The sequence below is a fragment of the Ixodes scapularis genome, unplaced genomic scaffold (genome assembly GCF_016920785.2).
Source record: "Ixodes scapularis isolate PalLabHiFi unplaced genomic scaffold, ASM1692078v2 PGA_scaffold1__304_contigs__length_218370807, whole genome shotgun sequence".
Classification (NCBI taxonomy): domain Eukaryota; kingdom Metazoa; phylum Arthropoda; class Arachnida; order Ixodida; family Ixodidae; genus Ixodes; species Ixodes scapularis.
Genome location: NW_024609846.1, coordinates 95696814 through 95834546, shown reverse-complemented (window position 1 = coordinate 95834546; position 137733 = coordinate 95696814). Strand labels below are relative to the sequence as shown.

The following is a 137733-nucleotide window of genomic DNA, read 5'->3' as shown; positions in this document are numbered from 1 at the left end:
GCAAAAACTTACCAGCGCGCGGCTTTAATTGGGACTTCCAAAGATTGTTGTAATTTAGGTCGCTCGCTATTAATTAGGACAAAGCATCCAACAGTCCCTACACGACGTGTCGGGGATCCCGGGAAACTGGGATGTCATGATCCCAGATTATTCTAGTCCGACGCGTCACGTGGCGGGCTGGCCGTTTTGTGGTGCATGTGCCTGGCGCTTAATTTGATTGCAGGAAAGCGCTTCTTTGGCTGCGATTGATTTACGAATATAACGAAATTAGACGCCGTTTTTGTTCCACCGAAGGAACACAGTCGTCAACAATATTAATACATGGCTTGCCCGTAATGTCACCGCACCCTGCTGGTGGTCATTCCGACTTGGTCTTGCCGAGAAAAAAAAAACAAATAGACTATTTCCACAAATCCTTGCACGCAACACTACGCGCGTAGAATTGTGGGACCTAATTTAGCCAAGGAGTGGAATGGCATGGTTTCGGTTTCAATTGTTTACGAAGTAATGCATCTCACACCGCATGAAAACAAAGTCAGCGCTCGCTTGCATCGCACCCATTCATCTTCGTAAAATCCCCGTTGAAACACGGACCTCCAGCGGACGTAGGGACCTGCCTGTAGCGAGGTGTAGGAGTACGGCAGCCCACGTCCGGCATCTTTCTGGCAACCCGGCTACCAGTGCAGCCTAATGGACCTCCCTGCTCACGGATCATTTAAGAAGCCTAGGACATTGAGCAGACGATGGAACAGGATGAGCGGCCCAGTATACTTCTTCCATTTTCTATCGTAGTCCTGTGTTTACCTGCGCACAAACTCTGGCGCTTTGGGAGCCCAGAAAAGTGTGCTCCCGCATTCTATGTGCCGAGAAACTGCGGGACTGGAGAAGGCGAGAGCAGTCGAGGATGTCAAATCACCGAGCTCTGGTCTGAGTGATTAATGGGTAGATATCGTCGAACGCGTTCGAATGCAAAAGCCACACGCGGGACGCCGCCGTTCCGCGTTCTAACGCGTTCGACGAGTGCAGTGGAGACAAGGGCTGCTAGCTTTAGCCTGGTCTTCCCACTAATCGTTCCCACTAGAGCTCGGCGTTCTTGACGTCCACGCTCGCTCTCCTCTCCCCCTTTTTCTCGGTTTCTTGGCCCATTCGCATTGGTAGGCGACAACTACAGTATTATAAATGTAAGGAAAGTCACGTATTCGAAAATGCAAGCACTGTATTTGGTCGTGACGAGAGGTCCAGAAGCGAGGTTGGAAAATCGAAACCAAAACTTGGTGTCAAAGGATTCCCAAGGTGCTTTGTGTGGCACTATGCCGCTAGGATCACTTCAATTTTGCGACAGGTCTATTCGGTGGTGTGAATAAATGTGTGCTGCAAAATCTACGCTCTTAGCAGCAAGGTTACCGCAAAGGCAGCTGATGGGACGTAACTGCGGGCCATGTGTACGATTGCCTCCGTACTTCCACGCACGCCTTTTTCATGTCGAGTGTCTGGGGTTTGTTCGCATTGGCGCTGGCAGGTAGAAACTGAAGTCGAAACCTTGGGTATTTACGTGCCAAAAGCAACAAAAGGCATTTGTAGTGCGCACGCGGGTGCAAACGGGTGTACATGCGTGTGGTGGCTTCTCGAATGTACTAAGAAAAAAATGAAGTGAGTTCCAACTGGACAACAACCGACGGCACTCGGGATATTTTCATGAACAACACTCGGCGCTTTCGAGGATTGGAGGCTATCATCGACAGTGCCAGACCATCTCCCCAAATCACAGCTTCAGCGATGATTGCTTCTAACTTCCCCTGCCTGGTGCGTCACATGTGAACTATGTTTGTGAAGCGACGTGACCTCGAGGAAACTCTGCAGGAGCGTATACTGTGAATGCCAAGTGTGACTAACCTGCGTATCACGCGTGAATGACATGCGTGAATACCTTTCCTGTATACCTTTCGTGAATACCAGTTCATCTCAGTGTGTGGCACGTCTTTGTACTGCACAGCAAGGATGCGCCAGTTCATCGTGTTTTTATTGTGTGCTGCCTCAAAAGCAACTGATGTAAAAATTACAACAAAGAAAAATCGCGAATAGCATTTAAACGAATATATGAAATGAGTGGCACAAATGCGGCGGCATACTGTGCGAAGTGGCGCGACTGTGCGCAGTTGTCTATACGAAGTCACCCAAATATTCCCGTCGTGTTCTTTACCCTCGCGTCGTCGTTACTGCGTCCGGTGTTCCGCATTGTCCAGAGGATTTAATAAAGGCGGTATAGTTGTTTTACTCCGAGAGGACGCCTGAAGTGCGTCCAGAATTCCTTGCGATATCGCCCATTGTGCGCTCGTTGAGCTCTGCGTTCGAGAGGTGGCGCTTGAAGACTGAGCGCGGGTTAAATTAAAACTATTAGCTTTATTGTAATCTCTTTTCGTTTTTATTAATATGGTCATGACTGCCGCAGCCTCCCCTCTGCAAGACTCCTGGCGGACCAGCGGTTCGACATTGGCATGGTGAGAGAAAATGGGTTCGTTTAAATTGCCTACTAAAATTGAACTCTAGTTCGAGCTGTTCAGGACCTGGCGAATTTGAATCAACTTAACGTTTCGGCTACTTTGGCCATGCTTCGTCTCTTCGTGGTTCCTACACACTCGGTCTGAACCACCGTGATCTTCACCAAATTTAGATTCTATGTATAAACTAGTTGAACACTGATTGGACAAGTCAAACCAACTTTGTAGGAACGTTTAACAAACCGTTACCGTGTTCCGCGTACCGTACCGTACTACCGGAGCCTTTGAAGCACGCGTTTAGGCGCGGGCCCCGGGGGCCCCGGTGAAGGTTCCAGTAGTGCTGTGCGCGGAACACGGTAACGGTTTGCTAAAAGTCCCTAATGACAGCCCGGACGTATTAAGAACGACGGTAAATTTGAAAATACTGCTACGCTTTGTGTTGTTTTCTGGCTTTCGGCGGGTTCCTGAAAACTTCAATTGTTTGATTCATTGGATTAAGTACGGTTCATTCATCTGCACATATTCGTTTATATATATATATATATATATATATATATATATATATATATATAGATATAGATATCGCTTGTGAGAAAAGAAGGTGCAAAAGAAGGGGTTACACAGACAAAGCAGCTGAGGGTTGCAAAAACAAAAAGGGGGAGGGATGTAAATGTAATGCTTCATACCAACACTTGGATACAATTTACAAGGTTACGTTGACATGCTAAAAATTAAAAATTAAAAAAGAAAAAAAAGGGAGGGCAATACTACTGCCGAAAAGTCGACGAAGGCCCTTTATATCCATCATCTGTATCCCTCTTATCCTTTCTATCATTAACTTTTTTTTCTTGTTTACTAACATTAAAGAGAAAACCTTACATAGGACAAAATTCTGCTCAGCTGAGCGTCTATGCGAAGTCCCGTTCAAAACTCTCGTAGCACGAGATTCGAGTCCTAATAGCGGCCATACAAACAATATATTACTCTTTCTGTTGGCAGTTCCTGACAGACTACTATATTACCTAACGGTCAATAAGAAATAAAAAGAAAATTAAAGGTTTTTTCTCTTTTAGAAAATCGACTTCAAACTTGCAACTCTTTCGAAATATTCGTTTTTCAAGCAAATGTTCCGCGTTATATGTTTAGCGCAAAATAATCAAATTATACTCAAAAGAAACAGCTTAATTGGAGCTTTACGGTGATGTAAAGATCATAAATATATATTGATTAGGTCACACAGCACAGCTTCCTGAGCTTCGTCAAATATTTTTGCAGGGAGGCGGTTTGACAATTAAAAAAAACATTCAACATATTATGACCCAGACGTTTTAATTGGAATAACTCCCCGTTTGCATCTTCTTTAATTAAAGGAATTTACAGGTAGTTGCTAAAACGTTCAGAGGCGTTAATTATGAGTTAGTGTATTTTTGTGAGTCACTTGTATTACTAGGCGGAAAACGAACAAAAACCAAAATGTAAGCTTTTATAGCCGCGATACAAACAAAATATTACATTGACTGTTTATTTTGCTTTATAAAGCACTGCAATAGGTAGTTAGAGAAAAACAATCAACCAAAAGAAAAGGTAGGCTTTTTAAAAAATCGACCTCCAATTCGCAAATTTTTTTAAATAGTCCTTGCTTTACGAATCAATAATGTCCTTTCTCTTTTACACACAACATTAAATTTGTTAAAATTAGAAGGCGTGTACTCTAAGCTTTCTGAAAATACTAAATATGTTAAGGCACCTCATATAGGTCACACGGAAGAGCTGGTAAACATTCACAAATATCGTCCAGAAACGTCATATTGACAAATTTTCTCAAATATATTTCTTATAAATAATCGCGTTAAAATTATTTATCAAAAATAAGTGTGTTCAAAGGTACCTATTAAAAAAATAAGTGGCGCCAATTTTGAATTAGTGTATTTTTGAGAGTAAGTTGATTTACTGACACAACAGTCTAACAATATCAAATTTTTAGCTCATATAGCTGTCATGCAAATAAAATATTGCATTTTCTATTTATATTACCTTATAAAGCACTGCAATAGCTAGCCAGAAAAAAAATCAGCCATATAAAAGGTGTTTTTTTAGAAAATCTATCTCCAATTTGCCAATATTTTTATATAGTCCTTGCTTTACAAGAGAACACTGTCCCTTCTCCTTCACACAACGTTTAATTTGTTAACAGTAGAAAAAGTATACTTTTAGCTTTCTGAAAATACTAAATATGTTACGATATCTCAAATAGGTCACATGGAAGAGCTGGTCAATGTTTGACAAATATTGTCAAAGGTTGACCTGCAGTTTAAAACAAAAATAAAGATAATATAATCACAATAAAATTATTCTCCATAAATAATCTCTATTCTGTGAGTGACCCCGAAACGTTACATTGCACTACCAAAAAAGGGCAAAAAGTAGAAAGGAGTGAAACACCTCCGACAGGTGAGAGAAAAGTCAGTTTGCGCCTCGGCTGCTTAAAAGGTCAATCGAGAACAAAAAATCCGGGGAAGGTGCGGTTCGCGCCCTTTTTCATTTGAGAAAGGCCCCCAAAACATATATTTTTTTCGACAAAATTAAAAACTGGTTCTAAATCCGTGCTTGAGTTGAGATGAAACCACCCATATATATACAGCTGATGTTTCTGCGAAGATTTTCGAAAATCTTAAAAATTAGGGCGTTTAAAAAAACTGTCTTCAGGAACAAACTACCAGCCACGGCGAACGTCAGGAATTGCCAAAACCATACTAATTAGCCAGCTAATTAATAAATTTTGTTAATTAACTTTTAAATTAGTGAAAATAGACATGTCGTTCCAATTAGAAAGAGTTGCTGAGCGTCATCGAAAACCACTAAATCAGTCATTTTCCGAAAGACTTTGAGCGCGTGAGAAGCGTAGTAGTGCACTAAAGTTACCACTCGTGGAGCAGGTACAAGGCTGGGACTAGATAAAGGGGTATTCACACGAGGGAGAAATCCCGGGGATTTTTCCCTGGCACGCGCGCATCACGAGATGAAAACGCGAGGCTTTTGCAGATCGCAAAGCCGGACGTTTTCGTCCTGGGATGGGCGTGCCGGGGAGAAATCTCCGGGATTTCTCCCTCGTGTGAATACCCATAAGAGGCGGAAAAATCGCGTGGGTGCCTTACCGCAACCACTAGCCTTGTACCTTCTCCACGATTGGTAACTTTAGTGCGCTACTACTCTTGTGGCGTGCTTAAAGTCCGTCAGAAACTGAGTGATTTAGTGGTGTTCGATAATGCTCAGCAACTTTCTAATTGAAATTATATGTCCATTTCCACTAATAAAAAGTTAATTAACAAATTTTAATTAATTAGCTGGCTAATTAGTATGTTTTTGGCAATTTGTGACGTCCGCCGTAGCTGGTACGTATTTTGTTCCTGAAGACACTTTTTTTTTCTTCAAACGCCCTATTTTTTAAGATTTTTGAAAGTCTTCGCAAAAACACTCGGTATATATGTATATACACGGTGTTATATTTTTTAAGCTTTACAGATTTGTCTAAAAAAAGTCGTGAAAGTTACACTTATGCGGTTTGTGCAGGTGAGTTATACGGCCAGGGGGCATTATGGTGGGTGGCTTATATTTGCGATAAGTCGGCTAATTAAATAAAATTCGTTAATTCACTTTTTGATTAGTAAAAATAGTCACATGGTTCCAATCAGAAACCTACTGAGCGTCATCGAAAACCACTGAGTCAACTCTTTTGAGAACGACTTGAAGCTCGTGAGGAACTCGGGGGCGCGCCAAAGTTAACACTCGTGAAGCAGGCGCAAAGCTAGCAGTGGCGTAACGCGATAATCATCTAATCATTTTCTTTCCGCCACTGCTAGCGAACACTAGGAGCGCACGAGCCAATCAAACAGCTTCGAAAGTGCAACGTCACTGCGCTCGTCACCTTTTTCTGAGTGTGTGTCTACCTTCTAATTCAAGCAAACCCGTAAAGTGTGACGTGAAGGTTTTAGTCCCCCATTGTGCAGGGATTCCACCAGCTGCCAACAGAGGGCAGTCTTTCGAAAAGGGAACGTTGGCCCTGCTTGACAGACACCATCGGATTGTATAGCGTTGGCTGTGGAATATAGAACACTCTTAGAAAAAAAAAAAGGATATTTATAGTCACCTTTAAAGGGAGAAACGGTCTTGTAACCTATGTTCCTTTCGGAAGGGAGAAACTTTCGTCCCTGACGCAGGGGAGCAAGGCTCCTCCGTCGCCTGCATCTCATAATGGCGGCCCCGAATCGAGCAAATCGAGCTCAATAAGGCTTAACGAGGACGCTACGTCTTTTGTACGGGACGAGAGGAGCAGCAAATAAAAGCGTAACACGAGCTTTCCGCGAACTGTGTTTATTTCCGAAGCCAGCTTACCCCCGCAGGTAACGAAACTTGCGTTTCAAAAGCAGTTACGTTTTCTCGTCGTCAGCACTGCGATGTTAAACGGAGACAACCGATATCCAGTTACTTCGCGCACTTTACGTCTTACCTTTTCTATTCCTGGAATCGCAATTCCTCCGTCAACCGCACATCACGGAGGAATGGTAAACCAATTCGCGAAATCAAAAACCGCTCTCAAAAGAACAAACTCGAAGCCGCTGTTGCAAGGTAACCAGAAATTACCGCGTAGCGTACGTAAAAGAAGGTTCCATCGCTTGCCACCAGATGGCAGGGTAAAGCAGAGTAATTGCAATTAGCTAGGCTAGGTGGTGCTAGGTATCGCCCATTTCACGTTGTACAAGAAATATTTTCACTTTCTCACGCCACCATGGCGCTTCGGGATCTTCGGGAACCTTTATTATACAGACATGTAGACACATTACGCATACTACGAGCATCAACTGAACATAAACATTGAGCGCATACAGATACACGGCACATGCAAACATCAATACAAAAGCCACTGATCTCGATTACGATTGCTGGATCACGTATCCCCGCTCCGCGAGTGCAGCCACTGAACGGCTATCTTGCATGCCTCTTTTTTTTTTTTTTTTCCGTGTAGCTAGCGTTGCGGAGACCGGCGGCAGCGTGCTAAGGACACGTTTTCTACTCGCTCGTCGTCATTCGCGGAAGTCGTTCTTTAAGATCCTGTGTGAGGCATGATACTTGTCGTTGAGAACATGTGGAAATTTTTCCGAAAGCGCAGTACCGCAGGAAAAAGGCACAACTCGTCGAAAGCAAGTTTCGCCGATCTCGCGGCGTGTTCAAAGCTTCCTAGGCACGCCGAAGTGCCGTGTCTCTGTGCCTTCGGACGCTTGGATACCGATCAAGAATCAACGCCGTGTTGATGTGTTTCGTGAGTGTAGATTCCGCAGCGTAAACAGTATACACATGACAACAAGAGATAATAAACGCAATAAAAAAAATGTTCACCCTTTCCACTCTGGTGAAGATGGAAGACCAGCGAAGCGGTACTATGGTGGGATTGAAGTATTTATAAAAACTGTTCATGGGGGAAGGGGGGGGGGGGGGGGGGGGCGTCCTGTCGTCCCCGGGCCTCACGCTTGCGCTTGGCTTCAATTGCACGATCGTCGTCCGTGGCGTTGGCCCGCCGGCGCCGGCCCCATCGCCTCTTCTGTTCTCGGCGGCGTTCCAGGCCGAGCGATCTTCTCTTCTTTCGCAAGGTATTCTGAACCACTCGACGCAGTTTAGCTCGAGACGATAGCCGCTTCGCGGCGTTTCCCTGGCCATTCACGCTGCAGCACACGTCGCCGCTCCTTGCGCTCCCGCTCTTCCTTCGAACGAACGGCACGCGGCCGATCCATCCTGAGTTCAAAGGGCAACTGATAAGAGCGCTATAGCGCGATCTAGACGTCACAGGACACACACGATTGGTAAGTGAGACGATGGCGCTTTATTCTAGTAGGGCCGCGCCAATCACGGGGTGTGCTGGATGGCACGAACGCAGGTGGCCGCTGATGAGGACAAGAGGGTGAAGCTGCGTGACAACACAACGGACCGGCTAGCTTCCGTTGCCGACAGCGTTGGGGAAGAAACGGCGCGGAACACTATGGGCGACTCTCCTCGTTGTAGGCGAGTGAGGGTGACGGTGAACTGGCTTGAGTTTTGCGTCGACACACCGCTTGTCCGCGGACTTGATGGTGGGTGAGCTAGCCCGTAACAACTTCGCTCTAAGAGAAAAAAAAAAAAAGCCTGCGTTGGAAGAATGACGCTCTTCGCATGCTAGCGCGAAAAGCTCCTAAAAATGAACCATATTCCTCGATCGTGAAGAGATCAACCGCTCATCACTGCTGGCTGAAACTCGCGGCTGCTTCATTCCGTGTCGTACTGAAACACTGTGCGAACGCCGGCTTGAATCAAATAGCACGGCGCCATTAATAACGTTCGCTGTGGAAAGGCAATTCACGACAAGTTATCTTACCAGGGTTAAAGCTAGGAATAACACTGCGCTATTCGGCTCGAATCGGTATTCGGAAAACAACCTCCTCTAAAAAGAAGGTCAACACAGTACACACGTTGAACACTGTTGCTGCGTCAGCGTTGGAGAACGTTTTGTAGCTCCCATGTCACGAATCCAAACGGAACAAAAGATCCCTTGGTGGATCCTTAGGGAATGCGCTGCCATGAACTTCGGGAAACGCCAGTGGCATCCGCTGCGTGACGCTGCTTTCGCTTTAGGGAACTTAAAACTAAAAGCGTAAAATAACACGAACGAAAAAGAGACACATTCAACACGGATTGCCGTTAACTTTCAACTGATTTGATCGAGTACACCGGTTTCAGCAGCCCGTCTTCTTCGTTCCCAACCCGTCTTCTTTTCTCGCCTACTTGGACCAGTGCTAGTACTTGGTTCACACTCCATCTCGTAACACAAACCAAGGCGTATCTACTGCCATCACCGAATTCACCACAAAAAAAAAATCGATGAAATAATTATAAGAAAAGTCTATTCTCAGGAATAGACTTCCCGCATCAACACAGAACCGGCTGCGATATCACATGCACAAGCACCCGCTACTCCAAAATAGAATTCCATGGGCCCCAGGACACCAGGTATCAAGAGGGAACATACAAGCTTATCAGCTTACCCGCGAACCAAATCCGGGTAGCCCCCATGTCTGATCCTGTAACCTGTAATGAGGAATACGACCCTAAACGAGAAAGAAAAATCCTTCACAGAGTAAGGCAACAAATTCTAAAGGAACGCCAGGCTACCCCTCCTGCCCTCACTGCAGGTGATACCGATCCAACCAACATACGCTCTGGGAGTGCATTGCATCCCACCAAAGCCGACAGCAATCTGTCTCGCACCTACCCCTTGAACGTACACCAAGCAGCTGGGAGGAATGGACTTCTCCCCCTCCAGAACTTCAGAGGCTGTGGTGGCCCCTCCTTGTTCACCACATTCCCAATGTGCTGGATGGGACGGAGACTGCCCCGACCGCATAAGCCCGGATAAGGGCTGGAGCCTGGAATAGGGAAAATTCAATTTCCACAATAAAGTTTACTCTATCTGCCAAGCCATACACGCCCCGCACACCTGCAAGTTCAAACTCTTCCCAGCTTCCGCGCGCGCATTGGCTTCCGCCCCGTAGCGTGGTCTACCTCTCGTCTTTGTCCTTCACTACTCTCCCCCTCTCTACGCGTCAAAAACTACGCACTACCACTGGGTCAATACCTAGCTGTGGATTTTGTAGACGATCAAACTAATCTTTTAACCTATCGTAAATGGAGGTCATTTTAGTGGTATACAAATGTCGGAGATTATCGATATTTTGCGTCATCGGAATGTTGGCACTCGTTGAAAAAGCCCTACGCTCCTTTCGACAGTTATTCTTGCTTAGATTCGCCGCTTGTCTTTAGATACACTTGCCATGGAACATGGGACTGGACCCGGAATACCGGAAATCTAAAACTTCGCTCACTGATCAAAAAAATTCTGCAACTAAAGCAATTTTACTTTTATAACGTTTAAAAAGAAAGTTACCTACTGTTCGCTACAACCCAAGTAACAAAGGTAACTCCTGTTATTCCTGTTATTCTCTGGCGAAGAGACAAAATGCACGCGCGTTTCTTCATGAGAATGCACAGGAGCACCGCAAAATTAAACGGGTTGCTCTCTTCTTCAAATTGAAACCGGAAGTCTCATAGACAGTAGCGCCAGTTGAACCCCTAGAGTACGTAATAATAACTCTATGCCTAAAATTTAAGTTGAATTTCTGCGCACAATCCACCCTCGTAGAAATGAAGGAAAACCAAACGTGCGGGGTAACGCCGAAGATAACTCCCTATTGGGCCTTTGCAACACCGCCTAGAAGATAAGGGAGTAGTGCTGACGTTTCTGCATCACCAGCAAAGGCCAACGCTGGACAAAGGCTGGAAACGAGTGCTGAGTCAGCGCTCGGCCTCGAGTCAGGTTTGAGCCGAACGTTGACGTAATTGTCGTGTCCAATCCGTGGCCAGCATTGGCCTTCGCCCATGACATCTCTAACAGCACTACGGCTTAGTTATATATCTAGGAGGTGTTAGCCCTTAGACCTACAAACAAATGGATGATGTGACGTTTGTTTTGAAGCCTTACTTTCGTTGGGCTGAAATATTATCGTCGTTTGTAATGTTCTCTTTTGACTTCGCTCGTGATTGCTCAGCAGTGTGTTTCTTTCTCTCTTCGTCGCTTTTCTAACGTTCAGCTGGTAATCAGCAAGCATGGATAACCAACCGGCTCAGCTACAGGCCATCACTATTTCTCTTTGTTTGTTCTGTCGCTTTGTTTCCTCAAATTATGTTTCAACCGTTTGGACCTTGTCAAAAATTTTCAAATGGTGTTTTTTTTTTCTAATAGGCATGTGAGTAGGTCGTGAGCTTGTGCGCGGAGAGCTCCATAAATAAAAACGGTTGCACGATGAAATGTAGTTATCTGTATTGGCAAAGGGTCGCGTTTCTCGGACTTCCCCTTCCCGTATTTCATCATGCTTCTGAGTACGAGAGCTTATGACTTGTTTCTCTGTCTATCGCTTACGGGTCCGAGCTAATTCTTTGGCGACGGCTCTTCTATAGACCCCTTTCAAAAGTCACGTGCCGATTGTTAGAGGGTCGGAACCACTGCACAATGGCGGAGCGACCGCCACTGCCGAACGTGCGGATCTAAAACTAGAAGGAACACCAGCACAAACGTACGTACAAGATCAGAAGACGAGAGCGCGTGGAAACTTCAGAGCACTAAGCTCTGGTTGGAATGAGGTAGACGAAAATCAAGCTGCCTTTGCCTGTACTCGGTGTTCGAACGCGTTTGAACGCGGACGATGAGCGCCGGACGCCGGTACTTGACGTTCAGATGCGTTCGAAGACTGAGTAGAAAAAAGAAAAGGCAGCTCGCATTGCGTCTACCCTCTTTTAATGTGGGTAGGCGCTTTCAAATACAGTAGGCCCATTTAAATAGAGTACTCTGCGTTGTGAAAAAAAAGACTGAATTTATATTTATTAAATTTGCATCGAAGGAAAAAAATAACTGACCGTGCCCTAATCAAACACGTTTAAAAGGATTCAGAGCTAAGCATCCGGTTATCCGTATCAAGTCCGTCGAATCCGTCCGTCTTTTCTTTTGTGCAGATAAATGACAGGGTACCGTTAGAACTAATAAATCGCAGGAACGCTACAGAAAAGCACGCGACAGAGAGAGAGAAGTGTTGAAAGGAAAGGAAGCCGGGAACTTATTAACCACACCGTCGATTGGGGGCAAGCCAGTTCCAGGTTGGGGATGGGGAAAGAGGGGATCAAAAGGAAAGATTAGAAAGGTGAAGAGAAGAGAGAGAAGGCATCTTGGATGAAGTCACAGTTACTTGATTAGGTTTGTCCACTACTCTATATCTATTCACAGCACTGTCAGCACTTTTACAAGCGGTCCAGTAGGCAGGTATCTTCCAGGAATACAAGAAGAGAATAGAATGTTCTTGCGGCATCAAGCACGCGACAAAAGAGCACGGTCAGAGCAGCACGCTTCAGATGAGCACGGGAGAAAAAAGCACGGCGTTAAAACAGCAGAGCCGCGGAAAGAGCACGTGTCAAAACAGCTTGCACAAAACACACAGCAACAAAACAGCACGCACGTAAATGCATGCCTGCAGAACAAGTGGATTGCCGTTACAAGTGATTGTCCATCGTTATATGACTTTATATCATTACCTGCGCCGTTTTTATTACCTAGTTATAGCTTTTCGTGCATGTTCAGTAACATAAAACCATCCCATTGCGCGCCAATAAAACTAAATATTTTGCCGTCTTTTTAGTTATGGATTGATTGTTAATTTATTAAATTTTTATGTCGATACAAATGCGGCACTCTATTTACCCAAAGGAATAATGATATTCACAGTTGACAATTTTAGTGGAACTGCTAATGAAAGTGTATTTGAAATACTCTAGTTTGACAAATAGAAAGAAATACTCTAGTTTGACAAATAGTTAGAAAAGCGACAGCCCACAAGAGTTTCAATGAGGGGCTGTGTGTCATACTGGGACAAAACGTGCCGTAGTCTTCGCGAGATTCTCGAGTATGGCTACGAACTAGTCCTGTACGCGTTACTGAAAAAGTAATCGATTACAGTCACTTTATTGAGAAATGTAACTGATTACAGTAATCAATTACTGTATCACAAAAAGTAATTGAAAAATTACCGGAAAGTAAATAATTACTTTTCACGTTACTTTTTAAACTTTCTATTAGGAAATCAAAAATGCATACATATGTTCAACGCGGTTACATTTTGTTTCTTTTCGTCCTTTTTTAGAGAGAACGGGGGATCTTCGAAGTGAGAGTTCAGTGCAAAACACAGTGTCTGTGCGGCGGCAAACCTGGATTGGAACAACCCGTACACAGGAAACGAGGCACTCTCGACAGCTCGACAGTCAAAACGTTTCTGAGCGCGTTGATATTCTAATCCTTCTAATTTCTCGTTATATTTTTTTAGTTGTCTAGAAATAAAAAAAAAAAAGTGTCCAACGTTGGTGCAACATAGACGTGTGACGCAGGGGCTCACGAGCGATCTTTTTACGTAAAGAAATCTATAGTCAATAAGTTTAGCTCTTTCGGAAACTTATAAATGAATACTTGGAACTGATTAGAGATAACAGTAATCTCATTAAATCGAACGTTACCTAAAAAAAGTAATGAAAGCCTTAAAAAGTTAGAGTAAAATGGAATTGATTACAAGTCATCGGTTACTTGTAACTCGCTACGTAAGAGTCTTCTTTGAACCCTATGAAGTGGATCCTCTTTGGCCGTGGATGATTTTCCCATTTGGGTAAATAGTGTACCGCCTTTGAGGGAACGCGACAGAACAGCACACGACAAAACAGCACGCGACAAAACAGCACGGTCAAAACAGCACGCGTCTAAACAGCACAGCGTCAAAACAGCACGTCGACAAAACAGCAGGCGTCAAAATAGCACGCTACAAAACAGCACGTATGTAGCAACTTCGAGCGCGTTCTTCACCTCCCTCTGCGCGAATATTTTCGAAACTCGTTAACCTTTTCATTTATTGTCCCTAGGTTATAAAGAAATTGATTGCCTATTTCATTGCTAAGTCAGTGTCCGGACTGGTGCTGCTGTGTTATTGCTAAAAACAAACGAAGTTAGCAGTAATTACTACTACTTAACTATGCTGATCTCTGAAGAGATTGGGTAGTTAGAGGTGATATCTGGCCTTTCTTTTCATTATTTTTTTTTTTTTTAGAACCAACGAAAGACGAAAAGTTATTATGGAAAAGAAATCCCTAAGTTCAAGTTATGCACCGTCTGGTTTGCGGTGGTCCTGTGAGGTTCCGTAGTACTCGTCGTTTCGTAATTACCACCTAAACGTAGAACGGTCCCCCCCCCCCCCCCCCCCCTAAAAAGAAAAAAAAAAGCGGGAGATGCGAAATTGGTTACAGATCCATTGATAAAACCGGGAAGATAAGGTAACTTTAATGTCGAGCGAATTCAAGGTGTACCATGGGCACCGATTCTGCGGGGTTCATTCGCCGTGAATAAAATGTCCCGGAAACACGCGGCTGCAGCTTGCAGGCAAGAAGTTGTTTTGAGTTAAATTCACAGATTATTGCCGACGAAGGCCCTCGATCGAGGGGAAACCGGTGAAGCAGAAACATGCCACAGCCTCAATTTTGTTGCCGTACAGCATGGGGTAATCACACCGTTGCCGCACACAGTTTCTGTTTTTTTTTTTTTTTTTAGCAACTAACGACAGCACAATGCCGTGCGATTGATTCTTTTATTGCAGACGACATCACCAGCAAACTTCAGCGTCAATATTAGCAGAACTGCTCGAGAAATAGCCAGACTACGCAACAGCGGGGGATTCTGTACTGCCCAGGGAGCCTTCATGTGCGCATCGAGTATACTCTCCACTCCCAACTTGCTCCCATGAGAACGGATTCGACAAATTGGCCGTCGACGAGATGACCTTCGAGGAATTGGCCTAGACCTTTTCCTTTACAGTGCCTACTTTGAGACATGCATTTTTAAGCTCTATCACTATATTTAGGGTTCAGCGTTTTCGGCTTAAACCGTAAAACCGGAAAAAGCACGACGAAATCTTTTTTAAAAATTCGGTTTTAACTGAAAAAGGTCAGTATTTTCGAGGGCGTTTGGAGGGGTGGGCGGAGGAATGTGCTTCATTACTGACCGTATGACCACTTCCTTCCGCAGTTTTTAGCCTGTCTCCGAGATCGGTTCAACTTTTAAAAAGTTGAACCGACGCAATGGTCTTCAGGGCGAAATGTGGGTTTTTCACCTGATAGGGATTTGTGTGTCGAATTCTTTGTTCAAAGAGAGTTTAATCGTGAACTGTACAATAAAATTAAAGGGCATCCGTAAATGCCGCACATTTTTTAACACCTCTAGCTTCCGTCTACTAGAGGAGGGCATAAATACGATTGATTTATTGTCGTTTCTTGGACTGCGCGAATTAACCACCTCTAGCAGTCGTGAAAATGGGGAAAAGACGCACTGAGTACAATGTCTCCAAATTTTTGGATTATGATATTTGCCTCTCCGACCGAAGTGGTAGTAAAGCTCATGTTCGTCCTGTGTACAAATACGAGCCCACGACGATAATGTCAGATAACGGTAGGGCCCCAGTGTGTCTTGCAGAACAGGTCGCGTCGGCTGCCACAGACGGCAACAAATAAGAAATCCAGTACCAGGTTTACTCACTATTCATTTTAAATAAACGCCTTTAAATATTGCATTTTCGTGAGTATACTGGTTTTCGTCAATAAACCGAAAAAACTGAAAAGTTTATTAGCCTACCAAATATACTCAGCAATAAACCGAAAACGTCTGCTTGAAATAAAAACCGAAACATGTACGCCGAATTTCAAAATAATTAAAACCGAAAACGCCAAACCCTAGCTCTATTGTCAATGTCCTGTTTTGACGCTGTGGTGTTTTGACGCCGTGCTGTTTTGGCACGTGCTCTTCTGTCGCTGTGCCGTTTTGACGCTGTGCTGTTTTGTCGCGTGCTATTTTGACGCGTGCTGTTTTGTCGTCGTGCTGTTTTGACGCTGTGCTTTTTTGACGCGTGCTGTTTTGACCGTGCTCTTTTGTCGCGTGCTGTTTTGTCGTGTGCTGTTCTGTCATGGTGCCCGCGTTTGAATTAATATAAAACGTTGACGGATTAACAATCCATCACTTATTAAAAAGACGGCAAGAAATTTAGATTCATTGACTTTTTTGGGAAGGTTTTATATTAGTGAACATGCACGAAAAGCTATAAGTATTGCAATATAACGGCGCAGGTAATAAAATAGTCATATAATGGTAGATATGTAATGGCCATACACATGGTCTGCCGGACATGTTAGCCGCAAGTACTTAATTTAGGCGCGTGCTGCTACTAATGTGTCGTATAGAGCGAAAAAAAACAGCATGCATTTACGTGCGTGCTGTTTCGTTGTTGTGCTGTTTTATCGCGTGCTGTTTTGGCACGTGCTCTTCTTCCACTCTAGCTTTTGACGCCGTGCATTTTTTTTTTTTTTCGCGCTGTTCTGATGCCACCTGTTTTGTCGCTGTGCTGTTTTCACGCCGTGCGGTTTTGTTGCGTGCTGTTTTGTCGTGCGCTTTTGTGTCGGGTGCCGTAAAGCGCAAACGATAAGAATTCCCATGAACCCAGCAGAACGGAATCCTGCGTCGCAAAGTGCACTTCTCTTTTTCATTGAACAGTTTATTAGCGACATTAAATAACAATACAAACAAGACGTGCGTAAACTGTTCAATTGCATAAAAATAAAACTTTGAAAAAGTCGTCATAAACGCCATGCAAGTTCGTCTGCTTCCTTTGCAGGGGCTATTGTGACCTCAGAATACCCAGCTCTGATTGGCTCTGGTTGAAGGGTAGTGGATAGACCTCAAAGCAAGCTGCCTTCGGGTCTATCTACTATAGGGGTGTCGCGAACTTTTGTCGAACCAGATTTTTAGGTCGAACTTTCGGGGTTCGACCCTTCGAACTTTTCACCAAATTCGACCGGTTCGACTTTGTGGACAGTGTGGCCAGACCTTGATACAAGCATGTCTAGGTTTGGAGAATTCTTTTTTAAGAAAAGGGTTTTTTTATTTTATAAACAGTTGCAATTAAAAGAAACTAATTTTAATCATTGAAGAAGTTAATAACTTAATTTTTTTTGTACTGTATTGAGTGAAATAACCGATCAGCGCTGCCCTTAATTTATCCCTTAGCCATCACCACCCAATCCGAAGCCAACTGGCCAGCCTGTCGCGCATGCGCACACGAGTCGAACCTGAATATAAGGTTCGTTGAATTTTCCACTAAAAGTTCGAAAAAGTCGAACCTGGTCGAACTCGAACCTCGGCCGGTTCGCGACACCCCTAATCCACTATCCTTTCAGTCAGAGTCAATCGGAGCTCGACGTTCTGACGTCACCACGTCCCCTCCACAAGGAGCAGACGAACTTGCGCTCCGCATTGGCATCTGACGTTGAAAGAAACTTTAGCTAAGCGTCTCTCGTAGAGACAAGATGTAGTACCATTCTTGTCGCAAGGTGTAGGGGTGTTGCGACGCGTGCACTCTCAAGAAAAAGGGTGTCAAAAGGTGTATTCCTACACCCTTTGTCCCATATAATGTATCCCCAAACTTCAATTCGAAATACAGCGCCCTATAGTTGAACAGAGGGTCCGAATTTTTGCGAGGGACTTGATAGCCGTGTAGTACAACTTATTAAAATAGCTAATGTACGTTGTACTGAACACGAAAAAAATAATCCGGGTTTTCTTGGCCCTAGTGTAAAAACTCGTTGTTTTCTTTCTGTGGTCTTTGAAGCGTACTTTAGCGATTTAAAATGTTGTACCACACGGCTATCAAGCCCCTCGTAAAGTTTCGGGCCCCCTGTCCGACTGCAGGGCACTGTACGTCGAATTGAAATTCTGGGGTGTATTATATGGGACAAAGGGTGTAAGAATACACCTTTTGACACCCTTTTTTCTTGAGAGTGTGGGGTGCGTAGCACTGGATTGTCATTGGACGACGGAAGAAGCTCAAGCTGGCTGGAACACTACTTGTATTCGTGACTACAGCAAAAACGGACGGCACCTAGCGGCAAAACACTGAACTGACTGGAGCATGTCCTTTCGCGATTTCTGCTCGACTCTTGTGGCTTCCGTCATTGCATGCTGTCGGTGCACTCTAAAAAAAAAAGCCTGTGCGTCTACTCTCCCGCTCAACACTTGGAGAGCCAATCACCGCAACTTAAGGAGGCAGATCAGCGAATGACGATGCCGAGACATATGTTTAGACCTAAAAACGCAGTCTGAGTTGTGACATAAAGAAATGCAAAACGTCACGCTTGCCTTGCCTTATGTCACAACTCAGACTGTTTTTTTGGTCTGAGCATATGTTTTGGCGTCGTCATTCGCTGAGCTGCCTCCGTAAGTTTAGTGTCATCGACTCTCAGAATGTTGTGCAGGAAAGTAGACGCACGGGCTCTTTTTAGGGTGCAGGGTTTGAGCGATGGAACAGTTGTCTCAGTGCCTCTATCGTAACTGAAGTAGTGTCAGCTTGTTACCCAGGTTGCTCTGAACGCAACCTACATAACCGCGTGAACCAGACATTTCTTGTTTCTCAACGTTCATCAGCACCGTGGAAGGACAGTAGGCAGTCTTTTCATCGCTTCCTCGAAGTAAGTCGAGCCTCTGGAAGCTCGGTTACGCCAACACATCGCCGAAGGTTCGAAACGTGAAGGATAAAATTGGTGCAAACCATTTTGAGTCCAATGCTTGCTTGCTGATGCCCCAGCATTGTGCGTTGAGCTGGCACATGGAACGGCACGACCTGTTTTAAACTACCATATTTGACCGATAGTCTTTAATAGATTTGACCCCTAGAGGTCGCTGGAGTCGCGAATACAACCGCAGAGCTTTACAGAGAGTAGGGAGAGGGATGAAGCCTGTACCCATGAGCAACTAGCTACGCGTAAAAAGGACGCGACAGCAACTTTCCGAAGCTACTGCTTAACGACTTTTACGATAAAAGTACCGAGACGAAGTCATGTGTTCACGTTAATTCCTAATGTTTTCCCCCGAATTACGTCCATGAAAGCACTAATATAACTGCTAATAATAGTAGTTTCGTTATAAATAAATTATAATACGAACTCAATACTCGCCCACGAACGCATAGTTATTCTTTTGAGCGCTGCCAAGCGAAGCGGCCAGTGAAGCGGCACAGAAAGCAGAAACAAAACCCCGGCGTTGTTGTTGTTGTTTTGCATCTTAGTTAAACGGAATATTGGGAACACCAAATCTTTACCACAAACATTAGGATGAATAAAAAAGTTGGCCCTGTAGTTGTTTAATTACAGCGTTTGGGTCGTAAAATAAAAACATAAGAACTGCGTTTCAGTGGGTTGAACAATTTAACGAAATAGGGTATTTAGAGCAACACTTTAAACAGAAGGGGTGTACATTTTTCTAGGTTAGGTGGCGCAAGATACCGCCATATACTAATGGTTTAGCTACTATATCCGTTCATCCGTCTTCTAAGAGAAGATAGCCGACTCCAGAAGGCCAACTCGCCCTAATGATTAGGAGCATTTTATAGAAAACAAAGTGCACTAATAATTGTACCCAATGCTTTATCTTTCTTCGTGACATTCAGTAATAAAATCATGTTTTATAGACACCACTACGTAGTACATCACATGTTCACACTTCTGCTAACGATGCTGGTAACAAGAGACAATTTTTGTTGCAGTAAATTTTCAAAACGTTCTTCTCGTGTCTACTGTTCTGTGGATTTCATTTGATGTATTTTCCTTTTGAAATACTAATTAGAGTTTGTAGTGCAGAGAATTAATGAAAGAAATAAACAAATGAGCGGGTGTGACGGAATTTCGGAATCCCGTCCCACGCTTTACGGAATTCTACAAATGATCTTATATACGGTGGTCATGCTCTCTTTAGGCAAGAAATTTGTTTTAGCATATTTCTTTTAATAGTGTTTGGGTGCCGTTACTTTCAGGTAAAATCGGATCGCATTCAAAAATAAAGAACCGTTCCTCTCGAAGCAAGTTGACATCTCGCTGCAGAGTAGGAGCAGGCAACTAAGCTACAAAAATGGTTTTGTTGTATGGTATTTTTCAGTACACCGCGTCGGGCAAGGTCGGGATGTGTTTGGTTGTACTCTGCACGCCCGGTTAGTAAAACTCATTTGAAGAGAGTACCTCCATAAAGACCGACCTCCCTCCAAAGCACTGAGGTGAAGTCGAGCGTGCTGCAGCGCGACTGCCCGCTAACCAGAAAAAAAAAAAAGGCACGCGAGTGGGCGACATCGTCATACTAAAAGCGTCTAAAAGCTAAGACAAGAAAACATGTGGGAAAGTTGTTTGGGAAAGTGCGTGGTTTAAGGCCCGAGAAGGTGAAAATAAAAATAACAACCCAGCACACAACGTTTTGGTGTTGTGTTCTCAGATAATTTTATAGCATTTTTCTTTGCCCGTCTCAGGGTTTACACAACGCCTAAAAGCCGTTCCGAAGCGAGGTACCTAACGCAAATACAGGCCTCGGGGCCCTAACCCCTCGTGTCACACTTTAAGGTTCTTTGACAGCACCCAGGTTTGTTTGTGGTATTTCTGCATTGTTAACTTTCATAATAGCACGCGCTCCCCGGCGGCTTGTCACGTAGCTGTCGGGTCGTTCAGGTAAATTCTCATGTGGCACTTTATTTTGCACGAGAGCAAGAAAAAAAAAAAGAAAAAGCGGTTTGAGGTCGGTGAATCGGGCTTCAGTGCGTTCTTCGATTAGCCTCAATAAAAAACGATATATGAAATCATTTTCTTGATTTCTATACATTCATTATCTTGGGACACTTCGTGATTTTCATAAGATAATAAAAGCGTGTATTAGTTTGTTCGTTTGTTTTCTTGCTCAACGTGCGATATGTTCCGCAAATACATAGGGTAAAATAAAGCAGCATTAAGGCTAGACTTCATGGAGGGAACCTTCATGGCGAAATTCACCCGGCAAAAATCTACAACGACGCACTGCTGCGTAATCTTTCATCACTGAACTTTATCAAACGAACAAGCTGCGAACGCCGCCCACGCGAACCGCGTGACTGTCAGTGTTGCCGAGTGCAAAAGTGAACATCCACTGAAACCAATCATAAGAAAAGGCTAAACACAAATTCTGTATCATCACAATGTCTAGTTTTCTACTGAAAACTAGACTTTGAAAACCCAAGAAATTGTGGCGGTATCTTTCAGCTAGGAGGAATGACATTTATACATTTATTATGGACAGTGAGCCAGTAATTGAAAAAGTTGACGTAGCCAACACGTTTAATTTTTTTTTTCACGGTATTTTCAAGCGATGATAGTGTGTCACCAGTGTTCAATGAATACTCTGATATTCAGGCTATCGATGGTGTCTTATGAAGTCTTATGAAGGAACTTTTTTTAGTTACTACTAAACTTTGACCATTCCAGGCCAGAGGGACCTGACGAAGTCCCGAACTCGTTTTGAAGAGATACGCGGAATGGTCTGCCAAATATATCTTCATTATCTTTCAGGCATCATTGCTTTCCGCTTTTATTCCAGACGATTGGAAAAGGGCTAAAGTAATTCCAATCTTAAAGTAAGGGAATATATAAGATGTATTCAGCTATCGGCCGATTTCACCAACCTCAAGCTGCTGCAAACATCTTGAACACATAGTTTCAAAGCATATTAACACCTTTTAAATAGTCATTCCATACCCAGTAATAGGCAACACGGATTTAGAAAGGGCCCATCCACTTTGACGCAGCTAACTAAAGTCGTTCATTATTTTTTTTTTTTTTTCAGTGCCCACAATATGACGGAGGCTTATTGCGGAGAAGGCGCTGTGTAACCGAGCTTTTGGTTGCACGTCAAAAGATCCCCAGGTGGTCCAAATTTATCCTCAGTCCTCCGCTGGGGCGTGCCAGATGCCCGGCGTAGGTTTGGCACGTAAAACCCCCAAATTTGACTTTTATTTTTTCACGCGTTTTAGACGCGCAGTTTTTTACTTATAAATTCAACTTGTTCGTTCCATAGCACGTGCTTATCAACAAATACACCTAAATATTTAACAAAACTGTCATATAATAATGGTGTGCTATTGCAATTTCTACATTCTGTTGAATTTAAGAAAATGTTGGGGTCTAATAAAATGCGTTTGTGCGGATTTTAGAGACACGTGAATTTTGTTTTCGCGACATTCACGAAAATAAAATTCGCAGCAAACCACCTTGTTCACATGTTTATGTGATTCTGGAAACTAGAAATTGCATCATGATACTTATCATGTGGTAATGCTAGCATAGTGCCGCCTTCATAGTGAAAAAAAATTTGAGACTTCAATGGAAGAAATTCCAACGCACTTATATAAATATTGAATAAAATTGGACCCAATGTGCTACCTTGCGGAACACCAAATGAGAAAAAAATTCAGCTACTTACATTGTTCATATTCTCAACCATTTGATGTCAATCCGTAAAATAGTTCCGAAAGAGACGATCAAATGGCCCCCTGAACTCCGTTTCGCTTAACTTTTCTAGTAATAAGGAGGGATCAATACAATAAATAAGCTTTATTTTTCAATGATATCAATCGCCTCAGGCAGTTAAATTAAAAGAGCTTGTACTATTTTGTAATTATCAAGAATTCTTCTGTACAGACATTTTGGCAGCTACAACCAATGTTAATAGATTAGCTCAGTTATGGAACTACTGCCCCTAGTCGCTGCTTCCATGAGCAGACCCCTCCCCTCCCCCCCCCCCCCCCCCCCCCCCCCCCTCCCCCCACGGCACGCCTCCCGTTGTTCGCCGCGCCACCGTTTTGAGGACGGCTGATATGGTTACTGCAGTGTATTCCATGGAATGCGTATGTTTTAAAGCACAGCGTCTAGGTGGCGTTCCACCATACTCTATAGTAGAGTTCCTGCATAGGCTCCCTACTCTATGGAACACGCAGTTTTTAAACGAAAATCTAGATGGAGCTTCAAACGATGGGACGCGGACTGAAGGCGGTGAGGTGCCGCAGCCGAGTGGCACTCAGTTTGTCGAGCGACGTTTTAGCGAACGAAGTCCCGCCCCCGACTTTTCATCGAAAAACACTTTAGCAAATGGTCGACCGCCGCGAAGCGGAGCGTACGGGTGGGTCAGGTGGGTTAACATCTTTGTAATGAGCCACCGCAAATTGTCGCCGCGAAGTGGCCTGAAGAAAAGGAGACGGATGGGTTAACACGCGCCCCAGTGATATGTCCTTCTCTAAAACGTCCATTCGCTCAAATGACCTCAGTTCGCTCAAACGTATTCTCTATTCTCCATACCATGTGATATGAACCCGCTTTGTACCAAAGCCGCAGTTATGATAGAAGAAGAGTGTGGTGGTCCGAACGGGCCGCCTCGCCACGGAGCAAGTGCAGCAAAAGTTCACTCGCATTTCGGACGAACGCCTCGAGGTGGCGCAGAACGTAAGTGACCGATTAGATTAACTGTATGGGCTTTGCTTGCAAAGCCAGAGTATCGCGTTCCTTTTCCTTTCGCCGCCAACTCCATATTAACGGAGACGCGGTCGCCTGCGCCGAGCTAGATCCAACGCTCATTTGGGAAAGCGAACTTGCAGGCGCCGAGTTTCGGGTCGAGCATGTTTCTCGATCTGCGTTTGCAAAATATACATCCTACACTAAAAGCGAACGAAACGGAAGGTTCCTTGACCATAGAACATGATGCGTAGCCACTGGGTACAGTATAATCGCGTTGCTTTATAATGCGAGCGATGTTTTAAAACGCGTTTCCAAAGTCTGGGAAGCAGACGACACGGAGGACGATCGCGTTGCTCTCGTCTGCGGCGCTCGCGGAGTGAAACGCGACCGGCATATCCGGGCATCTCGGACCCGCCAACAACGCGCAGCTACAGATTGCGATGGACGACGTTTTCGTCGGCCACTGCGTTCTACCGAGGGCGTAGAAAGAAAGAGGAAACAATTGGCGGGACGATGACGAACGCCACGGAGTGTCACTGCACTACATCTTCCACGCTCCCCACGCCGCAGCACGCCGCCTCACAGCAACGCCATCCGCGTCCCGGTCCTCCTGCAGAAGCGACGGTCGCTTCCCGCAGTGCAGCCGTGGATCCAACATGGCCGCCTTGTGAGCACGATTCCGATACTCTGCTCCGCAAGCCTAGCATATACAGTTTCTCTAGTGACCGATGAGAGTCAATCGAAGAGCCGTCCTCATTCGCGCCCACACTTACAACGCCGCGCGGTGCGCGACCGTGCCGGCGCGAAGGCTTCGAATCGACAGTATTCTCCTGCCGGAAGATGCGCGAAGCCCGAGCAAGCTATTGCTGCCTTGGCTGGCCAAGTTCACACAGCTCTCTTCTTCCAACGTGACCGTAGTATACTACGGTCACGTCTAACATTCAGTATACTGAATGTTAGGCGTCTCCTGAAAAAGGCGAAGCTGCACGTGCTGTTTGGACACAAGTGCCGTGTCAGCTGTCGGCTAGCACTCGTGTTCCGTCAGCTAATACATGAGTGTCACGTGCAAACGCCGGAGCGTTTGCTTAGGTTTTCCTGCGTTACGTTATCGGTCCCTTGTCCGAGTTTTTTGGTATGAAGTGGCGTGGGCGTGGCACGAGGAAACGTGAACGTTGTTTCGAGAAACCAAATCCTGTTGCTAGCTCCGATAAGCTACGCTTGTCCTGCATACTTCATTTCCTTGTCTTTTTTGAGCTATTTTATATGTTTAACTAAGATTAACCAACTAGCCCAACAACATACCCTACTAAGTTACGGTGACAGATTGCGCTCGTGAAAAGATCGCTTTTGTGCCGATTATGACTCATATTTCACCGCAAAACTCGTACAATGAAGGTTTTCCCGTCTCCTTTTCAAAGGCATCTTTTGTTTCCCAACGTTTCTCCCAAAAATCCTCAAACAAAAGGGTGGTTTTACGGAAGTAAAGATTGCCACACTGAAACGCAGCGCAGAAGAGGAAACGACCCTCGACAGCAATGCAAACTGCAGTGTCAAGAAAATAACAAGTTGAAGAAAATGAAAAGCGGACACACAAAGACGACTTTTCTTTTTCTTGTATATTTGACCGCGCTACGGCAAAATGACGATGTTTTCTTTCTTTTTTTATTCTATTTGTCGTCAGTTCGGCACCTATTTCTCTCGCAAGCGCTGTCTGTAAGCGAATTTTGATAACCAGAGAACAGGACAGGAAACGAACAACGAGCAGGATGACCTCTCAAGATCCTAGCAAAGCGTACCTCAACGTTGAGTGCCTTTCTGAACGCAACCTACTTGAAGGAGGTGCGACCAGTGCCGTGGCTATTATGTGGGCTCTCTTTGTTATCAATTCACTAATTTCTGTATCTCAAGTTCGTTTACAGTGAAATCCCCACATAGGAAATATGGATTGTAGTTAAACGATGCGTTTAAGGTGCGCCGCAAGACATGATATTCAGCGATGTCACTATAGTTAAAATGACCTCTTTTTTTTGTACTAGAAATGTTTCGTAACATGCATCTGTGATATTCTGGTCCTTATAGTTGGACTCCACAGAGTAGCCCTACGGTGCTTTTTTTTGTGTTTTGTTTGCCGTCTTGTGTTGTTGTGTGCTAGTAAACCATTCTGGTAAACCAGATTTGCGGAACTGTATAATTGTGTTTGTAACTGACGTCGATACAAATTACGCAATGTGGAAGTATCTTCAAAAGTAATTGAATTACATTTATAAATATTTGTATTCTACTCAAGATACTTTGGAGTGAAAGTAACCTGAGTAGTATTTTAAATACTTTATTAAGCAGGTATTTAGTAACTCAACTTAAATACTTGTATCGAGTATTTGGTCCAACACTGGCCTGGGCTACTTGGTCCATTAGTGAATAAAAGGTTTAAAAGCGCGAACAAACGACGACAATAAAGAAACACGGACGACAGGACAGGCGCTTGGAGCGCCTGTCCTGTTCGTGCTTCTTCATTATTCCCGTTTGTTCGGTCATGTTCCACTGGTGATAGACAAGTGTCCGTCCAATCCGTGAGCCCTGAGCGGCGCATGTGTTTTTGAATCGGCTGTACACCAACTTCTGAGACGAACGCAACGCGATAAAGTAGGAAGGCTTTCGAAGGATAGCAAAGAAAACAGTCCACTCTTACGTTTGTAACCGCCTTCCTGAACCTGAATCAAAACGTTTTTGTTTACTTTAAAGTGGAAGTTAGGTTTTTGACTCGTTATGTTTATGTTGTATTCTGCCTGTGCGATACTGCATGCACGCTGATGAAGTTGGTTAATGTGGTCCCGAGGAACATTTCAGTAATCAGCTAAAAGGTTTGCTTCAAATTACCGAATGCACAGCTCTTGAATAAACCAATTGATTCCTGCCAACTTCCTTTTATTTTAATTAGAAGGAAAACGAATGTCAATTCGAAACCAAACGTTTTAGTTCCTGAGTGATTGATTTTTTTCTTCGTTGTTTTTAAATATTTAGTACTCTCGCAAGTGGCTGCAGAAGTCGGTGGGAATGCTTCCGTAAAAATGAAACTTAAAGGGAAAAAAAACATTTTATGGCAGTTTTCGTTTTTAATTAAGGAACGTTGAAAGAAATATCATCATTCGTTGGGAGACACGCGACTTTAGAATTTCTAACAAAGGATGCATTCAATTGAAGGGAAAGATTACGAAGTCGTCTTTTTGTAGACGCTTTACCTGGTTGAAAAGAGATAAAGCCTATACTGAAAACGCTCTAGTCTAGATATTATCGCTTTACACTTTTCTCCATGATTCAAACCAGGCATAAAATGTGTTAAATTTGCCTGTACTAAACACGTGCCCCCAACAAGCAAGCGAAAGCATGTGTTTGCGTGTTATCTTTCACTCGGTGTAACCAAAATAGAACAAAAAAAATTATATTATACGCTCCTGAAAGTCTATTTGGGCAGTGTTGTGCGGAACGGCGTTCCAAGGAACGGCGTTTCTGGAACGCGTTCCTTTTAAGAGGAACAAAGGAACGCCGCCGTTCCATTTTGCATTGGTGGGACTGGAACGGGAACACGTTTCATATATAATAAAACGAAAAAAGAAACGGCGTTCCTTTTTTCGTCCAGTGAGGTAAGTTTTACTTTATTTTCAAGAGGAAAACTCTAAGAGTACAAAAACAATAATTTCATGAAGAGCAGGATCTCATTAACGTTTTGGTTACTTATCTGAAGGTTTATTTTGTGTGGACCTCGCTTGGCAGCAGTAGGGTGCAGGAGAACTAGTAAACATCGATTCGTTTTTCAGTGCCCGAGACTACGGTACAAAAAGCAAAACTTTTAGTCGAAGGAAAAGACACAAAAAGAGGGACGTTTCAAACTCAACTACTTCTTTTGCTTCCACGAATCCTCATACACCCAGAAATCTAAGCCCGACTACAGCCATCACTGAACTTCTTCAAAGAGACCTGCGTTTACAACAAAAGAACAGGTTACCAGACATGGAACGCACCCTTGTGTCCCAAACATTGGTCACTTAAGACATACAGAAAATTTAACCTTTATTCCTTCTCCCCTTGTCCCCCACCTTCAAACTGAACAACAAATCCAAACTTCACAAAGAAGGGCTTGTATCAGAGTAGCGATGTGGGCGAGTTGGTTCATGCTTAGAAATAATGGAAACAGCGCGCAAACGACAAGGACGGGAGGAAAAGGAGTACACAGGACGAGCGCTGAACTGACAACTGAATATTTATTGAAAAGGACCCAACGAAGAAAACACCACCCCGTTTCTATCGATACACTCACGCACCGAAGCAAAGAGGCGCTCATGGGGTACGGAATAAAACAAATCCTCGACATCAATGGAAAACGCTGCTGCATCTGCGCGTACGCCATTGCTAAGATACTCCACAACCGCCTGTGAATTGCGCACTAAAAACGGGTCAAAAAGTTCCAGGGCACCTAAGTGTTTCTGAAGGTACTGGCTAACCAGTTTCTGCCAAGCACCCCTCTCCGTAACAATGGTTCTGAAGGGCAGCCCCAACTTGTGAGTTTTCACAGAAAAGAAAACTTCCAGGTGCCCTGCCTTGCTTTTCCCAATGTCTTTCTCTAAAGTAGACAACTCGAGACTATTACACAACTTCAGCGCAGCACTCTTGACTTTCTTGGGATCAAGGGAGGTCAGTTTAAAGTGTTTTTGAATTGCAGCGCTCGACTTGGACGTTAACATGTCCTGTGGGAGCACAACAAACCCCCCCCCCCCCCCCCCTCTTTGTCCGCCTGAAGCAAACCAAGCTTGTTTTCTTGGAAAAACGAAACAACATTTTTCAAAGTCCTCCCACCTGGCACTGGCGACGTGTTTCTGGCACAACGTAACAAACAGTCAACACCCTCCAAAACACATCTTTCCCTTTCTTCAATTTCAGCCCTTCCTGATATTCTACGCACGACAGCTAACTGTTCATGCGGTTTCAAACGCGGTTCCACACTGTACTTAGGTCCCTTTTCGAGAATTCTGGACACATCCTCGGGAAGCTGAACATCTCCCAAAACCGTCAAGCCGCCCTGGCGTGGGACTGGCGCTCGGGTCTTCTTTGGCATGCCATATCTAACTCTTTGCCACACAAATTCTGTCACCTGGTTAACCAGCTGCAGATGCTCTCGATGTTTACGGAGTCCCGATGGTGAAGCACCATCGCGCAAACACAAAACCTTCAAGTAGTCGTGCAGAAGCCGTACCTGCCTCCAGTTCTCGGACCTCAGAACCCTGAGGACGCGTTTGGCATGACCGCTGGAAGGTTGAAGACACCCGAAAATGCCCTCCACCTCAGCTGGCAGCATTCCATTCTTGATGCAGAACGAGAGGTAGCGGGCTCGGCAAGTCGACGTAGCGATGAGGTTGACACAAATGCTGATGTGGCTGTGGTCTCCGTTGAAACAAGTAAAAGGGCCCACCGTAGAAGAGATGAACTGAATCAGAGTAGCGATGTGGGCGAGTTGGTTCATGCTTAGAAATAATGGAAACAGCGCGCAACGACAAGGACGGGAGGAAAAGGAGTACACAGGACGAGCGCTGAACTGACAACTGAATATTTATTGAAAAGGACCCAACGAAGAAAACACCACCCCGTTTCTATCGATACACTCACGCACCGAAGCAAAGAGGCGCACTTTAAACTGACCTCCCTTGATCCCAAGAAAGTCAAGAGTGCTGCTCTGAAGTTGTGTAATAGTCTCGAGTTGTCTACTTTAGAGAAAGACATTGGGAAAAGCAAGGCAGGGCACCTGGAAGTTTTCTTTTCTGTGAAAACTCACAAGTTGGGGCTGCCCTTCAGAACCATTGTTACGGAGAGGGGTGCTTGGCAGAAACTGGTTAGCCAGTACCTTCAGAAACACTTAGGTGCCCTGGAACTTTTTGACCCGTTTTTAGTGCGCAATTCACAGGCGGTTGTGGAGTATCTTAGCAATGGCGTACGCGCAGATGCAGCAGCGTTTTCCATTGATGTCGAGGATTTGTTTTATTCCGTACCCCATGAGCGCCTCTTTGCTTCGGTGCGTGAGTGTATCGATAGAAACGGGGTGGTGTTTTCTTCGTTGGGTCCTTTTCAATAAATATTCAGTTGTCAGTTCAGCGCTCGTCCTGTGTACTCCTTTTCCTCCCGTCCTTGTCGTTTGCGCGCTGTTTCCATTATTTCTAAGGGCTTGTAGTTTTCAAGACTGACCTCCCAAAAGCTCTTCCTTCTTCTTCACTTGCTCGTCGTGCGGACAGGAACATCGAGAAGGAACTGTTGTTAAGCTCGAACAAGGACCTTTGTTAGATTGAAACGTCCGAGGTTGTTATAAAACCCTCGTGCAATGTGGGGTAACAGTACATTTAGCTCGTCTGAATCGCCCACCAAACATGAATATGATTAACAACCGAGATTTTTAAGGGTGATATATCAACAAATAAAATCTTACTTTTGCTTGTTTTCTTCTTCTGGTGCCCTTCCATCACGGTATTCAAATTCTTATGTTCCCATTTGATAAGATAGATAAAAAAATTCCTCGATTTAATTATAAATACGTACGGTAATCAGCAAAATGCAAATGTAACATATGTGTAACGATACGTTCCATTTTTGTAACTGTAACGGGAATGAGTTCCTTTTTCACATATGAAATTTGTAACGGGAATGAGTTCCTTTTTCACATATGAAACTTGTAACGGGAACGCGTTCCCAAAACCAGAAGTAACGAGGAACGAGCTTTCGTTCATTTGTTTAAGGAACGTGTACAACATTGTATATGGGCAGTCCGTTCGGGCATGGACTGTGATACCTTTGGTCATCACGAGGACTGTAGTTCTTGAGCTCGAAGGCCGGTTCACGGGTACATCACAAGCGCTATATAAATGAACCAACACTAATGCGGTGCAAACTCGAAAGTAACTCACCACTGACGCAGCACTGTATGCACGGAGAAGCTGAGGGAGATGGAGGGAACTAGAGTGCGCGGGAACGTCAGAACGCCGAGCTCTGCTTAGAGTGATTAGTGGGTAGACCTAAAGTTAGCCGCCTTTGCCTCCACTGCACCCGTCGAACGCACTAGAACGCGGAACGCCGGCGTCCGGCGTTTCGCTTGCGCATTCAAATGCGTTCGACGAGCTGTACGTCTACCCACTAATCCTTCCAACCCGAGCTCGGCGTTCTGACGTCTCCTCTCCCTCAGTTTCTCGCCGCATAAGCGCTGTGTCGCTAATATTCGTCCTTTTTTGTTTTGGCTACAAAGTCAGTGGCACCATCTATTGGGTAGCCCCAGCACAATTCCGGTTCACGTGTATTTCCTCATTTTTGACTCATCATTCTTTTAACGTAAGAGCGAATGAAGTCTGGCAGCGCTATAAGTGACTATTTCCAGGAGATAGCGTGTATATTTGATTTCGGAAATGCTGCAAAGCCCGTCGTCTAGACTTCCTTTCAGCTTAAGTCCAGGCGCAATCGACGTTACAAGGTAAGTGTCAAACGCAATAGTAACTATAGCTTTTCTTTGTTTAAGATTGTTTTAGCGATGACAAAATACGTAGAGAAATATGACGAACATCATGATGCTGCCATTTTAGCGCTGTCTGATTGGTACCATCAGCACGTAGCGTCGGCTGCGTCTGTACTTAAAGTAAAACGAAGTATAGTTCAAAACCGGAAGTGGTTGAGGGTAATTTCCACTGACGCCACCATGTTTCAACTCACGCGAGAATGACCGAATAACTTGAAGTCAGCGTCGCATCAGCAAGACCAGCGCTATTTCAAGTAGTGACTAATAGCGCTCAGAGAGCGATGTGGTGCACATTTATGCTCTCCAAGTTTTTTTGTTTTGTTTTTTTTATTAAATTTTGTACATTATGTAGGACAGCTAAACTAGCCAGAGCACAATTTGCTGCTAGAAAGTTGTTTTCTTTCCGCTCAAAAACCGCCGACCGAGAAGTGGCCGGTTTGAGTCGCGCTTATTCTCTATTCCGTGGTCACGTGCTGTTCTTTATGGTTTTAGAGAGGCACACACCAAATGCAATCAAAGTCGTGGGTCATCGAAGGCACACACTCGATTTTGAAAATGGAAAAAAAAAATTATATCTTTTTTTTCTCCCCTAAAAATTTGCGAACACAAATTTAAAAAAAAAAAAATAATAATTATAATAATAATCACGTTGCACAGAGAACCGGAAGCACTCTGTGCATTCTTTGCGTAATTCTCAACACGGTGTCGTATCGCGGGAGTCGCGCGCTGGACGGCTGAACGCAGCGGACTGAGCGATGGCGATACACGACGGGCGTGAGACCTCTACTTCAGAACTGTTGCTCGGTACTGGCGAATCTGTCTAGCTACGAAAGATTTTTTTTTTTTACCGATTAAAACAATTAGGATTTATTTCGTACGACACGCCCGACCACCAAGCTGATTCGCACCAAGACGTCGTCCAGTCGTCGCCCCTTCTCCCGGCTGAAGACATCGCTCACCTTACGAGCACGAACTAATTAAGAGCCTGAAAAACGCGAAAAAGTCAAACACTTCGTGCTTGACTTTTGCGTCTTTCGTGCGACGTGCGCGTTTCACATCTGCTTCGCTCGGTAAAAAAAAAAAAAAAGAAACGAATGACCGAAAGAAAAAACGCGGTCGGGTTTAGCCAGGTGACTTCCGTCCAACTCTCTCCTCCTCTACGTTTCTTCTTTTTCTCCAGTCCAGTTTCGATTTCGGCTTCGAGCAAGTGCGTCTTTGGACTTTATAAAAAAAATATATATATACGTGTCTTTGCAGCAGAATATTGATTGGAAAGTCTTCAAATACAATATTCTCCTGGCTTTTTTTTTTTTTTTTTGAGTTGTGGTTAGTTTTGTTTTAAGGGGACCCTAAAAAGAAAAAAAAAAAGTTTTTTTTTTTCTTGAACAGTCTTGGTGAGACACGTGTGTAAAGAAAATAATTTTACGCGAAAAAAAAAAAAAGTTTTGAGCAATATTGACGGCGCGAGATTTATTTGGAATTATGCGCGCAAAGTCCATGACGTCACGGAATGGTCATGCGCTCTTTCCACTTCAACGAGATGGTCATACACTCTCTCCACCTCAACGTGAAGGCGAAGCCGATCCACCTCTCCTCCACACACCCGAAATGCAGAGAGAAAACAAGTGGGAAGGTGATTACCGACTAAACCGCGTCTCGAGCCGTCAATATTGCTCTAAAAAAAACTTTGTTCTTCGCGTAAAGGGAATTTTTCGACACGCAAACCTGTTTCAGACTGTTCAAAAGAAATTCTTTTAGGGGCTCCTTAAGCCGCATTCCCACTGCTCATATGTTCAATCATACTGCACATCAGACTGCGTGTTCCCTGCAGATATCGTCACAAAATTACCTGCGGACCCGTCTCAAGCATCTTCGAAGAACGTTTGCTTCAAACATTTGTATGTTTTGAATATGTCTGTAGACAGTTTTTGAACTATTAACGTGACAAGGCCGTCATGCCAAGAAAAAAAGAACATAGAGTTATAATGTACGCTTGAGGTTCAAATGGCGCTAGTCTGCTATTGCGAATTGAAGCAGACAGTAACCAGTTTGAAATTGACTTCCGGTAATGCATTTCTATGGGAAAAAGCGAGTGCGTTTTCTTCCTGCACTCGATTATAAGAAACAATATCGCAAAAACATTCGTACGTAATAAGTAGATTGGAACAGTTCTCAGTCACGCAGACGAAATAATTGGTCAGTTACGGTGTTTTTCTTTTAAATTCGTGGCATTAAAAACGGAGCTAAAGCCGCTTCGTACATGCAATAAGGTGCACTGTCGGACACTGTTAGCGCGAACTTGGTGTCGGAGCTTTTCAGCATGGGGCTATACATGCTAAACGAGCGAAATGCATCTGTAAAACCAAGAACCGGCTAGAACTACGCAGTAACACTGGATCGGTAACTCCCTGTGCATGTAGACGATCAAAAAATAAATGGTAGGTCACGTAACATAGATTTGTAATAAATAAGTACCGTTTTATTTTTTTCTGCTCGTGAATATGTGCGCAGAGGCTTGCTCTGCCTTGAAAACAACACACGCAGCCTCGTCAAATAAGGAGACGCCAGAGAACACGTGCCTTATTAAAGCTGCCCAGCATAGAAAATGATAAAAGAAACACCTTCCCTAACCCACGTACTTTATACTTTATGTTTTGAATGTTTTTAACCGCTTGTAAAGATGCACAACGGGGTCATTTTCCCATGGTGACAGGACGGGCATATTAGCAATATACAAGCTCAACCGGATAGCTGGTGAACTTTGAACACACTCTACATTCCTTTCGATTGTTATTTTGCTTAAAATCGTCGCTCGTTTCTACACCCCTGCTATGACAGGTAGGTTTGGGCTTTAAATATATCGAAGTTTAACATCATTCACAGGTGAAGAAAAATACTGTAACTAAAACAATTACACTTCTACATTGAAAATAAAAGTACATTCTATCCGGTAGGACCAAAATAACGAGTGTTATTTGCATTATTTTCCGGCCAAGAGACGAAATGCACTCGCGCTATTCTATAGGAATTATACTACAGGAGCACCACAAAAGTAGGCTGGTTGCTTTCTGTTTCAATTTTCATCCCGGAAGTTGCATAGACACTTGCGCCAGTTGAACCTCTAACGTACATTATAGTAACTCTATCGAAATCAAACGCCTCAAACATTTTTTTATGATGTTTTAGCAGTTTGAGCGCGGCTTAATAGCGCTGAGATATTAAAGTCCAACAGGTGTTGCGCTCACCAGGCTTCCTGCGTTCAGCTGCTGTCGCACTGCTAATATATCCTACAAAAGATAGTCTTGAGATTGGCTGAGGTGTTTTTTTGCCTTGTTTGACACGTCACATTTGTCACAAAAAATAACAAAAAAAAAACGGTCTGCTAACATAGTGGAAGCATTCAAGTGTGAAGCAAATCTGATTCGAATATTCTCGACGCGTTTCCCGCAGGTGATGGAGAGGATGAATACTGATTTTGACAAAAAAGGGATGGTGGTCGTGCCTTATCTTCATCGGGTGTCTCATAACCTTAAGCAAGTCGGAGGACGCTATGGTGTCTCGGTGGTGTTTTCTGCCCCAGAGAAAATGCGTCAGATATGTGCAAAGGTCGGTGCTACCACCGAAAAGCGGGTAAAAAGGAAATGTACCAAAAGGCACGTAGTGCCTTTTGTGGCTTGTGTGTCTGGCGTGGTTTATAAGATACCCTTGTCGTGTGGCAGTGCCTACGTTGGACAGTCGGGCCGCTGTCTAAAGGACAGACTTAAGGTTCTTTTATACTCCGATGTCGAGCGCAGCGAATGCGGCGTAGCGCAGAACACGCGCCTTTCATTGGCCGGCGAGCAGGAACTCGATATCTGCGACAAATCGACATATGTGTGCGCTGCGCTATACGCTGCGTTTGCTACGCTCGACGTCGGAGTATACCAGAGCCTTTAGAGAACATTCATATTGACTCAGGGCCACTGTTGGTGGCTTGCTACTTTTACACTGCAGGGACTGCAAGTGCCAGCCTAACGTTAGTGAAGTCACTATGTTTTGGATAAACAGACAGAGTGACAAAGGAAGTCATCGATGCTTTTTTTATTATTATTTCTGAACTTGGCGGAAGATGCGTCAGCGAGCCGTTAGTGGCTTTATCTGAAATAGAATTCGGGAACATTCGATCAACTATGAAGGGCGTAATATGGCCTGTCTTGTCAACAACACCAAAAATGCTACTTTGTTGGCGCGTGTGTGTGTCATAGCCTCCCCTATACTTACAAAGCCTGGCAGTTCGACGACGGAGCCATAGAGTGCCCGGTCGCAGATTTGGAGCGCGAGGATCTGGTAGCACAGAGCATCAAAGAGCCATTTCTCGGGGAACCTGGACGTCAGCGCACAGCTTTTGCAGCGGCGAGGACCCGAAACACACTCGTTCGCTCGGGAGAAGTGTGTTTCGGCGTTTCGCCGCAGCGGGGGCGCCAGACACGTGGCTCTCCTCTCATCCGTTGTCTGCCGCTCCATTTGTTTTTCATTTTGGCGGCCGCTTCTCGTGGCGATCTGCCAGGATTTGTCACTATATATGAGGCTATGGTGTTGTCTATTTTGTCTGATTAAGGTGCCTCTTGTTTTCTCCCGTCCTTTGTTGTGTATTAAAAAAAGCAGTCGTTAGATCAGCGCTGTACTGTTGTGCGTGTTTCTTTACCCTTGTCCAATTTTTTTTTTTTTGCCGCTGTTTCTTTCCAGGATGTTCGCTTCAAGCCAACTAGCCCAATATGCCACATTACCGCTGATAAATTCGTCATCGTATCTGCAGCGGGCACCGTGTCTTTTGAATGATTATGATCAGTGCGACGGCGGCATTAGGCACTGCAGCATAGAAGCGCACTCAGGAGTCAAGCGGATGAAGAGGGAGCAGTCTGCATCTCCTTGAGCTCGCACGGAGGCCGCGAGTTTTCTTGTCTACGGCATGCAAAAGAGCCGCTGCGGTACACGCCGAAGAATCCAGTCAATAGAAACGAGCGAAGCAGCAAGCCTGCCCTCGAAGTCATTCCTCTCGTACGGGTGGCAGAGCATACGTTCTCGGCCAATCGAAAAAAGCACGGGCCGCCAGCATGGATCGCGGGGAAACAAATCACAACCCGAGTGTAGGCTGGACTGGCCCACTTTATACTGGGCAGACCGCGACCTTTGGAGCGTAAACCGTTCCCACGGATCGATTTCTCCCCCTTTCGCTTGTCTTGCTGAGAATCAAAGCGGAAAACTTATTCCGAATTCGTCGGAGTTCATTTTGCCAGTGGAAGAGGAAGAATTCTGCGAGAGTCGCTTTTAACTCGCTCGCTTGTTGCGTCGCGTGCTGTATGAATTGTATTTGCAGCACAAACTATTGGTATCGCGCATTATGGCGCGTATCAAAACCACGTTAGGTTAATCAAGCAGACGGTTCGTGCTCAGAATGCTGGCTTTTTTTATTTCTTTTTACGTGAAAGACATTACATGTGAGTTTCTTGATGACGTAGTTTAATCTCTTACTCAGTCAACCCGTGGAATGGCACTTTTTATACCTTTGTCAGTCATAAAGATACCAACAATTTTCCTAAAAGTCCGCGGTTAGTTTGAAGTTGGTCTGATCTTTATAAAGATGATACTGGTCAACCAATGTGAAACAGCAGCCTATGTGAAATTCGACATCATTGCGTACACACATTGGAGAGGTTTAGCCAGCCTTAGGCAGTATCGCGCTACTAGAATGGCGATACAGTAATTCGTTATATTTTTCGCTAACTTGTAGCTGCAACGCGTTACAATTTTAACTAACTGTAATTATAACTTAATTTTGTTTTTCTTTTTGTAAATGTAACTAAAGAGCAACAGCAAAGATGCACTGACTGGTCGGAAAATATGGGCACTATTTTTCTAAGACTACAGTGGGCTTGAGACTAAAAGAAAACTAAACCAAACAGCGCAGAAACAAAAAAAAGAAAAAAGAAAAGAAGAGATACATAATTTAACTTTCGCCGTAAAGTGTTTGCACAGATGGCGGACATTTTTCTACTCCTTTTATTTTTATCGCGCGGGTAAACAATTTTTTTTAACTATTGTGCGCGAGTTTTTGCTCCCTCCTGATCTTTTTTGACCTCCACGAACAGCCCCGCCTCCTCCGAAAACCGAGAAAGGCGAAACACGGGAGCGCATAGACACATAAGGCCGGGGTCGCATGCACGGCTCATACATCATACAAAAGACAGTCTGCAAACACGAGACACTGCAATAAGCGTGGTTCAAATGCCGCGTGCCAAGTTTCTCCTTGAACGCATTGCTATGCGGCATTCGAAGCACGGATCTCGCGGGGACTCGCGTTCGAATCTGTTTGCAGACTGTCTTTTGTATGACGCAGTGTGACCCCGGCTTAACGGTCAACCGTTCCAGCGTCTGAAGGGGTGTCCAAACAGGACACTACAAAACGCACGACTCCGACAAATCGTGAAAATTGAAGCGGACGCGCCCGCTTCAAGCCCGCTTCAATTTTCATGATTTGTCGGAGTCGTGCGTTTTGTAGTGTCCTGTTTGGACACCCCTTGACGCGACGGGACGAGGGCCTGTCGAATTCGGTCACGAGGCAACGTTTTATTTTTACACTCTAGTTACACGTCGTATCTCGTGGGGACGAAGTTTCACAGTTTTTCACCTCGCCGATGTTTTGTGGGACAGCGACAACGATGGACCCGTGCCGTACAACGCGAGAAATTTGGTCTCCCTATCATGTCTGCCACTGTGTCGGCACGGCGGACATATTGTACACTGCCGCTTTGTGCTCTGCGTTTGTTTTCGTACCGGTAACGCCTACATATCTCAGCTCGAACTGAAATGCCATCGAAGGAAAGACGACGACGATCCTATCTCTGGTAACCCATTTTGTGCTCTCCGAAGTAATCGTAAGAAACTACTGTTTTTCGTTTTGAGTAACCTCCAATTCTGTGACTACCACTAGAGAAAAGTACCTGACCTTTGTGTTCAAAGGGCCTCCTTTTGGGAGGCCGGAAAAATCTCGGAAATGACAACTGTGCCTCTAACCCCACCGAACCAACTCCACATGGAAGAGGACGAAGACCAGGCTACGGGCCCCATAGGTGACCTTCCACCTACTGATTCCATAAATGACTCACACAGTAGTTCCTCATCGACAATTGTATCCCTACGTGACGACGACGACATGCTCTCCGATGACGCACAGTACGAACTAGTGCATGGAAAGAAAAGACGCAAGACAAGCCAGAGCCCTGCATCACCACCTACGAACGAAACCAACTTGCAGGTCGGATACACAGTACTGTTCATCCCGACAGCAAACGACAAAGTGGGTTCTCTCAGCAAATTAAAGCTCACGGACTTCCTCAACAACGTTGCTCCAGGCATGGTCAGTGTAGTTCGAGTGAACGCAGCACGTAACATCGTTGCAGTAGATGTGAAACGACCTCTCTACAAGGCCGAACTTCTAAAGATAACAAAACTCTGTGACGTGCCTGTAAGAGCTTTTATACCTCGAGAACGCTCCAACTGTTTCGGCGTACTTCGAGATATTGATCCCGACTATACCGAACAAGACGTCAAGGCGCAGCTACAGTCCTCCATTGGAGTAACAGAAGTGAAGCGACTAGGCAAAGCATCGCCTGTTGTGCGAGTTGCATTTGCAGGTAAAATGGCACCCCAGCATGTCAAAGTGGGCCTTGTGAGGACTACAGTAATTCCTTACCGAGCACGACCCCTGCAATGCTACAAATGCCATAAATTTGGTCACATTGCAGTTGCATGCGCTGCAGAGTTCCAAATTTGCTATCAGTGTGGGCAAAGTCATGAAGGCGCATGTGTGGCCACCCCGAGCTGCGTGAATTGTCGAGGAAATCACACCTCTAATGCAACAGAATGCCCGGTCAAGCAAAGGGAAACAGAAATTATGAGATACCAACACGAAAATAACACGACACTTCGTGAGGCAAGGGGTGCTGTGTACGCGAAACGTCAAACCAACAAGCAAGTGAATGAAAAACATACACAGAGACCTAACATAACCAGTACGGCAGTGCCACCTTTGACTGATGAGGCGTTCCCTCCTTTGAGCAGCTCGGGGAAAACGGCTGAAGATGACCCCACCGCGGCATCCACATCATCAGACACACTAGGAAATTCTCAGAAACCATCCTTTTGGGAAAAGCAACACATCAAAGACATTATCTCACACTCGTCTCCTCATACACATGCGTCGACTCCCAACCAGGCGAATGGAAGAGCACCTACCTCACTGATTAAAGTGATAGTGCCGTTAATTTTCTCCGTCCTTCGAAAAATATTGGACACAATACCACCATCATCAACGCTCCACCAAGTGATCACAGCAGTCCTTTCATTAGAGTCCATTATTTCAATGGCGTTCTGAACTATTCTCAAGCACGCCATACTCGCACTAAAAGGTCTATAACGCCTCCACGAAGCCCAGTGCTTTCACTTTTCTGCTCCAATAGCTAAACGACAATCAACGAAAAAGGCCAAGAGCATAAAACCTTTGCCAACTATACTACAATGGAATGTAAGCAGCCTTCGTCCTCGCCTACCTGAACTTCGGCGCCGCCTCCTTACACTGCAAACAGATGTTCTCGCACTACAAGAGACTTACTTACCTAAAGGGCTTCACCGATTCTCCCCATATGTCCAGTACCACAGTGATACAATTCACCCCGATGGAAAATCTCGTGCATCCTTATTCATAAAAAAATCAATCTGTCAAAAAGAAATACCTTTGAAAGACTTCAACTCTACATATGACGAACACGTCGCGGCAATCATACGAATAGCCAAGCAGGAAGTTACTGTCATATCCACCTATGTTCGACCAAATACACCTTGGAATCCTAACACAATCCGGAAAATTCGTGCACGCTGTTCTGGACCCATCATCTGGTGTGGCGACTTCAACGCAAACCATCCAGCATGGGGAAGCGACAGCACTACGCGACGAGGCACCATACTTTTGGACATCATCGCTGATTTGAACCTCCGCTGCATAAACACCGGAGACCCTACACTAGTACGGCCCAACCTTGAAAAAGCAAGCGTCCTAGACCTCACTTTGGTATCGCCTGAAATAGAGATAGTCTGGAGTCTCGAGCCCGACACATGGGGCTCAGATCATATTCCAATTCACCTCACTCCCCGCTACGGCCTCGCACCAAAACATCGTGTACATACAGTAACGAATTGGGATATGTATCGACAAATACTAGCAAAACTCTTTAAAAGCACTGGCACGGGTAGCATCCCACTGGAAGATGCAATATGTGTAGCTATCTCTAAAGCCACCAAAACAGTCACCCTACCCGCGAACAACCCAGTTCCTGACCTTATATATCTCGAAATCCGCGCTGCCTCTCGACGAGCTCAGCGGATTGCGAGACGCACAAATGCCCCCGCCGACTGGACAAAATCAAGGCGAATAGACGCAAAACTACGTCGTCATACCAGACGCCTAGGCAGACAACAATGGCAACTTCGAAGCGAATCGCTTAAAACTGATTCGGGGTCGAGGCTACCTTGGACCACTGTGAGATGCTTACTTGAGCCTGTATCTCAAGCATATCCTTTTGCTGAGATAGCGATAAAAGACAACCTTACTATGGCTAACCTCGCAGAAAAATTCGCTGACGAATTCTCAAGGCCTGTATCTCCACCGCAAGGAAAACCTCCAGCGCCGAAGCCTCCAGTCCCAAATTTCACCCTAGCCACTATAAACGACGACTTCACAAACCCAGAGCTAGACTATGCCCTGACTCGCTGTCGCCGCAAGGGTGCCCCAGGAGCCGACGGCATTACAAACCAAGCCCTCAAAAACATTGACGCTACAGATAGACCCCTTCTTCTAGAGTACCTCAACGTGATTTGGCGATCCGGCGAACTTCCTTCCTCCTGGCTACATTCTACTGTAGTAGCCGTCCCAAAAGCAGGCAAGTCGAAAGCCATCATAACATCTTACCGCCCAATCTCCTTAACCTCCTGTGTCTGCAAGCTTTTAGAGCGGATGATCCACCGACGGCTCAGCTGGCAACTTGAAGACGCACAAGCGCTACCACCACAGCTATCAGGGTTTCGCGCGGGCTGCTCAACAGTGGACTCGATTGGAAATCTGACATCATCACTAGAGCAAGCCAAGGCACAAAAACACGTTCTTCATGCTGTCTTTCTAGACATTCACCGAGCATTTGATGCACTACCACACAACGTGATTATGGAGCGCCTTCGTCATATCGGTGTCAGAGGGAGAACGTACAAGTTTATTGCGTCGTTTTTACAACGAAGAACCTTCCATGTAAAAATAGCTGGGCATACAAGTTCGCCCCGCGACTCTTCCCAGGGAGTACCACAGGGAAGCGTCTTAAGTCCCTTGCTATTTAACATCGTGATGGCCGGCCTACCTTCTGCGCTTCCTAAAGGTGACACAATCGCAGTCAACTGCGCTATCTATGCAGACGATGTTGCGCTCTGGTGTACGGGGCCAACGCGCATCTCGACTACAATACAAGCCAAACTCCAACAGTCCTTGAACACAACAGCCGCATTTCTCTACCACGCGGGTCTCACGCTGTCAGCAACAAAGACATCGGCGTTGAGCTATCGGCCAAGAGCTAGACTTAAAGGAAAATTCAGCTCGCTACGCGTAGATGGCAAACGGATTCGCAGAAGCACTGAGGTGCGATATCTTGGTGCAATCATTGACGACCGAGGAAATTGGCGCCCAGCCGTCAAACATACACTAAATGAGGCCCGCAAATTACTTGGCGCTATCCGAAGAATAGGAGGCCGCAACTGGGGTGCCAGTCAACAAGTCATGCTTACGCTGTATCGCGGCCTTATCGTCAACCGAATATTATATTCCCTCCCCCTGCTGGAGATTCTGGATTCTCAATGGAAAACTCTCGAGACATTTCACCGCAACGCACTCAGGATTTGTCTCGGCCTGCCACGCTCGTCACATAACGTCTCCACTATAGTCGAGGCAGGTGACTCACCACTAAAAACACAATCACAAGAGAGAACACAACTTCACGCAGCCAGACTGCTCAGAGTACCATCATACGAGACACTCATTGACAGCATACTACTACGCCATCACTCCTACCTCGGTAAGACCATGAAACGCTTCATTGACCACGTCGGCTACCCAGAGAACATCCCTCCCCTCCCCCCTCCACACCGGCAGAACGATCACCTCCACATAACAACAGAGATCATGGACCTCCCACGACGAGGCCACGTCGCCGATATCGTGGCACGCGACATCGCAAATGACGTCATCCAGTCCTATTGCAACATGAAGCACATATATACCGATGGAAGCAGGAAAGACTTATCCACCACAGCTGCTTACATCATACCAGAATCTAATCAATCTTCTACAGCCAAATTGAGCTACTGTACCGACACGACCACAGCAGAACTTGCTGCGATATGGCTCGCGCTCTCCGAGTTAATAACACTTTCGGAAAATGAAAAAGTGGCTATTTTCACGGACTCGAAAGGAGCCTTACGACAGCTCCAAAACTTGAGAAGGGGAACTCCTTTGGCAAGATCCATTGTTCAACTCGTACACCACATGGCTAAAGAAGGATCAATCATCTACTTTCAGTGGATCCCTTCGCATGTGGGTATACATGGAAATGAAAGAGCAGATGCCCTTGCAAATGAAGCCCACAATAATGTATCCCAAGTAATAGAAATACATCCATACAACAACTATCGAATCATAATCCATAATGAAGCACAAACTAATCACCCCCACCCAGGAACGGCTTCTGGACTACCTCCTCCAACCATTCCTAAAAACAAATTCCCGAGACCGCAACAATCGTTGCTACATAGACTACGAGTCAACTGTGCAAACACCTACTCTCGTCTACATCTCATGAGACAAGCGTCTAGCCCAAACTGTCCCGCATGTGATGAAAGAGAAGATCTGGACCACATCTTTTGGACATGCCCACAAAACGCCAATTCAAGAAACGTCCTGAAAAAATCTATTGCGAACGGCAGTAACCAGGATACCCGAAGTCTTCTTTTTCCCGCAGGACCACAAGCACTAAGGGTGCAAACATTCAAAGCCATCCTTCTTTTCCTCCAAGAGACTGGCCTCTCAACACGCCTCTAGGCTGTACTGACGGGCGTCAGCCATCCTCCTCCTCTTAACCACTCTTGGTTTCCCTTTCCCCAAGCGGAACGAGAAAGCTGACCCCGCTATTGGGAGACTAACCTCTCGTTCCGCATTACCCCCTTTTTCTTTTGCTCAATAAACTCACTCACTCACTCAAATGCCATCGCACACTCGCGGGTATGCATGCAGTGCGAATTTCGTTGAAGGAATGCCCTCCAAAGAATTTCCGTCCCCATCGTACGTGTCGACATAGGCGTAGACTACAAGGAGGGGAGGGGGGGGGGGGGGGGGGGGGGGGTTAGGGCATCAGGGCTCTTACCTCCCTTGTGAGATCCGCGGGGGAGGGGGGGGTGCAGAGCCCTTCCCCCCGGGCCATGATCTTTACCGAGACGCTGTTCACGTGCCATGTGGCGAGCTTCTACTAGTGGCATGTAAACAAAATAACGCACACAGCGACGGAAAGATGGCGATACACATACGCTGTATAATATACCCCCAAAATAAACTGCTGATGATTGCCGGTGTAAAAAACTGCTCGGAAAAGCACCCCCCCCCCCCCTCCCGGAGAACTTCTCAGCCTGCCCCCCCCCCCCCCCCCGTCCCCCCCCCCCCCCCCTTCCCGGGAAAATGGAAAGTCCACGCTGCCGCGTGTCGATATTTCCGGACCAGTATGGCACGCAGTCTGCACTTCATAAAGAAAGATTCGAACGGTACAAAAAGTCACAAATGTGAATCTAAGGAAAACTACAATGAAACTTGGAATCACTGGACATTCGATGTTTGAGTATGGAAGTTTATGTGGTGTGCTTTCTTTTTTGATCAGCCTCCTTTTGAATGTGGAAATGCTGACACCCCGAGTCTTGTAGACAACCATTTTTTTTTCTCGGCTTTAGAGCCCCCTATCGCAAAGTTGTTCGAACTGCAACTACCGTCCACTGGTCCCTTCGTATACCTGTAAAGTATGTACCTCCCGGCCATGATGAGTGGTATTCTCTTGACAGCCTTTGACGGTCAAAACTGGTTCCCACTTCGTTACGCCGCTTAAATATATTTCCACCTAGATAAACCACGCCACCTCCTTTAAGGTATAATAAGTGTTTTTTTTTTTTTTTTTTTTTTTTTCAAGTTACGGTTGTCAAAGTACCTGTGTGCCAAAAAGCAGCACCTCGCACAACCAGATTACTACACAACAGCTGACCGCAAAAACCTTTGACGGCCGAACCGTGTGTTGGCCGGTAACTTGGTTTTCTCGGCTTCAAGCCATCTTCCGTAAAGTTGTTTCGATTGGAAGTACAGTGCACTAGTCCCTTCTTACCTGTAAAGTCTCCATCTCCCACGACGAGTAATATTCTCTTGACAGCGCTTTCACAGTCAAAACCGTTTCTTATTCAGTTACGCCGCCCAAACCAAATTTCCACCTGGTTTCCCTATGCCACCTATTTTCGGTATTATAACTGTTGTGCCAAGTTACGGTCATGTCCAAGAACCTGTGTTTCCAAATCTGCACTTCGCACAGCCCGGTTATAACACAACATTTTGGGTCCAATATTGGATATTCCTGACAGCTTTATTCCTTTATTCGTTCAAACCATAACTTTCACACCTGTTGTCTTAATAAAACTTGGCCCACTTAGTGCACAAACTTAGTGAACATCTCACTCGCCTCCAAATATCATCGTCCCAGCAGTCGTACGTCCACAGCGACGAGCGAAACAAATTTCCCACTGAGAGCAATTGTGGTGCCGGCCGTCTTGCTTTTCGGAAAATTGCTCAAACCCCTTTTTCGACCGCAACTAAAGAAATTACATTTAATAACAGCTCAAACTCAATATATAAGAAGCGGAGAACAGCTAAATACCCTTCTTAAATCTGCACCAGCACTCATGCCACGTCACCCTCAACTTATCGGCTCAAAAAGCAAAAGTTCCGTCCATGTGCGCTTCCGCCGCCACAACTTCGTACGCGAAAAGGCGCCGCGGGCTGTTGAGCGCGCCTTACTGTCGAACGCGAGCTCCTCCGCTATCGGCGCTACGCGCGTTTTTCAAACCGTACCCTATAGTTCCCGCACGGAGCATATAGTCTCTACGCTTCCTTCCGAGCCACAGATAACGTTCCTATTGGCCGACTTGCCCTCTACCAGTAGCCGCGCACCCGTACTCAGTTGTCGACTTTTTGTTCTGCATTGCATAAAAATCACTAGAAAGGAAAATTAGAGTACATTTCAAAACAACCTTGTGCAGTTTTTGTGTGTTTTTTTTTTACTTTGTTTCATATTAACTTTTTTTTTTTGCATTGTCCAGTTTAAAATTGTCTGGCTACCTTGCCCCTTCTCTATTCTTGTAGTGGACCGGTCTCTTTGTCTGTATGAAAGAGAAAGAGAGAGAGAGAGAGATAGAACACGTTACAAGTGAAAAGAGAAACAGTTTGCTGGAAATTGATCGTTGAAAGGATATGCCTTGAGTGAAAATCGGCAGGCGTTACCATGGCCGGGTTATGAGGGGCACTTTGACCTGATTAAGTTTAGTGGAAAACAATTCAGTGACGCTGCAAACACTGCAAGAAAGAGAATGCGGCGGCGAGGTCGCCTTCATTCAATCTTCGCGAACACCTCGGAGTGAGTTTTGACTCACTCTGAGGATAGACATAAAGACAGGGTGAACAGGGAAATTATCCATGCCTTTTTTTGTCTCACAACTTGGCGGGAGATCTGTCAGCAAACCGTCTGTGACGTTATCTGACAAAGAGTTCGGGTACCTGTGATCGACTACAACAGACATTACGTAGCCACTGATTGGGCCTATTGTGACATAATATGCTGCTTGGGTGGCACGTTTGTCTGTGTCTATATATTTTTTTTCTGATTAAGATGCTTCTTGTTTTCGTCCTTCCAATTTTGTGCAATAAACAGTTGTTTGTTCAGCGCCGTCCTGTCGTGTTTGTTTCTTTACTCTTGTCCAAGTTTCTTTGCCGCAGTTTCTTCCCAAGATGTTCAATTCAAACCAGCTAGCCCAACCTGTCAGGGCCGTCACATTGTTGCGGTTGTTTGACTCGTAGCTCTCAACACGCTAGGCTGCGTCACATTACCTTTTCTTTATTTATAACCTTCACTATTGTGCTTCACGGTGTTTATTCACAAACGTTTTAGCGACGATTTCCCCAACATCGATGTTTTCTTCCGACTAAATACCGCACTTCCGTCGAACGGGCCTGTTGAACGTCTCTGTAGCAACTTCAAGGGCAGGATTTTTTTCAGCATCAAGAGGGGAAAGCTGAGTGACAAGAACTTAAAAAAACAATTGCTGCTTCGGCAACCATAGATTAAATAATAGCACAACGCTGATAAATACATTTGAGAAAGTAAATTGAGAGTTTTTTCAAAGAGTTCCTAATAAATGCAAATGTGAGTATTTTTTTCATCAATGTTTCAATAATTAAAATTTTAACCAAATGCGAATGTATTTTGAAGGTAACTAAGTTACTCTACCAAAGTAACTGTAACTGTAACGCATTACTTGTATTTTACGTACCTGTAACTGTAACGCATTACTTGTATTTTACGTACCTGTAACTGTAACCTCATTACATTGTTGGTAACTAACTATACTTCGTTTCACCTTATGTGCGAGCGAAGGCAAAGCTGGAAGCGCGAGCACGAAACCTCCGTGCCTTCAGGCTTTGCTCGAGCGCGCAAGCTGGGCAGAAACGCAAAAAGCGCTGGTCTCGCGCTTCTAGCTTTGGCTTCGCTCGCAGATAGAATGAAACGAAGTATATCTGTGACAATCCACTTCTATAAAGTAACTTCCCCAAGACTGGTTTTAGCACAGCGTTTCCATCACATCATTGCCGTTACCACAATGTCTTAACGGGACTGGGATACCAAGAAGATAACTTTTTTAGCCAACTGTCATACTGTCGGCAAAAAAATATAAATAAAAAAACCCGCGGCAAAAGGATCGGCTAAACGTTTTCTTGACAGTAAATTCCCGGCTTATGGAAAGCCTGCAACGCTAACGCTGTGAAGGTAACACTATGCAAAAACTCGGATTTGTAAATTTGGAAGACACTCAGGAACACCTTTTTCACTACTCGGTTTGGAGGTGTTGGTAAGATAGCTCCTCTATCTGTAGCCGCAAGAACAGACACTAGGGCATTCCCGACCCCTGTGCAATCGTCAAGTTGCCGGCAGTCGCTCAGCGTTAGGCAATCGCTTGGCATCATGTATAGTAAACGCATTTCGCTTTTCAGGTAACAACCACGTTTTCAGACGGGTCTACAGGGGCGAAGCAGTAGAGGAAGTTTTTGTAACTTGGAGGTTCTTAACTGCACAATAAAAATTTGTAGTTCTACGACCAGACTTCCAGGGCAGGAACCCACATGCTGCTGTTAGTTGACACAGGGTTCACAAAAATGGGCGTGGGCAATTGCGTCATGTTCACATGCAGATATACCCTTCGCTTCAGTCTGTTCAGGCGGTGTAAGCTGACCTCTATAGCCCTTAATTTGCGTGTTTGTTAACCTCTGACGTTCAATTTTAACGCAGAAGTTAGAGCTTTCGTGGTATAAGACTAAGTTATTAGTCCATTGTGAGCGATGTACTCATCGCTTTATGGTGCATATACTTGTCTTAGAAAGCAACTAAAGTTTTTTGGCGTAATATAATACTCGCTGTTTTGAATCGGCTACAGGATTACTGGTGTGTAATGGGTTGTGCGCGCTATTCGCTTAAATATAACATTAGTCGTCTCACTAACCGCGTTTAACGCTGTCTCTTACATCCGGCGGCGAAATTTTAACCCCCTATCGTACGCTTTTTGACTAGCAGCACGTATACCCGTAAAATACTTTACGACATGCCCCCACACTCCGGAGGTGCAACTGCGCGCCTAACGTAGACTCCACAGGCGGTCTTATGCGCTTGTCCATAAACGCAGGCGGAACTGCAAACCGGCGTTATCAGCTTCTGAAGCCTCGTGCCAAACGGCACCTAAATTTCCCTGTCCCAATGAAGCGAAGCCTGTAGTCTGTTGCAGTGATTTTATGGATAGGCTCCCATTGACTGGCATGCGTCATAGTTTCAAGGAGTGAGGCTCCCATTGGCTGGCGCGCGTCATAGTTTCAAGGAACGCCACCCCATGGCGCTAAGAGCCCCGCGCCGGGTATTACACTCACCAATAAGCAAGACTACTTGGCCGAGCACCATCTACATCTCCGACAGGCAGCTACACGGGGCACCAACGTTCTTCGCAAACGAAATTTATGGAGCGGCAACAGGTTTGTTGTTACACGAGAACTCTGGAAAGCAGCCATAGTACCTGGACTGACTTTTGCCAACGCTGTCATCTGCATATCCGAGATGTGCGAAACATGTTCGAGCGCCGTCAGCGAGACGTTGGGAGGCAGGCCGTAGGATGCCATGCCTCGAGCATCTACACTGTCGGCGGCCGCAACCTCGGCAGTGGTTGAACTTGTTCGTCCACTCAAGTACACCGCAGACGAACTAAGAGAGCGGAATAACGCAGCACGAGCGAAGAGGCAGACAGCGAAATCCACCATCGTTGTCAAGTCTCCGAATTCACGGCGGGCGGAACGAGCAGCGGCGCAACGCGCTAGGAGACAGAACAAGGCCTTTCGAAAGCGTGAGGCGCAAGCGGATCGCGATTTAAAGCATCCAAGGCGGCAAGAAGACGAGGCCCTTCAACAACGCGAGGCGGAATCGAATGCGTCGCAGGCCTGCCTGCTTTCGCATTCACAACTCGTAAGGAGTGCTTAGGTGTATTTTTTTTTCTTTTTTTATATATGTTCTGCGCTTCGGTTCATTAAAACGGACACACGAGGGTTTAACGGCTTCGAAGAAATCCCCTTGTTCCCATCACCAACACAAACTTTGCTCCGGCAGCGTCAGAATGGTGGCTCTGGTTTGGAGCAGGCGGTAAACCAAGAACGGTTTCATTAGACGAGCCTGTCCTCAAAGTGGACTTCGAAGCCAGAACATAAAAAAAAAATGAAGCAGTATTTTCTTTTCGTAGGCTGGTGGCGACAGTATCTTCGTTGAGTTAACAGTAGCCTCCTTCATCTATAAGTTGACAGTGGAAGTGAGTGCACATGTCTCGTAAACCAATCGTCCCATCACGTGACTGCGTTTTCTGAGTGCCTTACACTCTCTCCCAGAGAGCGCAGTTTCGCAGAGCAGGGCTGAGTAAGGGTTCATGCAGACACTACACTGCTCTCACTTCACTGTCAGTTTTGGGCCTGGACGGGGTGTAGACGCACCGGAAGTTCCGGAGCCCAATTAGGGCTGCTCGTCGAAGCGGTCGGGCGGAAAAGTTGTCGGGCTCCTGCTCCCATACTCTCAGCTCACGCACTTTGGTTCATCCATCGTCTCTTCTCTGAGGGCTGACAGTTCCTGTCTCGCTCGTTACTGCCACCCGGCTACTTTGAACACCTTCGGAAAGTAATAAATATTAAAAAATAACGCATCGCGTCTTTTTGTTGTTGTCTTCTATACGTCCTCAACAAATACTGTCGATTGTGTTTATGCCGCACGAGACAATATTCAGCGCCTTTCGCCTTTGAAAGTCAAGTCTATGAAAATAGATTTTTTTTCTTTCAAAACTAACAGGTACGGAAAAATCCACCAGAGGCACGAGGTACATGCTTCAAAAATAAAATCTTGCTTTAAAAAGAGAACAGGTTGACATTTGCGCATTCCTGGAGTGTGATTGTGAAGGAACTGTACGGTGCACATTACCTTGACGAAAATAATCCCTGAAGAAGGGGAACAAGAGAGATAAAGGAAAACACAAATCTCCAAACACAGCTAGGTGACTGGTGAGCGACCGAAAAAGTTCACCTGGTCCGGGTATCAAACCCGGGACCTCTCCATTACAAGTGAAGCGCTCTAATAACTGAGCTAACCAGAAGTTAGACGTCAGTAGAGCAAACGGGTTTCGTCAGCTGCCACCAGTCTAACACCAACAATAGTAAAGCTTGCAATTTAACGTTATGAATAATAATGCAATTAAATTGCAAAAGTGCCAGCGAGCTGGACAAGACTTGTCCAGCTCGCTTGCACCTTTGCAATTTAATTGCATTATTAACCAGTATCTACTATCTTAAGGCTTATTGTAATTGTACGTTTCAACTATGGTCACTGAGAGAATAAAAAAAAACTGGGCTTATTATGATTATTAATATCACTGTAATCACTGACAGTTTAATGAACGTAGGGTGCGGCTTATCGTCATCAGGCTTTTTTAATCATGATTCGTTCTTACATCGACATCAGCTTAAGTAAGTGTGGCAGTCTCGCTAAAAAAAACTTAGGAAAACCAGACATAAATATTAAACGACATCTTTGGAGAGCTGTTGAACTCCTTTTCTCTTAGACTGCTTCAGACATGAACCAGGCGACAATCTCCATAATCTCGCGGTCAGACCTTACTGTCTTGTATCGGAGCTACCGGTGTTCCGGGCACTGGATCATTGGAGATATCAAAAATATCCTTACAGTCACCCGTCGTATCTAGAATTTCCTTGGAAAGAATGCATAAATGAAAAGCCTTGAAGCGTACTATTGTCTTGTGCAGTGTCGCTGCACTGTTCTCATAGTCATATCGATTTTAACAGATTCCTTTAACGAAAAAATATAAGGTCATTCGTAGTCCTTATGACTTTGCGAGGTCAACTGGAGATGTCGTTATAGATATCCGTAACCAAATTAATGATTTAAGCACATTTCCGGCCTCTTCCCAACTAGGTTTTTATCCTGGAGCAGGGGCCGATTTAATTGGGGGGGGGGGGGGGGGGGGGGGTGTAAAAGGATGTGGCGTCGGTGCAGATTTAAAGCCACAGACACGGCCGATAACTGCAGTTTCATCAAGGACGAGGCATTTGTTTATAAAATATAATGTGCGTCATTTTTTCATTAAAAAAAGCCTTTGTGGGCTGTGCGTGACAAATCGGCCTCCTTTCCCCCCTTCTCAACTTAAATCTGACCCTGCCCTGAAGTTACGAGCTGATGGTGTGGAATGCACGTTTCAAAAAAACTGAGGAAGCTCGCCCTCAGCACTTCCTCGGCAGTCGCGCACACAGCAATGGCCGCCAGTGAATACTTCGTATAAGATCAGCCGAACAGAGCTGTGGAGATAAGCGATGGTTATTTAGTAAATTCCGATGCTAAATATTTCGCGCTTGCAATTTTATTTACACGCTTTTTTTTTTTTTTCGATTACGAGCATAGCTAATTTTGGCGTTTTATTGTTGTATTGCAGGAATATAAAAGTATCTATACATGCACAGACCGCTGGATTACTTTATTTTTGAATTAGTTAGTATGACTTGCTATTGTTCTGACCATTTACGTATAATTGTGTTGTATTTTTGTGCGCGCAAGCAGAAATGCATCGCTTCCCAAAATAATTTTAAGTATCGTTTTTTTTTTTTTTTTTTATATGGGGCTGCACATGCGGGCCCCGACTCTCTGGCGGCCCCCATGCGCAGCTGGGGGCCGCCAGAGAGTCGGGGCCCGCGGTTGCAGCCCCTTTAGCCCGCACCTTAATCAGGCCCTGATTCCTACAAGCAGGGCACCACGTCATCCTTTTTCACACAGCGCTCCGGCGGTGACATCAAGCTTCCCCACTGCGCAGGCGCGGCACCCGCGCCGGCTCCACGGCTTCCGTGACGACGCATGTTTTGCTGTGCTTTGTGTTTTATTTCTGAGGCGCGTCCGCTTTGGGCCTTGAGCGCCCCACCGGCTACCGTGACGAAGCATCTGCGTTGCTGTGCTCTTGGCCAATAGGGCTTTAGATGCCGTTTCGTTCAGCCAATGGGAATTGAGTTGCCGTTTTTCGCTGCTACAGACGGTATTTAGGCGCCATTTTTTGCTGCTACAGACTACGCCAACTTCGCTCCATGGAACAGTTAATGCTTTTGCTTTAAAAACCAAAAGGATCGACGCCATGTTGGCTATATACCAAAGAAACTGCCGAACCTCCGAACAACCGATTTTCATCCAAAAATATTCGTAAGCTTCCGAAACAGTCCGAAACCGAGCCTCCGGAGTTCCGCCCATTCACCACCCTTCTTGGGAACAAAACCGACAAAACTACTAAAGTACCCTGAAACCCCTCCAATCCTGAGGAATTGATTGACATGGTGGCGCCATCTAGTGCTAACAGGAGAAACCTCTGCTCCCCGTCTGCGCCATCTCCACTGAAGCTTTCGTTTGTTTCCTGATACAGTCCCTCGATGGCGCCCCCACTACGGCGAGGAAGTGAGTTAGCGCGAATGTTTGCGGGCCATAGGTACTACATTTTGCGCTGCCCGTTCGCTTGTGGGCTGGTTCGTTGGTTCGAGGACCTTCTCTACCGCTACCCTACACCGCTACGAAGGGGAGAGAAGGGCTTACTGACGTAAAGTCACGGCACATCCGGGCCCACCTAGTCGAGCGTGGAGGTTGTGATGCAAAGGAGCTCGAGGTTCAAACCCCATGAAGGGCGTTCTTCGACGTCTCGAAGTTGTCGCGCGGCTTTTTTCCTGCGTGGCTACCAAGAGTTGACAAGTGCAAACTCCCGCAACTCAAGGCAGAGAAGAGTTTGTGCCGTTACTGCCGTCACGTCACCGTGGAGCGGTATCAGCACGTTCATCCTTTTGGCGGCCAGTGGAAGGTGTACTGTCATTCGGAGCAGCGTCTATTTTCCAGCTGCCACCGGCGGTGGAAAATTCTTCGGTTCGGGTAACAGAATACCGCTACGTAGTATTGCTCCTTTTTGATTCGCTTGAGAACGATCTGCGGGGGGTTCGTGATGTTTCACTTGGAAAAAGGAAAGACCGTCTTATATTCCGCGTATTGTGTCCGGTTTTCACAGTTTGAGCTATAAGTAGGGTCTTGGAAGTGGAAAGCCGCTGTCACAAGGGTACTCCGGCGATTTCTTCATGGTCCCCGATTTGCTTGAAATTTTGCTAAACTCGCCAAACAACATCGCCAAAGTAGTATCCCAAATATTAGGTCAAAATAATTTTTTTCGAGAAGTTATTGAATTTACAATTTTGGTCCTCACCGTGTTTTTCAAACTGAAAGTCTCTACTGGCAACAACGAAAAAGTGACGTCAGTGGAAGTGCAGGGGTTCACTCTTTGGACTGTAGAATTTGTTCCCAACTGATTCGAAGCAGTTTCATGGTGTCAAATGAACGTTTTGGAAGCTCGCTCCAGTCCCCACGCTCCAGCACGGAACAAATGATTGGCATATTCTATTCTTTAGACTGCGCGCTGGGAGGCACTCACTTGATCGAATGACGTTTTAGCGAACGCCCACGTTTCATCGAACGACACTTTAGCGAATAGTCGGACGCCGCGAAGCGGCGTTTTCGGGTGGGCCAAATGGGTTCACATTTTTGTAATGAGTTGCCGCAGACTGTCGCCGCGAAGCGGCGTAAAGCGCAGCGCGACGGATGGGTTAACGCGCGCCCCCGTTATTCGCTAAAACGACCATTCGCTCAAATGTCGCCGTTCGCTAAAATGTCATTCGCTCTTGTGATATGGACCCCTGCGCGCTCGACTGGCAAGCCTGCCCGCCACTGACGTCACGGCACTGAAAAGTGCGGGAATATTTGAATGTTGGTTTTTGCATCATTTTCATTTGCCGATTTCGCAATAACTATTATGAATTTCGCAATACTAAATAGTATACCTGAAAGGGTAAAGGCCGGGAGTCAGAAAATATACTTACTTGGGGTAGCTCAAAAAATCGCCGGAGTACCCCTGTTAATAGTCCGTTGACAGTTACTGTAACTTTAAGGTGTCGGTGCGAACCTTCTGCTTCGTTTCACATTACAATGGACGCAGAGGTTACTACGAACCATCGAAGCCAATCCAGTGCCGGGTCACCTTATGGAGTACCAACGCTACTGGGAGGACGGTGTCTGAAATGCGTCTCCGACTGGTGTGTTTACCGCGTCCAAAAAAGTGGTCCTTCGAGTTATCCGCCTCTTGACGTAGTTGAAGTGTCATTCTGTCGCCGGTCGCGATCCTGGCGGTGTCCCAGCAGCTGCGGTGGATGTAGCAAACGCCTGCTCTGCTGCAGGTCGCTCTCCAGGGTTGGCAGACCACGGAAGCTTCGGCAGCCAGGAGTTGGGACGCCGCGACGATAGCGATACTCGCGTTTGCTTCGTGCTTTTTGCCTAAACTTCTATGGCCGATCATTAGGATTGTGACATCTTACAGCTTGACACTCCGGCTTTTATGACGTAATGTGTTGCCACCAGGGCCGTAACCAGGGGGGGGGGGGGGGGGGGTTAGGGGGTTCTGACCCCCCCCCCCCCCCCCCCCCTTCCCCCGAAATTGTTTTCTGGGTACGGCCCGGGTCGGTGCACTTGCAGCCAGCCGATTTTAATCTCCACCTCTGCGCACGCGCAGTGGCACCGGTCGGCTACCGGGTACCAAACCGGGACCGGTTCTTCGGTTTGCTATAACTCTCCATTATATGCCACCGATGCACATGATTCATAGGCGAAAATAAGACAAAATGGCCGCCGTTGTCCCCGAAACCCCCCCCCCTTTCCGAAAGTTTTTTCTGGGTACGGCCCTGGTTGCCACTCCGGGACCACTTTCGATTCATGGGCGGAATAAGACACTGAACGCACCAGTCGGAGACGCGTTGCAGGAACCATCAGGAACGCTGCGACGCCAGCAGCGCGTAGTCACTGGAGGCATCTGCAACGCTGGATTGGCTGCGACGGTTCGCAGGGTTCGCTGTGGTCCATCATGAAGTAGAACGAAGTATGAAAGTCCTTAAGAGAGAAAGACAGAGTATTTATAAAGAACAATATCCCTGCAGCTCCGATGATCGGCTTCGTGGTAATAGCGACTTTCTGTGCTTTCGAACATGCTTCTACAACGTTGTGCTATGATTCAGATTAACTCGTGCGCACACTGGCCAGAAATGTGGCCTGTTTCGTATTCTAACCACCAGACGCCATCGTCTTCGAAATAGCCAGGAGCTTATCTGCACCTTGTGAATAACGCACCTAAAATTCCCGGTAAGCTTGAAGAGACACAAACACCCCCCCCCCCCCCCCTCTCCCCGCCAAAAAGAAATATATATATATATATATTTTTTTTTTTTTTGCAATGTGATTTAATATGGTTTCAGAAGACCATCCAATTAATATTTTGCTACAGAGTCACGTCTACTTTTTTAAAAAAAGCCTCGAAACACAACTGCTCGAAACCGCAACCGAAACCTGCGCATGGAGGTCGGAGAAATATAGAGAAGAAGGTACCAAAAATTGCATAGTTACACCCAACTGTGCGGGTTTTTTTTTTTTTTTTGTGTTTTTTGTTTTCTTGTGCCGCGCGCAGCAGACAACATGCGTTGTGGGAACCGTTTGCCGTGCGATTGCTTTGCAGTTCCGCTTGTTCCGCTCGCTGTTCTGCGCTTCAAGATGAGTTGTTTTGAGTGGTGAGTGGTGGTGAGTGCACGTGGTGGATGCCTGTGATCGGCTCCGAAAAGAATGCCCCCAAGATGTTGCGTGAAGTACTGCCTCACAGGTCCTGTACCCGAAAGTGGCATTGTGCAGCAGAGTATGCACACGTTTCCGAAAGATCAACGGGATCGGGGACTAATGGCTGGCTGCAATTCCTGCAGAACAGTTATGGGCACCTCGGAAAGCGGACGCTACCCGATTTATATATGCTCCTTGCATCTTGTGGGAAGAGACTACATTGAGTTCGCAAGTGTCGGAAAGGGAATCCCATACCATTTAGTTCAGCGACATTTCGTCCACGTTTTTTTTTTTCTTTTTGTTTTTTTTAATAATAATTGTAAAAAAATGTGTAAATCGCAAAATTGTTGACAAAAAAAAAAAAAAAAAAAACAGTACGCCCACAGTCTGGATAGAACCCGAGTCCGTTGCGTGTGAAACGGACACCATTCTACTAGGCTAATGGAGGAACTCATTTGTTCGTAGTAATCCTGCCGGTCAACTGTAGGTCGAAAAGTTTGCTGTTGATTTCTCTCAGGCAAAGGCACTCCCTAGGCTCGAAGTCGGGCAGCAGCACGCACTGGCCATATTCGCACATAGTAAAGAAATCGTACGCGTGCATAAGTACGCACTTCGTGCTTGACGTTTGCGCGAGCGATGTCTTCAGCCACGAGAAGAAGGGACGGCTCGGCGACATCTTCGTGCAAATTGGCTTGCTTGTCGGGCGTGTCGTACAGAATGAATTCCAATTCTTTTGATCGGTCCGAAATTTCGGAACAGATTCGCCGGTACCGTAAAAGACAGTTCTGAAGCAGAGGTCCGACGCCCATCGTCCGCTGCCATCGCCGTCCAGCCCACGAGTCCCACGACACGCGATACGACGCCATGTTAAGAATTACGCAGTAAACGCTTCGGGTTCTCTGTGCATCTTCTTTTTTTTTTTTAATCAACGTATTTGCAGTTTTTTTTTTTTTTTTTGGTAGCCACAAAAAATGGGTTTCATATTTTTGTTTCTATTTTTAATATTGAGTGTGTGCCTTCAATGACCCACGACTTTGATTAGATTTGGTGGTTGTGTCTAAACCTTAGAAAACGGCCCGTGATTTCTGAGAAGAGTCTGAGCGCGACTCGAACCGGCCAGTTCTCGATCGGCGGTTTTCGGGTGGAAAGATACCGAATTTCGAGCCGAAAATTCTATTCTGAGCACATGGGCTTTCATATATCATGCACAACTAAAAGCATCGGCGAGCATAAATACCTTGTCAGTGTCCCTTTAAAGAATGCAACGCGTGCAAAGCTGAGGGACAATTAGTTTACTGGTTGTTTTCCCCTCACTGTTATAGTAATCCATGTTTTATTGGAGATTGAAAACTGCATCGCCGAGATAGAGCTTTCTTTTGTTCTCCTACTTCAGAGCAAACAAATACATAAGATCGTGAGGTTTTACTTACACTTACGCACATAATTTGGCCGGAATTCTTTTATCGTATTTGGGGTGTACTCACCAAAAAACGTTTATCCTTACAATACGTTTCGTTTGCATGCTTAATGAATTCGAGCGTTCTGAGACACTATTATCCTGTTGAAAAGATCATCAAATATACCCGATAATGTATTTAGGAAACCATACAACTAGTCCGTATAGAATACGGGGAGGGGGTTATGATAAGAAGCTTATAATATTGAACAAAAAATAAACAAAGAAAGAAGCACCATGTTTATAAAAGCCCTTAATCCGTCAATTTCAGCGTTGTCGGCTTCATAGCCTAGCGTATGTGATGGGGCCTCCGCTGCGGGAGCTCTCGTTCAAGGGTCATGAAACGACTTTTCTACTTCTTCCTCCTTAGATTTAATCCTCAACTCAAATGCAAATTGTGAAATCACGTGGTCGTGACATTCCTTCGGCACCGGTGCGATGACTCCTAGCTTCCACCGTGTTTTTTATGCCCACCATAGAACTTGTCATTCCCCAGTGACAATAAGTTTCGTCAGGGCACTCATTGGCCACGAACGCGAATCCAAATATTCGTCGACGGATTGATTGTTGACGAGCGCATACGTCAGAGTGATGCAGTTATCGTGTCCAATGCGTGAGCTGGGCTCTGCTGACGTCAGTTTGGCGCCGGTGACGCGCTTTTGGAAACGCGGATTTTTTATAGTGAAAAGGCAGAGAGCTTTCGAAGGCAAGAAGGTACAAAATAGTCCGCTATATTTTCAAATGTTCGTACCGAAAAGCTGGCCTTTGACTTTCTAGCCTCTTTCTTTTGGCCAACTAAACGATATGCGATTAGTAAAGTCCCAACTTAAAATCATTTATCCCAACCCAAAATTCTTTTCATGGCCCCTTTAACATTTATATTAAAAGAAAAACGTTTATTTTCACAATACGCTTCGTTTGCATGCTTAAATAATTCGCGCGAATTTAAAGTTCGCAGTTAACGGTAAGCACTTGTTGAACTATCCTCCGAGAAATGTTATTACTGTTCAGCGTTTTAGGCGATCTCCACAGCTTCAGTAACCAATGAAATTTAACCATCAAAGATATAGTTCCGGTGGTGGGGGAAAAAAATAGTGTATGGAAACAGCCACGGCGATGATACAGTTTAAATTTCAACAGGAGGAAAAAGATAGTTCGAGCGCGGTCGGAGATTTTTCGAAATCATGGTTCGAGAGCAGGTTGATGATGTTTAGACATATTCTTTCTTTTGTCCCCAACTCGAAAGGGCAATAAGAAATCACGTCGTCGTCACGTGCTTGAGCACCGGATGCGATGACTCGAAGCTTCCACCGTGCTTTTTAAGCACACCATGAAACTTGTCATTCGCAGGTGATGATGAGCACCGTCACGGCACTCACTGGTCACGAATGCAAATCCAAATGTTCATCGACAGATTCAATGTTGACGATCGCATGCTTTCGAGTGACGCAGCGTTCGTGTCCCATGCGTGAGCAAGGGCCGACTGACGTGCTTTGGGTATCCCAGTGAAAAGGCGGAAAGCTTTCGAAAGAAAAGAGGTTCGAAACAGTCCGCTATATTTTCAAATTTTCATACCGAAGCAGCCTTTTGACTTTCTGCCCTTTTTCATTTGGCCCACTAAACGATACGCGATTAGTAAAATTCTATTCTAAACTCATTTATCCAAGCCCAAGATTCACTTCATGGCCTTTTTAACAGCGAACCGTGACTTTGGAAAACGATTTATTTGGTATGCGGAGGCACCAGTCTGCAGCTCTGATGAGAGCTTTGCCGCACGAAAAGTCACAGCGGAAGCACGTGTTGGTCGCGGTCTCTGCTGCCGAAGAATGCTCTACAACGTCAGATCACTCTCTGAATCACTCAACTGTAGACAAACAGGCTAGTGAATGATCTACAATCACAAAAAAAAATAATTAGAAGAAAAAAAAAAGATTATTTTCCTTCACGCGTCTATAACCATTAAAAAAGCTCTAACTTTTTTTTATAGTTCTTGCAATAGTAAAATAGTTTTTAAGTCGTATTTTACAATTTTTTAATGCGTTCGAGCTCACACGTGTCACGTGTGCGCGAAGAACAGACCAAGAGCTCTCGTTCCGAAAATTAAAGAAAAAGATGTAGTAAGTTATTACCGCGTTCAAAGCATTCCAGAGATGTCTCGAACAACACGCTCTCCCCGTAACTTATTTTGAGAACGCACTTGCCGCATTGCCTTCGATCTGTTTACACACGGCGACTGCATAGAGCAGACGATCCCGGCAAGCGGTCGGTGTTCGTGACAGCTTCGCTCAACTAGGCTTCAACCCAAAAAGGGAAGAGTCTGTCTGCTGTTTCCTTTGTTAAACTAGATCTTGGGGAACTGGCACCAATTTTGCTGTATGCTTCTTCTTGTGTTCTGTTTCTTTGTGCGCGTTCTCTCTTGGCTCCGGGAAGTTTGGAAGTGACTGTCCGGTGAATGTTTCTCGAAACGCCAAAGTGAAGACACTCAATCTTAAATGGGGTCTGTTGCTTCTTTTTGAGGCAAACCTGCTCTTTTGTTCTAACTCTTTTATGTGTTTTGGAGAAAAGAAGCTTACAACAAGACAAACAGACGCGCAGGTAACACTTATGCCCGAGTCCCACTAGAGCGACAAAGGGAAACAACCGACACCGACAAGCCTCAAACACCTGCAGGATGTACCCCAGGATATCTTTGGCAACCTTTCAGTAACTCGTGCATCCTGCACGAGCTCCGCGAGACTGCAAGCCTGTCAAATGTACCGCCGCGTGCACGCTGGACGTGTTTGCGGCTTCTCGGTGTCTGTTGTTTTCCGCTCTAGTGGGACTCCGGCATTGCGGTTCATGACAGTGTTGTTTTGTTGTAAGGACGTCTGACTGGTCCTTGGTACATGAGGTAAACAACAGCGCTTATGTACAAATACTTACATTAAGAACATCCGGCATCGTCTGCTAATGACCAGGCCTCAATAGTCCACCTCGTGCCTTCTTTTCCTCGGGATCCAGCTTTTAGTTCCTTTTCGTCGGGATGCCCGCTTCCATATAATAAGTTTCAACACTACCCCCCCCCTCCCCCCCCCCTCCCTCAGAACAAGAAAAGGTTAATATGCCGTTCTTCTTTTTTATTTCTTATTTATTTATTTATTTATTTTTTTTCAATTTGAAAGTTGAAAGAAAGGAAATTTTGTCATTATCCCAAAAGTTGTCGTTTCGTTTTCCCGGGTGGACGCGTCAGTACCTCGCTCTAATTTCTTCGTCGTTTAGGTCGTACTGTTTCCCGTCACGTTGACTATTTCTGTGGCATACAGAAAAAAAAAACATGTCTTGTGTGTATGTTTATACAGCCTGAAGTTATAGTCTGCCTCGACGAGCGACCTGTCTCTCAGCTGTAGATGGGCAATTTAGCCAGTGCGCGGTACAACCGCTAGCCTGGGGTCTTTAACGTGCACCACACAGTAGTGATGCACGACCGCACGCCAGTTCGATGCTCATCTAGATTGAAACGGGCAGGGTGGGATCCCTGGGTTCTGCAGCGCGAGCTTTCGCTCCACGTGCTCCAAGCTGGTGTGCGCTAGCCCACTTGGCCACCGATCACCACCCCCCCCCCCCCCCTCTTGTGGCATTCAGAGGTCATATCTTCTCTCACGTGATCTGGATAGAAAGACCGCCATTGGTTATTCCAGTGAAGCTTCAGGTCAACGTTACTAGAACACTCAGTTGGGAAACTCGCCGTCGAAACTTGGGCCGCTGGCGTCCACCGAGACCGAGCTAAATACGACAACACTCTTTATCATTTCTCTGTACTGTGGTCACCTCGAGCTTTTAGAAAGCATGTTTTTGCGTAAAAACAAACGGAAAAGACTTTTTTTGTATGAAATTGATTGGAGTTTAGTACCAAACGATGGGCGCGTGATGTTTTTAAAATCTTTAGGTTGCAGGGTTTTGCGGAACAATTAATATTGTTTTTATACTACCATGCCTCAGCGGTGCTTTCAGGTAGCGCGACCCGACCTAGGTGCATTTTAACTTCGGTAACAAGTCGCGGCGCGTCCGCTGGGAACCTCTTGCGCTGTATCTGTTTCGACTCCACAATGGCCGATTAAAGCCAAAATAGAAGTAACGTACAGTTCCTCGAGTGGCCGCTGCGGGAGAAATGGCGGCGTTGTGTTCGTCATTAGCTCGGTTCTGGAGGACAGATTGGGGCCACTTTTTCAGATTAGTCTCTATGGCAGTTTCCCAACTGAGTGTTTTAGTAACGTTTCTCCAGGTGAACCGGATAGCCTCGTCTATAGCAAGCACACGTGGGCGACAAGGCGCAAATTGTGTGATTTGCACTTCTTCTATTTTCCTTTATATTTCTTGTTGGTCGCTGAGGAATCGCCGCAATCTTTCGGCTTTTGCAAGTTTCTTGTTTATTTCAGCTTATCTGTAAGATCGTCGTTTATGTTGAAAGGGTGCTTTAAACTTTCTGTCAAGACGATACCTTCATTTATTTGGTGTTTCGCTTTGGCACAGTTCGGTTCCTTCTTCACTTCCTTGCTCTTCCCGACTCGTTTCTTTCGTTCTCTTGATTGACCATTTTTGTTTTTAATAAGAGGATCTGTAGAGCAACTTGCTTAGCATTTTCTGTTAGAACCACTTGTGACTTGTTTGTCTATCTACATGTATTGGGGAGGAGGAGCGACCGTGACGCCCGAAGCGGTTAACTTTAGAACTACACGGATGGGGACAACAAATATAATGGCTCAGCGCTCGGCCGACATAACCGAACGCGGCGTCAGCGTTCGGCTGGAGTTCGTGTTCTCCGGTGAGCGGGAGGAGAGGCTCTTCTGTTTCCACTCCGGCCTGCATGAACAATGCAGCATGCACGGTCCCAGCTCAGCACAAAAGCCGAAGTGGGTCAAGCCAACACCACCTAGACAGAAGGCCTCCACACGCGTCATCATAGTCAGATCGATCGAGGCGAGAGATTGGGCACGAGTGCTGCGTGAGTGTTCGGCTGCGGCTCGTGGCCAATCAGCGCGTCGAAGGTCGGGCTCGGGTCCAATAGCCGACCGGGCGCGATCCGACTGTGATGACGTTTCATAGAAGAAGAGGAAACCATGCGGAGGCCTTCTGTCTATGTGGTGTTGGTCAAGCTCGCATTCTCTGAGGATAGATCGGCACTTAACGTCGCTTCGTCGATTGTTAGTATTTTTTACATTAAACTGTGCCCCGCGCTCTATTGTAGGAGATGATATATGGACATGCCCATAAGGCCTGTGGGCATGTGTTGTGTTGAGTAAACACCGAGTGGTGGGGAAAACAAACGGGTCAGAGCGCCCCCTATAGTTCGATCTCCTGCCCAATACCGTAGCCGTCCTTGACGTCGTTTTTACTCAACAGACGTCCAGTGGATTGTTGGCAACCCCTGTCGCTCCGGTCGTTGCGCGTCTGTGCTTGGTCTGTTCTGATTGGTCTCCTGTGACCAGTGGGTCGTCGGCGTAGTAGGCGTCGTTGGTGGACACTAAGGTGACCGTTCCGAGTTCGTAATTTTTGGTATGGGCTGTCACGTGAAGTTGACTTGGTCTCACGAGGTATTGCCTAAGAGAGCTTATGATGTATTACGTTGTTTCCATAAGAACTGAATTTTTTCGTCGATTGTCTTCGATTTTGTCACCCGCTGATTGGTTAGTTGAGTTTCAAACTTCAGCATTCACCGATGCCTCACGATGCGGTCGTTTAGTTTTATGACGTAACTGAATTCTTCAAGTTCTTCAGTGGGTATGAATGGCTCAATGGTATCGTCCAGGTACTTTGGTTGACATTCACAGTTTTTTAACATCTCGATGATTTCGTTAAGTTGCCGGCCTCTCGTTGTCTCCGACAAGGTATCCTCAAGATTATCAAGATTTTTAGAGAGATTGGTAATCTGCGTGCGCAATGCAGTTATTTGCTGAGAAGGCGTTCGATGTGTGCATCGTTGAGGGTGATATTGATTTGGCCGCCTGCGTTGCATTGATCTTGTTCATCTTGCCGGTCGATCGTTGGTGCGTTGGCTGTTGTAACGTACCTTTCATTGAGATGTCCAGACAGAGGGCTTAACGAAGCATCGGCATCATGTTCTAAGAACGGCTGACTTTACGCGTTTATGTACAGATATTTACATGATAAATAACTGTCCGGCATATTCCGTTTACGGCCATGCCTCGATCTTCCATCTCGTGCCTTCTTTCCCTCGGGATCCCGCTTTTACTTCCTCTTTGTCGGGATGTCCGCTTCCACATCATAAGTTTCAGCAGTTTTGTTGACAACCGACGGGGGATCGGTGGCCGAGTGGGCTAGCGCACACCAGCTCGGAGCATGAGGAGCGAAAGCTCGCGCTGCAGAACCCAGGGATCCTGAGCTCAACCCCCACCCTGCCCGTTTCGATCTGGATGAGCAGCGTACCGGCGTGCGGTCGTGTATCACTACTGCATGGTGCACGTTACCCCAGGCTAGCGGCTCTACTGCACTGGCTAAAGTGCTCATCTACAGTGCATGGGTAACAATGTCGCCATGTTCTGCCAGACTAAACTCCTGCTGCATAAACAACTAACGACTAATTTGTATGTTGGCTGACATTCGTACACTTGTTTTTCTCTTCAGAAGGGGGCTCGTCTTCCTCCGTGCACCAAATCATCGGCACTCCTAAACTGAACTGATAACGCTCATAAAGTCCATGTGACAGTCTCGCATTTGCCGTATTTTTCCTGATTCTTGTGAACCCCATATAAATAAGGACTTTTGCTACAGCGAGCTCAAAACAGTCTGACAATAAAGAACCACTGCGTCTCTGGCAGACGTTTATCATACATGTTCGCCAGACACTTCAACGAACGGCAGCTTGTTTTCGGCGCGCAGTTTTCAACCTAATCGTCAAAAGCGCGTGTCCGCAGTAGGTGCCACAAAATTCTTTCGCTCACAGAACAATAGTTGAATCCTTTTTTTACCTCGAAAGTCTCTCATTCTATACTAGATTCATCACTATCCCCGTCCACTGCAGTCTCATTTGATCGTCACGTTGTGAACAAAATACCCGACTGCAACGATGAAAGTCCTTAAAGAACAAGCAAAAAAAAAAAAAAGCCTCGGCGTCTTTGTCTTTTATTCCTCTCTGGTTTCTCCTCGAGTGACGCGCGCAGCGGTTCCCTGACAGAGACGGACGGGTGACGGAGGCGAAAAACCGTTGCTCGCTAGAGCGTCGCAATTTCCTGCGCTCTTTATTATTATTATTTTTTTTTAATACGATTGCCATCCATGCCACGCCGCGACCCGAGCACTCACAACATCGACGACGAGCCCCGGCAACGACGCCCTCTGGTTTCCGCCTGACTCTATTTTGATATTTTCCCGTTCTCCTTTGCATCCGGCGGCGACGCCGCGCAGTTTGGTGACGCCCATTGCTCGAGCCGGGGAGCTGCGGCGACGGGGCGCTGAGGAGGTCTGCCACACCGGGATTGGGCTGTCCTGGTCCCCCGCACCCCCACCCCAGCTTTCGATGACCGGTGACCGACAGCGATGAGCGACCACGACGACGTTCCGGGAACACCGGATCCTCACGCCCCGTCGTCCGAGAGAACGGGTGAGCCATTCATCCACTCTTCGGCTGTTGTTGGACCATCAGCCGCATCGCGGCACCGTGGCGTGGAGGATAGAGTTGCGGGGATGGATGACTCCTGACGCGAAGCTTGCTAGGAAAGTGATGCTCATCTTTAGTGAGCTGTCAAGTTGCCCTCTCCTTTCTTTTCGCTTTCCTCCCCAGCTTTCTTTTTGCTTCTTTTCGGTTTCCCGGCCTCGGAACGGTGACACACGTGCCGGTCTTTTTCACGCCATGTTTTCATACCCGTTGGGTCATCTTGATATGAAAAAGACACGTCCCTCAATATCAGTCCTACATCTTTCTTTTTTTTTTCTATAAAATGCAAAAAGCATGCTTTTTGTATTGATGTCCTCAGTTTTATGACTTGTTTTTATATAAAACAAAAAAGCTCGCTTCTTGTTTTTGTTTTTTTTATATATATGTATAGGCTAGCTATTGTTTTAGGACAGTAAATAATAGGCGCCTCGGTCGACTGCTATTCCGCGCGGCTGAAGGTCAACAGGGGCAACTTTGGGGCGGTTTTAGCCACCGAGCCATTGGACACTAGCACTGCGTCACGGTTCGGAAAAGAGCTAGGATATTCTCACTCGAGATCGGGTCTAATAATTGCGACCAGGGGCTGTCTCAGAGTTGCAAAAATACCACATAAAATGGACCGCCTGTCAAACCAAACTTCATTGTCCGGTGGGTATAAGGCTGTATGAATACTGCTTCGAGTTGAATAGCGGAAGTGTCATCTTTATCTTTAACACTGTAAGAAGATCCGGGGTGTTCTGACTTTTCCTGTTAAGGTTATGAATAGCGCAGAGCTATTTGATTCAAACCGCCACTATTCACTATACTTCGTTTCAGCTTCGGTCCGAGCGCGGCCGATGCTATGAGCCGAAGAGCCAATCAAATAGCGAAAGAGGCACAACGTCAGGGCGTGCTCTCTGCAGTTGATAGGACCAGCCGGTATTCGCCGTCTCCCTGTGCGTGCTCCTCCGCCGGCTAGTCTTATCAAGCGCAGAGAGCACGTCATGACGCTGCGCTTTTTGCGCTGTTTGATTGGCCCTTCGGCTCATAACATCGGCCGCGCTCGGACCGAAGCTGAAACGAAGTATAACCCCTTATGTCCGGACGCAGCAGACGCCGCGAGTCGATGGAACCAATCAGACAGCTTTAAAAGTGGAACGTCATTGTTTTCGTCATGTTTCTGTACGTGTCCTATCATCGCTAATCCAGTGCTGTAGGGGGAGTGCCCAGTGACTTGCGCTTTTAGTATATACCTTTTTTATTGACCCTCATCCCCAGCCACAAAGTGTAACATATCCCATAAGGGGAGAGGGGGAGGGGGCGAAGAAAAACAAGACATTACAACCTTAACTAAAAATGCATAGAAGAGGCAGAAAAAGGAGGATTGACATAGTAATAAAAACCTGAACATCTTTCAGTTGCCTGTCAAAGGCAGAACAATGTCTTCGCCCGTACCTGAAGTTCTATGATTCAAGAAGGTGACGACTACACGCAAAAGAAGTGTATATGTTCGTAATTGTACATGCTTATGCCTTCGACTTCGGCCGGACATATTATGAGACGAAGTACAGCGTAGACATAAAAAGTTGAGTAGACTACGTGGAAGGATGCAACGGGAACAAGCCCATTCCCACACACCAGGACATAATCCTAAATTCACGTCGTATAGAGGAGTTATTGCATTTCAAATGTCTCGGTGCTGTATTTTTCTCCGACATGTTATGGAAAAATCATTTTAACCACTTACTAACAAAAGTAGCTCAAATTACAGGCGTCTTTATAATTCATTTATAGAGCGCAGCTCTTAGGCGCCCGTTTTTGGCTTGAGCGATGTCGCCGTCGGCCTAACCGCGGGTTGTATTATGGGACATTTCCCATGATGACGTCACACCTGACGTTACGTGTGACATCATGAGGGTCACGAGTGACGTCACGAGGATCACTAGGGTCTCGAGTGACGTAACGAAGGTGACGACCTTCACAGTGAAGGTCATGACCTTCTCCTGATCTTTGTGACGTCATGAAGGTCACGAGGCCTTCACGAGTAACGTCACGAGGGTCACTAGAGTCACGAGTGACGTCACATGTGACGTCACCCTCGTAACGTGACACGGTGCCTAAATATAGCGGAGAAATTTCCCGCTCAATTTAGCGGGGAAATTTCCCCGCTAAATTTAGCGGAAAACTTTCACCTCTAAATTTAGCGAAAAATTTCCCCGCTAAATTTAGCTGAAAAATTTCCCCGCTAAATTTAGCGGGAATTTGTTCCCCTATATTTAGCAGAAATTTGGCGAAAATTTCCCGCTAAGTAGGTGGGGAGCAGGAGAGGAGGGGGGAAGGGTACGGAGGGGGAGGAGGGGCATACCCTCCCCTCTTCCTCCTGAAGACTTGCGCTCTACAGAGAACTTTCTTTTTTTTTAAATTTTGGTGGCAAGTAGCGCGCTCAGTGGTGTTCGTGGTCTGTCAACTTGTCCGTCGTATCTTAGCACTTTTATCCGACAGAATATAGCGTAGAATGTTCCGATAATCTCCTTCTACGAGCTTCCCTATTTGTCTACTGGGCCTCGTGACGCGTTTTGGGCATGCGCATGAGCTCTCTTCTGCGAAATATCAGACCTCGGTTTAGTGACTCGACATTGTTCGCCCGGGAGATAACCGATGGAACGGCGTATAAGTCCAGCGCAGAACGCCGCTCAATCTCAAAACGTCGCGATGACACAATGGCGCACCTCGCTCTCATAACAGGTAGTTGGTCTGCAGCTTTTCAACAGCGCGGAGTTTGAATAGACCTTTGCGTTTGTTTCACCCCTGTCGACTCGAAGAGAAAAGTTGCCACGTTGTGTCACGAACTCGACCGCCTTCAGATTGATTCGTCTTCGTCACAAGTCCCGACAAATGTCCGAGAGTTCCAAGTTACGCCGGCTACACCAAAAATAACGCTGACGCTTTGTTTGTCCTCTCGTGAAACGTAACGGTATTTAATGTCACTGTTTGGTTCGGGACTGCGAAGAGGCTTTCACCGCCTGACGTTGACGGACTATTGCTAGACGTTAAAGTATAACGCGACCAGAAGTGTACGCTGCACGCCTCAAGACCGCAAACAAGTTTCCACGACTACTTCCTGCGTGTGGGGTTTCGTAAAAATTCTCCGCGCCACAAAAGCGGAAGTTGGACTTAGTTCCGTCGTCGACTGCTACCGCGAGCTGCACTGCAGGCGGTATTGCTTAACAAGTTCCTCATTCGCTAGGCTTCAAGTTAGGCAATCTATCGCCCTCCGCAGTTTTTGATATATTATCCCCCCCCCCCCCCCCACATCTTTAATTATCTACGACCCTATCAAAACCAGATGGTGAGTTGTCTTCCCTCATTTCATTGAAGGGTGTTTCGGTTTGTAAGTTCCGCGTTCACTACAGGCAACTCACTCTTGGAGTACGTGTTCTATAATATGCGCTGTCAGTAATGTAGCTCTATTTTTTTTTTCCATAAAGCTGCGTTTGCGATATGGTGTGTTGAAACTGGATGTTTTGCCGCTTCGACATGCGACGAGTCAGAGGTTGGCATAGAACCAAGCACGTAGAACCCGGACATTTTTTTTTTTTTTTTTTCCGAGACAAATACAACGAAGGCGGAAGCTGATTGCGACGATTACTCCGCTCGCAAGGTGACGTGGCGTTCGCGACAAAACTATATGTGGCGCACAGTTATTCATGAGTCCCTGACAGGGGTGTCATTCCCTCCTAATATGGCGAATATACCGTCGCTCATAGTTGTTTGCTTATTATTTTAAATGTGAATCACTACGAAAACTTTTCATGTTAAACAAATTACTAGGATGGCATGGAAGGCATAATTGCGGTTTTTATACAATATACGATTCAGTTTGTGTTGCATCCCTAGTAAAAACAATAATATGAATGCGTCAGTTAATGATCCTCCCAGTGGGTGTGGGAGGCAGGTTCCGCTTCGATGGTCTGGAGCGTGGTGGCACGAACGTCGCTGAGTGACGGGTCGACTCACTGCTTGAATAGAACTATGTGCATTTATTTACACTCTAGTTACAAGTCCCAACTTGGGAAACCATCCTGCCTCGTCTAAAGTCTCGACCCCCGTCCCCAATTTCTCTCCATCAAATCCAAAGTCCGAATCCCTCAAAATCCTCTCCGCGCTCTTTTTGTAGGTCCGTAGGGGCCTCCTTTCCCCTCAGGAACCGACCAATCTCTTCAAATTCCGCCACTCACACGTGGTACACTGTTCTCCAATGGTCGGCGAGCTGTCATCCTGGCGGCCTAACGGTCAAACCTAAATTCCTCGTAGAGTTGTTCTCTGCAATTTTCCCAGCCTGACTGGCGCCAACCGCTAAGTTATTGCATCGGGCAAAAAGCGACAATTTTATACAAAGCGGCAAAACCCTCTGCATACGCGCACATTCGGTTATAAGCCACAAGCATCTTCCAGCGCGGGCTCTTTCGGTCCCGGTCCGAGCAGACTCCTGAAACCTGAGACGCTTCTTAACGACCGGCGGGGGGACCGCTCCCGCGTCGCGGCCGCTCTGGCCCAGCCGACCCAAACGTAGAAAGCTAAAAAAACACAATGCCGACGAAGCTCTGGAAAGATACACTTTCCTAACCAAAAGAAAACACCTTAATTAATAAGCATGACTCCTAAATACTTAACTCCTCCCCACCAAGACTGTTGCGTTGACACTTGATGTAAGCGCAACATAAATTCCTTCCCCGAATATCGCACTGGCAATTATTCGAACCAACTACTTGGCCCACAGTTAACCAAAAGCAACAACGTCAACATCACGCTCTAAAAGTTCACCAATTGATCATCCGTAAATGTGAACACAATCAAACGGCACCGATAAAAATAAGAAAATGGTTACAATTCCAAAACCAGAAACACTAAAACGGCTGCCGCAGGCAAAACATCCGGGCACAGACCACAATGGGTGCACAAATAAAAAATAATTGTCATGATAGCTGTCACATTCAAAGTCAAACTGCCACCAACGATCACACACAAGTTGGACCCACTCCTGTACATTCCAGGGTCCCGCAAAATCAGTGGTGGGAGCTTCTCAAAACTATATAATCGTCATGTCCTAACCTTGCTTGTCTAGCCTCGACAGGCTTACCAACACTATAGCCACGAAACACGTTTCAAATACGTGCGGACGCTCGAACTTCTCCGCAGAGAATAAAAACCGAACACAAAAAAATATATATTTCGTAGACTATAATATACCGAGGGGCCAACCGAAGGCCAAAAGAACAATGAATCAGGGGGGCCGTGACATAAATGTAGACTAAAAGTGAAATAAAAACCTAGTAGCCTGGCTAGCTACCCCCCTAATCGTGGCCGTTTGGTCGTCCATCTCGTCGCCGTTAAAGACGTTCTGAGGACTACCTGGGGCGGCTCGCAGTCAGTCGCTTCCGCAACACCCGCCGATCCCGAGCCCAAACCTGAAGTCTGCTGTTCACGCGTGCGAGCTCTGGGCACCGACCGGTGTGGCTTCCTCGTCTCCTCCGCGTTCATTTGGCGTTTGCCGCCCCCGCAGCACTTTGCGTCCAGACTCCCCCTTCTGGAGTAGCGCGACGCAACCTTGTCCCTGGGCGTCGCCCTGCGATGCACCACCGGCCTGACCTTCGGCGACGACACGGCCCTGGTCCCGAAGTCGGCGCCTCTCCGCAGTCGGAGCTTCTGTCTCGACGCCTGGATCGGAGGAATCAAGGCTCTCTTCGCCGTCCTCTCGCCGTCGTTCACATCCTCTGCATGACCGTCCTTGTCGTAGCCCGGAGCCGATGCAGGGTTGGACCCGGAGTCCTTGTTGACCGCCGACTCCGACCTGGCGATGCGCTTCTTGCGCAGCCGTTTCCTCCCAGCCTGGGACGGCCCTTGCCTGCCCAGTGCTGCGGTGACCGGTGCGCCGGGGTTCCCTGGATCCCGGCGCTCGATGTCGCCAACCGGGTTCGTCCCCTCGTCGCCGCCGTCACCATCGCTCCCGCTCTCGCTCTCGCCTCCTTGCGTCACCGGATCACCGGCGGGTGCATCTGCCTCATCCGCGTCAGCTCTCCTATTAACGGGCTTCACCTCGCGGCCGCCGCAGTCATCGCCGTATGCGTTTTCCTCGCGGTCTTCTGCCGAATTTTCAAGCTTCTGCCGCTCGTTCAAGATTTCGGGTAACCCGTCGTCGTCGTCCGTTTTCCCTGTGGGCTTCTGGTGCCCTTTGCCCGTCCGGACCGTCGGCTCGACCTCGATGTCGCGGCAGTCATCGCTGTCCGCGTCTATCTTCTCGGTGGGTTTGGAGTGTCCGTTGTCCGTTTTGACAACCGCATCGGATGCGCCGCCCGCTCCGACTCGGCCCTCGTCTTTCCTACCGCGGCGCGACTTCTCTTCTGCCTGCTTCAGATTAAATTGGGCGATCTCGAGCCTGGCTTTTAGAGCTGCAATTTTTAACTCAAACGCGTTATCGCCCTCACTCCCTTCGCCGCTGTCACCATCGCTCACGCTTTCGCAGCGGGCCTCGATGTTCACCTGTTCCGGGCATGTCGTCCACGGCAGCAGGATACTTTCCCACTCCACTAGGTGTTGTTCGCCCGTCTTGACGACCACCTCGAATTTCCCATTCGCTCCAACCTGGCCCTTATCTTTCCCACCGCGGCGCCAATTCTCCTCGTCCTGATTAGCGTAAAATTTGGCTATCTCGAGCTTGAGTCTTAAAGATGCAATTTTTAGCTGGAGAGCGTTCTCCCTTTCACTCCCTCCCCCTTTTGATACGTCATCCAACATTGCTGGGCTCTTATCACCGTTCTAACTCATTGTACGTCGAGCTCTTTTAGTCATCGACCGCGACACCACTGACATGCGAAACCCGGAGGAAATAGAAATGAGTCCCACCTGTGTCAGTGCGCCGCTCCTGAGGCGATGCCTCTCCGGTGTCGCTGGACGTCACCCACCGGAGTCGATCGTGGGCTCCGGCCCGAAGTGACCAGGACGACATCCACGTGAGAGGTCCTGGTGGGTTTCGACCCGAAGAGAAGAAGGCGACATCCCCCTGAGAGGCCTCGTGGGTTTCGACCAGATGTGAACAAGGCGACATCTTCGTGAGAGGCCTTGTGGGTTACGACCCGAAGAGAACGAGTGAACGGAGCAACATCCACGCGAGAAGCTTCGTGGGTTACGGCCCAAAATACAGCGACGACGCAGCATCGTCTACGTGAGAGGTTGCGTGGTGTTGCGACCCGAAGAGCGGATCAGCCGGGCCCGAACCCAATTAAAGTTGTTCCTCCCGGTGGTGTGTGGGAGGCAGGTTCCGCTTCGATGGTCTGGAGCGTGGTGGCACGAACGTCGCTGAGTGACGGGTCGACTCACTGCTTGAATAAAACTATGTGCATTTATTTACACTCTAGTTAAAAGTCCCAACTTGGGAAACCATCCTGCCTCGTCTAAAGTCTCGACCCCCGTCCCCAATTTCTCTCCATCAAATCCAAAGTCCGAATCCCTCAAAATCCTCTCCGCGCTCTTTTTGTAGGTCCGTAGGGGCCTCCTTTCCCCTCAGGAACCGACCAATCTCTTCAAATTCCGCCACTCACACGTGGTACACTGTTCTCCAATGGTCGGCGAGCTGTCATCCTGGCGGCCTAACGGTCAAACCTAAATTCCTCGTAGAGTTGTTCTCTGCAATTTTCCCAGCCTGACTGGCGCCAACCGCTAAGTTATTGCATCGGGCAAAAAGCGACAATTTTATACAAAGCGGCAAAACCCTCTGCATACGCGCACATTCGGTTATAAGCCACAAGCATCTTCCAGCGCGGGCTCTTTCGGTCCCGGTCCGAGCAGACTCCTGAAACCTGAGACGCTTCTTAACGACCGGCGGGGGGACCGCTCCCGCGTCGCGGCCGCTCTGGCCCAGCCGACCCAAACGTAGAAAGCTAAAAAAACACAATGCCGACGAAGCTCTGGAAAGATACACTTTCCTAACCAAAAGAAAACACCTTAATTAATAAGCATGACTCCTAAATACTTAACTGCGTCTAATAAACTTATAAGACCATATGAGATCACACATGAACTTCCACCTCGGTAAGTTGATACAAGACATGTATAAACTTTCCAGTAATATGTAAGAAAATTAAACTTCAAGGAAGCCTCATATTGACATCCGACGTTGAAGTAAGAACGTTTGCTATGCGTCTCTCGGAAAAACATCACGTGCAATTTTGAAAATTTCCAGAAGAATCCCTTGGTGCTTCGTTGGACTTGCCAATATATTCTCAAATACAAATCCCGATTCAATTTCTATCGATGAATAAACACATTAATAAATAAATTGACATGAAGCCTTCACAATTCGATACTTTCGTTAGTATATACGTAACGCGACCCGTGATACATTTTGTCATATTGGATAGCTCTTTTCACAATGTGGCTGCTCGGAAACAAATCGACCGATTCGTTCCAATTTTTTCATGTGTGTATTATATGGTCGGCTATATTTCGGCCAGGAGGAGGAGGAGGAGGAGGAGGAGGAGGAGGAGGAGGAGCCTTATAAACGCCCAATCCCCTAGGTACGCCACTGGCTGATACCATATCGGGGTGTACCCTACATTGGAAATCATGGTGTAAGTTCGACTTTGTGGTTAGACTTTGTGGACAGTGTGACCAGACCTTGATTCAAGCATGGCTAGGTTGGGATAATCTTTCTTTTATGCAAAGAGTTGGTTTAAGTTCTTGAACAGTTGCAATTTAAAAAAAAAAATAATTATAATCACTGAAGAAGATAATAACTTAATTTTTTGTACTCTATTAACTAAAAAAAACAATCAGTGCCGCCCTTAATTCACCCCTTAGCAATTACCATCCAATCCAAAGCCAACTGGCCAGCCTGTCGCGCATGCGCATACCAGTCGAACATAAGTCGAGCCTTTGTACTACAAGAGCAGCAGCAATAAAACGAGGTCTTAGACAGGGTTGCCTATGGTCTCCCCTGCTCTTTATGATATACCGCAGTGAAATGGAAAAAAAGGTTAGAACGGTGCAACCTAGATTTTGCCCTAACTTACATGGAGGAAGGACATAAAGTAAATCAAGTATTGCCAGGGTTAATGTATGCAGACGACATTGTACTCGTATCAGAAAATCTTGAGACAATACAGGAACTGATTAGGATTTGCAGCGGGAAAGGGGACAATTTAGGACAAAAATTTAGTAGGGACGAGTCTGGTATAATAGTTTTCAACGACGAGAAGGGCCCCTGGAGATACAGGACACATCGATAGAACACGTAGAAAGGTACAAATACCTGGGAGTATGGTTAAGTGAAGGAAGACGGTATCTAAAAGACCATGAAGATATTGTAATAAAGAAGGGGAAACGAGATTCGGCTATCATGAAACACAGGGCACTATGGAACTATAATAGAAATGAAGTTGTTAGGGGTGTATGGAAGGGAGTCATGGTGCCGGGATTGTCATTTGGGAATGCGGGAATACACCAAATGAGGGAGTACAAGGGGATATGGGTTGGGCATCTTTTGAGAGTAGAGGAGCGATCAAGAAGTAAAATTTGAACAAAGACTGTAGCTGAAATGGAGGATACACAGTGGGCAGCGAAAGTGTACAAGTATCTATATATGAAAAGTGTAAACACTAAGTGGACAAACCGAACCCGCAAGCTGAGATTGAAATACATTCAATGAGATGGAGCAGATTAGAGCATATCAGTTGAAAAGGGAGTAAAGGAAACAGAGAGGAAATTGTGGGAAGAGAGAATGCAGGGCACAAAAACAAGAAATAAGGTAGGAACAGCTGTATGATAATTCATTGGGTAGCTCTTTGAGGAGGTTATTCGAAGCTAGAACGGGGGTGCTACGAACGAAAACGTATAGGGCTAAATTCCAGGAAGTAGACACTCTGTGCGACGTATGCAGCCGCAAAAGGGAAACGAAAGGGAAATAGGAGCGAGCGGTTACCAGGGCAGGTCTGTGGTTCAAACATATTTGTCGTTATGTCTGTGGTTCAAAACATATTTGACTGAGCACATTAACAGAGTTCGTGTTAGCGGTGTGTTATCGAGATCATAGGTATGTCCTTCTGGTGTTCCCTAAGGTTCAAGTCTGGGACCTTTGCTGTTTAATATTTTTGTTAATGACCTTTATCGCTCTGTAACACATCCCAAATTGCTTCAGCACGCTGATGACATTAAGATCTACAGACATATCAAATCGGATGCTGATTGCAAACTTTTGCAAGAGGACATATCTGCAATCTCGTTATGGTGAGAGATGCAAAACTTGCGTATAATAGGAAAAAAACGCTTGTCATTTCTTTATCGCGCAAAAAAGGTGTTCTCAAATTTTTTGTATAAGCTAGATAATGAACCATTACGTCGATTTATTTGTGTGCGGGATCTGGGCGCCTATGTGGATTCCACCCTCAGTTTTGATCCACATTTGCGGTGGCGTACAGACTTGTTCCTGAGTTTCCGGACACAAGAAAGAAAGAACAAAGCATAACTGGAACTCGAACGTTCGCGTTTATGACCAGGAGCCCTAAACTCGTCAAACACAAAGTTGGAGCCCAAAGTTCGCAGAGCGCGCTGATTAAACGTCGGTGACAAAAAAAAAGAAGAAAAAAACGCGGAGTCATCGTCGTGGTTATTCAATTGGTGCGCTCCGTCAGCTTCGGCCCGAACTTTGTGTTTGACGACTTTAAGGCCCCACCCCCAGGATAGCACCCCTGTATATTTGTTATTTTTGTTTGTTGTTCATTTTTTATTTGCACCAAGTACAGCGTACAGGATAGTGGAGGTTTGTGGAAAATAGGTCACAAGACCAGCTTGACATAGCCACAGGCCCCCACATTGGCATTTATGCAGCACTAAAACAAATAATCAACATACCATACAGTTTACAGCATTAACAGAAAAAGCAGAAATAAAGAGAATAAAAAGAAGCAACAATGGACACAATCAAATTACGTCAAAACCACGCAATTGTAGGATATTTTGAAAGGCATTATCAAGAAAAAAACAAGACCACCTGCGTGCACACCAACCCTCGAGATTTAATATTATTACACAACATTTTTTTTTTACATCAGGAATGTCGACTGGGTGCTGAAATAACAACGCAGTGCTTTCAACGTAATATCTAAAAGCTCGAAATTTTGGGCATCTCATAGATTTAGTAATTTTGGTAGTTTGTTTTTCAACGTATCTTGTCCGTAGATGAGTGAGTGCTATGAGTGCTAACATGCCGAGGCTCACCATGGCGCGTGGTGTAGGCTCTAGTATTTGTAAGTTAGCAAGTCCTTTTAAAAACGATGATTTAGTTTTGACCTCTTGTTTAAAACTTTGGAAAGCCGATAATCTTACATTTTATGGATTGGTAATAGATTATATTTTACGAACAAGTCATCTGTGTGAAAGTAAGACGGAATATTATCAACAACGCTTAGGAACCGTTTTTGTAAGACATGTATTTGATGCAGATTTGCTTAAGCTGTGGATGCCCAGACTAAATGACAGTAGTTAAGTCTAGATGAAAACAAACTATTATAAATCAAGACCATAATATTTGGTGGCAGAATATGTCGATTACGATATACAAGTCCGTTTATATAGCCGACTATATAGCCGAATATATACTATTCCAATATTTACAAGTTCTCAGCCCAGAGTGTGATCCCCTCAGCCCAGCAGGCGCATGTTCGTCGCTTCGTAAAGCGAACAAATCACGCGCCGTATAAGCACAAACACTGAAAATCGAACCGGCCAGGAGCCCTCTTTTGGAAAAGGTCTGTAGCTTTCGTCATATAACGTGGTAGATTTGGAGCAGTTACGGAGCGCTTTTTTCTTGGTATGGTTATGCATGTGCAAACGCGGGCTAGCATTCGCTGCTCTAAACGCGCGAGCATGGAGCAGTTTTGGATCGCTCCAAATCTACCAACGGAATTTAGAAATAAAACTTGGGCTCCCGTGTGCGCGAGCGTGTCCCGAGAAAGCGCTTTCTTCTGCTCGCGCTCGTACAAACTATTCTGCGTACGAGCTCTTACGCCTGCCTTGAATCGGAAACCGCGTGTTCCACGAGTCACAACGCCATGAATGAGACGTCGTTTGCTACGTCAACGGGTAGGCGGTCTCTGAACGAGGACGAGAGATCGTGTTGTCGCTCTGTGCCATAGCGGGCGTATACTGGGGAATGTTTCTCACGAACCCCCTCGAGGCATTCAACGACCGTTTCTCGTGTCAACGAGCGCTCGCAGACACCGCTCGTTGTACATAAGGCGCCGACGCGGCCGCTAGAGCAGACCCGCCCTTGAAGATCCCCCGTAATTCTTTTTTAATTGAGGCTCCCCTCGCGGACTCGCACGATAAATAGACTAAGAGAGAAAAAAATAATAATAACGATATACCGCCAGATCCGGGACCTTGTTAGCCTATGCGTGAGAAGGAATATAAAGCCGCCATTTCACGATGACAGACGGGAGAGCTGGGAACTTGGAAGAAAGGAAACAAGAGTCATTTTATGTTCATTGGCTGCCCCGGGCAATTCGTTTTCGAGGAAGTTTGAGACGTAATTTGTAATCACGAGTTGCGTGTCTGTCGGTGTTTATTCGCTGTCGCTGTTTACTCGCCGGTAAGTTTCGTTCTTCATTTCAAACGCATATTCACTCCAAGAAATCCGGTACGTCTGCTTTCCCGTAAAGCACTTGGGAGACGTAACGTCGAGAGCTGGGCTGGGCTGGTATATGTTGATCATTTTGCGCTGTTTCTAAAACATGATCACTTGAAGGGTGGGTTAATCGCTACAATCCACGGCGGGAGCTCATCGAGCGAAGAGGCAGAATATGCAGGGTGTTTCACGAAAAGTGGACAAATTCAATATTGCGAAAACTACACGTCGCAACAAAAAAAGGTTTGTGTCGTTTTGGTGTTGGGGCAGGAGCCCATTAAGGAAAATTTAGGAATTTAGAAAAAAAGCTTCAAATAATTAAGTTGTTAATTATTTTTGCGTAATTAACTTTCTAATATTGTGTTTAAGGACATGGTTTCATTTATAAAATTGCTGAGCATCATCGAAAATCACAAAATCAAGACGGGTTTTTAAGTTTCGGTTTGCAATCGGAGCGCCTCTCTCGGCACCGACGGCGCCACGCCCTGTGGCGAAATAGTGCAACCAACCTCTGCTGCGCTGTTTTCGCGCAATACGCAACAGTCATTAAGTGTGCTTCCAGTGGATACCAAGTCATTCCGGCGTCCCAGGAAATGAATTCACCGACGCTTTAGCAGCAGATGCCCGCAACTCCATCAACGAAGTACAAGCCCCATATACAATATCACATATAAAAACAACAGTGAACATCTTGGGGAAGACCATAAACAAACGCCTGTGGGGCGACTCCACCGATCAAGGTACACATCTACGCACTATCGACCCGCACCTAATGTTTCATGTGCCTCGAGGTCTCACCCGTCGGCATCAAGCTGTGCTACATCGAATACGCCTATACGTGGAATACACAAATAAGTATTTGTTCCTCATAGGAACACTTGATTCGCCAGACTCGCTAACTGCAACACTCCGCAAGATTTGATACACATTATGCTGGATCGTCCCGACTACGAAACTGAACGCACACAACTAAAAGAAGATATTAAATTATCTCCTCAAGAAGACCTCACCTTTGACAAAATACTGGGACTGTGTAGAAACGAAGCCACCGCCACACTTCAGTCATAGTCCCTTCTGCGGTTCCTGACCACAACAGGTCTGATCAAGAAACTCTAATGTAAAATAGGTTTATGTTGCTTTTTGTATGTGTGTGCTTTTAACTTTTATTCACATCTCTTTACCCCACTTCCCCAACCTTACCAGACTAGCCAGTCAGGAAATGCTTCCCGGCTAATTTCTTTGATTTCTATTTTACTCCATAAAAAAATAAGAAAAAAAAAACACCGAAAAAGACAACGGCAAGTATCATAGCACTCCTCCACGTGAAGACTCAAGAAATACTATATCCATGTAAAAAAAAAAAAAAAATTAAAACAATATCAGCATTGAATATAATAGTTCGTCGTAGGTGTTGACATGGAGCATTGTAAAAGCTGTAACGTGTCCTTTGGTCTCATTTCCTATGAAATGGCTATGAGGCTCCTCGCGGGCTTTAAACAAGTAAAGTATTTATAGGGCGTAGTTCTATTTCTTTTTTAATAACCACGCGTCAGACGTTATGCTACATACTTTTTTTCTTATATGAAGCCATTTGGAAAATTAAACACACGTAATGAAATAGAAACGAGAGTTTTTTTATTATTAATTTCATTTGTGATTGTTGCTTTAACTGTGCAACACTTACCAGCGATAAATGCGAACATTACTGGGAAGGCTGGAACTTTTCCCCGGCTACATTCATCTTATATTTTGTTTTCCTTTGTTTTGTTTTGTTTTGTTTTTTTTATTTGGGAAGCCGCATTAGGGTCACGTCAGTATAAATGCGCAAAGGGAAGCGCTTCGAGCGTAGTTTGTTTCCTCATTTAGTGTTTATCCGCTTTCCGTTGCTTTTTCGTTTCCTTGACCCGTTGCTGCTTCCGACCTCACCCTCTTTTTTTATATTTCCTTCTCCCTTCTTCACTCTTTGATGAAGCTAACGTAAGAAGAAAACGGATTCGAATGTCACTCTTCATTCCCAATTTAAATTCGCACGAGGGGCAGAACTCTCCCCAAACTCACTAGATTAACAGCAGGAAAGAAGACGATGGGCTAGCAGTCTGGTTCTAGTTTATTTTCCCAACAGATCAGAGAACAATTAAATCGGAAATGACGTTCTTTCGGTGTTTATGTAGTCCCCAAGGCCGAATGCAAATGATTGATATAATGCTCTTGACTATATGTTATATATTTCTTGTTTTGCTTTGTTTAGGGTTAGATCGATTAAGTTTGCTGACCCAAGAAAGATAAAGTGTGATGACAGCGCATCAGGCCGAGAGCGAGATGGGGTGGCAAAAAACAGTCCTTGTATGTCCGTGTATGTCGACACTAACCTAGCTAACCAGCTGAATAGCTGAAAAGGGAAAGGTTGGGTTTAAACCTTCATTTTTCAATGAGCGAACTGCTGCAACGTCTCCTGAATAATGAAGATTTAAACCCAACCTTTCCCTTTTCAGCTATTCCCAGCGATGAATGTGCTAGTATACTTAACACTGTGTTGGCTTTGGCGTTTTCTACCAGTGAAGTTATTAACTATCCTGACTCTTCACCTTTCGAGTTTTCACAGATGGACCCAATTTTTATAGACACTGTCGGTATTGCAAGTATAATCGAAAATCTAAAGATATCGTCATCTTTTGGAATTGATAACATAAATTCTAAATTTTTAATTAATGCTAAGATGAATAGCTCGATAATTCTGACTCAACTGTTTGAGCAATTTATTGATACAGGTTGTGTATCTGAGGGTTGGAGGGTCCGGAAGGTGATTCCTTTGCATAAATCTGGCAAGCCTTGTCAGAATAGCTTCCGACCCGTACCACTCACTATCATTCCATGTAAAATCATTGAACATGTCGTTTACTCGCATCTTGCAAACTTTTTAGAGTCCAATTATTTTACAGCGGAGCTGTTAAGGGCTAGGTTCCCCAGGATCATGTCCGTGTATGTCGACACAAACCTACCTGGACAGTTACCGCCATCTATAAGCGACGGTGCAAGCACACAACCAGTATGGTTTCCGCCGTCGCTCGTAGATGGCGGCAACCTTTCCAGCTATAATAGAAGAATGGATAGTTGGGCGCGTTGGTGGGAATTCATCGTAGGAAACAGCGCGAAAAACAGACGACGACGAAAGAGAAGCACACAGTGGATCGAGTACAGCTCCGCTGGTCTTCCTTCTTCACGAGAGTGGAAAGGCTGAACGATTTTTTTAATACAGCACATCGCGGATTTCGCAAAACATTTTCATGCGAGACTTAGCTTTTGTGTTTCACACATGATATTCATTCATCCTTGATCGTGGATCTCTAACGGGCTGCATGTTCCTCGATTTTTCAAAAGCATTCGATAAAGTAACACACAAACTAGTTTTCCTCAAACTGAGTAAACTTAACTTAGACTCTGTTGGTTATTAAGTATACGCAGGGTCGCGGCGCGCAATGGCAATAAGCGTAACGCCCGGCAAGGAGGGACGAGACGTAGCCTCCATAGCGTCACATCGCTGTTTTATTAGGACTAACTTCGAAGGAGAAGGAGGAAAACACAGCACACAAAAAAAATAAAGAGAGCTCTCGCGCGCTCCATCTGGTGGTGGTGCATGACACTTGCTAACAGACTCCAATGTACTTGCATGGTTGCACTCTTTCCTCAATAACCTGTCTCAGTTTGTAACAGCTAATAATACTAGTTCTTATCCTCCTCCAGTGGTATACACGCATAAATATATGCGTGTTTCTTGTCGTGATACACACTCTAAAAACAGCCCGTGCGTCTACTTTCCCGCACAACACTCGGAGAGCCAATCACCGCAACGTACGGAGGCAGCTCAACGAATGACGATGCCGAAACATATGTTTAGACCAAAAAACGCAGTCTGAGTTGTGACATTAAGCAATGCAAGAATGACGTTTTGTATTGCTTAATGTCACAATTCAGACTGCGTTTTTTGGTCTAAACATATGTTTCGGCATCGTCATTCGTTGAGCTGCCTCCGTAAGTTGTGGTGATTGGCTCTCCGAGTGTTGTGCGGAAAAGTAGACGCGCGGGATTTTTTTAGAGTGCAGAATGTCCCTCTTATCATCTAAAATTCTAAATAACCACCCTCTTAAAGCCATATCATCGTATAAATATCTGGGCGTGCATGGTGTCTTCTAACCTGTCTTGGAAACTTCACGTCGACCATGTTCTAAATAACGCGAATCACATGCTAGGCTATCTCCGGAGAAACTTTTATCTTGGGCCCATTTAATTAAGATTACTAATACTTTAAAAAAAACATTAGTTCGCACTAAATTGGAAGATGCAGCCTTCGTTTGAGATCTCTTATTTCAGAACTAGAATCAGCTCAAAACCGGCCTTCACGTTTTATACTTTCCAACTGTACCATCGTACATCTAGTGTGACTGCAGTAAAATCATGCCTTATCATTACCTCTCCTTTCGCAGCGTAGAGAATCGTTTCGTCTATGTCAGTTCCATAAGATTTATCATAACAATCCTATTCTGAAAGAAAGGCTACTATCAGTACCTCATTATGTTTTGCGCACGGATTGATCACCAGCACAAAGTTGGCACTCGTCGCACGAAACATTGTCATGACTCTTTTAGTCCCAGCACCTCGACAATGTGGAATCACCTTCCCGGAACCATCGCCGAAATCCCTGAATGCACGCGTTTTAGAACTGCCATAGCTAATCTTTTCCTATAAAGAACCCTAACTGTTTTTTTTTTTTTTTTTTTTTTTTTTTTGCTTTATGTTGTTTTGTTTTTGTGACCTTTCTACCCCACTCTCCTCTGTAACGCCTCTGGCCCCTGAGGGTAGATAAATAGATAAATAAAAACCCAAATATTTAATTTTACGTGTACTTTGGCTCCTGTTTGATGCTTTGCATGTGCATTTGTTTGGTGTTTAACTAGAATAATCACAAAGCAAGAAAGATTGTACAAGCTGCTGAACACGAGCAAAAAGCGGTGCTCTTCTGAGCAAATTAGAACGTTGAGCTTTCTGCATACCTTTCCCTTTGTTCACCAGTTACGTGGTGTTGTATGGTAAGCAGAAAAAAAAAATAAACGAAAACAGCAGAAGTAATGCCATATTATTGCGAGCAAATGAAAACGTTGAAAATAGTGCTAAAACTAAAAAAACAATCAAACTGCTTTTTTTATATATATAGTATGGTATGCTTTACATCAATATAACGTTGTGAATTCAAGTGTACTCTAAATGTACAGTCGCCCGTACGGTTTTCTATAATCTGACGGATGGGTCAATATGTGTCTGCCATGTTGAACAATGCATCTAGTGATAAAAAAGAACAACTTTTATCTAGCTACAGTGATTTAGATCAAATTATTCCAAATTAAATGAGATAAATCTGGTTAAAAATACTTTGACTTTTTATTTTTTACAGGAGAACTTTTTTTTTTTTTTTTTTTGCGTGTGAGCGTCGCGCACGGTGGTGTCTGCGGGACTCGCGGGACGCGTAGTCATGTGACACACGGCATTGGACATAGGCTGGGACGCCTGGTAACGTCCGCTGCGGTCCATCTTAAGGTGAAACGGAGCGGGGAAAGCGAAGCCGTAGCGTTGGATTTCCAGGTCAACGTCACCTCCAAGCGGCCAGCGGTAGGCACGGATTGAAAACGGGAGTGGTGGGTCAGCAACTTGGCTGGCGGCTGCATGTTACACGGGTCCAATGAGGTGTGCTTACCAGAGAGAGCTGGGTATCAGAGAAGCTAGAAAAACGAGGCGACCGTGGAGAGTCGGCATTCCAAAAGAGCACCAGCAAACTCACTTCCATCGCACTTTCTATGAGTCGTTACCGACCCCTTTCTTATCTCGAGTGAAAACAAACGGTAAAATCAGTTTCGAAATGTTTGCATGGCTTGCCGGGTGGTTTAGTCATTCCTCACCTTGACTCAAACGACCACCTTCTATGAAAGAATACGTTCCCTCTTTGTATCGTCTTTGCATAATGCTTCACAAATCCCTGGCGTACAAAGAAAGCGACCAATCGCTTGTTCCTCTTCTCCGTGTCATTTCCCTCCCCCGGATAGTTCATGAGGCGCCGCAAAGGTTATCTCCGACCAGAATCGCTCTTTTCCTCTCCCGTTTGCAGGCGACCGTGTTGCGGGCGGCCCGTTCTTTTCTGTGTTTGTTTGTTTCCGCGCGAGGAGCGCAGGGTGGGGAAGGTTGAAGAAGCCGTCCACGTGCCTCGGATTAAGGCGCGAGTGCCACTTCCGGTGAGTGCGTTGGGAGGGCAAGCGGGGGAACGACGCCACCCTAGGGGGACCCAGCATACCCAAGGGGACCGGGAGGTCTCCCGTCCCTCGTTTGGGGGGATCCTCGCTCGCTTGGCATGAGCCTTAACCGGTCAAAGCAAATAGGAAAGTTCAAAGGCCCCGAGCACTTATCTCTCGACCCGCCCGCACGCGCCCGAACCAGAACTCGAGCGGACCGAGCACGCGCAGTTGGTTAACGCTTCCAAGCACTCTCGTCCTCGGCGTCTCTTTGTGAGAGTATGTGCTCCTCGTGCGACTACTCGCCGTCGAAATTTTTGTGCCCTCTTGTCCGTTATCCTATTCCTTCGACGGTTTTGATTATGACGTTTCCTAACCAGCTGTCTTGCACACATACCTTCGCTTCTTGAAATATACTTTTCGCCGTTTGCTTACTGGCTATGCGTGTAGTCACTAAAGGTTGTCCACGGCTCTGACAGTCTGACTGTACAATTTAAAAAGAAATGGGCAACCAATCACGAAGCCAAGCGTTAAGTAATAGCTCGTGGTTTTAGCTTGAATTGGGATTTTAATTTGACCGCTCTCTACGCCATGCGTTACGCTGATAGTGATTATTAGCCCCGAGAAGTTCGCGTGGCGCCCCCTTACGGCGAACCGGGGTGACGTCACGGCGAGGAGAGAATTTTTCCCCGACTCGGCCCGCTCGCCCTGTGGAGGCTGTGACGACGCTAGCTGACGGCGCGCTCGTTTCTATTTAATTTTCTTTTTGGCGTGTTTTTCGTAGGAAGCGTAAATTTTTATATGAGCCTTTATTGAGGTATGGCCTGTAGTTACAGGCGAAACTTCAACCAACATTTTAAGCATGGTTGACAGGGCAGGCAACGCAATAATCACAGCTGGCATATAAAAATAAAGAAATACGGCCACAATTGCAGGAGCGTCACTATAGATTTACATTTTGCACAATAAATGCTGCTGATGGTATGAATGAATTGGCAGGTTATGTATATTATTTTTTTGTATCTCTGTTTTTAAACAAGATCGCCGAAGCAGAAAAGCTACATGCTGCTCGAGCAACATGTTAAATACAGTCTGGGCCATGAAGAGAGAATTACAAGTAAGACAGCCCAAGTGCAGGGGCAAAGAAAAAAAAAGAAAAAAAACAAGGAACATTTATTATATACATTGCTCGCATTTGACCTTTGCTGGATTCGGATGGTATTTCAATGGACTACACGGGTGGTATCTGTGGACTTGTTTATATCAACCCTCAAGTAATGTATAACAAACGTAAGCGAAGGTGTCTAGCTCGTTATTAGCCCCTTAAGCCCTAAAATTGAAATTTTACTTAAATCGAATTGTCCTGAAGCTAAAATACCAGAAGCTTTTCTCACGCAGAATGTCGCCCTTCACAGGTTCCACATTTTCTGCTGCCAGTGCTGCATCTACCACTGGACAGACGTTCGAATGCCTGCTTTTACTCCTGTTTGCCTCTGATGTCAGAGAGTCCAGCTCTAGGGAGTTTGGAAGCTGAGGAAGCTTTTGGGGACCTGCAGCAGTGTCCCTTTTAATTGGAAATGACAATTCAGACTCAACGGTGTATTTTCGGAATACCCAAGGCTGGAATAAAGAATGTCAGGAAAAAGTATAAACATTACATATTACGGCACTATTGCCGTGCATAGTTTGGCAGTTCAATACATATCATACAGACAACTGGGGGCAATTCGACCGTTTTTGCTGCTACCATACAAACTGATTTCCAGTAATTGTGCAGCTTCTAAGAAATATGCCTGCATGCGTGTGTAAACTATATAATTAATTCACGAAGAAGCTACATTTATTGAAAACAACCCTGCTGCGCGAGCACTTTCAAGATCATCAGACGCAGGGCCTTTAAAACATCTGCGAACCAGCGCGTGCAGAGTGGCAGCGCAGAGTCAGGGTCGCGAGCTAATTTGCCGACCACCCAAGGGCCCATGATATAAATGCCACTTCAAATGCCTTGAAAGCGGGATGTAATATCGTCTTAAATCATAAACGTGCAAGGAACAGAATCCCAGCGTCTGAAACACTCGCGCCACCGCTTCACCGACCCCTCGCAAGATTGCCTTGTGTCGTGTGGACGGACGGAGAGGTTCATCGGCGGAATTGCCCCCGCCGATAGCTTTCGGGATTTTTAACACAATTATAAAGGTAAAAGGGATAAGCAGGCTTATAAAATGTACGGAAGCACGTCAATATCGGCCTAACTCAACGTCTTGCACACCGGGTAAACGAAGTCCAGCTCCTCGAAGAGCTTGCGGCACACAACGCCAAACCAGGAAACCGGTGCTGGGAAGCGAGCCGATGCGAGATCGCGGAGCGGAGTACTCCCCCTGACGTCACGGCACACCTCACCCAATCCGGGCGCGGCGACCGCAGCGACGCTTGTGTTCGCTCTCGGGGCTAATAGCCGAGAAAACGCTCCTTTATGGACCGTGAGATCCGACGATTACGCGCGCTGCGGTGAAGAGTGGAACATTGATGACGTCAGCGTATAACAACGCGACGTTCACAGGTTCGAAATCGAAGCAAATCGGAAAATGTTTATGCTGCGCGTGCTGTGGAAGTGACTTCGAAGGCTAAGCGCTTGTGTTCCTAGCCTTCGTGCGTTGTGTCTCGGCAGAAGTCTCGATACACCGATCTCACTGCGTTCGGCGCACGCGTGACGCCGCTCTTTAGCCCACGGAGGCAGACGGCCGTCCATACGAGGGCTCGTGCCGTCTCGTGCTCTACACGCGCAGAGCTCCAGCAAGGTCGTCGCACGTGCAGAAAGATTAAAGTTCCCTCCATGCATCGCGTCAGCGGTGGCGTAGTAAAACTGACTGGTGAGATCGGTCACGAGCCCTCGTATGCCTGTATTGTAAATACAAGATGGGATTCACTCGTACTCACTGTTGACCGCAGCTTTTGAGCCCATTCAATGAAATGTCGAGTTTTATCGCATTAATGTTTGAGTCGCTAATTCTTTGTTTGGAGCGACAATTTGATCAGTGCCGTATTAAAGTATATTTGCGGTCCTCTCGTACACATGTGGATTTTCGGAAACCCTGAGATAGGCGCGGAATTTGAACGTTTCATTGTGTACGCGGTATTACTGTTGGCGTTCTGTTGTTCATATTCGTGTATTCAGTCACTAATTGTACTGGGGCCTATTATAATTGTTTATTAATCAGCCTTGTTATTTTACCGACGACGTTGTTCTTATTCTTACCGTCAGTTGCTATACAAATATCGATAGTTTTCTTTTGTCTTCTTTTACGAAATTACATATTTGCGTTTCTCCGTCATGGTGGTCTTCGTGGTAATGCTACCGCACACGCGAGATATTGACTCATTGTGTTATTTAATATAACCTTTTTTTTTTTCGCCGGAGCGAATGTCGTCTGCGTCGGTATTTCTGAAGGTCACGAGAAAAAAAAACTTGACGCACAACACAGTCCGGAAAGAGGGGTGGCTTCCCGCGCATCCCAAGTTGCGAGGCTTGGCAACCTGCCAGCGCGATATAATACAAAGAGGTGAGACGGCATCTGACTTTTGTGCACATTCGGCAAGAAAACATTAATCGCGGCGAGGAGTCTGGGGATAACCGCCTGGTGGGATGGTTTCAGAACCCAGAGTGAGGATACTTCAACTTCCTCTGCAGGTGCAAGCACGTGCAATGCCGAGCTTCTTTGCACTTTGGTAATTAGCACATAACCGCATGGGTAACACGTGCACTACCCATAGCGAGGAAAACAGCAGCGCCTTTCGCGAGCTTCTCACCGCGAATAATGTGAACTACACACTTCCCCGTTGAAATTTTGGTAATGTTATTGTCATAGTAGAACTCAATTTTAACTTCCGAAATTTTCGAAACAATGGAAGTTGTTCAAACTGAGAGGAATCTAAACTAATAAAAAGAAACTATAACCGTTTATGTCGAATGGTTAGAAGACTGCTACAAGCTATTATAAGTCACAATTTGAAAACTGAAGGCCTGAAAGCGTATTTTTCTTATGTGTTTGCGTAGGGAGGTAACAACTTTGGGATTCCCACTTCGGCAGGAAAGCAAAATGGTACCTTGCAATTCAAGAAGATAGGATAGGATGAGGGAAAGGAAGGCCAGGGAAGAGGAAGCAAACGAAAACGCTGGAGAGAAGAGGAGGTTTCCCCCTCTCTCCAACGTTCCGTATGCTTCCTTCTCCCCAGCCTTCGTTTCCCTCTTCCTCACCTCTTGGGTTGCAACGGACTATAGTATTGCTATCTCTTCAATGGATGCCAACTTGGCAACTCGTGATCGTTCGCAATATAGAAAAAAAAATTAGGTGTCTTTAATCTGAGGTTTCTGTAAAAATCATCATGACGACTCACAGCCCCCTCGGCATCAATATTTCTATTAACCTCAAGATATTATTGTCGTGTGATTTCTTTTATACTTCGTCTCACCTTTGCGTGGACTAACTGCGGAAGTTGTGCAAGCGCGAGCGGCTAGCCTTGACTGCCTTCACTGGCGCACTCGCTGCACGAGCGCTCGTGCACCCGCCAAGGTTTCATCAAAAGCAACTTGCCCGCGCTTCCAGCACGCGCGGCAAACAATAGTCCATGCTAAGGTGAGACGAAGTATAGGGGCGAAGCTCCTTAGGGGCTAGCCATGTCCGTTTGTCCGTCCGATGTCCGGTGTCGGGTGCTCCTGCTCACGAGCACGTGAGTGCGTGCTCCCGTGCTCGTGTAGGGCAAAAAAAAAAAAAAAAAAAAAAAAACAACCGCATTTCCACGTGGTGAATGATGTTGATTGGGGCGAAGCTCTGGTGGTGCTTGTCTGCGTAGACGGTAAGCCGCAGCATGCCGAGCCTTTCGTTCGTTTTCATCCATGTCAGAATGAGAATGTGTGGTATGGAACGTGGTTATATACGGATTTGAGCATTTGACCACAGCGTGACATGGATGAAAACGAACGAAAGGCTCGGCATGCTGCGGCTCAGCGTCTAGGCAGACAAGCACCACCCGAGCTTCGCCCCAATCAACATCATTCACCATGTGGAGATGCGATTTTTGTTTTCATTGTATGTTTCTTTTCGAAATTGGAGAGCTTTGTACAATTTTCTTCCACTTTCCTGGTAAACACTTATCATTATTCCTCTCCTGAACCACGTCCATAAATTTTACAGACGACTTGCTAGTAAATCACACCTAGGCAAACGCGTACCCTGAAGTTTACCAAACAAGCGCTAGATCTGAAAACTTCGTCGCTCCCGCAGACAAAGTCAACTAGGATTCCCCCTCTCTATCAACATATACTTCCCCACTCTATGCTCTTTACCCGTCCAGCATTCCCCCCCGCTTTGCATCATATTCCATGCGGCGGCTTCCAAAGGGGCCGCGGGGTGTTCCCATCGGAGTTCCCCTTCACGACACCGCTATCGACCAAACTTCGAAGCGACGACCCGGGAAAACCCCGGCTCCCAAGAGCGGAGACCGCGGAGGAGAGGGAGGACTTGGGCGCCGCCGTGCATCACTCTGCTCCCCAGCTCCTCCGAAGAAAGTTCCGGAGCACTTGGATGAAGGAAAACTATACCGGCTCAAATTGAGTCGCGCGGTGACTCAGAGGGGCCGTCTCCAGCGCCTCCGAAGGAGCCTCGACGATCCCAGGCGCGCGTGTGCGCTCGAACACACGCACGCACGCGCCGAGCTTCTCTCTCGAGCTCCTCGCTTGTTTTCGCGCCTCGCCCCGCGGCGTTCATGCAGACCGCCTGTTCTTGGATGCGGCGCGCGTTTCGCCCGTGGTCGTCGCGTAGTCCGGAACACCGCCGGGGAGGTGGAGGCGTGCTGGACGCGATCGCGCGGCAGTTTTGGAGTGTTGCGGACGAGTGGGCGGCCACTGCCTGGGCGCTCTGTTCGCCGGCCAACGTGTTGGGAATCGTGTGTCACCGCATGGTCCGGAAGACCAGACGTGAGTTCTTATTTAATTACTTTTATTAGCTGCTGTTACAAGTATTACCTTTGTTTCGATTTTGTATTTTTTTTTCGGGCCCATATTATGTCCGCTATTGTATAATTCAAGTACTTTTTTTTTATGGGGGACGGGGGGGGGGGGGGGGGGGGGATATTTACTTCTACTTCTTATTGGGGTTGTCATGCTACATTCTCCCATTTGTAAGAAAGTAACCGGTCTCTAAAGGAGTCCAGTTTTTTCATCGCGACATACAATCGTGAATTAATGACTACGGGTCTCAAGTGAAAATAACACATGCTGCTCTGCAGTTGTGACAATATCTTGTCACAACATATAATGGGGCAATATATTGTCACATAATTAGCAGCGTAACGTTGCATTGCTCATCGAATACCACCAACAACGAAGGGCGATTTTCCCTGATGACGAAGAAACGGTTTCCTGACCCCGGTTACCGCTCATTCACACTGGAAGCGGATCCGCGTTCGCAAAGCGGTTGCGAACGCGGTTGTATAAAGATCCAATTCAATTGCACGCGCACTCGATAACATCAAGTGCGCGTGAAAGTGTGCGTTCGCAACCGCTTTGCGAACGCGGATCCGCTTCCAGTGTGAATGAGCGGTTGAAGGGGCGGTGCAACGATAATCAATCGGAATATTTTTTTTCTACTTTACATGAGCTTGCTGGCACTAGTAGGACTCAAGGATACTCGCACCTAACGCCACTGGCCAAGAGACTACTTTGTTGCGGTGTAATTTCAAGGACAAACTGAGCGATTGAATTCAATATCTCCTTCGCGAAACTTGATGTAACTGGGTGATCGCAGTATCCCGCAGTCAGCGGCGTCACAAGGGGGGGGGGGGGGGGGGGGGGGAAGCGGGGGGGAAGGGGGGCGGGGGGTAAGGGGGGCGGGGGGGGGGGGGGGGGCTTCGCGGGGTAATAACTCGGGTACCGCTGACCCTAGTGGCACTAGCTGACCCTAGTGACGCCACTGCCTCCAGTGATGATATTTCAATGCGGCTCATAGATTGGACCTGAGCATTGCCTGGGCACTCGATTTGGGCTCGTGATAATCGATAGCTCGAGAAACAGTCGGGTAGTGAGTGACCCGTGCCCAATCGCTGCGATGACGACGATAGCCGAACCATAAAAATGTCTTTAACAGCGCGCAGGCCTTTACATTGCCAACCCAGCGCGTGGCTATGATCAACATTGGCGGCATATAGACGCTTTGCAGCAGCTGTGCATGGACGCCGCCATAACTGACCTTCAGTTTTTGTTTCCTCTTATTCCATTTTCTTCAATTAGTCTTTACCGTAGCAGGCCAGGTTATTGCCATATTAGATTACACTGTGTCTTTTTCTAAAGCATCGACCTTTGTAAAGGATCGTCAACTACCGTTTCAGTTGCTCGGCACCTTGGTAAGACAAGAGAAGGTCAGTAATGGCGGCTGTAATTTGGCGCGTGTGTAAAGCGTCTATATACTTCGTCTCACCCTACGATGGACTAAAGGCAAAAGCTACGGACCGCCACATCCAATCACGATCCACTTAGAAATTGCGTATTGCGCTTTGATGCACGTATCAGTGGCCGCGTCTCGAATCACTGATTGGGATTGGCGGACAGTGGTTCGAATCGAAATAGCACTGAGTGACTCAACAATTTTACATTGCAAAAAAAAAAAAAGGCTGTTTGCAGTGTCAAAGCTATAGAAATGATTCAGCGTTTTTTGGTTCGGAGTATTATTCGTCCACCCCAATCCAATGCTAGGCATGTCATAGTGTAGCGTAGAACGTGATTGGACCTGACGGCCCGTGGCGTTGGCCTTTAGTCCATCGTCGGATGAGACAGTATAATCAGCTCCAGATCACGTGACCGCTTATTGTGACTGCGAGTTGAGGGGGTGAACGCTGCTCGCTTTTCTTTAATATTTATGCGACTTATATTGCGTGGGGTGAAAAACGAACGCGTGTGTCATAAGTCATTAACGTCAGGGATCTGTTCTAAGCGGTATTTGCGCAAAGTACAAAACTTGTTGCCTCGCCCCTTTAAGTATTATGCGCAATCAACTGGCTAGCTGCTGCACAGACACGCACTTGAGTTAGAGTTGTCAGTGCATTGTGCAAGAAACCGACCCAAAAATTTGACAAAAGTCGGATTTTAAGAAAAGCGTTTTATGTACGCTATATTTTAAACCATAACCTGCACGTAATTGTCGCAAAGTTCCTTTGTTGAACACAAGTATTCGCAATTTCCTCAAAACAAGTTCTCGCGCGTGGTTTCGTTTCAAAACAAGATAGTGCGAAACTATATTCCAATATTTCGATTTTCGGTTCGTGCTTTGGTTCGTTTTTGCGGGTGTGTTCCAGATTTCAGTCGATTTCCGTCGCCGCGCTGATTTGTCACGAACCCCAATCCGCATATCCGTTGACACGCTGACCGTGTCCAAGCGCAAGTCAATCGATGACGCGAAACTCGTCTCCACTCCGTGAGCCGTGTTTGACCGCAAGGTTTGGTTGTCACTGTCAAACGCATGCACGGGCCTGCGGAGAGTTACCCAAGGGCCCTTATAGAAATGATAGTGTCGTGTTTATACAGCCGGAAGTTCGTCTGCCCCAATGGGCGTCTGGTGTCTCAGCTGTAGGTCAGAATTTTAGCCAGTGCAGCACAACCGCTAGCCTGGGGTCTTTAACGTGCGCCACGCAGTAGTGATACACGACCGCACGCCGGTACGATGCTCATTCATGGATCGAAACGGCCAGGGGTGGGGATTGAGCCCAGGGTCCCTAGGTTCTGCAGCGCAAGCTTTCGCTCCACGTTCTCCGAGCTGATGTGCGCTAGCCTATATACTCGGCCACTGATCCCCCTGGCCCTTAAAGGCATTTTCTGAAGAGTGTATGAAGAAATCGTCCACATTTCTTTTTTCGAAAGTGCACAGCGGCAATAGACATCTTTGAATGCAAATGTTCTGGGATGATTGTGTCATACTACAAGGTATACAATTTGTAAACATATACCTCTGTGTCACTTAGTTGTTGCTGCCGCAGTCTCAGGAATTCCACAATGGTATTGACTGATTCTTTATCTGTGTTGTCAGAATGTAGCGGATTTGAGCTGGATGGATAGGGACACCAATATAACGGTGACAGGCCGAGTGAACCATTCGGTAAATTCGGCAAATTGTGCGCGGTACTGCATTATGATTTTTCAAAAATAAACATCTTTGCAGATTTTTTTGTTTTGTTCACCACTTCAGACATGCGGTTTAAAGCGTGCCTTAAAGGGATACTGAACCAAGGAATTTGGTGTCCATAATAAGTGGCGCACGTTCTTTCCACGAGCCAGCAGCCGCCGGTGTGCGTGAGCACAGGCAACAAAAATGACGTCACAGACCTCCATTCGTGGTTGAGATGACAGTGAAATGTATGGGCTTCGGACCAAAGGAGAATAAAGACAAGTTTTTCATCTACACAGTGGTGCCTGGTGTAAAAAGTAAGCGATGAATTGGTCTAACAAGCACGTAGCTTTCACTTGTAGAGATGAAAAGCCTGTCTTTATTCTCCTTTAGTCCGAAGCCCATGCATTTCACTGTCATCTCAACCGCGAGTGGAGGTCTGTGACGTCATTTTTGTTGCGTGTGCTCGCGCACTCCGGCGGCTGCTGGCTGGTGGAAAGAACGTGCGCCACTTATTACGGGCACTAAATTCTTTGGTTCAGTATCCCTTTAAGCCGGGGTGATACTGCCTATACTTTATACTAAAGACAGTCTGCAAGCAGTTTCGAACGCGCCATTCACCGCGGGATCCGTGCTTCGAATGCATAAGGCAATGAGTTCAAGGAGGGAACTTGGCACGCGGCGTTCGAAACACAGATGTTGCGGTGACCTGTGTTTGCAGACTGTCTTTTGTTTGATGTATGGGCAGTGTGACCCAGGCTTTAGAGTGGCGTCGCGATCTGTTCACTACTGATATCGTGGCCGCAAAAATTATACGTGCTAAACTAAAGTTCCTGATTTTGAGAAATTAGAGAGTTTTAGTAGATCGGTTCCCATGACTCCGATAACATTACCCGATGCTCCGCCACCGCCTCCCTTGCGCATGCATAGTATCGTTATCGGGGCTATCGAAGGTATCGGAACGATCTACTAAAACTTTCTATTATCGGTTAGGCAGTTAAGGGCATCGCTGCCTCGTGTGAGCACGGTACTTTGCTCGATAGAATGCACCCGTTGAATGAACGCGCGCTCATTGGAAGCATGTGCCCTTGCAATGGGTCTCAAACGGGCAAGTTGGAAAATGATTTTCGCAGTGTCTCCTTTGGTGTGGCTCTCACCATTCCACAAAAGCGCGAAGCTGGTTGGAAGAACTTAACCACGAACCGTCTGGACACGGAAGCCCCCGAAGCGAGTAGGGGGTTCCTTTGTAAGTGTGTCCTCCTCCCGCGATTTTTTTCTTCGTTGTCGACATTTCATACAGATGTCATCGTTGAATTTACTGCGCGTGCTCTACTCGTGGGATGCAAGGCACACGTTTGATATCGGCCCCCTTCTATCTATCCTGGCGAAGGAACAAGTAATCAATCGTCTCATCGACGGGACCAGCTACTCCAAGAAGTATACGACTTGTTAGAACTTTAGGTGTAATTCAATGCGTCGAAATACGTACTAGATTTCACTGTTTGCGGCGGATATAAAGCGACGTGTATATACACACCGCGGTCTCGCGCTCACAAGGTCGTAAACAAGAGACTTGTACCCCTGGAGGTTCAAAAAACGGTCACTGGGAAAAAAGCCCTCTCTCTTTTGCGTCTAAAACACAGCAGACTCCGCTTTCATTCCGAAGGTTTGGCCCCCCAAGCTCCGCATCGTGTTTCCTTTTCTTTATCTTTCGATCTCGGCAGAGGGGCCCGGAATCTTTGAGTCTTTGGGTACCCCCCCCCCCTTTCCCCCAATCCCATGTCAGAAAGAGGGGGTGGGGGGACCTCCAAACAGGGGGCGCAAGCTGGGGTCCGTCTGCGCGGCACGCCGGGCGCGTGTCTGTTTTGTTGGTGGGCCGCCGGCGGCGCGGATGCCGGGACGAAGACGGGGACGGCCCCCCTCCCGAGGAGCACTCGTTCAGTTTCCGCCTCCTCGCCGTTTCCTGTGGCCGCCGCATCTGGAGTAGGGGAGGCCCTCGCCTCTTCCGCTGCAGCCGTCGACGCCCAGGGCTCAGCCGAGGACCGGGAGAGCCCAGAGACGAGACAGCCTGGCCGCTCGTCTCCCGACGTTGTTTGGTGTGCGCACTGCGTTACCACAGTTCCAAGTTTCGGCGGAGTGCTGTTTTGTTGGCTTTGGGCTGCCGTCCTTGCCATGAGGGATCCTCGCAAGATGTCCTGGTCGCAGCTCAAAGGATGGGCCATGTGCCTCCGAAAAGGTCTGTTTTGTGGGGGGTCTTTTTCGTTCGGGGGAGTTGTTGTTTTCCGTTTGAACCGGTTGAGCCGCGGGTGGTAGTAGTAGCCATCTTAATTAGAAAGTTTTAGCAGAGCATACCGCTGACTACCGCGGCCATGACACGGTCCCTGGTGCGCACTGAAGAGCGTGCCTCGTAGATGCTGCGCGAGCTGACGCTAGCAGTGCCGCTCTGTTCAGCGCTACGCTAAAACGCCCTATTAGCGAGTGTAAGAATAGCGTACGCAAAATTAAGCGTATACGCAAAGAAATCACGTCGTCACCATGCGCCAACCCGAAACGCGTTACGGACTCAGCGCATGCGCAGTGGCGACGACGCTATTTCTTTGCCTATACGCGAAGCTTTTGCCTACGTTTGCCCCGTCGCCGCTCAACGGCAAAGGCCCGTGGACGCCCGCTGTACCGTGGATAGTGATAGTGATTACGGAATTATGACTACAAGACAAGAACTACACTGAGTTTTGGTCATCGCGAAAACCGCTGCGCGAGTCCAGGAGGTTCGGTAAAGAGTCAGGGGAGTCAGCCAGCGAGCCGATGTCAGCTTCCCCAGGCCGTCCGATGTACGTTTCTGATTGTACCGCACTGTTCCTCCTGTGGCACCGGTGAAAGACCCGATGGTTTGTGGCCGATAACCTGGCTGGTCCTTCCTTGACCATCTTCGCCGTAACTCGTTCTGCCAACCATTTTGCAGCGAAGGGACAGCGGACACCCTCCATGGCGTCGTTCCGTGCCGTCCTGAGGAGTATATATGGTAGACGTCTCAAGCTCAGCAAGGCGCCGTCCTCATCAAATGTCTGGGGCATCGCGCATAGGTTTGGCTATATCGCGACATAAAACGCTAATAGGTTTCCTTCCTAAGAGTTATCTGGGTCAATCTCCGGGCGCACGAGCCAAGCACACGACGTAAAAGGCCCGGTTGTCGCGACACTGTGTGTTTGGGTGCAACTAAGGTGCCTGTAATCCATAGCCTCGTTTCTGTTATAGTAGTGTGAAAGGTAGACACGACCAGCAATACCATTCTGTATATTTGCACCTGGAGTGTCTTCCTGAAAATACTGTAACAAAAAAAAAAATTCTTTTCCTACCCGCACGCAAAATAACTTCATTTCATGGGTTTGAAAACTAAAGGCTCACGCATGAGATTAAACGTTGACAAACTATAGTCCGTTGCAGCTCAAGAAGGTAGTGCGAGGGAAAGGAAGGCCGGGGAGGAGGGAGCAGACGAAACGCTAAAGAGAGGAGGATGTTTCACCCTCTTTTCTCTAGCGTTCCGTCTGCTTCTGCCTCTCCAGCCTTCCTTTCCCTCGCACTACCTTCTTGAGCTTAAACTTACTATTGGCGACGTGAGCGATCGAAAGCGTCGCTGTGGTCGGCCCACCACAATTGGCCGAATGCTGACTATGACGTCAGCAAAGGATGTCTCATCGACGGAAATAAGAGGAATGTAAGAACTTCAATTTTAACAGTGTTGGCAGTGTTGCTTTGAGAGCGCTATGATTGCAGGCTTCCACCATGCCCATTACAAACACCATCGAACTTGTTGTTCACAAGGTAATGACGTCACGAAAGGTAACCGAACGAGGGCGCCACCGAAACATCTTGCCTAGAGTGCCTTCATACACACGCGCGCTTTTGCTTGAGTGGTGCCATCTCAGCCATTTTTCCGCCCACTCGTTTCTTTATGCGTTTTGAAGCCTGTGCAATCCGGTGTCACTCAGCTCGAGCGCGTAGCCCCTAATCTTGCCGGAAGTATTCACTGGCGCCCATAGCTGTGTGTGCGACTGCTGAGCCCGTGTTGATGGCTAGCTTCCAGGGTTCTTTTGCATCGTGCATTCCACACCGTCAAAATGGCCGGTCTTAGTAGCCTATTATTGGGGGCTCGTTCTGAGCATGCGCTCTAGACAGCAACTACAAATATGGCGCCCAGTGAGTACTCCTTATAGCCAAACTCATATATAGCGTTCCTTTCTTTAGAGGAAATAGGGGCCAAAACTGACTGGGAAGGAAATTTGCGGAAAACTTGGGTAATGGCAGCGGAAACGATCGAGGGCGTTGCTTCGGTATTATTTCCGCCCGGTTATCTTCTTTTCTTTCTTACTGTTTTCTGAATTTGAATTTAAATGCATATTTCCGTTATAACACCGATTCAGACAGTGAAACATTAAAGTAAATATCTCTCAAATGAGATTTTTTTTTTTTTTTACGAGTTAATTAATTTTTTTTTTCTCTCCATCAATCAGAGAATCTCCAAGAAGACCCAACAGTCTTCCTTTTACTCTCTTTATCTATTTATGTTTCCCTTATTTTACCGGCGGATGTGAATCGGATATTGCGATACACCTGCCAGACCTCGGCGTTCTCTACGCACCGAACCGAATTCATGCATATCGAGCGCTTGAGCGGCCAGATTATGGTTGCAAATCTTTCTAACCGGAAAGGTTCGACGACGGGTGGCCCGAACGAGAATTGGTTTGCCCTTTGAGAAACTCGATCGCGCTCATTTTTTTTTTTTTAGAACCTAATTCACGAGTCATCTGAGATGCCGCACTTTATATGCAAAACAATAGGGAGTTTTCGTAGATCGTTTCCGCCGTCCCACGACGCTCTCCACAGTGCGCTACGAAATCCGGAACTCAGCAGACAAGCCTAGCCGAGCGTATGTGCAGTAGTACGCACTGTCTTCGTCGCAGACAGTGTGTACCAAAAGGGCAAAAACGGTCTACGAAAACTCCCTAACGTGGGGCACCGATTCACTCACGTTTGTTCCCTTTCAAACTGGAGAAAGAATTAATTTTTGGTTTCCAATGACAACGACGGATGTGTGTTGAGGGTATCTTCGCGGAGATGCTGGTACAAATGTGCGCACGAGAGGAACTTCAGTGTGAAGCACCCCTTTTGACGGATGCATGTGCCCCTCACGCGCTCGTATTTCTATTTTTACAGTATCAAAGCACTGGCACGGCCACTCGATTCGGACTCCCAACAGGGGGGATCGAGTGGCCGTGGCACTGGGCTCCTGCTTGCTTGCAGTGCGAGTTGTTCCTGTGCTTGCTTATTTTTGGGGGTGGTGAAAGAAGTGGGCGTCAGGAGATGGCCTCCGTTGATTGATCAACTCGCTACGTGCTAAATCAAGGAAGGAAAAATGAAAAAAAAAAATGAAGTGGCGATCGTTATTGATCATTTATGCCATTGTCTCGCTGGGAGCGTTACGATGAATAGCCAATCACAGGGCGCTTTATTAACAAAAGCCTAGTCTATTTCCAGGGTCGGTGTCTGGAAGAAAGTGGTAACGCTCACTCTAAGGTTTTTTTGTTCCCCCCTGTCCCTCGAGCTCTAACAAGACTGAAAAGTCCCTTGACCACAGATATATACGACATACGTACACGCAAGCAAACATGGCGTTCGGTCCCATGCGTACAAGCACGCGTAGCATGAGTGTGAAAGGTAACTTTGCTCCCCCACACAAGCATAAGTTATGACAATGACTTGGATAGCGTAGTGATGATCTTCGTAATCCCAATATGCGCTAAATACAGGAATATAGCAAATTGCCTTCTGTATTCATAGTGAACACCCGGGGGAGCCAAAACGTGCTATTTGGACGCTTTTTTTTTTTGCCTTTTTTTTCAGTACTGTTGTGATCGTACTGCCTCCGCATTAACGATTTGATTAATATAGTCAAACGCGCCCTGCGGTTTCACTTTAATTCATTTTTTTATCGTACTAATACGGCATGTCTGAAGCGTCAACTGGAAAACGCACGCGCCGACCGCGACGTTAGGTACTCGTCTGCTACGTTCGTTTGTTAAACGGCGCCAAAAAAAAAATACACATATATATATATATATATATATATATATATATAACACAACGCTGAAGTCACCCGTCGGAGGCCCATGAAGGGGCGTGCAAATTGACCAATTGGTCCGAGAGCACATCTTAAACTTTACCAAAGACCGTTCCATTTCTGGCGCATTAGTGCTCGCGTCTAAGTGCAGGAACAGATTCGGACGGGTGTGACCTCGGAGTTAATGTCTAAGGGCCGTTGCCTTCGCAATTGCTCGGGGGTCTGCTGCAGCCATGGCAACCGGCTGCCCTCACTGACGCCAATTGACGTCCATCAAGCGAAAATGTCCCTTAGACGCCGTCTCCGCGACGCCTGGCTCGGAGTTTCACGGCGCGCATGAAACCCGAGCTGAACAAAAAAAGAAAAAAAAATGGACCGTAAAAATTGACGCCTGAACGCGGAAATCTCAACTTTTCGTCAAAGGTGTATTTCACAGGTCGGTTTTTTTCTGGTAAAATTATAAAGCCTAGCTTTCTCTGTGTAAAAAATAGCGCCAAGAAACTTGCCAGGCTCAACGGCGGGCGGCAACACAGACGACCAAGTCGAGTTGCGGGGTGCGTTTGGCGCGCGCATTGATAGATGGCGTGTTTAGCAGCGTCCGAATGTGTAGCCGACTAGCGAAAGAAAGCAGACGTCACGCAGACAAAATCCGTTGACAGCAAAAGCGTCGTCGCTATGCAAACGCGTTTTTTTCCCCTTAAAGTTTTCCTTTCATTGTCCGCATTAATGTTTTTTTTAACCAGAGGTAAATTACAACAATATTGAAGTTCATTGGAATAAGCCAAGGTGGTCGCGAGCAGTCTAATTAAGGAGGTAGCGCCATCTATCAATACGAGCGCCAAACTCGCGCCGCTACTCCACTTGGTCGAATGCGTCGCCGCCCGCTGTTGACCCTTGCAAGATTCTTGGCCTTATTTTTTTTTTTTTTTTTTTTTTACAGAAAGAGAGTTACGCTTTGTAATTTTACGAGAAAAAAACCGACCTGTGCAATACACCTTTGACGAAAAGTTTCGATAGCTACATGCAGGCGTCGATTTTTACGGCCCATTTTAGATCGAGCCTGGTGACTTGGGACACCCTATATATGTTCGCTTCATACAAGTCTATGCTTGGAGCGTGCTTCCAGACAGTTCTCTTGTAATGTAGCGTCACCGCGGATTTAATGATCACTTCATTTAATTCGCATTCGCAACCGTTAAAATTTAGATGTGGGTCCCTTTCGTCCTTCCTCGTAAAGACCAGAGAATTCACGGGATGTCGTATTGTGGGTTCTTGTTCGCAGAGCATGGTCGGAGCTAGTTTCCATTCATTTTCTGGTAGAACAAACATCTCCATCGAAAAAAAAAAGGGGGGGGGGGGTTATAACTTGTACGGGTGTAGAGAAGTTAATCACATCCCGGTAAGTGTTTACAGTCGGACGACTCTATCGAAGTGAATAAAGGCTGTACTTAAAAAAAAAAAAAAAAAAAAAAAAAAAAAAAAACGAGGGTGGTCCACGCGCGGATTCTTCCAGTGTTTACATGACTTTTCGGAAGGATTAGAATTTCGTCCGTCTCGTCGAACGCCCTTTAAGCTGTGCTAAGTCAAGAGCCCCTCGCGGAATGCTAAACCGGGGTTGGCGTTTACTTTTTTCTCTTTTTTTCTGCATTGGGCGTTTTGTTTGGCGAGCAGCTGGTGTGGGAGGAGCCCACTGGCTTCGTTCGGCCGCGACTCTACCGGCCAGCTTCGGCTCCGTCACCGCACACGCACTATTTCGGGATCGCACGCGCGCAAGAGAACCCGTGTCGGAACATGGTACTAATACAAGGAGCACTTTTTTTTTTTCGGGGTTTGAACCGGAACACGTAAAACGTTTTGTTTGTTCCATAACCAAACTTTTTTTTCTCTAAAAAAAAAATTGAATTGAGTGACATACAATGGCGCAGTCGCGGAAACTTCTTCACTTCCGCAGCTTTCCCGAAAAGCGAGTTTTTTGCGTATTAATTGCGAGGGCTATGAAATATTGCGCGTGAACTTTCTCGTTCACTGCCTCGAGGACTCGCTGCTCTTGAAAGATGGCAAATGATATCTAGGATGAATCTCGACAGGATGTGATGCGGCGCATACTTTTAGAACCAGGTCAGACACGCGAAAGGTCTTCACACCGAACCCCGTTTAAAAAATCAAGAAACGCCGGGGCGTGCAAATGATACGTCCCCGAGCATCTTATCATCGCCCTGCAGCCAACGAGACAGCGGTGTTAGCCAATAAGAACGCCGAATCACGAAAGATACAAGCGTGAGTGAGCATAGTGGGCCCTTTCTCACATCCCCGTCAAGCAACATTGGTGGCGGCCTTTTGTTGGGCACGAAGTGTGTGATTGGACCGAGTCCCCGCCGAACGCGACCCTCGGGCGCGGCACAGCCAATGACGCGTGGGGAATGGAGTCACGTGACACGTTGGCAGCGCTGGATTGGCTGATAAGGCTGGTAGCGTGTGCAGCTGCCCATCGTAAGGTGAGACGGAATATATATATATAGCTGTCTTCGAACGAAACCGATGGGCCGCGCGGCATCGACGGCAAAACCCCCGAAGTTCGTCAGACATATGTTTCTTGGAAAGGCAATCGAGAGCGTGGACACGGGCACCGTGGACACGAATGCCCGCCCGTCCACTGTACGCCCCCAACAGCCCCTTCGCTCTTCCTGGCTTGGGGATAGGCGAGGGGAAAGGAAGGGAACCAGAAATCCTTTGTCGCGCCAACGACCGGGTCATTCTGGAATCTGGACAGAAAACCCCGAAAAAGTAATTCTTTCTCGTCCTTCTCTTTTTCTTTTTTTTTTTTTCGTTTTTTTGTGCGTGTACATTAAACACGAGTATATTTGTGTTTTCTTTTGACTACTGAAGCACCAGCTAGCTTCTCTGCTCAGTTAAGGGGGCGCTTCCGGCGTTACACAAAAAAGGAAAAAAAAAAAGAAAAAAGAACACCAGTGGTATCTTTTTCTTTTTTTTTAAAGGGGTGAGCGATGCTACAATTTTTGTACTTTGCTCAAATACCGCTTAGAACAGATCCCTGACGTTAATGACCTATGAAACACGCGTTCGTTTTTCACTTCACGCAATAGAAGTCCCAGAAAAAAATTAAAGAAAAACGAGCAGCGTTCACCCCCTCAACTCGCAGCCAGAACAAGCGGCCACGCGATCTGGAGCCGATTATATGCCGCCAATGTTGATCATAGCCACGCGCTGGGGTTGGCAAAGCACAGGACACGCGCTGAGTTCCAGACATTGTTACGGCTTGGCTATTGTCGTCGTTGCAGCGATTGGACGCGGGCGACTACCGGAATGCTTCTCGAGCTAGTAATTATCACGAGCCCAAATCGAGTGCCCACGCAGGGCTCGGGTCCAATCTATGAACCGCATTCAAATATCGTCACTTGGGGTGTACTGCGATCCCCACGTTACGTCATCAAATTTTGCAAAGGAGAGATTGGACGAGAATAATGGCTTTTGTCCTTGAAATTTCACCGCAACAAAGGAGTTTCTTGGCCGGTGGCGTTGCGTGCGAGTATCCTTGAGTCCCACTAGTACCAGTAAGCTCGTGTATAGTGAAAAACATTCCAACTGAATATCGTTGCACAGCTCCTTTAAGAAAAAATTACGGGATGGTTAGTTTTTCTTACCCCGTAATGGTGGGTGTGTTCATTCATTTGAGGCAGGTTTGTTTCCCTGCGAAGTGCGTGCAAGAACGACCAAGAAACTCGACGCTCAAGGACGCCAGGAACAAAGTTTCCTCCGCCCCGCATCCAAGCACCCTAGTCGGAAAACCGCTTCCTGGTACTTTTACTAGAAAAGTGCAACTACAAAAGAAAGAAGAGAAAGGCTAAAAAAAGTACAGGTGAATTCGCGTTTTCTCTAATTCGCGCGTTCGCGAAGAGATGAAGCTAAGAAAAAAATAGAAATGACAATGGGACAAAGCATATATCACGTAGAGTTCATGAGCAACATGGGGGCGCAAACGAGCTGGTGAAAGCTAAACATCATCATTATCATTACGCGATCGGATCTTCGCTCGGTCGTAGGTTAATTTTATTGGAAAAACATATGGGTCTCAAACGCAACGAGCAAAACGGTCTCACCTATTACGCTAAAAACACAAAGAGGATATCACGCACGCAAATCAAGATCTCGAACACAGTCGAGTTTGAGACCTTGTGTGTGTTTATGTGTTTCCCTGTCTGTTTCTTCAGTAATCGAGGTTCTGTGTTCAGTACGCTTAAGATGTAAGTAGTGTTTTCAATCAATTTCAGCGATTTATGTTGTTAATTGTATTGGTTATGTATCTCCTGCTTGAACGCCCCCCGCCCCCCCCCCCCCCCCCCCCCCCCCCCGCTTCGAATTTTCGGTATTCATAAATAAAGTTTAAAAAAATAATGTACTCATCCTAGAAGTAAATCCCCGTGATGAGTCACATTGCTCGTTTCATTCTTGATTTGGTTGAGTGTCATATTTTCGTTTGTTTTTCTCGAACGCTTCGTTTTCTACTAGCCTCACTTAATCTGTATAAAAATGTGCAGTCTAGTCGCGGTGTACGTTTATTTATTTGGAGACACCGTCTATTTTCTTCGGATATTTCTGCCTGGCTGGCGCATAAATAAACATGGATGCAAATCGCTCTTTTCTCAGGATCGCGCAAAAAACTTGGTCGCTGTGGCAGATACCTGCGACGAGAAGTAAATTCCGAGTAAAACCGAACGCGCCGCCGAACATGAAATGCGAGGGTAGCCGAGTATATTATATTTTGGGGGTACGGATCCAGAACGATCCGTTACAAGAAAAACGAACTCACACGCGAGTAATCTCAAATATGCACGTTATGCTAAGGGGACGAGAATTGCGTGATGACGAACCCCAGAAAACGCGAGTTGGTTTGAGTTACCGCTCGTTCATGCACGCATTAATTTCGGGTTCTAAATACTCTAACCCGCGTAGATTTTTTTTTTTTTTTTACCGCCGTTTGAATGTTTTAGGTGAGGTCATCACTTTTCCTTATCACTTTTGTTTCAGAAAGCCAACGCAGAAGTTTGTTTTCGCGTAAATTCTGCGAGATCAATACTGACAAAAACCCTAGGTGAAGCTGGTTTAACATTTTGTAAAGGAATTACTCGCGAATAAACAAAAAACATAACCGACAGAAAACAAAAAACTTATTTTTTTGCTTACAATATGCGAAGAAATGAAATCGATAGCTGAAGCACGGTCGCGCAATGCGGGTGGAAAGTTGCCTTCACATGCTTCAGGACGGAGGTGCGACGCGTGGTTATTTCTCTTAACCGTCGTGGTTGCCGTCGTGGATACCACTGACCACCGCCACCAGTGCTCGGTCATCCGTCAATTAAGTGGGTAAGCGCGGTGGGAATTTCTAAATCTATCCAAGATTTCGTGTAGCAACTGGGTACATCCAGTTGCTACGCGTAATGTTGGATGGTTTTTCTACCAGTGGAAATTTCTAATGCTAGAGGTGTCCTTTCAGACGCAGTGCGACCACGAGTAAAGTTACTTGCATTGAGAATACCTATAATACTGAGCAGAATGAGCGACTGGAAACGATGTCTGCTGTGGATTTCTCAACCGTTTCCGCCTATCATCACAGATTCTGACTTACTATACCTGACCATATTTCAACAAACCGGAAAACTCTGCAACCACGTTTTGTATGGGCGTTATTTTGAGAGATGCCTGCTATTTAATTAAAGGCTATATCGTATCATGGCTGAAACTTTTGATCCTGCCATGAGGTCTCTCATGACACAGGAATATTACTGAGTCTAGCACGGTAGGCCGTATCACAAACAATTCAGCAATTAAGACAAGCAACAGCGGAGTAAGTGAGCGCTCAGATCTGACGGTTGAACCTAATAACAAAATTAATTTGTTTCCTTCGTACATGCCCCATATTTGTTAGTATTGTTTCCTTTCAAGTCTGTTTCTGCTGTGTCTGCAACGTTTCATTTGTTTTCTATTATATTATTTTAATTTTCGATGTACTATAGATAGTGTGGGTGTTCCTTTGTGTGACCTAAACCGCGGTAGAATGTCATCCCGCACCGCAGCACGACGTTCTCGCCGGAGCGAGCGCAAGTAAAAGGGCAGCGCTAACAACATCTATTAAAGGGGTCGTGAAAAGAAAATATATCTATCTCATCTTAATTTTCTTATATTCATCAAAGCCCAAATATGTTGTTTCCTAAGGTTTGCGGCCAAATATTGCATCTGGATATTACAAACCGCGTTTAAAATTCCTATATCTTGGAGATTCTGAAGCGACCATACGACACCTTGTGGGAGACAGAGGCCAGAAAACAGCATCGTAAGTTATATATAAAGTGGAAGAGATATTCAACTTTATTTAATGTTCAAACAACAAATTGTTCAAACAACAAATTTAATATCACATCGTGTGAGCTACATGTTTTGTCCGTGTCCGAACGTCCGGTCCCCAGCGTTTGACCCCTGTGTGTTCTTCCAAGCTGCCTGTTTCATCTCTAAAATGAACTTCCTGCGTCTCCGACTTCGCTCCATCGGGCTGTGCTTACGGCACAACGTGGCCCACCCTTCTGTGGATACCGTGCTTGGGTTCCACTCACACAATTGGTCTTCAAGCTACCGGATAATGCAGATCTCGAGAAAGGAGGTCTCACGGGAACTCCAGCTGATGCACAAGATGCTGCCGGGAGAGTGTCGGCCCTCTTCGGGGCGCGATTCTCCTGCCACCCCTCATTCCAGTTTATCCAGAAGGCTGCTGCGGACCTCCTGGAATCTGCCTGGGTCGGGATTCTTAGGGATTTTCGAGCATCCAACAAGAGGCACCCCACCGCCGGATTGCAACCTCCTGTGAACCTCTCGCACACACCGCTTTCTCCGGACGCCGTGCGGCTACTCTCCTATGGACCTAAGTTTGCCCCAGACCTGCCCGGTTCAAGAGTCGACCAGCTGGCCTCTGTCTACCAGGTTGCAGCCTCCATCCCAGAACAGGATCGTCAAGACTTCGTGGGCTCAGCGGTTCGCTCAGCGTGTGCCCACCCTCCCCCGCCCTCCTCGGGTGGGTCTCTGGTGCCTTCTGTCGTGGAGGAGCTGCGCGGCGCCCGACTGAAACTTTTAGAATCTGACAAAACAGGCGTTTTCGTCATCATGGAAGAAGACCTCTTCGGCGTTAAGGTGGGAGCTGCCCTAGATAAGAACTTTATCTTGCTCAAAAAAAGACCTTCGGGATCTTTGAGATCCAAGGTTAAAGACCTGTGCACGAACCTTGACCTGCCAGCCTTGAGGAACGCGATAGCCGCCCCCTCAAAACAGTACCTGACTGTCTTTTTCTCCGCAAAAACTCACAAACCCGATGTTCCGCTCCGCAGCATCATATCAAAAAACGGCTGTTGGCAGAAGCGCCTGGCATCTTTCCTACTCAAGCACCTAACCGCTCTCAATCTCCCTCAACCTTTCCGCATCACCAACTCCTCTGACCTGATCTCACACCTCACCCCTCTCCACGATTCGCCTGTCCCCCTCGGTCTGTTTTCGTTAGATATCAAAGATATGTATTATAATCTGGATGTCAATTACCTGCTCGGGTCTGTGAGCAACGCCATAGATGAGCACGGCATGTGCAAGTTCCAAAACGCGTCGGGAGTCTCCGTTAAAGGGTTCCTTTCTCTGCTAGACCTTTACCTCCGCTCTACGCTCGTTGAGTACGAAGGAAAAATTTACATCCAGAAGGCAGGTGTCTGCATCGGGTCTTGCCTGGCGCCCATTCTTAGTGAAATCTTTCTAATGTATGTGGATCGGTATATAAAGACGAAACTGGAGTCGACGGCACCCGGGTGCCAGGTATTCAGGTACGTAGACGATTATCTTGTGCTGCACCAGGAACAGACAGAGCCTGAGATCATTCTCAAAGCCTTCACATCAAGCCCCGCCGGCCTCACGTTCAAAAGAGAGGACCCGGTAGGGGGTACCCTTCAATTTTTAGAACTACAACTTAGTCTCCGACCCGGGGGGTTGTGCTGGGAATTCAAACAAAGATCAGAAAAAGCAGTTCTCCCCTTCACCAGCGCCCACTCAAAAACAGTCAAGCTAGGCCTGGTTAAGTCCCTCCTGAAGACTGCGCGATCTAGGTCCTGCCCTCATCTAGGCACAAACAGCGTTATCCTGCAAATAGATAGGTTGCGGAAAGCTGGATATCCAGAAGACCTTCTGACAAATACTCTAAAGAGGCTAATTACCTCCTCCAACACACCTCCCTCTACACCCCGACCCCGCCGAAAACAATTCGCCGTCATTCCGTACACGCACAACACTTCACATCGCCTCAAGGCGCTCGCCTCACGTTTCGACGTAGGAGTCGTCTTCAAGTGCAAATTCAAACTGAAGCAGATGTGCCGTCAGGTCAATAATCCTTCCCCTCCAAATCCCTGTCCCAAGAAGCATGAAAAGCAGTTCGTCCCTTGCCGGAGAGAGAGAATCTATTCCATTCCTTTCTCTTGCGGGGGAGGATATATCGGGCAAACGGGCCGGTGCCTAAATGACCGCCTGAGGGAGCACTTCCGAGAGGTCGCCGATCCCAGCGAGGAAACGGTGCACCCGATTGCAGCACATCGTCGCACATGCGGAGGATGTAAGCCAAGGTTCAAAAAAACGCGCGTGCTAGGTCGCCATCCTCAGAGATTCGGCAGGGAAGTTATCGAATCTTTTGCGATAAAAAACTCCGTCGTCAATGTCTCTTCCCCCTCGCTAGCCCTCTCCGATAGAGAGATAGATTATCTGAGCCAAGGGCTGTCCGGGGTGATTAGACGACCTCGGTGAGCGGCCCGACCCCAACGAGTCCACGCACCCAGCCGCCTCTCCCACCCTCCCTTCCTTCCTCTTACTTCCCCCTCAGCCTCTGCCCTTTTCCCCCTTTCCCTACGTCTGCGCAGGGGAACATACGTTCGCACCCCATGGAATAAACTTTGTTGAGAGTTGAAAGAATGTACTCGTCTGTGTTTCGTCCTCTCTCTGTTTTATACTTTTTGTTATCTAGTACATCGTACCAACACGCTCGTTAGGAATTTAAAATGGTAAAAACAATTTATTTACGCACTTGTTTACATGATACTGCACCACGTAATTGCGATTGAGCTTGGGTTTATAATACATCCGCGTTTTCTGTCGCTTGGTAACCATAGCAACAGTGGCTCCATCAACTGCTCGGTTGCTTGTCGTTTCGCGGATCCTCATCCTCTGTTCGCGGAATGTTTAGGTTGTGGTACGTGTTCATCGTCGTTTGCGTCTGTTGTGTGCGCGTGTCAGCGCCTGCCATGCCAACCGTGTGCGTTGTGAGACACTGCTGCAAGACGTACATTAGCGCAGAAAACATACGGTTTCATAACCTGCCGCGCGTACAATCCTGCGGCTTCGAGCCATTGGCCGCAATGGTCCGGACGATGTCGGCGCACGCGTGGATCACGTCTGTCCCGAACTTATTCTTCCGGGCAAAGCCTCGGCCTGGATATTTGGAAGAGGGTACTGTTTGATGTTAGAGAGAGGATTTAGTACAAATCTTGGTGTCCGTGTTGGGAGTCGTTAATGACACAAGAGCATCCCTGGTAGCTTCCTGTCTTAACGCCATGTTTATATGATCCCCTTCGTCGTCTTCTATCAAAGCTCAACAGCACAGTTTATGCAAATTCTCACTGCCCCATCTTTTTGCATCCAGCACGATGGGCATTGCCCATTAGGAATGTGTAACCGCCACAGGAGTTTTAGGAACACCCAAGCACAGCTGAAATGTTCACTTGTGTGCGTATGTAGGATATCTTGCCTTGAAGAATCTTGGCCTTGCATGTTCCCGAAAGTGGCACATTTCAGGCCAGTCTTCTGGTCATCGTGACACATGGCTCGTACAGCATGTACAGTGTTCACCAAGTTTATATAAAACACACATACTGCCTTTTCGGATGGCAGAGATATCCTGGTGGTTGTCGAGCAGAAGTTTCGTGACGTGGTACTCAACGGGCCATCTGGAACTGCTGCGTGATTAAGCCATTGTCCAACTTCCTTCGGGATGGCGTTACCATAAGAAAACACACAATTCGTGCGTTCTGTATACGTCAACACTGTATGTGGCAGTCTAAAAGCATGCCTTATTTACATGAATGATAATGCAAGGACCCTTTCTGAAGCCTCATAGACCACACCTCCATCCCAATGCTGCACACATTTCTTGAGATAGGATGTAACGAAAAATATTTTAATGATGTTCATCATCCAATACTTTGTTTACCTGGTTTTTGCAAGCGCAAAAATGTATCTTCAGTAACTTTCACTGTGGTTTTTATGTTCAGGTCACTGCTGTAGGTTTCTCACTAGAAAAAATAGTAAGTATATAATAGTGTAAGTCATAAACAGCTCGTAGCGCCCGCCATTTTGTAACATAAAAGAATATGTCCTCATAAACATCAAACTTGAAAAATGTCTTAAACTGTGATTTTATTGTGTACGACGTTTAGCTTTGTAAGAAATTAAAACTGTGTACCTATGACGAAAATAATCCCCGGAGAAGGGGAATCAGGGGGAAAAAGGAAAACACAAATCTCCAAACACAGCTAGGTGACTGGTGCGCGACCGAAAAAAATCCACCTGGCCCGCGTATCGAACCCGGGACCTCTCCACTTCCAGTGGAGCGCTGTACTAACTGAGCTAATCAAAAGTTAGACGTCAGTAAATAAAAAAAAAAAAAAGTGTGTACCTACTGCGATTGTTATGACTCCCTCGTGCCGATTTCTACTGAGGCAAATAGTCTGTGTTTTCAAGTACCTGAAAACACATGGACCTGTGCGCAATGAATCATTCATTTGTGAATTACTGATAAATATACAGATATATATTTATTTCGGTTCAGGAGAGCCGCGGCGCCGCAGACAGGCAAGTAGCCCATACCGTGAAGGCCCGCGGCGCCGCGTCCCACAATGATGAGATGGTATTGTACATATGAATCGAAAAAAATGGAGAAGATGGTTTAAATGAAGTTTGTGGACGACGGCGAGGGGTTGATGTTGCCGTTGAAGAGGGTGAAAAGCGTTAGGTCTTCGCGACGGTGGTCTTCACGGGGCCACCATGGGCTGCTGACTTCTAGCAGGCCGGTCTCGAGAGTCTGGCCAGGGCTCCCTGCTTGCCCGGCTTGCAGACGAGCCGGCCGAATTTCTGGTGACGCAGAGAATCCAGCACCCCGTGGTGGGGCTCCAGGGGGATTGGTACCGGTGTTGGCCGGGCGGGGGGACTTCGCGAAAGCGGGCCTTCAAGTCTCCCAGCTTGCGGTCGAGCTTGTAACCGAACAGCCTGAACACTCAGTCGATCGAAGACAAGGTCTGTGTCACTGCATGGTCCGCTGTTGGGCTTGCGCAACGAAGTCCAGAGCCCGCACAAGCCGCGCATTCGCCGTCGATGTCGTCGCCGCTATTCTCGTTGTCAAACGACTATAACGGTCTCTCGCGTGACGTAACAGTGTGTCTGTGTACGGCTTAAAACCTGGAAGCCGACTGCGCTGTAAGAGGCGACGCTGGAGCTCCGGGAGGTCGGACACCTTACAGTTATCTGAGCAAAATATCAGACGTCAGATGTCATCCGGGCTGGGTCATAAAATTTACTCAATCTTACTCCAGGGTAAGGGTTTTGTACCTTGGCCTTCTAAAACCTACCTGCGTCCAGCGATTTGCAATGTGTGTTGTCACTTGACACGACCCGCCGGATTCATCTGGGTAGGATTTGCAACACAGCCCCGTTGACCTGCGTGCGTGACGTCATTATGGCGCCGCTGTTGGAGTGAAATCTGACGCCCTGGCTGCGCCCATCGATTCCGGTCTACGTCACCATCTTGCGCAGACAACGAAAATGCTTTATTGGTTACTTATCGTGAACTGTTTGTAAAACAAAAAACAAAAAGCTCTCCCGAAAAAAATGATTTTTTTCCTTTTACTTTTGTAAATTAATTTGGACGATCAAAATAATTAACGTGGGTTATGTAATAAAGGAGAAGAATTCCAAATAAACATGTATAACTCAAATTTTCGAGAAAAAAAACGTTTTACGACTTTTTTTTAATTTGATGCACTTACACAAGCACAGACTCCGCGATGGATATACTTTCCCCTCAGGAACACAAGCACTTACGCGCGACCAAACTCAGACCCAGTTTCGCGAGCAAACAGTCTGTCTATTGTCCGAGTCTACTTCTTCGTGTTCGTTCCTGTTTGGCGCATACAAGTTTCCTCGACATCGTGCACCAACTAACCGAACAAGTCCTGTTACGCTATGTTATTGTAGAGTTTCAGTAGATCGTTCCGATACCTCCAATAACCATATCCGACAACGATATCCGATGACAAAACGATGCATGCGCAAAAGCAGTATCGGATATGGTTATCGGAGTTATCGGAACGACGCACTAAAACCCCCTGGTAACGAGTTGTCGTATACCGGTTTCACCCCTCCGCTATACTCTCCTCAACGAAGACGCGTTACGGCACTGCGGTAACGACAGACGCAAACAAGCTTCATGAGCGACGCCTATTCGCGGTCGATGGCCGACTTGTCTGCACACTCAAGCATGATGACGCTCACATTCCATCTTCAGCATGGATCTGTCCTCCCTCCTCCCACAGGCCCCAACTATATCCCGCAGACACTAAAAAGCGCAGGACCCTTCAAACAACCGCGACTCAAACTCCTGGCGCGCGCCCTTAGCTCACAGCCAGCCGCGGGCTCGCGGCGCGCGGGTTAACGGTTCCCGAGCACTTTGCTCAGAAAAATGCGACCCTTCAAGTTATACACGCTTCACGACACCGTCCCCCTCCCGACAAGTGCGGGCAAGACGCAGCACTTTGGGAACCCCCTTTTTGGAGCTTCGTAACTTCGTTGTGTCGCATCTTTTAGCCAGCGGGAAGTTTGGAAGCCCCAAGGTGCGTCTAGTGCCTCCGACCCAGCGCAGAATATACGACTGCTATACGGAGCGCAGGTTCGTCTGCTTCTTGAGCAGGGAATGAGTTGACGTCAGAACGCCGATACCTTATTGGCTCTGATTGAAGGATAGTGGGTATAGACCTCGAAGGAAGCTGCCTTGGCGTCTACCCACTATCCTTCAAATCAGAGCCCGTCAGAGCTCGCGAGCATCCTTCGAACCTGCCCGAGGCGTGCTCGTGGATAATTCTCTCGTCACGTCTGCAGCCAAAACACCGTGTTTTTCTTTTGTACAAAGTACAAAAAGTGGGACTGCGACGTGACACAGGCGGCCGCCGGTTCCCCTTTCGCAGCGGGGAGGTGTGAAGCGCGGGCCCGAGCGGGCACACTGCGTCGAGACGCGTCGCTCGCGTGCCAAGGGTGTGTTCCGTTCCCGGTTGGCAATCCCGGCGACTCTTCCGCGCAATACCGTCGCTCTGACGCAATTCTCTCGAGCCTTGGGAGGTCGGCGCGGGGAGTATGTGTTGCTGCTGCGGACTCGAGGGAGCCTGTCTGTCGCTCCAAGGGAGTCGCGTGTTTGGAGCGCCGCGCGCGAGCTGGTTTCTCTGACGGCCGCTGTTCGGGACTCCGGGAGCTAGGTTAGAAAGGTCGAATGTGCTGTGCGTAAACACGGTGCGCGGGTGGGCGGTCAACCGGTGTCTTCGTACCATCATTTTGGATATCAACGCGGAGTTGGAAGAACGCGTATCATAACTGCGCGTGTTTTCGAGGTAGGTGCTGGAACGGAACGCAGAGTTCGGTTATTCGTAGTTATGTAATGTTTCAATGACTCGTAATATATTCGTTACAGATATCTGGTTTTGTTACCTTCGTATAGCTTTTTCTCGCGTTTAAAAGTGCGTTAGATGTATTAATATTGTAGACCTCGCTGAACAAAATGAGCGAGGCGCATTCAAGACGGTCTCAATAAGAGTATAGGCTAGTGGTCAGTTGACCAAACCTGTCCAACCTACACCCACGCTCATGACCAGCTGAAGTACATATCTTCTTGCTTTTTTAATAATTTCCACGAGGCAAAACGTAAACGTCCTTGCATCGCATTTACAGCGAATATCACATCGCTGTAAAAGTCATACAAGAGAATGTCATATCGCCGTAAAAGTCAGACAAGAATGTTGTATCGCTCGTGTTGCTATGCTTTGGGAGCGAACGTTCTCCTTTTGGTAAATAAAACTCCGGAATCAGAGTTCTATTTAATCACGCGGCCGAGGATGGAGGCTCTTCGCTGCTGATACCCCCGACGTCTCGACCCGCAGGACAGCCGGACGACGGCCAGGGGCCCGGCTGGACGATGGCGTCCGACGTGACCACCCTGTTCTGCGAGGACGGTCGTGAGTGGGCGGACTACCTGGCCGACTGCTTCCGGCAACAGGCAGCGCCGCGGACCCTCTCCATACGCCACGAACTGCTCGATCAGCTGGAGCTGCCTCTCTCGCAGGACAGAGCGACGGCATTCGCCTCCGCAAAGGTACGCCGGTGCACGTTGCTCAGCTGTGTCAGTACACCTTTCCACTCCTTAGCACCGAGGCGTCAAGTCATGTCTGACATTCCGCTGGCGAGAGCTGCTGCGCATACACAGGACACACTCCACGGCCCGGTTCGATGCTCCGCCTCCGGCACGCGCACGTTGCCTTCCATCTGCTTTTGGCTGCGTGTGCGCCGAAGTGTTACAAAGGGCAGGAAGCTCGGGCTGGAGGCGGTACACCTAGCGCATTTCTAGCCTGTCACCCACCATGGGGCTTATCGATCAACTCAATAAATTTAGAAGGCCCAGAAGTCAATTATTCAGCAAACGTGGTGCTTGAAGCCTTGAACAATTGGAACTTGAAACACTGCGCAGATATATGACATAATGTATGACAAAAAAAAAACTGTTTTTTTTTTGGGGGGGGGGCGAAAATAAATCTCTTTAGTATTTGTACATACCATACACTCACATTCGTTTGTATAGATTAAATGCTCTTCCTTTTTTTTCTTTTTGTTTTTTTCGTTTGCGTCATGTTTGGCGTCCTGCATGCATGGTTGCACGGCGCGATAACGTTCTTCGATTAACTACGCGGGGACGACTTCCTGTATTGCCACGCTGTCAAAACAACGCACGTGCATCGTTTCCTTTCTCCGAACTGCCGCGGAAACACTCGTTTTTCACGATCGTCGTGTATTCTATAAAGAATAAGAAATACTCAATACCGGAAGACCGCTGGGCACGAAGTTCCGAGCGGCGCCTTCATTCTGCATCAACCGACGGCAACCAAGGTAATTAAAAAGTGTATGCACCTGATACTTCTTTTACAAGTAAGGGCAACCAATACAAATGACAAAGCAGATTCCACTGGAACAAAATGGCGGCCTTCAGTTTAAACCTCTGCTATGCGCCGCCATTAGCTTCCGAAACCTGCAGCGTCACGCAGTCGGTGGTTCAAAGAATGTCGCTACTTGTAGGAGTCTTATCTGGGGACTTCGGCAGCTCAAACTATAGTGTGAACGAGGTATTTCAGCTTGTCTTGAGAAGAGCGGTTCGACGAGGAATCAAAGCTCGATCTCGCCGTGTCGCGTGTCCGCACAGGTGGTCCTTTTGATCGTGTCTCCGGAGTTCCTGGATACCCTCGACCGACGCGGCGCCGAGCTGTTCGCCCTGGGTCGTCTGCTGGAGGCGGACCGGGGCCTCGCCATGCTGTGCGGGGTCGAGGCCCAGGAGCTGGGGCCCGCGCTGCGCACGGCCTTTCCGGCCTTCGGCTCGTGGCCCCTGCTCGAGGCTCGCAACCAGGACCGCGACTTCGTGCTCAGCGTCGTGGAGACGACGCGATCCATGCTGGACCGCGTCGAAGAGGCACAGCGACGAGCCGCGGCGAGGTCCGCGTCTGCCGGACAGCCGCAGTTCCGGTTGTGTCCACGCAAGGTGCACCAGGTGGGTGGGCTTCTGCCCCCTCGATGACCTGTTTTTCCTTCTTCAACATCTAAAAGTTTTTGGATTTTGTGAAGCCGCGTTCCGTGTCACAGACTGTGACGTCACGGACACTGACGTCACAGACTGAGGTTAAAAACCTATACACCAATTCACCGTCTCCGCTAAATTTAGCGGAGAAGTTGAAGCCAAAGAAGTCGTTTCCTCAATTCCTATGATATATATACTAATATACAGAGTATTCCACGTAACATGAGCGAAGGTGTAAAAATATGTTGGTGCATTTTAGGAAGACGAAACCAAGCGAATAAGTTTGTTTGTTGTTTGGAGCAAGTCAGGCTGTTCTTTTTTATATATTTTGTCCAGTTAGCTAATTACGATTAATTAATTAACTTTCGAAATATTCAATTTAGAGCAAAAGTTTCAATGACAAAAAGGTAGAGCGTCCTCAGAAACATCCAATTCATTGATTTTTATCAAGAAACACGATTCGTTTTTCCGCGCTTCAAAAAAGTGCCCCAATTATAGAAAAAAAGCAAATTTTTCAACAGCGCCCAGCCAACAGTGCTCTATTCAGCATGCAGGCATAGTTTATTCAAGCCACGCCTGAGAGCGCTTCAGTACAAAGTGCACATGCGCAAAGTCACACTTTTTTTTTTCTTCATAATTCGCAAAATTTTACAACTTTGTCATTGTAACTTCTTGTACAGGTTTGGGCACTCTCCCCAAACCTGTAAAAATGTTGTACACTCTTACTAAATATTCAGTGTTACAGATAATGCAAGCTTTTTTATTCCCTTTAAGGAGCATCAAGCGCAGTGACTCTCTACTGCGCCCAAATTATTTTTGGAGTGTTTTTTTTTTTTTTATTTCTCCTTCCTTATCCATGGCGAGGCCAGCCTACTAACGTAGCAAATTTTCCGTACAAAACGTTATCAAAAAAACAAATGATAGCTTTAAAAAAAAATTGCTACATCAAAACGGGGTAGTTATTATTAAGTTATTTTCCTTTCTTTAGCTCGTAAACTAGAAATTCTTTATGATCACAATCTCTGCATACAATCTGGTGTTGACTCGAAATTATTCTTGCTGTTAATCAGTGTGCAGAAGTTAGGGTGCGCGGAAGGACTAATCTTTGGCGGCGCTTTGCATCTTCCGAATACAGGGCAATAACAAGGTGTTCGTTATGCTGAACCAGCCCGTGCAACAGGACCAGAACATTCAACTTTCACTTGAAAACTCGGGGCTGAAGGAGGTGCAGGTCAAGTGGAAGAACCCGTACGTGCTCCAGTTTGTAGTTCCAGGTGAGTTCCACTTTTCAAGTCAGGTGGACGTTCCGTATTCCATCGGTCGCTTAGCCTTCTAAGTGTCGGAAGGAGGTCTTATATGATGCACTATACCCTAAGCAGATGGGTTAGATTCGGACCACTAATAAAACGACAGCATCGGCACTCCGTCCGCAGGCTGTCTTGTGGGCCCCGCCATAATGTTGCTTGGTGCAGATCGGTGTCAACTGTCGATAGTTACGATTCGAAAATGCGACTTGAAGCTTATTGTGTGGTATTAGGAAGATCGGGCGATAATATGTGAGTCTGTCGCGGACTGGTTTAATATTCCTGGAGAACGTAAGAAAAAATGTTTTCTTTTCGTTTTCGAATAATCATTCAACTAACTGGCAAGAATTATATATAGGTCGTTACTGGTCGTTACACGTCAAGTGCCGTTACTTTGAAGCTTTTATTCAATCACGTTAGGTCAGAAGAATGTATGGATGGATCGGTATAAAAACATTTAGTATTTTATGGTACTCCTGGTTCGTGCTCACCTGTCAACCAAAGTGACGAACCCTGACCCCTATCGGCGGTCGTCAGACTGCTTCCTGCAGGTCTCCAAGGTGATCAACGTGCACCTCCGCTGTGATGCTGCGCTGCTCGGTGTCCGCCAGCTCAAGTGCGAGTCCCAGCTGTCCCAGCTGCACGCGCTGCTTCAGACGGTCAGCTCGCCTTACGAGATGCTCTGCCTCACCCTGGGTCTGGCCACACTGCACGAGGTGGACGTGGCGCTCGCCCAGAACTTCCGACGCAACCTGCCCGCCCAGGGGTTCCACCTGCTCGGCCCTCTGCACCAGGCGGCAGAGAGGAAGCGCAGTACGTGACAGTCCTTGCGGCCATAGGGCCCGGTAGAAGAAGGATAATTGAACAGCACTTTGCAGACAGCGATAAAGTGGCGTAAGAGCACGACGCCGTGGAATATGCGCTTCTAAACTAGATGATGCATGCATGGAAATTTGCATAGTCCCCGACAGAATGAGAGTGACAAGGAGAATCTGTAGTTCTTCTTGCCGTTCTTGCCTTCGGCGCGAAATGTCCCATTTTGGATAACACTTCGGTGTTTCGCAAGCCTCCAGCGTGCACGCGCAGCTAAAGCACGGTGGAAGGCGACGAACGCGTGAAGCCGAGTGTTCAAAAAAAAACCCTGTCGTTTTTGCTTTGTCAGTCCCCATAGAATTTACGGGTTTCAGACATTGGCCGCTGTCTCATGCGTTCCATTGTGCATGAATTCTGAGGGTTTCAATTTGTTCCGAGAAATTGTGTGTGTTTGCGCGTGCGTGCGCGCGTGTGTGCTTGTGTGCATGTGTGTGTGTGTTTTTGTGTCTGCGTGCGCGTGTGCGTGCGTGTGTGTGTGTGTGTGTGTGTGTGTGTGTGTGTGTTTGTGTGCGTGTGTGTGTTTCTTATGGCCATGCGGCCTGTGTCTATTGTAGGCGAGGAGCTTCTTCCGACTCTGCTCCACTTCTCCGCTCACTACGGCCTGGAGGAGTTGTGTTCGGTGCTGCTCCAGTGCCCTGGTGCCCTGTCCTGCTGCCACCTGCTCAACTGCAAGGGACACTGCCCCGCACAGCTTGCCTCCAGCGCCGGACACCACCGACTGGCCACGGTCATCACAGACTTCCAGGCAAGCACACGTCATCAACGTCATCCCGTGGGCTTCTTTATTTTAGCGAAAAACATACGTCATACGGTCATCTCTCGAGAGGTAGGTTAGAAACCTTTGTGAAGACGGGTACCGAGAAAATAATCATAACTGATCGCTTGAAGCACGTACTTCGAGTTCCGCTCTCGATTTACTTCAGGGACGGGGCACGCACTCGAGACTGTATCTTCGATAGTGCTGCACGCAACTAGTAAACTTTCACGAACAATAAAGGTTTGGAAATTTTTGTTAAAGCAAAACAAACTGGGTGGTGAAGACCACAAATAGGCGTACCAGTTAGGTCGGTTGGGTTTGCAATGCGGAACCACTTATGGTATTTCTGTTTTTGGCGAAGCAAAGCGGCCTTATAAGCAACGCGTCATATTTATTAGACCGATCCCACTAATTAAAACACGTAAATATCGGTCTGCTGTTATTTTTCACATCGCAGAACGAAAATGGTGGCTGTGACTTATCTTTTATCAAAGCCTTAAACGTAAAATTTCACCGTTTTCTTTCTTGCTGTCTGCAGGCAGCAGGCGATGTGTCCATTGAGGAACAGACGCAAGTTACTGTCGCAACTTCTGCAAGAGCCCACGAAGTCCGCGCCAGGCACAGTCCTCCGCATACGCATTACGGTAAGGCCAGCACAAGTACCTCCCACGGTCCAGTGTGAGATATGAAATTTTGCGATTTCTCCCTCTAAACCTATGTCGCAACCTTCTCATCATAAGAGCATAAATTGGTACAAAAACATCATTTCTATGAAATTTAAAATAATGTTTTGGTGTATTACCTTTGCACTCAAATTCAAAATATATAGGATAGCTACAAGTAACTAGCGCACGTCAATAGTACATTTCTTTAACCCGAAGCTCCTTGAAAGGTGTTGCTTTGCTGCATGGCATATGAAGAAAACACGCCTGACACTTGACCCGAGAGGGTGGAGAGAGCGACGGCCGAGCGCGTGTCACCCTGGTGGACCGCGTTGCAGCCATTTTAACTTCCGTTCCGCGGAGGGAATTTTTTTGCCGTCTTTCGCAGCTACAGACAACGCCGGCTGCGTTCCATGAGCCGGTCAATGCTTTCGCATTAAAAAAAAAATCGTGCTTCTCTTTTGCGATATACGGAGCTTTCTAAACATGACAAACGTGAAATCTCTAAAGTCAGAAAAGGAAACAATAATTTAAGTGCTTTGACAGGGGGAGTCTACCTTACAATGGTGCGTGTCTCTGCTGTAACACTAGATACAGTCACAAACACCCAGATAAAATTACATTCTAACAATATGGTACGATTACACGAAGTTGAGACCTCGCGAGATTTCCTTGTCTCCATTGCGCCGCTCCATGCTGGGCAATCGCAAGTAGAACTGTCTGGTAATCGGCCCATATATAGAGACGCGCTGAGCCATGTTCGGACACATTACTGGAGCTCCGATTCGGCCGCACTGCGTACGAATCGGACACATTACTGGAGCTCCCCGTGAAACGCGTTGCAGAGAACGTCGCCCCCTGCCACTACGAGAGCCCAGGCTCCAGCCGGCCGGTCCCGGTGTGCAACCCGTCGTACGGCATGACCCGTGTTCCACCGGAGACCCCCGAGGTCGTCGCGGAGGAGCAGGAGGCCGAGTACCTGAGCATGATGCCCTTCGTCGAGCCGCCCAGGACAGGTACGTCTGTTACGGCGACAAGAGGCGTGCCAGTCCCAAGCATTATATATTATCGCTCTGGAGCTAATGGAAGTGCGGCAACGCCGATAAGAACGCCGGAGAATTTAATCACAAAACAAGAATCATCATAGGTGTGGCTCTTAAAGGGGCCATAAAATACATTTTTGGCTGGGAATAATGACTTTAGAATGGGGTTTTACTAATCGCACATCGTTTAGTGTACCAAAAGAAATAGGGTTGAAAGTCAAAAGCCTGCTTTTTCTGTACGAACATTTGAAAATATAGCGGACTATTTCGTACCTCCTTTCCTTCGAAAGGCCCTCCGCCTTTTTCTGTGTGATACATTCGCGGTACCCAAAGCACGTCAGCCGACCCCAGCTCAAGCATGGGACAAGAGCACTGCGTCACTCGGACGTATGCGCTCGTCAGCAATCAATCCGTGGACGAATATTTGGATTGGCGTTCGTGGTCAATGTGTGCCGTGACGGAACTTAATTATAATCGCTTGCGAGTGACAAGTTCCGCGATGTGCTTAAAAAGCACGCTTGAAGCTCGGAGTCATGGCATTCCGGTGAAATACTTCGTCACGACCACGTGAGTTTTTATTTCGCTTTTGAGTTGAGGAGGAAGGCTAGGGAGGACTGTAAGGACAGTGACCATCGATGCTGGCGGCTTTTCAGACTCAATATAACGAGGGACTGTTCTCTGTTTTGCTCTACAGGAAAGAGAGAGAGAGAAAGAAAAAAAATACAGGGTTCGAGCAGTTTTATCTGTTTGCACAAGCACTCGCGAAAGAAAGGCGCTTTCCAAAGGGCGGCGGAGAAAAACTCACTGGAAATAAGCTCGCAGGAAAAAAGCTCGCCGCAAAACCATCGGATGCGGCGAAAAGCTCACCTACAAATCTAACAATTGAACATTCACTCACGTGAAGTACGTTCACTCCACTGAAGTCTATGCTGGGATGCCTTGAATTCATGCGGTCATTCTTCAATTAACTAAAAGAACTTAATTAAAAAAAAAAAAAAAATTGGTCCTTCAACACGTCAGGCGTTGCGTGACAATAATAAAATAAACAATGTCAGTGGAACGCAAATGAAAGATAACCGGGATAAATATAGATGTGTGTAGATGGCTGCAGCTTGCGTAATTTCTGTGTATTCATATATTCAATGACTTTTCGCGTAATATACCGACACCGCATTGCCAAATCTTCACATTTCATCGTTTATTTAAGAAGCTGTGACTTTAATTGTTAACTCTTCCGATCGGAATATAAAAAAAAAAAAAGTCGTATTTTCTCTCTATCCCGACTAGGTCAGAATTAAATATGGCAACACTCACACGAAAAGGGTCGACATGAAAGCGGAACGAGGGCTAGCTGCAGCCGAGCGCCCTGCTTTGATATCTGTACACAGCGTGGGATTGTCACCATAAACACGCGATTAATTTTTCTTTTCTTTTCTTAGAATTGAGAGGCTGTATTGAAAGTACTCGTTTGGTGAAGAGCGCTATCGGGGTACCAACCTCTTGTGCTTTAAAATTTTGATGGCGGTCAACAACTTGTCTAAGTAAAATGTAAAAAAAAATAATCGACGATTTTGTGTTTTTGCTGATTGTATCGTAGAGTGTATACCGCCTCCGTGAGAGGCGCCTATGACCGTTGTTGCGCTACTGCTATAAAAGGAGATCGACCACTTCACACAAAAACTGAACTCGAAGTGAGCTTTTCCCCGGGACTGTCAAAATACTGGTGAACTGTTCTCAGGACCCGCACAAAAAGGGGTGAAATTTCTCCCAGTTAGCTTTTCTCCGGTGTACTTATCTCCGGTGAGCTTTTCACCGGTGAGCTCCGCACCGGTGAGTTTTTCTGCGGGATTACTTTCTAAAGTCACGCGCTCGCGTACGTTCCTCTGTTCTTTCTACTAAAACTCCCATATAGTATCTACATATTATAAGTGGTGGCAAATAACGCTGGATAAACATCGAACTACTCATTTATCTGTTGTTTTTTGTTTCGTTCTTGTTTTGCCCTCTTATAAAACAAGAATTTGGTGGCACAGCGCTCAACTAATCTACCAAAGCACCATGTTGTTTATTCGAGCACTCGCTTGTGACACGTACACGTGTCTCGTGTTGGGTTTTTAAGAGAATTTACGTACAACGGTGGAGCGTGGATACGCGCTTATCAAGTGGCTGTGCACGTGTGATTAAGAGGGCGACATCTGAAACTCTCAGTAATTTGTTTCGCCATAAGTGGAAGTAAAGTCGATGCTAAAGAGCACGCGTGTTCTCTCGAAGGACGTCTACACTTCATAAAACTAAAAAGGCGGTGGTGACAGAAGTATACCAAGGACATCGACAGCTTTCGCACGGGAAAGAAGAATAATTGGAGTCCTCCGGTTTCGGCAAACTTTGGTACACAGCACCCTAAAAAAAGAATACTTTTCGGTATTTTCGGTAACGGAATGCATCAGCTCAACTAATGCGCTAGGGAGCTTTCGTAGACCGCGTTTCCCCCTCCGCTAAGCCCTCCGCAAACGAAGAAGCCGCTACTGCGCCTGCGCGCCCATGGACTTGACTGTAGAGTTCCGGGTATCGCAGCGGGTTACGGAGGGCGTTGCGGGACGGCGAAAACGATCTACGAAAACTCCCTCATGTCTGTCTTGCGTGCGTGGGCACCCGCTAGTACGCGTTTGCACCTCGTCGTAGTCCTGACAGTTTCCGAGCGCTCGCTTCCAGAGCGCGCTGTGGGCGAACAATCAGTTGTGCTAATACCTCTGAGGTCTGGGATCCTCAAAAGAGTTTCAGTAAACCGTCGATGCTCCGTTTCATCTTATGATAAAACGCAGCATACGCTACGATCCATTCCACCTGACCCAGCGCCGTGACCTATCACGTGACCCTGCCCCAAAGCCCAAACGTCACTGCCAAAAGAAAAGTAATGGTTTTTTTTTTGGTTTTTTTTAAAGTAAATATTGGGTGTTTGCGGGAAACGAAAACCGTGCTATTCAGCCCGCGGGTAAATAAAGTAAGCATCGCAGAAAGTTTGAACTCCGTGAGAATGTGACGCTGGCAGTTGGGACAGAGCGTGAAAGTTTGAGAACATGACGTCACCCAGATCAAAAGGTAATTGAGAAAAACAAAACTTCTCTTTGGGCCCACGTCCACCTTAGCCTAATATCGTTAAAACAAGAAATGACATTGTGGCAGCATGTAGCATCTTCTATATCAATGAATAAATCTTCTCAGCAAGGAAGAGGATATTGTTTTCTTTCTTGCTGACAAGTTTCTTTCACTGAAACTTGTCACAGTGCCATTTCTTGATTTGATCATAATCGGCTTAGTTAGACATCGGCTCATAAAGATATTTCGTTTTTCTCAATTATCTTTTGGTCTGGGTGAGGTCAAACTTTCGCATTCTATATCGCAACCACTGGCGAAACATTGTCACGAAGTTTGAGCTTTCTGGGATGCATAATTTATTTACCCGAGCCGAAAAACACGGTTCTCGTTTCTCGGAAACTCCCTGTAATCATTTGTTTATAAAAAATGCATTTTATTTAATTCAGATTTATTCGACTGAAATCAGATTTACTTAATTTAAAGCACTGAAGCTTGAAAATAGTGATTCCTTATCTCTGGATCAATGATTCATCAATCAATCATTTTTTTATTTTTTGGCCTTGAAGCCAACGATGCCCCATATGAAAACCTGCCAAAGGCACCTTGACGGGGTCTGGCGATATATTTTCAAGCATGGCAGACTGATTACCTAATGCGAAATTGCTTGGTAGACTGACCATACACTCAGAGTTTCGCCATTTTAATGTTGGCAAGCGCCGTCGGTACACGAGGCACGGTGAAGGCATCGCAGACAACCGTACGGCAGTGAGCTATGGCCCGGCAGCTGTGTTTTCTGCCTTCCGACCATGGAATGTGGACGAACGGTTTAATCAACCTACCGCGACTGTCTGACGAAACTCTCAGAGGCCTGTGCACGCTGCCAGCCACGCCATCGCACACTGCCCGTACGGTTGTCTCCGATGCCTCCAGCGAGTTCCGGTACAGACGACGCCTGCCAATACGGCGACGCCCTCACTGTTGTCCGACAGCCAACCAATTTTGCATAAGGTATATAACAAACTTTTATTGGTGTAATATCGGCCATATTAGAACAGAAACAGCTTGAATTTTGCTACTTACTTGAAAAGCTTTATTTGATTCTTTTTTTTTTTTTTTTCGTGTGCCGACTTGGTTCTATACCAGGCATTACATTTTCTAGTTTCCGTTTCTTTATTTTGCGTTCTGATTTTGTTTGAGGGTAGATATCAAGCTCAACGCTCCGACTTGCTCAGAATTTCTTTTTGCTAGTGTTTAGTCATATACAAATACATATTGCTTGACGATCCTTTGATTTATATGCAAAACAAATGCTCGTACAAGAATACATCAGTTGATAGACAGACGGTGAGTAAGAATATGTCGGGGGTTCCAAGTCACCAGGCTCGATCTAAGATGGACCGTAAAAATCGACGCCTGCACGTAGCCATCTAAACTTTTCGTCAACGATGTATTTCGCAGGTCGGTTGTTTCTTGTAAAATTACAAAGCGTAACTCCCTTTCAACAAAAAAAAATAGGGCCTAGAAACTCGCCAGCGTCAACGACTGGCAGCGACACAAACGACCAAGTCAAATAACAGGGCGCGTTTGGCGCTTGTATTGATGGATGGCGTTACCTCTTTATCGAGACTGCTCGCGACCACTGTGGTTTATTAAAATAAACACAATCTTTTTTGCAATGTAAGTGCCGTTGGTTTAAAAATAAATGCGGACAATATAATCAAAACTCAAAGTAAAAGAACACGTTTGCATAACGACGGCGCTTTTGCTGCCAACGAATTTTGTCTGCGTGTCGTCTGCTTTCTTTCGCTGGTTGGCTACACCATCGTACGCCGCTCCCGACGCCATCTAACAATACGCGCGTCAAACACACCCCGCAACTCAACTCGGTCATCTGAGTCGCCATCCGCCGTTGACTCTGGCAAGTTCCTTGCCCTATTTCTAACAGAAAGGGAGCTACGCTTTGTAATTTTACAAGAAAATACCGACCTGTGAAATACAGCTTTGACGAAAAGTTTAGATTGCTACGTGCATGCGTCGATTTTTACGGTCCATTTTAGATCGAGCCTGGTGACTAGGGACACCCTATATTTTCAGGATAACTTCTGCGGAAAAGTTTTATTTTAAATCACCATAGTAAAACTGCTCTGATTTAAATCTCGTTTTAAATCAATTGTGATCAAATCAAGTTTATTCACAATTTAAATCGTATTGATTTTTATTCTCGAGCCTGGGACTCGCTGTGCTACTTTGCGAACACGTAGCACTCACGCGGCGTTACGTTGGCGTTCGCTGTGGTTTATATAGCAAGGCGAAACAGGGTGTCGCGACCGACGTCTGCGGCTCTCTGCTTGTTCAGTGCACGTACTCGCAGCTAGTGGCGGCAAGTTGGTTGGTGTTTTTGGTCAAAAGCTAGAAAAAGGATAAATGAGAATATAAGTCACTGGTTTAGTGTCTCCTTCGCGGCGTTTTCGTCAAGTCGGAGTCCCTTGAACAAACAAGGCCGCAGAAACACACAAAGTTGCCAATAAGAATTGCAACCGGAAAAATTCTTCCAAATAGAGTCGCTAATCCTTCCCTCCCCCCTTCCCCTTTTTTTTCCTTTCCCTCTCTCTTTCTTTCGCTTCACGGTACCAAGATTTACAACGAAGGAGCGTGCCGTTTTGCTTTTCACGTGGCTTCAGTGACAATAAATGCATCAAGAGGTTCTACCTGTTTCTTCGTTGAAGAGAAAAACATACATTCAGCTGCTCCTTTTTTTCTCCTTTTTTTTCTTTTTTTTTTTTTGCATGAGCCTGTCAAATGTTTAGTATGCTTGCAGTTTCGGATAAAAGTTTACGTGAGTACAATGACCTCGACTAACATTTTTACATTTTTTCTAATTAAAATTAAAATGAATAAGAATAAAATGTGTTTCTCTGCCTACACCACCAAACGGTTTAACAGGTTCAAACCAATTAAAAATAAATAAATAGAGACCTCGACTAACAGTGCCCTTGACTAGGTCAACCGATTACAATTTACCTCAGATTCAAGTGACCTCTTCTTTCTTCATTGGGCGAACAATCGATCGTCACCTTAACTACTCTAGTCGGTGACAGGTTGATAGTGTAGGACAAGCTGCTCCCACAAAGCCCTTCACTCTTTCCACTTTAGCAGAGTGAACGCTGCAGAGGAAGCGAGGAGGGACTCGCCGCCTCCTCTCCACAGTTCCCTCTGCTAAAGTGTACGGAGTGGAGGGCTTGTTGGGAGCATCTTGTCTTGCATTCTTAGCCTGCAACAGACTGGTGGAATGACTGGTGGTAGAAAGTGATCAATCGGGACAGAAATCTAAGCTGTAAAATGTTATGCCCACCACTAAAACTAAAAAAAAAAAAAAAATACACCGATGTCGCGTTCGCGCTAACAACGTCGAGCGGCATACATGAGCAGGATATCAATTTTGGCACTAAATAGATTTTTTTAATATTTCACGTAAACAATTTAATCTTATTGCGACACCCGTCTTTGTATTGGCAGTATTATATGAATCCTAACTGCAGTAGCGACTCCTCGTAACAAATCTTCGTTTCGCGCAGTTCCAGATCCGTTCCACGGCCTTGCCGGAGATGAGAGCCCCAGCATTCCGGCAACGGAAGCCACCGCCATTATTCCCGACGAAAAACCATTGCCGAGTGAGTTGAGCTCGTCGGCGTGCGATACAGTCGAATCGAGAGTTGCCACGCGCGTTCAAATAAACCGCAATATCTTTTTTTCTTTTTAGATGGCACCGAGATTGTGTTTTCTAACACTCAAGAAGACTTGGTGAAGATTATCGAGATGTACAAGAAGGGCGTCCCGTTTGCTCAAATCGAAAGACTCTTTGACGACTGGAGAAAAAACAACGAGACGGCCAAGGCTGGCGAAGAGGTAAAAACGCTGTAACCTTCGAAATAAAATGACACTATCGTTTTGCGGGCTCACGTCTGGGGCGAATGCAGCCAGAGCGCTGCTATGTGATGGCGCCCTTTGTGTTGTTACTATTGTCATATATGCCCTCTAGTCACTTGCAGAGTAAGAACAGCGGGGCGTGTTTTTCAAAGGCCCAGCCTCCAGCTCGCGCTCCATGTTTTCCACCGTGCTTCGGCCGCGCGTACACGAGACGCCGCCGAAGCACTGTCGAAGGTAGGAAGCTCGCGCCGGAGGTGGGACAAACGAAGTTCCTCCCTGACGTTCTCACCCTATCAGTGACTATCGACGTAATTCTGACATATTACCCGACCTACCGTGTCTTCCTGCATACAACTTGGAGCTCAGTACTTACCACACGCTTATTTAGTTATCCCGTAATTTACAGCTTTGAAGAAATTTTCAATTTACACATATTTGTTAGTGAACTGACCTTGAACAGAAACTTTTAACTTGCCTTTATCTCTAATCGATGGAAGGGTAAACCAAATGGAGCACGGTACTCATTTTTCGTTATCATAAGCAAAGGATGAAAGTTGACGCCTGCGAATATGGGTCTCGCACGACAAACATATTTACTCCGGAAAAAGCTATAAATGTTTTGCAACAAAAATGTAAGCTGTGACAGGATAGAAAAATTCCGTTAGAATGTTCGATACTCTGCTCCATCTCACTAGCCGCGCGCGGAGCCAGCAGGGGTACAGGCGCCAGTGTGCGCCTTAGGAAGACACTTTTCTCGCACGCGTTTTCATGGAGGGAAACCGTTTCAAAGGACGGTGCTTTCGCACGTGTGTCCTCGCACAAAACTCGCAAGATATTAGAGACTGAAACGATTGTTCCGCAGATAGTTCTATAGCTCACGACACATTACACACCCGCAGAGCACAGTTTACTTGATGAAATTAGTTATTCAAATATATGTTCAGATTTTGTCACCGATAATGCACAGCAAAACGACTATATTGTTTGGTTGCTTAGGTACAGCCGCGACTTGTGGTCTGGTCTCCCCGAGCCTGCTAATCCACTGAAACCGGCCATGACGAAACCACAGACCACCAGCCATAGTGACAAGAACAACTTTGGTGTCGTCGTAGACACGAGGTAGCTTCACTTCGTGTCAGCGATGACAGTAAAAAGAGACACGCTAAAGTCAGTTATGACTCCGTACATGCCCCCTCCCCCTTCCAGATCCCCAGGAGTATTATTCAACTGTTCACAAACAGGCCCGCGTTTGATCAGGTGTGGGCACTGCGCATGCGCGGAAACTCGATTTGCGTCAGCGTGGCGTCAGCGGCACGGGTTGGGGTATACGACAATCTCCTCCATTGTGCTATACGTTGCTTCTGTAATCCCGAAGACGGTGCCGTGACGGGCGTGGTGCATTCGACGTCGCAGAGCGAGCTTCAAGCCCTCCGCGAGCTGTACAAGCAGAAGCAGAGGTCGTCCCCCACAAGCAAGCAGCTGTTCAGCTTCAGCGATCTGCGCCTGATCCTCACGGGCAAGGGCGCCAAGCGGTTCAACCGGAACCGAGACCTCCAGACGTCGCAACAATCTTTGGTGAGGAAAAAAAAAATATATATCGACATTTTTCTAAAATTTTAACTGTGTAAGGTTGTCCTGCGTCTGATGCTTGACAGCTCCGTATGTCTCGGAGATTAATTTCAATCGTTGGGGGAATTAACCGATATGTAAAATCGTAACTGCGCTGCCTTTTTTTTAAATATATATTTAGTTTAAAATGCGTGAGCAGCACACTCATTGTTACTTTTCAGGGAGGAAGCTCCTATCCCATTGTTATTTCATCTCCAGGATCACAACCTTCTTGATGACAAAGATAAGTTTGGTCATATCCTATGACTAAAAAAAAAAAGAAATGTCTAATTACGTCAGAAGAGGGCATCGAAAATTTTAATATTAAAGAAAATAAAAATAATCAGGTTGAAGTTCAGCCGCTCCTGCAGGAAAACGTGGTTCCAGGATAGTATCTGAACAAACATTCTGAACAAAGGCAAAAAAAACATATAGACAGCAGCATTGGCACCACTGTGTTTCGGTTACATCCGGGGAAATTTAAACGTACGTGCAATGGCATTCGCAATAAAATCGTGAACAATATCGTAAGAGGTGAGAGCGCGTGGCGACGCCAGAACGCCGAGCTCTTACTGGAATGATGAGTGGGTAGACGTAAAGCTGTTTGCCTTTATGTCTACTCAATAGGGAGTTTTAGAATAGCGCACGCTAAAGCTTTGCGTGCGCAAAGAATAGGGAGGTTTAGAATAACGTACGCAATTTTAGCGCACGCTAGCGCTAAATTTAGCGCTTGTATTAGCGCACGCGGCGCAAGAGAGTTTTAGAATAGCGTTTCTCCGTCGCGACGCAAAAGCCCAAGCATCTCGCGCTTGCAGCGCCACCAAGATAGTCACAATTTGTACTTCACACACGAAATGCTGTAACTTTAGAAAGAAACAAGTCTTTTGGTCCAGAGTACCATTTTAGATTTGTTTAAACACGAGAATGCGACGCGAGCGGTTGACCGGTCGTGCCCGCTTGCGTCGCCTCGGCAGGAGAGGTCTCGTGTACTGACCTTGGCCGAGAAGTGTTCGCGCGTCGCAAGCATCAAGTTGCCGGTGATCGTTGCCAAACCCAGTACAATTTCGTCTCGTAATTAAAATCGTAGTCGCGAGGATGCCGCCGACGTCGCACTCACGACGTCGCCAAAGCAACCGCCGACATAATCCTGGAAGCAGCCATTGTTGCTTAACTCTGCTCGTCTTGGCTTTAGCAAACTTCTCATCATGAACCCTCCTTGGAGAAGCGCAAAGGCTCTTTGCGTACGCACGCTATTTCCGAGAAATAGCGCACGCTAAAATTGCGCACGCAAAGCGAAAAACCTGGTTTGCGTTCGGAGCATGCCCAGTGGCGACGACGCTATTCTTTGCGTGCGCAAAGCTTTAGCGTGCGCTATTCTAAAACTCCCTAATAGCGTCGTCGCCACTGCGAATGCACCGAACGTTAACCATGTTCAGAACTTTGCGTACGCTATTTTTCGAAAATTCCGTGCGCACGCAAAGCCTTTGCGCTCCTCCAAAGAGGATTCGTGATGAGAAGTTCGCTAAAGCCAAGACAAGCACAGATAAAAAAAAAAAAAAAAATGGCGGCTCCTAGGATTTAGGCTTTGCTACGACCATGGCTCTGGCCGCTTTGGTGGCGTCGTGAACGCGACGTCGGCGGCATCTTCGCTACTGCGATATTCAATATGAGGACGGCACTCGGTTCGGAAAACCCAGTAAGGTGGGCAACGATCGCCGGTAACTTGATGTTTGCGACGCGCAAACATTTCTCGGCGAAGGTACGGTATGCGAAGGTCAGTGCACGAGACGTCTCTCGCCGAGGCGACGCAAGCGGACACGACCGGTCGACCGATTGCGTCGCATTCTCACGTTCAAACAAATCCAAAATGTTACTCTGGACCAAAAAAAAAAAAAAAAAAAAAAAAAAGCTTGTTTTTTTCTCAACTGACAGCATTTTGTGTGCGAAATAAAAATTGTGGCTGTATCTTGGTGAAGTTGCAAGCGCGAGATGCTCGGGCTTTTCCGTCGTGGCGGAGAAAACGATGTTTTAAAACTGTCTTGTGTAGCGTGCGCTAACGCAAGCGCTATATTTAGCGCTAGCGTGCACTAAAATTGCGTACGTTGACACTTCGAACGCGTTCGAAGCGTCAGTAGAGACAAGGTCTGCCCACTAATCATTCCAGTCAGATTTCGGCGTTCTCACGTCATCGCGTGCTCTCGCCTCCTCGTCTCCCTTAGTTTCTCGGCTCATAGGCTAGCCGAGCAGTTGTACTCCAATTCGGGTAATTTTTTTTTTGCAAAGACTGGAATGAAGTCGTATTTCTGTTCAGCACAATAACCAACGCGAGCGCGTATGAACGCGTCTGGAGGTGCGCTTCTCCCTTAACACCTGCGTACTGAGGAGAAGTCTATCGCTTTCCCGTACAGCACAGAGCCCGACATGCAGGACGCGCTTCTTCCGTCTGGCGCGACTGAAGCATGCTGTAGAAATGCGCCATAACCTCGTTTATGCGCTTGACAGCAGACCAATTTAAAATCATGTTATCAAAAAAATAAAAAAAATAAATCCGCCGCCGCTGACAACAGTTTGGGCGGGAGTTGATGGAACGTGGATCAACATTTATACCGCGGGAACGTCCACGGGTTCGAAGCACCCAGACTCGCGCGAAAACAAGTAGAACACGGAACGTAAACAAATATATGGACCACACATGTTGTGAAAAACAAGAGGGGACGGCGACGAAAGAGAGCCGTCCTCCGCCAATCAACACGCGTGTGCATGCTTTCCTCAGATCTCGCGGGGTGGCTTGGCGCTTGGGCCGGGAGATAAAAGACATACAGAGGGTGAAGATAACCAGGCAGGGGTTATCTGACCACGATGGCATAAGTTGAGGGAAGATTTAATAATTATTCCCTTCCTTGCAATCCCAGGGCAGAAAGTGCACGCATCCGGTTGCGAAAAAGAACGTCTGTCGCACGGGTCGGATATATATATATATATAATATGTATATCAGGCATGTAGCCAGGGGGGTAGCCCAAGGGGCCCGGCCGGCACCCCCCCCCCCCCCCCCCCCCCCCCCCCCCCCCGAAACAAAATCCTGGCTAGGTGCCTGATATGTATATATATTTTTTTTTTCTAGTGGCATTATTGAAATAATAAAGGTGAATACGCATATTAGCAGCCGAGTAACACTGGTTAGGTGGCGCAAGCTTGTGCCCGATTCAGATGGTATGGCCTTATTCATACATCCATCCGTTGTATAGCAGATCGCATGCCACGAGGCTGAGTGAGTTAGTGATGTGTGATGCGGTAAAGCCGGACCTGTCGATCGCGGAGCAGCGTGAACTTACCCGAAGATACCAACACAAAGCCGAAACGCGCTGCGGCATCGGTCTAGAGGGCTGTTTTATTTGCTGCTGACATTCCGGCACTTCGGCTTCTAGTTTTTTTTTTTGTTTTTTTCTCGAAAGGCCTTTGTATTTATGCAAATACTTTCAAGGCCCAGAGGGCATTAACAAAATAGAGTAAAAAAGCACTGAGATTTTGGCTTTTTTTTCCCCCCATTATATCCGCGGCACCGTTTCAAGTTTGTTCGGTAAAACTTAAAGTGGGATAAAATGAGATGAAAATCGTGCAATAAACATATAGTTCATCATATTCGATGTTTTGCCCTTCTTGGGTTCATCATAAGTGGTCTTGGCTTACATGGCTCGCCCAGCAATAGAGGTATAAGTAAAACACCAATAACATTATTACATTTTAATGAGAGATATTGATGCCAGATATTGTGCAGCAGCTGTTTTTCTTGCATGAAACTTTGTAATGTCCAGATGCGCTAGTACATTTGAGCCCATGTTAAATAAATTCATGAGTTGATATTTGTTTAAAACTACTAATCCTTATTTTCTATGTATTGCTAAACAAAATCATATAAAAGGCTTTGTTACTGTTGTGGCTATTACGAAATTGGCCGACATTGTTTTGTATCTTCCTGCACTCTTCAAATTATAAACCCAATTTGTTCTAGATACCCTTAGAGCATGCATGCATAAAAATTAATGGGCTTTTGTTTTCATGTTTTGTTATGCTAACACTAAGACTAACATAAAGACAACCAAAATTATAAAAGCCAAAAAAAAGTAACTCGTTATATTTAGTCACTTATTTTACACTACTGCCAGCCACCTGTACCAAGGCATTGCATTACTGAATATAAAGTACACAGGAAAAGCAAAAAAAAAGGTAAATAACAACAATGTTGTACTAAAGGACAACAGTAAACATATATTTTTCAATGATTTTCCAGAAGCTGGACGGAAAAGATGAGACAAGTGAAGGTTTCCGCCGGGTCAGCACACTGAGCGCCGCTTCAACATCCAGCAGCACAAGTGAGTACCCCCAGTGCAACCATACTTCATTCAAAAGAATATCACGTTTCTTAATGTGCTTAGTAATTGCATAAGCCACTTCAAACTTGGACTGCCTGATAATGTCAAACATTTATTTACTTTATTTAGGTTAATGAATAAGCTATCAATTTACAACCAACTGAACAAAAAAAAACAACTTGCCCTACTTTATTTTATTCCGACAGGGACTAACCGCAAAGGCTCTTTTCGTTTTAATGCGCCTCAGCTGCACTCAGGTTCGTGCAGTTGAGCACCAGCCAAAACTATCTGCTCGCATTTGTAGCCGTTGCACAGGTAGTCCATGTTAAGGTTAGACAAAGTGGACATGCACATGTCAAAAGATTAGACTTGATTCCCTGTAATATTCAGAAAAAAAAGAGTGGAATCTTAAAGTGGAGCCTCACTGGCATACTCTGTATTCGCCTTGTAAAACAATCACAGGTAGTATCATGTGCGTGTTTTCGCAATCTGTACAATCAACTCCTGGAATTTCCGGATGCTGTCAAAGCCCATCTCTCACAACTTCACAACGTATCTGAGAGATGGGGGGCCAAGCGTGTTAATACACCGCGTCTTGGGCCCGTGGATCAAAAGCTCGAGTTTAATTTCCACAAACGCCTATTTCGATCTGGACGAGCATTGTACAGGTGTGTGTTTACGTATCACTACTGTATGATGCAGGTTAACAGTCATTCTGCACTGGCTAAATTTTTCATCTGCGGCGTATAAGCAAGTGTCACCATACCTCAAAGGCAGACCAACCTCACTCTGTCTAAACACAAACGTCTCATTTACTTTTGAACGACGCATCTGCAGGCTCTTCGTCCAGCGACCGGTTGAGCACCATGAGCTCTGTGAGTGCTTACGACAGTGGCACCCACTCGGACTCGTGCGAGGAAGGCAGGCCCGTGCCCCCTCCCAGACCCCCCAAACTGCCCACCGCCAGGCAGAGAAGTGCCCTGCCTGGGTCTGCACCCCACCAGTACTACGCATTCCCAACTACTGCCGCAGATGAAGCCCTTGGACATCTGTCCAGTGGTACGAGAACTGGAGGCTTCCTCGAAGGAAAGGCTGCCGGGGATGTTCTTCAGGGTGGACTTGGAGAGGATGTAGATGGAACCCAAAACAGTTCAGGCAAGACGAGTGAGTCGGTCGTATTACTAGTGTTTGGCTGATTTTACATCTTTTGGGCATACTCAGCTCACCTCCATAATTCACTTGCAATGATTGCTGATGTAGCCTGTTTAAAAATTAAAATGGCACGATGCAAGTGTAATTTCCTCTCTGTAGACAATGACCTGGTGGTATTACTCTACGAAACTAAATCCTATAGGATTCTTAATCTCAATGTTAATTCTCATTATACTCCATGTTTCAATTTCGGATGCATGTTCATAATTACTAGATTAAGTGCATTTTCTACTTGAAAACATTAATATGATGGTTCTGCAAACTCACACATCTTTGAGAGTATACTACAAAGGTGCTCTGATAATTTTATTGAAGAAAAATGGTGATTAGAGTCACACTCATCTAACCCGAGCAGGCGGTCATGATTAGAGAAACATGCTGTTTCTTGCAAGGAATAGTCTTATATTTATTTGAATAAAAAATATGTGCATCCCAGTAAAAAAACAACAAAAAAACTAGTAATTTTAAGAGTTTGTTTGTACAATTGTTTTTGGTTTGAAATACAATATGTTTACCCACAAAGTTTGCAAAATATAAAGCTCTATAGCAACAAACCCGAGGTACATATTATTATTCGAAGGACGGATTAGCAAACAACATGGTAGCATCACTATCTGCCCTACATATCCATCCTTGATTTTCAAGAGATAAACTCCAGTAAAATCAGAAACAAGATACTACTCGTGATTTTTTCAAAGCCTAAAATCAACCGGTAAAACACCATCTTCACGGAACCGCATTTTCATATTTCCGTCTTTCCAAACTTGCAGTTAAAGCGGACGATTCATCGAAGGGTATCTACTACGACATACCTCAAGCGCCCCGACCAGTAGTGCAAAAGCCGGATCCGCTGCTCGACTATGACTTTCCAATGGCTGCCCTGCGGAGGATGAACCAAGCTGCAAGCACGTCACGGAGGTGCTCCGGTCCAGATACGAACAACGGCAAGCACTACTACGACGTTCCACGATGGACGTGCACCGGGCCCAAGGAAGTCCGTCTGAGCATTCCCGACGTTCCAGCACCGCCTGTACCAGATGACTAGGCACCCGTTAGTCGACCCGATTGGTTGCCATTTTGAGTTACGTCTGTGCAACACAAAAGATGTCTAGGAAGTATATTTCATAACACCCTAGTCCCACTAGAGCAACAAACGGCAATAACCAACACCGACAAGCATCAAGCATGCGCAGCATATACGCGAAGGTATTTTTTGGCAGGGTCACAATCACTCGTGCTTACTTCAGGCGCGCCGAGAGACCGCAAGCCTGCCAAAGGTACCCTCGCGTGAGCGCTACACGTGCTTGAGGTTGGGCAGTGTCGGTTGTTTCCGTTTGTCGCTCTAGTGGGACTAGGGCACAATCAAGCGTGTCCAACTGGCCTTTTCAGATTCAGACACCTCGACGTTCATAAAGTGCAAAAAAATGGTGGGCACAGAACAACGGCTAGAGCGACGAACATAAGCCGAAGAATATTCCGGAGTCAGCCGAGCTGCCATTTGTGTCAGAAATTTCTTTCGAAAGAGCCTTTTCATTAGGTGAACCTTGTTCATTGCCTGCTACATAGTGAAAACTCAGCAGATCGATAATAGCTAGTTATAAAAGGGACTGCTCCCTGTGTGCATACGCTGCCACCATTTTGATGAAATTACAATTTGTCGCTGATATCAGATTGCTCAGCTTTCAAGGTTTTACTATACAGGAGGCTAATGCACTATTTGTTGCTGTTGATACTGCCAGCTGGCTCCGAACTTAACCAGATTTAATTCTGTGATCTAACAAATTTGTCCACGTAACAGATACGGGTCCTCAGCTATCTCCGGTTACTAGAGTGTGAACTGAGGTAATGCAACTGAATAGGCTGGGAAGTCAAGTAAACCAGCACTTCAAGATGTTCAATAGCCGGGAAGCCATATTCTATGTCACTTCTATTAGTACCTTAGCTACCCGAAGTAAGCTGCCCGAGGTACTGTATGTTGCAAGTCACGAAAGTCAGTGAAAACCATTTATTTATTTTGGTGGACTAGTGCCGCCGGCACTAGAGAGTAGCGGTAGTAATGTAGTACCTCTTTTGTAAGCGATTTGTTTTTTGTAAATATAAAAATGAAATATTTTTTAACTTTTCACAAGATTTCTTTATCTTTTATTTTTGTACATGCCAAAGAAAAGGGATGTGACGGAGGCAGTGTGCACTCTTCAGATCCTACAATAAAGACCAAATTCCATGTTAAAGGTTCTGTCACTTCATGGATGGATGAATGGTTTCTATTGGGTGGTAGCTTGTGCCACCTAGCCAAAAATATTGGTATGTTTTCGACACACATTTAGCTACATCTTCAAAAGGAGTGCCACATGCTCGGACCTCATACAACGGTGCCGGCATGTGCCGTAGAATAATGAAACACAATCGCAAAATGTAAGCAGTGAGGAGCCCAAGTTTCAGCCACAACTACAAGCAAGCCCCACAATTGACTACCTTTAATTACTGTGTTGACTTTATCATTTCAAAACTTCATTGAGACAGACATTATGTGCCAGAAATACTTCGAGGGTTGAATGGCTTCAGTGGCTACCTTATAAAATTGACACCGTATGGTACCAACTACTGCAAATATGCAGAAGAAACAAGACTCTATAAATGCAAGCATTGAGTATGCACATTTCTTGCCCATCAATCTGATGTCCCAACTGTACAAATCCAGTGTGTGCGGCAATGCCATATTCCAAGGCAATCACGTACCTCGTGCCTGCAGCTGCATTTGAGGAGAGCTAAAGGTAAGTTCTCATTTGGAATTTTACATTCACTGAAAAGGGAAATTGTAAAATGGGAAGTCACCTGTATCGGACTGCTGTTTAACCTCATTCAACCCTTCGCAATGCACGATTTTCAAAATTAGCGTTTTACGAGCATTTGATAGAACAGGTGTGCTACCCAAGGCCCAAGTAGCCAGTTCCTGTTGGCTCCATTAAGCTCCAGTGGCTTAGATTGATCTCCCCATACTTTCCTTTGTACTTGCAAATTATCTTGGGCCAGCCTAAAGAAAGAAAGGAGGAAAGAACCAAACACACTAGAACCACCATGTTGGCAGATGGCAGTAAGGATATCATGCATTGCAACAGAGGATGTGTTGGAAATATGGCCAACTGCCCACAAGAGAAAAAGTGGAGGTCGAAGGATATGATTTTAGCAAATGCACATCTCCTGTGCAAATTTGCTCTTTGAAGTGTTGCAGTTTCCAAACAACACTTTGATTGAGCCATCAATGAAGAATGAAGAAACTTCTTAAATATAGTCAAACCCATTTATGGACCGACACGCTGTTTACAAACAAGCCCGCATTTGCCCACACCCGGTGTGGGCACTGCACGTGCGCAGAAACCGAATTCGCGTGAAGTGAAGCTTCTGCGCATGTGCAGTGCCTTCAACAGTGCCACCGCAGCTGCGAGACATCAGGGCCGCATGTTGGTCTATAACGAACAGCAGTGAACGCTACGATCAGTTGTAAATAGCAAAAACTATTTACAACGAACTTCCACGATGCGTTCGTTGCAAGGCGAGAGCTTCTTTCTGTCCACGATGCGTTTGTTGTAAGGCGAGAGCTTCTCTTTCTGTCTCATCTCCTCGCTTCAGCCTTGTAACAATGCGCTGGAATTTTTAAAACTTTTTTTTGCATGCGTCTAGATTTTGTTTTTTTAGCTTATCTTTCCTTATGAATCGCATTGGGATGAAAAGATTTTTCTTTTTCTGAGCGTGCGTGCATGCAGCTTTTTTTTCCAGCTTTCTATCCTTCTGAATCGCTTCTTTTTGCTCAATTTTGTTCATAGCTCGAGCTTTTGGAATTTTCTTTCTTTCCTACCTTTTTTTCCAAGCGGGGGGGGGGGGGAGGAG

At 46.4% G+C, this 137733-nt stretch overlaps 1 protein-coding gene across 2 annotated transcripts; it reads left to right on the top strand.

The window, feature by feature from the left end:
* The first annotated feature begins 52516 nt into the window (after positions 1–52516).
* Positions 52517–136076, top strand: LOC8053640 (B-cell scaffold protein with ankyrin repeats). 2 transcript variants are annotated; one of them, XM_040500348.1, is made up of 15 exons: positions 52517–52949; positions 64576–64771; positions 113314–113525; positions 114624–114965; positions 116128–116266; positions 116834–117109; positions 117724–117914; positions 118465–118570; positions 119434–119604; positions 126303–126398; positions 126488–126633; positions 128068–128229; positions 132552–132633; positions 133471–133797; positions 134616–136076. In XM_040500348.1, the coding sequence occupies exons 2-15, from the start codon at positions 64708–64710 to the stop codon at positions 134888–134890; spliced, it is 2589 nt and encodes an 862-aa protein (XP_040356282.1). In that variant the 5' UTR covers positions 52517–52949; positions 64576–64707; the 3' UTR covers positions 134891–136076. The 2 variants fall into 2 exon arrangements, with proteins under 2 accessions (XP_040356282.1, XP_040356283.1); XM_040500349.2 differs by lacking the exons at positions 52517–52949; positions 64576–64771 and adding an exon at positions 94759–95146.
* The last annotated feature ends 1657 nt before the right edge of the window (positions 136077–137733 follow it).

Coding starts and splice junctions, on each gene's coding strand:
- LOC8053640 (XM_040500348.1), top strand. CDS start 64,708: ATGAGCGACCACGACGACGTTCCGGGAACACCGGATCCTCACGCCCCG. Junction 128,230..132,551: donor AGACGTCGCAACAATCTTTG/GTGAGGAAAAAA, acceptor ATGATTTTCCAG/AAGCTGGACGGAAAAGATGA. Junction 132,634..133,470: donor TTCAACATCCAGCAGCACAA/GTGAGTACCCCC, acceptor ACGCATCTGCAG/GCTCTTCGTCCAGCGACCGG.